General features: G+C 48.8%; 3 long non-coding RNA genes across 5 annotated transcripts; 1 reads left to right on the top strand and 2 right to left on the bottom strand.

Annotated features, from left to right (window-relative positions):
* Nucleotides 1–59,630: 59,630 nt before the first annotated feature.
* LOC139075182 (uncharacterized) lies at nucleotides 59,631–116,384 on the bottom strand. 3 transcript variants are annotated; one of them, XR_011525321.1, is made up of 5 exons: nucleotides 116,293–116,384; nucleotides 105,642–105,944; nucleotides 69,975–70,049; nucleotides 63,095–63,505; nucleotides 59,631–63,017 (listed from the first exon to the last, which is right to left on the bottom strand). It is a non-coding gene; the product is annotated as an uncharacterized lncRNA (long non-coding RNA). The 3 variants fall into 3 exon arrangements; XR_011525322.1 differs by lacking the exon at nucleotides 105,642–105,944 and having other exon boundaries at nucleotides 116,293–116,378; XR_011525320.1 differs by lacking the exons at nucleotides 105,642–105,944; nucleotides 116,293–116,384 and having other exon boundaries at nucleotides 69,975–70,091.
* On the bottom strand, nucleotides 109,073–110,603 carry LOC139075184 (uncharacterized). The gene is made up of 2 exons (XR_011525324.1): nucleotides 110,471–110,603; nucleotides 109,073–109,543 (listed from the first exon to the last, which is right to left on the bottom strand). It is a non-coding gene; the product is annotated as an uncharacterized lncRNA (long non-coding RNA).
* LOC139075183 (uncharacterized) lies at nucleotides 115,137–117,386 on the top strand. Its single transcript, XR_011525323.1, has 3 exons — nucleotides 115,137–115,495; nucleotides 115,839–115,972; nucleotides 116,097–117,386. It is a non-coding gene; the product is annotated as an uncharacterized lncRNA (long non-coding RNA).
* Nucleotides 117,387–121,152: the final 3,766 nt, after the last annotated feature.

The following is a 121,152-nucleotide window of genomic DNA, read 5'->3' as shown; positions in this document are numbered from 1 at the left end:
CCCTAAGTGTTCCCCGAATGACCGGCTCAATCCTGAAATGTCCCTCAGGTGAAACTTCTCATTCTCGAATAGCCACCAAGTCTCCAAACTTTTCTCAAGACATTCGAGACAATTCATGCTCCTGCAAATCAAATCCAGACTCTTGTGGGGCCCCTCTCCCACCTACCCGTGAGCGGGCGCACACACCCCACCACACACACACACACACACACCAGCGTTTACTTGAAGTTTTGTTTCTAAGGGCTTGTCAGTCAAGACAGAGCCGTCTTTTGTGAAAGGGCACTGCCCCTTCCATGCAGGGACCTGCTCTACCCCCAGCCACTGTCATCAACACTTGGCTTTTTCCATTTGTTTTTAAAGAGAATGGCAGGAGGCGGCAGTGGGATAGAGATGTTGAAGCAGCTGGAGGCATTTTTATTTTTGTTTTTGTGTTTTCACAAGGGAGCCCTAGATATATATATATTGAGTTTCTGGCTCGGTTCAGCTCCCAAAGCTGTTTCTCTGGGATTCCATTCTTCTGTGGGGTTCTTCATCCTCCTGCCCCTCCAAAGTGGTTGAAAAGAGAGACAGAGAAGAAAAAGTTACACTTCTTTTAGAATCTAAATATTTGAGTTGACGAGTAAACGGAGACATGTTTGTGTGACAGTTCCCACCAGGTCGTGTGCCTTGTAGTGATTTCAGACTAAAATAGAAGGGCAGTGGGCGGTTGGCAGGTTCCAAGCCGTCTGTGGGAGAAAGTCCAGAGCCTTGTGCGGATGCGAGAGAGGTGTCGGGATACCAGGGCTGGTGAGAAGGGAGGCAGCTGGAACGAAGTCGGTGGAAGCTGAGTCAAGAGCTCACGGCAGGTGATTCCCTTGGGCAAAAGTTTTCAGCTCAGGTTTGGGCATGCATGGCACAGCGGCACAGGGAGAGTCGACTCTCCCAGAGGCTGCGCCATGTGCCAAAAACTATTCAAAGCACTTGACGTGGAGTCACTCATTTAGTCTTACTGGAAACCTATGTGGAAGATATCATTATCGCTCTGTTTACAGACAGAGACTGAGGCCCAGAGAGATTCCATAACCTGCTCAAGACAACGCAGCTAGGAAGCAACAGAGCCGGGCTTTCGCCAGGCATTCCAGTTAGAGGCCATGTTATTAGCTGCTGAGCGGCAGTGCCAGATACGTGATCAGAAACCAGGTGGGAAGAGGGGCAAAGAGAGGTCAGGCTGAACTGTCTTGGCGCGGTACTGGCAGGTGTCTCTCAGTGCGGCATGGGGTTCAACCCTCAGGGCATGCACTCAGTGCCCTGGGCCGTATGGAGTGCTAGGGCCACACAGCTGAGAAGCTGGCGCTCTGCGTCCAGGGTCTCATGCCTAGTGAGCTGGAGGCCTCAGCTGAACCCAGGGGCTACGGTAGGATCCTGGCCTGTGAGAGCCAGCTGTTAAATATTTAGGAAGATTTTTAAAATAAGCTTTTTTTACACTTTAGAACAGTTTTAGATTTACAGAAAAATACCAGAGATAATATAGAGAATTCCCATATACTCTGCATCCAGTTTCTCCTGTAACTGACATCTCATATTAGTATGGTACATTTATTACAATTAATGAACCAATATTGATACATTATTATTAACTAAAGTCCCTAATTTATTCAGATTTCCTCAGTACCTAACATCCTATTTCTATTCTAGGATCCCATCCAGGGTACCACATAACATTTAGTTGTCATTTCTCCTTAGGCTGCTGTTGACTGTGAGAGTTTCTGACAGTTTACTTGGTTTTGATGACCTTGGCAGTTTTGAGGACTACTGCTCAGGTACTTTGTAGAATGTCCCTCACTTGAGATTTGTATGATGTTTTTCTCCTGATTAGACTGGGGTTTTACGATTTTTAGAAGTAGACCGCAGAGTTAGTGTCATTTTCATCCCATCCTATCGAGGGTACATTCAATCAACATGGTCTTTCTGTCAACAGTGATGTTGACCTTGGTTGCCTGGCTGTGATGGTGTAGGTCAGACTCCTCCCCGGAAAGTGACTCTTTTCCCCTCTTTCCACACTGTACTCTTTGGAAGGAAGTCATGCACAGCCCACACTTCAGGAGAATATTCGGGAGTTTGGTTAGCCAGTTGTTAAATCTTCAGTAGCTTAAAATCAGCCAGCATGGAAGTATTTACGCCATGGAAATCAGTAAACTCCACCAACCTGGGCTCTTTCTGAAGCACTGGGCTTCCAGCAGACCACTGATGTGTGGCTTGGGCTGAGTCTCAGGAGATGGTGAGTGGGCCGGTGCAAAGGCATTCGGATCAAGGCCTCACTGGGTGGAAAGGAAGACAACTTGGAGGCAGGAGCAGGGGCTGTGCTCGGGATTAGAGAAGCGTGGCACAGGGGTACAGCCACCTGGGAAGCTCACAGAAAACGTTCTCCAAAGGATTTTTGTATAAACAAGGCTGGGACCTCCACGGACACACCTTGTGTTTTCCCTTTCACAGTAGTAATAATTACCATTGATGGAGTGCCTCCTGTGCACAGGTGCTTTTCATATATACATAAATAATGTCATTCAATCCTCACAAACTTACAGGTAGCTGTTACCAGCCTCATTTACAGAGAAGACCCCTTAGGGGTTAAGGGACTTATCCAAAAATACAAGCAGCAAGCAGCAAAACTGAGATTTGAACCTCCTGTGTGCTCCAGCAGCCGTGCTGTTCTCTCTCTCCCAGCGCTTCCTCTTCCACCAGAACTGGCTTGCCCATCAGGTCTGGGTCAAGACGGTGGAAGGCGGCCCGACGGCGAGTCTCCAGGAGTTGACTGGGGTGAGAGTGGGTGGCCCTTGGCTGTTCAGGATGTCCCGTCAGGGTTCGTGCTCGAGGAGAGCTGGGGTGGCCTCCTCTCTACAGATTCTGGAGGTTTCACTTTGAGTCGGGCAAAGGGCACTGGCATTTGCTGTCTAGTCTTCGAGACTGAAGTATTCCTTCTGCATGATTGTCTGTATTTTTCCCGTGAACTTATCATTCAAGAAGCAGAAATTATGACACCTTCGGCTTCGTCCCTCCATGGAACACTGTGTCTGGGGTGTCTTTCTGGTTTAATTGGATGCATGACTTCATTCTTCTCGAAGGTGATTTTTGAGAAATAGACATAAAAATTCAGCACTAGAATTAGTCATTAGAGTTTTGGTTAATTCTACAGAACTGCATGAACTGTGTGCATACTGAACAAATACGTATAAAAACGCAATATACTTCATTTAAAAAGTTTGAACACAAAGGTCACTTAGAATTCATGTAATATTTAAGGCAAATGAAATGGTACTTGACTTGTTTCCATTTGAGTCAGAGAGTTTAAAGATATTTTAGAATAAATCATCTTAAAGTAGATTTGGAAGGTTAGAATGGGACCTACTTGAGTCATAAAGAATATTATATTGTTTTAATACATTTCTGTGACTATTTTAAACAAAGACTTCATTGGGCTTATTAAATCTGGGCAATATTTAGGAACTGTTCTTAAATGATGGTAATGCTGTTTTTACTTTCTTTTCACGTCTTCGAGACTGTTTTTACAGTACAACTAGAGGTGCGATGGTGCAAGAGTTACATTCAAGAGAACTTTGTTTTATTTGGTCCACTTCCCTCTCCCCACTCCCTCAGCCCCATCCCCACCCCCACCCTGGGCCCCAGTCACTTCTTTCACTCAGAGACCTGGCCTGAGATGATTGGACCAGGGACAGACACCTGACCGAATGGGGTCTCAGTTTATAGGCCAGCTGAAGCAAGCCTCTTCCCAAGAGTATTTACATTTGGAGACAGAGAGACTTGAGTCAGCCTGTTGATGGCTGGGGAGGGACCAAAGGCCAGGTGGAGTCAGAGCTGGAGTTGTCCATATGCCAGTTGCCAGTCCATAAGTCATGAGGTGACCAGCCACAAGAAACGTAGAAGCTGCTCTGTGGAGACAGACGGGAGAACAGAGCCAGGGCGCAGAGAAGCCCAGGGCTTGAGAGCCCGAGGGAGGAGCCTAGCTCTTTATTTCCTGGTTCAGGCTCTGTGGCCACGTGAAGCGGGTTTTCTAGTTCTGAGCGCCCATGAGATTGCTTGCTATTCATTTTACCAAGTTCTCTAGGGAGGTTTCTCTCACTTCCAAGCAACTGATTCCAGACAAAAAGATAACTCCATAGACCAAATGTCAAGTTCAGGCTACAAAATGGTTCCCCACTCCTTCAGCATCACACCAAGTCACCCAGACTTCAAAGGTCCATGGGCAACACAGGGATGAATATAGGTGAGAGGTAGGATAGGAAATGGGTATGTGAGGAGCTTTGCCACGATATAGCTTATCAATGCCCAGCTTCCAGTGTGACATTTCCTGATAGTATTCCCCACTAGTCTTTTTCACCTGCAACTCTACTGGCCAATGAATATGTTCTGCCAAGCTCAGGGCTTGGGACCCTCAACATAGCCCTCACCAAGTCGTGAGTGGCATCATTCCAACAAGGCCGGCCCCTCCTCTGTTCCTGACAGGTGATGGCAAAAATTTCGAGGGATGCCTGAGACAGAGGTTCATTCATTCAATAAATATTTGTTGACTGCGTACTTTGGCTGGGCACTGTGCAAGGTGCTAGGCACACAGCAAGGAGCTAAGCAGTAAATCTCTTACCCGCATGGAATTATATCCTGGGGCGTGGGAGGGGGCGCTGGTGGTGAACACTGTGAAGAGCACAAATCGGGCAGTCTTACAGAATAGCTTGTGCTGGTGGGGCTGGAGGAGGAACCTACCTAGCTGGGCTGGTCAGTAAAGGCCTCTCTGAGGATGAGAAAATTTAAAAATAGAGGAAAAGGTGCGCACAAAAAGCCATGTCCCTATCACGGGACAGAGCTTGGAGAGATCAAGGAACTCAAAGAAGGGAGGGTGATTGGAGCACAATGACAGAGAGAGCACCTGTGACCAGGTAGGTGGGGCGGGACCTCAGGGCTGGGCGGCTGGAGTGGGGAGTGTGGGGTTTAGGTACGTGCTTGTCAACCTTTTTAGCACAAGGGTGATGATAATTACCCTTTCATTACATTTTATTCTATTTTCCAAGGGCCTCATGTTTTGACAAATTTCTGTCCATTCTAATTAATTAGACATTACTACTAACTATGTCTTAGGCTTGTATAACTTAGAACAGTATAATCCCAGCTTTTAAAGGCAAAGAAACAACCGGTTTTGATTGATGTATTGGATTCGAGACGGCTGCAAATTCCGTGATAATCCTCCTATGGCCCCTCCCTGTGACTCAGGGCCAGCCTGCAGCTACTTGGACCAACAGAATGCGGCACCAGTGATGCGATGCCAGGTCTGGGCTGAACCTTAGAGAACTGGCAGTCTCTGCCCGGAAGGCTCTTGGAACTATGAGCTGCCATGTGAGAAGTCTCATTACCCTCCTAGAGAGCCTACATGGAGAGGCTCTGAAACCTCACGGAGAGAGGGGCCCAGCCAAGCCCACCGTCTAGCTGTCCTCGTCATGGTGCCAGGCCTGTGAAGGAAGCCGTCTTGGAGCCTTCAGACCAGGTTGACCAGCAGCTGACTACTGACTCACGATCCCATTCACGCCCCGTGGAGGAGAAGAATTGCCCCACACAATGTGACATACAATAAAAATGGCTGTTTGTTTAAGTCAACGGTTGTTGTTTAAGTTTTGGGGGGTTTGTTACACAGCAAGAGATAGCCGGTGAAGTTAGCATCTGCATTCTTAACATGAATGACAAAATGCGTATTTACATTCAACTTTATAAAAAATTGAAAATAATCCGCAGATCTTCCTTATCAGTGGGAGCTTCAGGTTGGGAACCATTGATTTGTGGTCTCTCCCATATGTACCCCCTTGGTGCCAGGCTGTCCCATATAATCTCCCTCTGCTTCTGATGTATCTGTCCCCAAGTCTGTTGGCTAGACCTCCACAATTTCTTTCCCATCCCACCCACTCCTCTCCTGTCCCATAGCTGCTGGTCCTGTCAGGCGTCCCCTTCATGCATATGGACTATTGCAACCACTTTCTGACTCTGGGGCAGCGACTCTGTTCTTGTCACTGCTGTAAATCAGCATGTGGTGTCTGGCAAAGTAGGTACTCAAAAGGTATTTGCTGAATGAATTAATGAAATGTCCGCTGCAGTCATCAGCCCGCCTCCTACATCCTCATTCTGCATCCTTTCTTTGCATGTTCCTGTCAGGACTGTTGCTCTAGAGCAGAGATCCAGTTGTATCACTCATCAACCTCAAAATCCCCTGGCGATTGGTCCCCGTTACCAAAAGACCAAAACCCTCAATATTGCCGTCAAGATTCTTCAGGATTTGATCCCAGCCTGCCTTTCAGGCTCGTCTCTGGAATGCTAAACGTAGCCCCTCGGAAACACCGTCACCGGAGACACCGCGCACCCCCTCTGTTCACGCTTTGCTCTCCCTTCTCCGATTGCCCACCTGTCACCTTCTCAGTCAGGCTAGATAGCCCCCATTCTTCAAACTCCAGCTCAAATGTCACCTCCCTTGCATGTCCCTGATACCGCCTTCTCCAGTAGAGACACTCGCCATCCCATCTGAGCTCAACATGCTTCCTTCATACTGCTCCTATGGCTCAGCCCATGGACGACCCATCACCTTGCAGCCGTCTGTCTCTCACAAGGGATGACAGAATCCTGCGGGCACAAGGTCCCATCCTACTCATCTTTGTGTCCTCAGTTCCTAACACAGAGGCATGTGCAAAATTAACAATGAAAGCTAAAATCTACTGAGCGCCTGCAATGTGCCAGATATTTTACACAATTGACTCTTTAATCCTCAAAATTATCATTGGAGGTAAGTCATATTGTGGTTCCTACTTTAGAGATGAGGAGACGGAGGCTTAGAGAAGTGGAGTGACTTGCCTGGGGTTGCACAGGTGGCAAGCGGCAGCAGAGCCAGAGCTGAGCCCAGGCAGCCTGACCCCACAGCGTGCGGGTAGAGCCGCCTCACAGCTGCATCCCAGAGCATCCCCGACTGCTCGTTAGAATCCCCTGGGGAAAGCCCTGCTGCCCGGGCCCCCTCCCACAGCACCCAGACCCCTGGACCGCAGAAGCAGTGGACTTGGGCATAGACATGTTCAAAAGCCCCTCAGGTTGAGGACCCTGATGACAAGTATCACCTGGAGCATTTGTTAAATATGTAAATGACCATGTCTCCTTTCCAGAAAGTTCTGTTTCGGTAGATTAGGGTTGGAGCCCAGCAACATCCCAGGTAATTCTCATCTTGAGGGAAGTTTGGGAAATACTGCAAGACATCAGAGTTTCCGGGACTTTTCACTAGGTCATTAACCATGAACTTGCCAATGGCTGTATAAAGACTCTGAGGAAGATTTTTGGCTCTGTCATCAAAGCCAAAATGGATGAGCCTTGAAACTTCATTGCACCACTCTTAAGGGGGCCTGGGCTAGAGTACACATCTCTAAAACTGTCCACTGATGGTGCATGACATCAAAAACTAATATTTTGGCAGTACTCATTTATCTTGGGCATTCTACATACTTTAGCCAAAAACTGGAAGAGACGCCTGCACCCCCTTGGCAAGTGTAGAAGGGCCATGCGGGCATGGGGGAAGCAGTGCCTGAGGCTTCTCCACCTCCGCCTCCTCTTCTGAGGCCTCCTGAGCTCCATTTGCCAACAAACACATGCACGTGCATGCACACACACGCACACAGAGTGGCAGAGCAGCTGGTGCTGCGAGGCTGTGCTCTAGACTGACACAGTGCCTCATGGCAGATGCCGTTTTGCCTGCCCCTGCCTCCTAGAGAGCTCACTCCACGTTCCCTTTTGATTGTCTCCTGTCTCATCAGTGCCTCTCTGGGGTCTTGGTCTGCTTGTTTCTGAGCTGTTTCATGATCAGCATTTTGACCAACTCCATTTTATGCTTCCTGACTGTTGTGTTTACTGACCTTTCCCTACGTCCAGAAGGAAATGTCTGATCGTTCACACACAATACTTACAATTTGGCTCCTGTAACCAAGAAAAATCTCTCCTTTGCTACTTTCTTCTTCCCTCTTCCTCACCCCACGGGAAGTCCTAAATCCATCTGTGGACAATGTTCCAGTTCTAGAATTTACCCTGCCAGAATAACCTTCCTAATGGGAAATCTAGTGGGGCCTCCCACTGACAGAGGAGACCACCCCATCTGCAGCTAGGGACCAGAGACACTCCCACCCAGATGTACAGAGACGCAGCAGACCCGGGTTTGATGTATGTTCATTGCTTATTTAATATTCGAGCATCTTTTTCTAAAGATATTTCTATTGAACTCACTTGTGGTGTCACCATCTGGAAAGCATCAAGCCTCGCCCCACTGAGGTAAACCCCTATTGCGTATTTTTCCCTTTTTATGTGAGCCCAGTGGGCATGGAGTGTGCATCTGTATGTTTAGCACAGTTGGCAGCTCTCAAGCACGTGACACCCTCTAAATAAATCAGCCATTGTGTAGCGCCATTAGCAAGCCCTCCTAATGGATGCAAACAGAAAGACTAAATGGGGCTCCAAGGAGCTTCCATGATTTCTTGATGTGAGGTCCTTGTTACATTTTAAAGTAGTGGATTAGGGTTTTAAGAGAGAGTAAGCTATCCAAAAACACATTTTATTTCGTTACAATCAGTTTTTAAATTAGGCCAAATCTTCTCCTAAATCTAGAATCAGACTTATGTCTAAACCTACAAATAAAGGGTTTAGTTAACACTCAAGGACAAAGGCCAACAGGGCCATCCATGCGCTACGGCCGGTTCAACCAATAGAGACTAAAACACCATCCGTGTTAGACAAGAGGGATGAAGCAGGACGAGAATTTATATTTGAGTGGGAAGAGGACTCATATTGTGCTCAGCAGCTTTGCTGTCTTTGCGTCTTGACCAGAGTTAATACAGTTAATTTCCATTTTCTGGCTTTTCCTAAAGTGCTGGTATGGGGAAGTATCTCAGATGTGGTCCAGTTGGCAGATGGAAAATGAGTCTCGATTTTTAAGTTTGTGGCAGATAGGGCAAAAGTGGATAAAATTTATTCATTCAAAAATTTACAGAACACTTGCTGTGTGCCAGGTAATGTGGTCACTAGAGAGAACAAGGTACTCCCACCCACCCCACAGGACGCATGGCCCAGTGCGCTGAGTTCCTCAGGTGGAGGTGCTGCGGGACGGTGAATTACGTCTTCCAGGAATGCATTCCAGGCGATTGCACTAAAAAATTACCCATTCATTTGGTGATAAACTAATTTTCCTCTAGGTCCAATAAGTATTATATAGAGACACTGAAAAAAAGTGATTGTAGGTAAAAAGGATAAAAGCGAGATTGATTGAGAAGGGAGGAAAGGAGACCAGCCTGTTGTGCTTTTGCCCTGAATCGCCACGGAGGGGAAGTCATGAAGTCGTGAGGCAGTGCACTCGCACAGGAGTGATCCCTCAGGCATTCTCTTCCCTCTGCACCAGTCTGGCCTTGCATTTCAGAGGTGACTCTCAAGTGACCGTATCACACAGATTTGCCTACTGAGAGCGCCTACCAGGACAGGGGTCCACGCACGAAGCTGTTGGCAATGCCCTCACACTCTCCTCCTCCTGGTGTCACTTGACCCCACAGACTTCACTGCTGATCTTTCCAGCTCCCCTTGTGAGGCTTCTTCCAGCCATCACACGCTCATTTTCTCTGTCATCTGCATCAGCACGTTGCTCTTCTCCAGGCCACTGGGCGGTTCATCTGGCATGGCTCTTGGCAACATTTGACCACACGGTGTGAAATCATATCAAAAACCATTTTGTTGACATAGGACTGAGACAATGTCAGAATCCAGATGTGATATTATGTCATCTGTTTGTCATACATACATCTGAGGGCTGAATTCTGATGGCTTGCCTGCTGTCCCCAAGATAGTTAGACATATTGCATGAAAAAGTATTGTTCTAGCGCAGTTGGTCCCAGCATAGGTTTTGACAATTCTGAGTATTGAAGTAAAATAACGTTTTTCAAAAGAGAAGTGACCCCGTGAGACTGTCGTGAGCATTTCTCCTTTCCCTGAACAAAGAGAGCCTTTCTCAGAAAACAGCAGGTGAAATGAGATTTTCGCCAGGAGGCTTTGTGGAGGAGTAGCACACTCTCTGTTTACAAGCACACACACTAGACGGACACTTCGAGGTCTGTATGCACCAGGAAAGCGCAGAGGAGCTGGATAGAGAGACGCCAGAGCCACACTTGCTCCTGCATGCGAGGACCTGGCAGACCAGCAGGGGTGTAGTACAAGTCAATGAGTCATGACTTCACCGTGTGGAAACTCCTGGAACAGAGGTCTGTACAAGTACACTGGAGGGTCCAAGGAGGAGTCAGTAAGGCTGCCAGAGAGGGCACAGGGAAGAGACAAGGATGAGGCTTTTGTGTCCTCATCTCCTGTCACCCAGCTATCCTCACTTATTGGTTTGAGGAGGTTTTATTGATTCTTTGGGATTTCCTACATAGACAATCATATCATTTGCATACGAAGACAGTTTTATTTCTTCTTTCTCAATTTGTATATTTTTATTTCTTTTTCTTGTCTTGTTGCATTAGCTAAGACTTCTAGTATGATATCAAAAAGGAGTGGTGAGAGGTAACATCCTTGCCTTGTTCCTGATCTTAGTGGCAAAGTTTCTTACTATTACATATGACATTAGCTGTAGGTTTTTTGTAGACTTTTTTTTTTTTTTTTTTTTTGGTGAGGAAGAATGGCCCTGATCTAACACTTGTACCAATCTTCCTGTTTTGGACATGGGTTGCCTGCCATGGCATGGCTTTATGAGTGGTGTAGGTCTGTGCCTGGGATCCGAACCCCTGAACCCCAGGCTGCCGAAGTGGAGCATGTGGAACTTAACCACTATGCTACTGGGCTGGCCCCTTTTGTAGACTTTTTAAAATCAAGTTAGGAAGCTTCTCTTATCCCTTGTTTGTTGAGAGTATTTTTAATCATGAATGAGGTTGAATTCTGTCAAATGCTTCTTATGCATCTATTGATATGACCTTATGATTTTTTGTCTTTAGCCTGTTGATGTGACAGAATACATTGGTTGATTTTCATATATTGAACAAATCTTGCATGCCTGGAACAAATCCCACTTGGTCATGGTGTTATAATTCTTTTTTGTACGCTGTTGGATTTCATTTGCCAACATTTTGTTAATGATTTTTGCCTCTATGTTCACAAGAGATACTGGTCTGTAGTTTTTCTTTCTTGTAATGTCTTTGTCTGGTTTTGCTTTTACAATAATCCTAGCTTCATAGAAGGGCATTGGGGAGTGTTCTCTCTGCTTCTATCTTCTGGACGAGATTGTGGAGAAGTGGTATCATTTCTTCCTTAAATCTTTGGTAGAATTCACCAGTGAACCCATCTGGGCCAGGTGCTTTATTTTTTGGAACACTATTAATTATTGATTCAATTTCTTTAATAGACACAGGCTTATTTAGATTATCTGTTTCTCCTTGTGTAAGTTTTGGTAGTTTGCAGCTTTCAAGGAATTGGTCTGTTTCATGTAAAGTCATCAAATTTGTGGGCATGGAGTTGTTCATAGTATTCTTTGATTATCCTTTAAATGTTCATGAAATTAACAGTAATCACGGCTCTTTCATTCTTAATACTAGTAATTTGTGTCTTCTTTCTTTTTTTCTTGGTTAACTTGGCTAAAGTTTTATCAATTTTATTGGTTTGCTTTTCCCAAAGAACTGACCTTTGGTTTTGTTGATTTTTCTCTATTGTTTTCCTGTTTCAGATTTCATTGATATTGTCTCTAATTTTTATTATTTCTTTTCTTCTCCTTGTTTTAGGCTTAAATTGCTCTTCTTTCTCTAGTTTCCTAAAAGATCAGGCTTTGAGCCACTTGAGCTAGGTATGTTAGTCTGGATGCTTTGAGAAGCAGACACCAAAATGGTTTTCAATATACCAAAGTCAAAATCAAATGCACATTTTCACTCAAAAAATATTCATTCATAGCATAGCTTTATTTTTATTATTTATTTATTTGGTGAGGAAAATTGTCCCTGAGCTAACATCTGTTGCCAATCTTCCACTTTTTGCTTGAGGAAGACTGTCCCTGAGCTAACGTCTGTGCCAATCTTCCTCTGTGTTGTATGTGGGATGCCACCACAGCATGGCTGGATGAGCAGTGTGCAGGTCTGCACTAGGGGCCTGAACCCGTGAACCCTGGGCTGGTGAAGTGGAACGTGCAAACTTAATCACGACACCACCGGGCTGGCCCCCATACCATAGCTTTATAAATCTTCCACTGGAGCCTTGTTGGGTGGCTAGAAGGAGCAGAAGTAAGGTTCGGAACAGTGGCCCAGCCCCTCCTTGAGTGACACCATGTATCTCCACTTCTCCCAAACAGAGCTGAGTAGAACGTGTCTCAAAAATAGTATGGCTTTAGAGAGCACAGCTTTGTGAAGTGCTGAGGGAGAGCGCTCGTTCATTCCAGAAGTGGACTCTGGTGGTCATCTGATCATATTTTGAGAATCACCAGTTTCAAAAGAATTCGTAGGAATGGCACCCGGGCAACACTGACTTCATCTAACTCTTCTTGTATTGCCCTCAGTTCTGTTTGCCTTTTGCTTTTTTGTTTTTTTGTTTTTCTGTAAAACAGAGTTAAGCATGAGTCACCAACCTGGCTCTGAGTAAAGAGAGCTGTGTAACGAGAACTATGAGAAACAATAACGTTAGTCTTGCAATGCACGGATGAAACTTGAATGAAAAACGCTGTATGAGATCATGCTCGAGCGGATGAACTGAAAGGTTCGATTTTCCCATTTGGCATTTTCTTTTTAGTTGTGTGACTGTCACCTTCTGGGGTATCTGCCCAGCTGGTAATGACCCTTCTCACTGAGGCCTGCGATGAGATCTATAGGGGTGGGCTCCTGGCAACCATCTTCATGGGACATAATGCTTGCCCCCATGTGCTACTCCACAGGGATCTTCTTCATGACCTCCTGGGTCCCAACCCCTCCCGCAGTGCCTGGAACGTGGTAAGTGTTCAATAAGTATGTGTGGAATTGACAGTCCTGGGGACGGAGACCACAGGAGACAGCGCTCCTGTGCTTGAGGCTGGACTATGACCTGTGGGCTCCGAGCTGTGGCGGCCTTGCCTTATCCTGGAGGCTGAGGAGCAGGGCAAGGTAGAGGCCAAGGAGACTTGCAGAGAGAGCTGGGGAGTAAGAGCATGGGCTGGCTCCCACGGATTCTCCAGTTCCTGCCACCAGGCTTTTCCAAGGCCAAGCTGCAAACCACAATCTTTGAATCAATTCCTTTATCTGTGCTTAAACTAGCTGCAGTGTGTTAGGCCGAGGCAACGTAGAAAATTTGGAAGTTGACACGGCAAAACTCTCGGCGTGATTAACGGAAAAGCGGGTCACTCACTACCAGCAGCCTTGGAGCTAAGATGGGTTGTAACCTCTGGGAAGTTCTCAGTGAGCCAGCCACCACCCACCCCCTTCTCTCCCACCCATGTGAGCTCACAAGTGTGTTCTGACAGTGACGTGAGGACCCCGGCTTAACACAGTGGGGGCATGAAATGGTTAAACAGTAAAACCCCAGTTTCCACAGAGATATTTGATAATGTAATACAGGAAATACTGTGGAGCCCATGTGGGAGCTCTAAAAGTGAGGTCTCAAGTGGAAAATTTTTTCTCTCGCCGTGAAGTAGCAAATAAACACCGTTTCTCACCGCCATAGCTCCAGGAGACGCTAAGACAGATCCCAGCAGAAATGTTTGGAGCAGAAAGTCGGACAAGAAGCTGCGATACTGCACGTAGAGATTGTGGTTCTGGTCATCAGTAATTGGCGGCAGGCCACTCTGCAAAGTATATGGGAAGTGGAGGGGGCTTCCGAGGTTCTGTGTAATCAAGAATTAACTTATGCAACTGGTGAAGTTTTGGTATTTCAACTCCGAACTTTGAGCGTTCACCAGACGACTCATAATTTTCTGCAGTTAATGATAAAAATGCCATTAAAAAGAAGCGCACACTGGTGTATAACACAAAGCATTCAGATGACAAAAGAAAATTCCAGGCAGAATCAGGACCAAGACGTTTCCCTTGGCCACAGCCGGCGAAGTCTTTCACCAGGACTGGCGAGCAGCCGCGTCAGTGGCTGCTTTTGCTAAGTGATGCTGCCGTATGGAACTGCCCGCCCGCGTCAGGGACTCACAGCAGCCCAGGTTTCCTTCTCACGCCTGGAGCCCGTCTGCTGCAGGAGATGCTGTAGCCCCACTGCTGGCCTGTCTTCCCCACCCGCGTCCGGACTAAGGGAGCAGTTCCTATCCGAGACGCGCTGCTCCGTGGCAGAGCGAAAAGGGAGGGCAGGACCACACCAGTGCTTTTAAAGCTTCTGCTCACAGTGGCACCACCACTTTCCATCCACATTTCGTGGGCCAGGACAAGTCCCATGGCCAAGCCTGCCTGCGATGGGGCAGCACATTCAATCCCCCAGGACAACCGCTAGGGTGCGGCCTAGTCGGGGGGCGGGGTGCAGGGACTATGCTGACAATCCGACAATATAGCGTGGCAGGGGCTGGGTGTACTTCCACAACCACACTCTCTATGAGTGGCAGTCTGATCTGTGTAATTACGCTTAAGTTAATTGTAAACAGTTTACAGTCTCAATCCATAATGTGGGTTTGGTCCTCTAATTACTCCTTTTCTGGTTCCCCAAAACTTGCATATTAAGGAGTCTCTCAGGAGTTCATAAAAACCACTGGAAGGACCAGATGAAGCCCAGTTGGCAAGTGCAGGGTTCTGACAGAGGGAAAATGACTTCAGTGGGATCCCTCAGAGGAGGGTTTCTCAAGGTGTGGTCCGTGTTCCACCTGCAGCAGAATGACCTGGAGTGCTGGTTTAATAGGCAGATTCCTGGGCTCCATCCTAGATACACTGAGGCTGAGTTTCTAGGGGTGTGGCCTGGGAATCTGCATTTCACAGCATCGTAGGTGATTCTGATGTAGACCAACAACTAAGAATCACCACCTCGGAGAGTCCACCCTTACTGGGGCTCACGGCTGTCGGAGAGCGTCAGCCTGGGTGCTCCTGTCATCAGTTCCTGTCCCGCAGAGCAGGGTCCGGTGTGCTGGCCTGTACCCACGTGCCGGGGGGCCCACCAGGACTTTCAATTTCCCGGGAAGTCGGGGAGAAGAAGGTGCTTTATATGGGATGCTTCTTAACGAGGCTTCCACCCTTTCTTCAGATACATTTTGGCTTATATAGGTCACTATTTTTCTCATAAATCAACATCTGTGAATCATTTTGTCTATTTTTAGAAATGACATGTGACTACATTGAACAATGTTCTCATAAAAAATCCTCTTATAATAGTAACAATTGTTCTAAAACTCGTATTTTAACTGCTTCTCTTTGACAATGTACACTTGGAACAAAATCTGTGATGAAAGCCGAACCATAAGTTTCTAATCCTGATTTTTGTGAGGTTTGCATGTTGTTAAATATTTCAGTTACTGATCCCTAAAATGAAAAATACGATTTAAACATTGATTTTCTGACTGGGCTCTGCCTCTGACTTTCCTGGGCAGCTTTAAAGAGAAAGACAGCGTGTTCTGTGTGGGATGGTTTGCTGTGGACTTGTCGCACGGACCTCTGCTGCTGGCCGGGTCATCAAATTCAACACACTTGCACTTCCTACTAAAAGTTTCCTGGCCTCATTGCCTTAACTGGGCTGGTCTAGCACCCAGTGACACAAGCTGCCCAGAGGCTGCCAGCTCCTTTAGGGCAGTTCAGCCTGCAAGAGTCTTTGTAAGGCTGCTCCCCTTGGCCGTGGACTCTAAGGCCATCACCGTGCCCTAAAAGAGGGGGCATTTAAGTACAAAGCCCTTGAAAGTCTATTCTGTTGTCCAACCTGCACCTCACATATGAATTCCTTCCTAAATTTGGTTGAGCGAGAGATCCACAACATTAAGATCTCAAATGTTATTTTCAAGTTGTTTCTGCCTTTTTGAAGTCAAGTCCATAGTCAAAATGAGGAGGAGACAACTGAACACAAAGTTCAGTTGAGAGAAGGGAAGGGAGAGACGGAGGGAAAGAAGAAAGCAGGAGGAGGAGGAAAGACATTTTTTTTAACTAATTAAATACTTTACTGAATAAATGTAATACCACACAAAACACATTCAAATATTTTCTAAAAAAAGAAAAAATCAATTTGCAAGACCTTTCTATTCAGGCTAATGACAAACACAATGAAGGCAGACATCCTCGTCTAACATAATTGGCTGATTTTATACAGCACTTACACCTTTTAGTCTACAAGTATATTATTAAACGATGTAAAACATCTAATACAACCATTTCTACTAAACTAGGAAATAAATTTCTGAGAAAGAAAGATTTTACAGACCCCATCTTTAATACTCAGCCCCAGCAAAGGGAGGAGGAGAGAGGGAGGGAGGGAAAGCAGGAAGGAGGGAAAGAGAAATGGAAGGAGGGAAGGAGGAATGGAAGGAAGGAAGAAAGCAAGGAAAGAGGGAAGGAGGGAGGGAAAGAAGGAAGAAAGGGTTTCTGCTTTGTCCACTTTGCCTCCGTTCTGCTTCCGCTGTGCTGACCCGGCCTCAGAGCGCCTCTCAGCTGGATCCAGACATCCACACTTCCGCGTCTCTCCAATGACGGGCTCTCTCTCCTGTGGTTCCTAAATTCTGCACAGCCAGATACATGTCACAGGATGAAAAGCATCATGCCCAAGGAACTTCTGGATCTCCAGGAAGTTGGCACAGAAGAGCACCGATGGCGCCGTAGAGTCTCAACTCAGCACCGTTGTCATGAAACCATCACTCGACTCGCTCCCTGGGAAGGGTCTGCTCCCCTCTCTACTGACTGCAAAGCAACAGCTCGTTACGCGGCGTCAGGGTGAACGGTGCGAGTGGCAGACACTGGGCCAGCTTGGGGCACTGTCTGATATTCAGCAAACGTAGACTTAACTTCATTTCCTGGGATTAGAATGTTTCAATATTGCCTTATAAAAATATTCCATTCTGGCTCTTGGGCAGACATCCGTTCAGCAAAGCTGCAAGGTCTTAGCTGCCAGTTTCTCCTGCATTCCTGTTTTTGTCTGTAATTTCTAAAGACTAGTAAGTAGACATGGCACTTTACAAATACACAAAGACAAGGGCCTGGCCTTCGGTCAGAAAAACACAACCCAAATGAAAATAATCCAAGCAGAAGCAGTAACAGACAGCTTCGGGGGTGTGCGCTGGCTTTGGAAAGCTAAATTGAACGTATTTCTGGTTTTGTTTCTGTTTTGAAACGGGAGTGATTTGAAGGAGGGGTGGCCACGTCCTGAGGTTTGCTCGGTTTAATCTGCACAGGCTCGCGGTCCGGGAGGTCACTCAATTCAAAAGCAAAGTTGTTCACACTGACCCCCTCCCCCCAAAGAAACTGCTTTCTATGGCAGACAACTCCTTTTCTCCAAAGGCTTTGTGGCTGACCTCAGCCCCCCAGACAAGTGCCAGCTTAAAGAAGATAATTGCTTTCCAAGGCATTATGCGTCCTTTGTAGAAAATCTTCCTGAACACGCAGCACACCTCTGTCGTGAGGAGACCACACCTGAAGTCACGTCCCCAATTGGTCGTTTTATTTGTCTTCATCAGAAGCTGTACAAATGGCATCAAGCAAGAATCGGCGTTTAACTTCCTAGAAAGAAGCCCGTTCCCGGACACTGTGGCATAATCAGCTAATCCAAGACATATTTGTGTGCAAACCTCAAGTTATAACCCACATATGGTGGCACATCGTTATCTTAAGACTCTGAATTGAACCAGTTATATAGTTCAGGGTGGATCCATCCTAAACTGGAAAAACTTTTCTTTTTACTGATTTATTTTAACAAGTGTAGGGAGGAAATAAAACTCCAAAAGGATGACCTGTTTTACATTTTGAATTGAATGTTGATAAAAATGGAAATACTTCAAAATAAAGGACTAGTGGCAAGGGAGAAGGGAAAGATGCCCACAGAAATAAAGGAGAAAATGTGGAAATAAAAGGTTCTGTTACTGCTTTCTTTTTTACGTTTCCTGATTTAGCTAAGCGAAAAAGGCAAGATGTACAATCGTATAGAGATAGCATCCCTAATGGGAGAGAGACAGAGAGACAAGGATTAATTATCCCTGGGAATTGGGATTACACATTAACTTTCATTTTTGTCTTTGGGCCTTTTTGTGTTTTTCAAACTCCCTACAACGAGTATGTTTTTCTTTAACATAAAAAATCAATAAAATATTAAAAATTGTTTGATTCAAAATGCAATGACCTTTTAACACCAAGTCTGAGCATGTAAGCTGACAGACCCCAGGGTCGCTAACGGTGGAGCTTCTGTGCGCTAGGGCATGCCCGGGCGTGGAGGAGCAGAGTGCACACACCCATACTCCCACACATTCGTCTACAGCTCACAGATAGGTATAAAGACTTTTCCAGCCTAAACGTATTTTAGCAGTTCCAATGCCCCAGGCTGCAGTAAGGTGACAAGATAAAGTGTTCTTCAGTGCTGACCTACTGCAAATGCTCAGCATCCCCATCGGTAGACACCGCCTGCGAGGCTGATTCCGACTGTCAGTGACGCACTGCTTTCTACCTTACATGTGCGACATGCCATGAGCTGAACACAGTGGAAGCTGAAGCGCTGTGTGAAAGCAGCCTCACCCTGGCTGTTGGCTGAAGTTGTACTGGCTGCTTCAGGAGCCACCATCTCTAGATTCTGGCCATCCTGGTGCCTGGCGCAGCTGAGCTGGGAGAGCACGCAGAAACTTGCTCTGGGGGTCCTGTTCTGTCCACAGCGTGAAGTTGGCTGCACGGTGTCTCCTCTGCAGACCCTTCTGTTTCCGAGGCGTTTGTCCTTTGCATCACTTTGTGGATAAAAGGTGCCCTCAGAGACAGACACCAGATCGTTACCCTGGCCCACAGCTTAAAATTATTCACCCCGTTTGTTCCTATCCTTGAAAACCCTTGAATTAGAGGTTTATTTAGGTGAATAAAAGCCTTTTCACAGAAATGCAAGTGCTTCTAAAAGGGTCCCATCTAACACCTCATCTGCGAGGCTGGCTGAGAAACGGGAATTTTGATGAGATGTAAAGGGAGATAAGGGGCAGGTGGGGATGGAAGGACAGGAGCAGCTTGCACATTAAGGCACAGGGGGCACTTTGATGCTGTGGGCTGAGGAATTAGGCACGCACAGGCGTCTGAGGAGGAGCTGCAGCCCTCCACTCTCCTCGCACCTCTAATCCTCCCTCCGCCTGTGCCTTCCTCCACCAGCTGCCCAGCTCTTCAAGCCCCCTGCACTGCACCCATTCCCCACCGTCCTCCCATCTGGGGCAAAGCCCCCCGCCTGCTGGACCCACCTCTGCTGCCATCCCAGCCACCTCACTTGAGCTACTCTCCTTGGGTCTCCAGCATCTTCAACCTTTCTCTCCTCACCGGCTCCTTTCCTCTGTTTGCCATCTAAACCAAGAGACAAGCAACGCTCTCCCTGAACCCATGGCCCCTCCAGCTTCGCCCTCTCTCAGCCAGACTTGTGGGAAGAGTTGCTTGAGCTCCTTGTTTCCACGCCCTCACCTTCTACTCTCTCCTCACTCCTTCGTTTGTCTCCTGCTCCCCTCCCACGGGGAAACTGCTCTTGCCCAAATCACCAGTGACATTGTGACGAAAGCAATGGAAACTCCAATTCTTGGCTTATGTGATCTCCCCTAAGCCCTTGACCCTGGGACCTCCCTCCGCTTCTTAACTCTTTTCCTTGGCTTCTTCGGTCCCACTCTTCCTGGGTGACTTGGTCCACTCTCACTGTCCACATGCTGATGACCCCCATGTCTGTACTCTCGGCCCAGACCGCCCTTCTGAGCTGCATGCCCCATCCCCAACTGTCTACAGGACAACCTACATCCCACAGACATGTCAACCAACATTTCCAGAATGAAACCCATCACATTCTCTCCACACCCTACCAGTCCGATGTCCCAGGTCCTGGGGACGTTGTCCATGCAGATTCCCCTGCTCGGAGAGCATGCCACTTCCTCCTGACCCTCTGACCCGTCACCTAGCTAAGTCGTAGTCATCCTCTAAGTCTCAGGTTAGATGCCACTTCTTCTGGGGAGCCATCCTTGATACTCCAGGTCTAAGTCAGGTGCTCCTATGATTTCAGAAGCTCCCGCTGGTAATTCTTTATTAAATCATCTACCTTCCCACTAAAATATTCACTCCCTGAGGGCAGGGATCTTTCAGTGTTGTTCATTTTATCTCTTGGTCCAGCATGGCATCTGGCACATAGGATGCTCAATAAAAAGGCACTTACTTGAAAAAGGGAAACAGGCCATTTCCAACACTCAGGCCAGGGAGGCGGGGAAGAGGGTCTCCTCCGGCTGCCAGTCTCGCTCCCCACAGCCCCTGTTCCTGGGTTCCAGGCTCCGTACCCAGGCCAGCACCCTTTGCCCCACTGTGCCACCTAAGCACGGCTGTGTAGCCTGGTGTGCACATCCTGGCAGTCTTTCCACCATATATAATGACTTTTTTCCTATGAGAAAATGTATTCTTAGCTTTTGTAATATTTTTAAAAGTTGAGTATGATCTCTGCCATACATAAATCTGGATCACTCAGCACAAATACGTTCCAGGTTGGTTCTTCCAAGTGAGATCAATAACCTTGCCACAGGCTAACTCGTGGAAGCAGTTTGGTTATGTCAGTTTTTGTTTTCCTTTATGGGGCCTAACTTTGCTAAAGAAAAATGTTCAATTCCAATATGGTCATTTAGAAAATGTGTTTTTAAAGTTTCAAATGCTCAATAGTTTTTCCCTTTGCTTTGGCTGGTTATGAAGATTTTATAGGTCCAAATACATATACTTGGATGTTTAATTAAGGCTTGTGGCTAAACTATGAGAGAAAGAAATATTTTTAAAAGTTTATGCATGAGTCATATGATTTCCCCAACTGAAGCCACCACACAGAACACCCTGAACAGTAGGACATCTGTTTGTCTCTTTCAACAGGTTTAGTATGAGATTTTAACAGCAAATTTGAAAATAACGGCGCTAACTCATCACAATGTTGGCAAAGATCCGTCCTGGGCCCTTTCTTCCTCGGCCTCTACATCAAAGGATACAGCCGTTTAGGGGATCCTGTGAAGCTGTGGTAGACATTTTTAATCAATGATGGGGATGGGGGACCTCACCGCAGCTCTTTGGCCAAAGAAAGGCATTCGTTGAGGGAATAATGAGAGAAGAGAAGAGAAAATGGAGAGAGTAAGTGGTCTGAGAACAGATAAGTTATTCTCACTCTGGTTCCACCATTGGGTAAGATTTGCTCTTGGCGTCACGTGAACGTTCTTCCTCCCCACAGAACTTTCCAGCAGGTGCCTCATCACGCTGCTCAGACAACCACGGCCTGTTAGCCCAACTCTGAGAGCGTTTGCGAGCACTCTTTGTTCTCCTTCATTTTTCGTCTTCCATTTGTCCTCTGAGGTAAACAACTGCATGGAAGATAGGTCGGAGGCAGGACCCCGCCCTACTCCCCGCCTGTGGATCCCGATGGGAGGTTTCTCTTTAACCCCCCACCCACCCATTGATCATGAAGGAAGGCACCCCGTCCCCTTTCTCCTGTCGAGGAGTTTCTCTTCCTGTCTTCCGCCGCCCCCTGCGCCATGCCAAGGATGGATCGAGCATCCCATTGATGTTTAAGTCAGTGCTATTCGGTGTCGTTCAGGGACCAGCAGCGTTAGTCTCGCTGGAGAGTTTGTGAGGAAGGAAAAGCCTCGTGCTACACCTTGCTGGAGCAGGATCTCTGCAAGTGGGGCCCCGGAATCCGTGTGACGAGCTCTCCAGGGGGTTCCCACACAGGATGAGACCCTCGGCTCAGCCGACAGCTGTAGGAATGAAGGGGCAGAGAGGGGTGAGGATTCGTGCTCCTTCCAGTCCCTGGCAGCAGGTCATAAGGCTCTCCGGCCAAACAGGCAGCAACTCTGCAGTGGTCCTAGACAGACCACCTTCTGAAACCAGCCCCAAGAATGAAGGACTGAGCTTTAGCAGCTCAGAAGTTTCTCTTGAAAGTCCCAAATTCCTGTTCTTTTCTCCCAGCGCGCCCCCTGCCCATAGCCACTCTGCAGCAGCCAGTCTGATGTGTTCGCTGTCTGGCGATGCCTTGTCCTCCTCTCTGCCCTTGCCCTTCAGTGAGTTCCTCGTCTCCAGAGATCTGGAACCACCCACACCCCCTGGGAGGCTGGGCTCGGCCAGTCAGTGAACGAGCATTTACAGAGCACTTGGCAGGTGCAAGTTTCACTAACCGGCCCCTCCATTAACCCTCCGCTGCCCACTGCTGCCCGTTCCCTTGCGTAATCCCAGGACCTGGGCATCGCCTGGCCACCACGGGGCACTCCGTCACCAGAACTTAGAAAGCGCTGGTGAGGCCCCTCAGCAGTCGCCGCTGTACTGAGTTTCAAAGCGTTTAGTAAAATAACCATATTAGAGCACTGACCATGAGGCAGAGCAGTGGTTTACCAGTGTGAATGCATTTTGAAGTCAAAGTAAGTGAAACTGTAGGTTAAGCCATGAGTCTAAGGTTATTTTGACACCCCTGCCGATTGAAGTCGGAGGGATAAGAGCAGTCCAGTCTGCCTCTGTGTCCAGCTTATTTCTGGAATGGTTCATTACCCGATATTCATTAAAAACAATCCTCACTCAGATAAGTAGTTGCACATGGTAACAGTTTTTGGTTTTTTAGATAACTTTCCTCACAACCTCAGGACACCCTTCCATCGGACAGACGGCAGGACAGCTTCATTCCACGGTTTACCCACAGGAGGTGTTGACACGGCGCCAGAGGGAACACGCTGGCAGCCATCAGTGGGTTAGAATTTGGCACATGTCTTATGTGACTGTGTCTCTTGTCTTCCTTATATATAGTTGGAAAAAAAATTTAATGCAATTTAAATCAAATGTCGGTGGAAACTCTGAAACCCTTTGCAGCCCTCGGGGGCCTCAAAGAACCACAGTTGCTTCACAGACCAGAGACCAAGACGACAGAGTGAGGTCGCTTACTCAGGTCCCGGGACTTTTTGGGGTCAAAGCCAGCTGCATCTCCTGCCGCCTGACTCCTGGCTCTTCTGTGTTTCCCGTGGACATCAAGTGCCCCGTGTAGAGTCCAAGTGCCTTTTGCTCAGGCGGAAACTTCCAGAGCTGGAGCATGTTTATCCTGCTTAAATGAATGACAGAATGGAATTTCCCCAGAGCCATCTCTCATCTTCAGCCGGAGGGTGCCAGGCAGGGTGAGCGGGCAGCAAGGAGGACCCTGCTGGGCAATGCTGCCTCTCCCTGATGTCTGACCAGGGGCTGGCACTCACGGTCCTCTTGAAATAATACGGCTTCCTTCCAGCCGCTGGGGTCTGGCACGCTCCCCAGCTCTGCTCAGCCTTTCTTTCATCAGGCCTAGTCCCCGAAAGCACTTGCTCGTTTAGATCAGCTGCATCTGGCGTGTGCTGCCGGTGAGCCAACAAAGATATTATTCTCTCCTGTGCGGGCAGGGAGGCGGCAGAGAGGAGGTGGCGGAGAGGGAGAGCCATGGGTCCTGGCACCCGCATCCGCCGTAGAAATCACGGGCTGATCTTCCAGGGCCTTCCTCCTGGCTGCCTGCTGTTTCCAGACTGGCGCCCTGGGGTTGGGGGAGGCCTTAGGGAGAAGGCGGAGGTTCTTGGGGAAAGAGAACTGCTCCAGCAGGGCTGCTGTTTCTTGAGGAAGGCCGCGGAAGCTTCTACCTCCACCCGGGAGACCGGCTCTCCCTGCGGCTCTCCGTGCGGAACCTTCGCAGCCCGGAGCCGGGTGTCCCTCTGCACAGAGCTGAAACGCTGTCCGCCTCCACGCCATGCTGGAGATGCACCCATGTCACCAGGAGAGGGGGTTTCAGTCCCGCAGGCCCCCAACAGCTCACCCAGCAAAGCCACTCAGGTCTAGCAGCTCTCTGGGCTTGCGTTCCCCAGCTGCTTTTGCGGGGTGGAATTTAATTTAAAAAAATACGAGGGTCCTGTGAGTGAAACCCACAGGGCTGGAACCCCAGGCGTAGCTGACACCGATCCGCTGGCTGCCCCACTTCATGAGGAATGTGCCCAGGGCCCACTGTGAGTGAGTCTTTGCTTCCTATTAGAATCAAATGGATTGCCTTAGTATTTTTTTCTCTCACAAAGAAAAGCAATAAACCTAGGAAGGCTGCCTGCTGTTTTGCTCACGCCTAAGCTTTCTCACGCAGTCACCCCAGAGTATTGCCAGTATTTGTCCTCTTCTTCCTTGGCAGAAGAAATGGTTGGTATTTGCTCAGGTGAAAATACTCATATCTCCAGGCTCTCCCACACTTGGGAGCAGTCATGCCACCCAGTTCCAGCCAATGACATGTAAGCAAAGTCTACAGGGTGGGGTTTCTGATGAAAATACGCAAACGTAGAGAATATGGGAATTTTGCACATCCATTTTTCTGTTTTCTTCTTTGCTAAAATGTGGATGTGATGGCTGGAGGCAGAGCAGCCACCTTGCAACCATGAAGATGAAATCCTTACACTAAGAATGGTGGAATAAGTAGCTTAAAGGGGTGTGGGTCCTTGATGACTACCTTGAACAGTTGTGATGCCCCTTGACCGCTTACCTCAAAATGGTTTCTCAGCTGAGCTAAATAAAACCCATTTGGTTAAGACTTTGTGTTTGGGTTTATCTTAAACACAGATAAATGCAATTCTAACCAATCCTCTTTCAGAATACACACACTACACCATCACTTTAACCCAAGGGATGCTCTCGTCCAGCTGGCAGACAGAACGAGACCCTCTTTCCATTTCATAACTTGAGGAAATTGGGGCAGTGGGAGAGTATAAAGTGTGTAACTTCCCTCTTGCTGAATCTAGTCCACCTCCTGGCCCTTGACAGCCTGACCCTGTCTGCAACATTGGCTACTTCCTCCTCCTTGAAGGTTCCTCCTTCCTACTCCCGCGGTAACACTTCTCTGTGCTCCTCCCTCCTCTTTTTGGCCCACTTTCTAGTCTCCCCTGAGTCTCGCTTCTGCCTGCCCCTTAAATGCAGCCGTCCCCCAGGCTTCCCCTTCTCCCCTCATCCCACTCCCTCAGTGGCCATCTGCGGGCTGCCCGTGCATGGCAGCCACCATCACTGCCTAGAACTGGAAACCAAAATGGCATCTCCTGGCCGTGGAGAAGGACACGTACGACGCCCTGTGGAGAGGAAGACGGCCGCTCCCCAGAGAAGATGCGCTGCTGGCTTCCATCTCTGCACAGTGGGAGGAAGAAAAGAATATTTGCATAGACAAAAATGTCTGAAAGGCTATTTAAACAGAACCTTAACAGCAGGTGGGGTGGAGTGAACGGTTTAAAATCCTTAATTTAAATGTAAAATTAACTCTTTCATCCCCAAGGATTGAGAAGTAGAAATGGCTTCAATGGATCTCCAGTCATTTCTAATTATTTTCCCATTTTTACTCTACAGGTACTTTCTCACCCTCTAGACTGTCACTCATTTATTCATTCGGTGATTTTCTGTTGTGTGACTGCTCTGTGCCAGGTACGTGGGGAACATTGTAAAAACAAACCCTAAGTGCAAGGAGCTCTCGTTGGAAACAAACAGGGTGTATACTACATCATCTGTAAGATGACAGAGAAAGGGCATCATCTGAATACAGTCCTGTGTCACTTAACCATGGGGATATGTTTTGAGAAAAGCGTTGTTGGCGATTTCGTTGTTGTGCAAACGTCACAGAGTGTACTTACACACACCTAGACAGTACAGCTCACTACATACCTCGGCTATAATGTGGCACTAATTTTATGGGACCACCAGCGTGTATGTGGTCTGTTGTCGACCGAAACATCGTTATGCGGTGCACGATTGTGACCCCTGTAGGGGTTTTTCCAGGTAGGACACAACTTGTGTCACACAGCAGCTCCCCCTGGCATGTTCCTAAGTGAGCACCAGTCCTTCCCCCCCGGGCCCAGGCTGATGGCTCCTCCGTGGCCCCTGGAGAATTTCCTGAGCTGAGACTCTGCCCACAGAGTCTGCTGGGCCCATGTTCCCTGGGTGCCCTGGGAGGTGGCATCCCCAGGGTGTTTTCCAGTTTCTCTGATGAACTTTAAGTGCTCCAAAGAGAAAAGTTTAGGAAAGCTTTAAAACGACAACCCACCACACAAGTGTGAGGCATTCCTGACATCCGCCCTTGCCCTTTCAGAACCCTGAGCTCTCACCACTGTTCTCTTTCCCCTTGTCCAGCTCCAATTCTGCACTTGCAAAAATCTCAGGTGATCGAAGAGAACCCTCGCCTCCGTGCAGAACTGGGTGTGATGGTGAACAGCCCCACCCTCCGCCACGTCACTCCCGCCACCAAACCTGCAAACCCAGCTGCAGCCGCTGCTGGCTTCCACCGCCCCTCCCCGGGCAGGGAGAGACGCTGCCTTCCGCTGGTGACCAGTCTCTGCACTTGTCTCCGGATTCCAGCTTTCTGCCTCTTCAAGACCTCTCTCCGTTGACCATCCTCTTTCCGTCCTGTGTCTTCAGCCTCCCTTCCTCTGTACTGGCTCATTCTCATCAGCATGTAAACACACTAAAAGTCTCTTCCAGTTGGGGAACCGTACTGGATGGATTGATTAGTTTATAAATTTTGGATGAGGATGGAGCTCCATGCTGTTCGGGCTGCATCTTGTGCATTTAAAAAAGGGCTGGGCCTCCTGGGGGTCGTAGGCCCATTAGTGGATTGCTTTTCTGCTGAGGGTTCTGCGGCAGTCTTTCAATTCTGAGGTCCACCTCCTGCTGGGCAGTGGCTGGATGGGCAGCACGGATGGTAATAGGAGCTGCCAGCAGGCGCTGTGGACGGCGCACCATTCTCTCCACCTGGACGGACATGTCCTTGAACATGAGTCTTCAAGACCTGTTGGCTCCCGACGCCGCCAATCCTTCAACTGGGGGCGCAGGGGGCTCTGCATATCTAGTTCCCCTTAAATGAGGGCCACTCAAATGTGTGTTTTACGTCTAAAGAACTAGAACACATCCTTGGTGCATAACTGGGAAGTATTTGGAAAACTGGCTGAAAAATTTCATAAAAGGCGTTCCCACTTTCTGAGTATGTGTTCATTAATGTTTTTTGGTTTTTGACCCATCCTTCAGAATTAAAGGACTAATTTCTTCACTTGAATCAGTGTGAGGGAAACTTGACACATTTCCAGAAACTCTCCTCCGTTTACCTGGAAAGAAAGCGGCAGCGGGGCTGGAACCCACCAGCTGTCGACCAGCGTGAAACCGCCGCACCTGAGGAGGGCTTCACGGGGTGACCCTGGGGGGGGTCTCAGGTGGGCAGGTGTATGAATTTGGGCTAGAAGCTGACCAAGCTGCAGGGTTTTTGAAGCATGCAGCATGACCTCAGTTTCCTGGGGCCTGGTTCCAAGTCTCATTAGGAAGCGAAGACCTCTCGTCGCTGTTGAACCTCTGCACCCACCATCATCGCCGGGTGTCCCATGGCCAGCTTGCCTAGTGCTGAGGCTTCAATGACCACAGCCCGAGGCTGCCAGCCTCCAGGGTCCCTTGTTGTGAATTTGGTTCCTGAGGTTGGCCTGACGCTCTTTGAGGCACAGAGATTTTCAAAAGTGTAGTGTCTTTCCCCCAGCTCCCCCCAGGAGCGGCCCCCTACCATTGCACGGCACCCCTTCCTCTCCATGAAGGATGCCAACCCCACAGTGCGGGCCACCCCTGCCTGAGCCGTCTGCTGATGTGTTCAATTGTGTTGAAAGTCAAAACAGAGGTCTGAGAACACGATTAGCTTTGAGAGACACCAGGAGAGGTCCCCCTGCAGTCTGTCACAGACGGAGGCGACAGCCTTGGAGGGCCCGCTTGCTTATCCGTGTTGAAGGTGAGTGTGTCCGTGTGTGATCTTCCCACCTGTGCCCAGGTGTGAGTGCGGGCTTTGTTGGTAACAAGTGATTTTGACTTTGAGGGTCTCGTGTGTGCATAACCTCTGGTGTGTGTTTGTCCAGGTCAGAAGGACACCCATCAGGGTCTGGATTGTCTTGTCCCCTTCTTGTCTCGACCCTTTCCCGCAGCAGCTTTATTCATCAGGAGGGAGGACAGCTCCCTGAATGTTTTCGAATCTTTTCCCGTGTGCTCCCGTGTGCTGTTCTCTGGACCAGCCTGTTCCCTTCTCGAGTCCTCCCCTCTGGGTAGAACTGCCGAAGTCCACTTTGTTTTGACTCCAGCAGCGGGACTGACTTGCTCTAAGTTTTATAGCAGGAAACCCTGCGGGTTCTAGCACTCCCTACCGCCTGTTTCCCAGATGAAACTTTCCTGGGGCAGAAGCAGAAAAGAATCAGACTCTTTTGGCTGCATAAATAGATGTGACATTCAAACCTAGAGCTAAATGGAACTCCTTGAATGTTGTAGCTTGTGCAGTGACCTCTAAAGGCACAGTCACTGGGGTTTTCTGATTAATTACTTGCATGCAGAAACTTTAATGCTTTAAGAAAATGGAAGAAACAAAGAAACGAAATACTTTGCAGCCCTGGCTACCTACTGAGATTTACTAAGATTCTGGTGAGGGTTACTTTCCTCTGATGACACTGAGGCCTTTTCTTTGTAAAGAACTGCTGGCAACTGAAGATTTGGCAAACAGAATTCAGAAGGGAGGAAAATATTTCATGCTGGCATGACTCTGGGCCAAGCATAGCATTCACCGAATGGCTGCCCCGTGGGGTCAGCATCGAGACCGAGGGGCAGCATTTATCAAGTCTGAAAGCAGAGGGCGAGAGGGTTCCAGAGCCGAGGAGACCGACACCATCACTGGCCTATGCAAGTGACAAGCGCCCTGCAGACATCAGGGGGTTAGTGGGGCACTCTAGAGCTGAAGTTGTAAAAATGTGAGGGAACATGCCGCTGAGTGTCGGACATTCCAGAAGGGGGTTACGGAGGGGTGGGGTTTTGGCAGGACCACAAGTCCTAACCCAGTCCCACTGGTTTGGATGAGAAGCGGGTTTTCTACATAAGCTGGGAGAAAAAAAATGAGAACAGAAACCTTAGCCAAAAAAGGTTTCTGACCCAGGCACAGCTCTAAGAGGAAGAGGAGATGCAGAGCTGAGTCGGGTGGTGAGCGCTCCCTGAAATGAAAAACTGCCCCGTGGTCCCAGGCTGGGTGGAACCCAAGAAGCCAGTTGGCTCACGAAACAGTTCTTCTTCCTGCCTGCCACGCTGAGGGGATCCTCTTCCTATGTAACGTAGTAAATTCCCCCTGTAAACTCAGTGCGCAGGTACAGCCCGGCCCCACTGAGAAACGGCCAGCTTCATGTTTCCTCGCAGAATGATTTCCTGTACATCCAGCGAGGGGCCCTGCCCACTCCCCTGCAGAGCTCGGGAGCCCAGCCGAGAAGGAAAAAACAAGGCTGATTCATGTTTGTGATTAACTTCTCACCTAATGCTGTAATCCCATACATAGCGCTGGCCCAGCTGTCAGAGCTCGGCTGGGAACGCACACAGCTTGTGGAGGAAGGGCGGGTGGCCGCAAATTCGGCACCAACCTGGGCTCCAGCCGCCCTGCCAGCCCCACCCTCTGCGGGCTGCATCTCAGACGTCACCCCTTTGGGGCCCCTTTTCTGTCTTCCTGTGGGATCTTTCCCTCCGGATGACCCTATGCCACTTTATTTGCACCTCCTTCAGAGTACTTGCCTTTGCTTCATTTTCACTTGAGGCTGGCGACATGTGCTCCTTCTCTTCAGAGCTTCCCAGGTGCCAACCCCAACGCCAGGCGCAAGTGGAGGCCTCAGTAAGTCACAATGAAATGAACTGAACGGCACAGGATGACCTCCCCTGAAAGACTGGACAGGAAAAAGCCCAAAGCGAATTCCAGCCCCTTGTCTGCAACTCAGCTGGTCCGGAGGGCAGCACAGAGGCGACCTCCCTCTGCTTCTCTCAGCCGTCATCCTGGCCCCTTGTTATGATAAACTGCTCGCTCCTAGCTCGGCAGTACATTCAGGAACTGGACAGCTGCCAAGGAAAACTCAGGAGCGATCGTAGGGCTATTGAAATAAATTAATGGCCTATGATAAATTCAGGGCAAACAGTGCTGGCTAATAAGCTTATAAGCCCACAACATCACACGGTTTTTTAAGAGGAGGGGTTTTTACATAAATACGATTTTCAGTAATAAGGCTGATTTTTTTAAAAAAACAAGTAATTTACAGCCTATTTAGCCAAGTAAATGCCAGCCCTTCAAAGCTGGTATCAATACCTTGGGAGACTCTAAACCAGCTCTGTTGTTCTTTTCGGACATCTTCAGGGCTGGGCCAGGAGAAAGGTTAGCTACATTGACTGATAATTATGCTTTTCTGGCTTCAAGCTCCAAATGGTATCACCCAACTTGATTCCCGGCCTCATTCACCGGACTTGGCTCTGAATTACTTTTGACAGCTTCCAAAATTTAAATCCACCTTTCAAAAAACAAACCTTTGCTATTCCTCAGGCATGCAGAGAAGGGGCTGTAAGTTCTGGAGCTCCAAAGAGAGATTCCAGAACTGTTCAGAGCAAGAAAGATGTCTGTGTCGACCTCGCAGGTGACGGTGGCAAGCACGTGAGTCCTGATTTCTGTGTTTGAAGGTCTGTCATGTCGTTTTAGAATCAGAGTTCATACTCACTCATTCTGGTCAGACCATCATCAGGTTCGGTTTGCACAAAGCAGTTGACCCGAATCAAGGAATTTATACTTTAAATACCCGGCCAGCTATGACATTTGCATCAGTGGGAGCCTTTGCAAATCAATATGAAAACCTGAGCAGCCCACACGGGTGTTGGGCCAGCTGGCCACCCTGCGGGAAGCACATGCAGGAAAATAACTGAAAGCAGCCTCTCTACTTGGAACCTGGCATACATCACGCTGATGCGATGTCGAGGGGGTGGGGTGCGTGCCAGCGACGGGGCGGCCCCAGCACTCAGTGGCTGATGGAGAACCTTGGTGCTCGCTGGGTGGCGTTCGGGGCTGGGCTTGGCCTTCACGACAGTATAATGCCGCGCTGTGACCCATTTCCAGATGAGAGTCAGAACCACCCCCAGCACTCACTCTGTGCTTAATGCAAATCAAATCCCAAAGGCCTGGCCCTGGTGGAAATGCTTGGCTGAGCCGCACCTCCGGGGGAACGGGGTGGGGCGGGGGTGGGACACGACTGTGAGCTGAGCTAGACTTCGGGGATTTCCCGGAGGACTAGGCAGAAACGCCTATTACCCGAGACTCCATTCGCATCGCCCCAGGAGGCCCACCTCCTCTCTCTCTCTCCCTTCCTGTCCCTGCTAAGAGCTTGAGTGAATGAAAGGGCAGAGACTTGCTGTGTAAATTCCCATTTGTTAGTGAAGATAAAGCTGCTCCCCCACCCCACCTAAGGCAGTGGGAATGGTACTGCCCTTCCTCCAGCGGCCAGCATGCCCCACCCCCTAAACCCGCCTGCTCTGTCACCCTCGGTGTCTGGTGTCCGCTCCGTAGACTGACGGTGACATGGAAAGGCCTGACTCGAGGGCTCCTAGGTTCTCAGGTTAGTGGACCTCCAGCTGGCCTGGCTTCCGTGGAGTCCTCACTGGGGATGAGCACACGGGCTGTGGCTCCTCGGGAAGAAGAGCCACTGGTCTCCTCTGTCACCACAGGGTCGATCTGCACAGAGGGCGGAAAGGGGAAGACAGAGGAGAAGTTTGTGGTCTACACCCACAGGGCCTTGGCCGTGAAACCCATAAGGGGACGTAAGAGCTAACAACTGAAGCCACAGGGGCCCCTAACCTAAACCCACGGCCAGTACATGCCAGGTCTGGGGCAGCCACCTTACTGCCCCCTGTTCTTCAGGGAATGTCACTGACATTCTCGCCACTATGCTGGAGTCCACAGGTCAGTGGGGAGTGGTGGGAATGTGGCATCTGAGGGGCTTCCAGTCCACCCAGGATGGTTACAAGCATAGATTGTGAAGCTGAACTGCCTGGGGTTGAATCTGGGCCCTACCACTTACTGTGGGACTTTGGGCCCCTTGCTTAACCTCTCTGTGCCTCAATTTTCACTCCTGTAGAAAGGATATGAAAATAGTGCCTTCTGCATAGGGTCACTGTGAGGATTAAATGATTATGCGTATCCAGCTTAGAACAGTGGACACACGGACTGTGCTGTGCGAGGGTCAGCTATTATTGCTTAGAGAGACATGTCAAGAGTCACGTCCCATAAGAATGAGGCCACGTATGAGGATGTGCAGAGAGAGTACCTTGCAGATGGAGATGAAGGAGGGATCCGTGGGGTTGGAGCAGGCAGGGTGGACTTCTCGGGAGAGGCGGGCCTGAGTCAGGACCTTGAGGTTGGTCTACTCTGACTCTTTCCCTCCAGAAACCTAGACTGACCACCCATGAATACAGAGCTGCCACCCCTCAGAAGGGCCTCAGGCTTCTGTTGCCAAGCCCATGGTGAAAGTCGTGGATTCCCCGACTCTGCCCTTCTCCTCCCCACCTGGTGTTTTGGCTTCATCTTTGATTCCTGGCTTGTCCCCATGCCCTCGGGTCAGGTGAGAGATTTCAGCTCAGGTCAAGAAACTCTAGGACAGGCCTTTTCTCAGGAGGAGCTGGGGCCACAAAGTGAGCGTGGGACAGTGTCTGATGTTGCCCTCAAGAAGCTCGCCAGTCTGCCGACATAGTGGGACACAGCTTATAAGTCAGCGTGTCGGGGTGGTTGCCATGGGAGCACAGAGGAGTGGGGCATGGCCCTGGGGCAGAGAGAGGTCAGCAGTCTTCAAGGATGACTGGGAGGAGCCCGACCAGGGGTGGAGGTGGGGTGCAAGGGGAAGAGCTTGAAGTTTAGCTGGGACCTGAGACACTCCTGTGAACACTGGATGGGACTTCGTTTTGTCTCTCTCCTCCCCCAGCTGCCCCCCAGGATTCGCCCCAGCCTGCAGCAGAGTGCCCGCACTTGGCCTGAGTCCACCTGCATCTCTGCTGGGATGGACACAGGCCTCCTGTTGGGCCTGCTCCCGACAGGGTGGGGTGTGTGTGTGTGGCACTCGGGGCAGGAGACATGGCCTAAGAAAGAGCGCTGGGAACACGTGCGGAGTCATGGGCACAGCTCCAGCTTCACACCTGGCCCCCCCTCAGTCAGCTCTGTCATCTGGAGCAGGTTGCTTGGCCTCTCTTGAATTTCGATGACAAAATGGGCAGAATAAGATCTGATAGATTGGTTATGAGGGTTGAGTGAGATCCCTGAGGAATGTTAACAAGCCTTTACCACAAGCAGCAGGCCAGGAGGGGTTGTCAACCCCAGCCCGACTCTGTCCTCCTGCCGTCTGTGTTTACAACAGCATTGAAGTGTACTTAGATTGTTTGCTGTCAGAGCAAATCAGGAAACTCCAAACACCTCTCTTTGAAATAGCTTGTAAAGAGAAGCCCGTGTTCGTCAAAGATCGGGCAGTGAAGGTGCTGGTCTTCACCTCAGCAAGAGGCGAGCTGGGCTGTCACTGTGTAGACCTTTCCAGAGGGTCCTACTGCGATGGGAGGGCTGGCGCCTGGCCTGGAGGAAGGGCCTGCAGGCTGAGGAGTTACATTTCCTGCTTAGATTAAGGAAGTGGCCAATTAGGGCTGATCACGGAGAGGGTTTTGTGATGTGGACACCTGCTGAGGAGATGCTCTCTGCAGACCAAATCATTTCACAGAGGCCACAGAACAGCCACTGGACAAGAGCTTTCACTCAGTGCCAACCTGTCCCCTTTGATGGCCCAAGTGAAATGCTCCCTACCCCTGTACCAAACCTAAGCTATCCATGTTCTCTGTGACTGCGTGTTGAATCAGCCTAGCCAGAGATGCTGAGTCTGAAAATTGCCCAAGGAGAAGAGAAGAGAAAGAGAATAAGAATGTTATTTTCACTGGGCTTATGGCATAGCTTATAACATTTCTAAAGTTTGAGCTACTTAGACTAAAACATAATAAAAATGAGTGATTCAACATACAAGCAAAAATATGAAGACACAAGCCCTCACACAAGGCTGGTGGGAGTAGAAATGAATTTGACCCTATGAAAGGCAATTTGGCACTGTCCATCACAGTCTCACATTTTGACAAATGATCATTTGATTAAGCAATTCCACTTTAAAGAATTTACCTTTCAAGTGTCCACTCTTGCCACTTTTATTTAACATAGTACTGGAGGTTTTGGCCAGAGCAATTAGACAAGAAAAAGAAATACAAGGTATCCAAATAGGAAAGGAAGAAATGAAACTCTCACTGTTGGCAGACGACCTGATCTTACATATAGTAAACCCTGAAGAATCCATTAGAAAACTATTAGAAATAATCAACAACTACAGCAAAGTTGCAGGGTACAAAATCAACTTACAAAAACCAGTTGCATTTCTATACTTTAATAACTAGTGGAAAGAGAACTCAAGAACACAATTCCATTTAAAATCACAACAAAAAGAATAAAATATCTAGGAATACATTTAACCAAGGGGGTGAAAGACCTATACAATGAAAACTATAAGACATTATTGAAAGATCATAAGGAAATGGAAAGATACTCCATGCACATGGATTGGAAGAATAAACATAGTTAAAATGTACATATTACCTAAAGCAATCTACAGATTCAATGCAATTGCAATCAGAATCCCAGTGACATTCTTCACGGAAATAGAACAAAGAATCCTAAAATCAACAAAAGACCCTGAATATCGAAGGCAAGTCTGAGAAAAAAGAACAAAGCTAGAGGCATCACAATCTCTGACTTCAAAACATATTACAAAGCCATAGTAATCAAAACAGTACTGTACTCACACAAAAACAGACACACAGATCAATGGAACAGAATTGAAAACCCAGAAATAAAACCACACATCTATGGACAGCTAATCTTCGATAAAGGAGCCAAGAACATACAATGGAGAAAGGAAAGTCTCTTCAATAAATGGTGTTGGGAAAACTTGACAGCCACATGCAAAAGAATGAAAGTAGACCGTTATCTTACACCACACACAAAAATTAACTCAAAATGGGTTGCTTGAAGGTAAGACTTGAAACCATAAAACTCCTAGAAGAAAACAGCCAGTACACTCTTTGACATTGTTCTTGGCAGCGTCTTTTTGAATACAATGTGTACTCAGGCATGGAAAACAAAAGAAAAAATAAACAAATGGGACTACATCAGACTAAAGAACTTGCGCAAGGCAAAGGAAACCGTGAACAAAATGAAAAGACAATCTACCAACTGGGAGAAAAGATTTGCAAATCATATATCTGACAAGAGATCAATCTCCAGAATATATAAAGAACTCATACAACTCAACAACAAAAAACCAAACAATCCAATCAAAAAAGGGCAGAGGATATGAACATTTTTCCAAAGAAGATATACAGATAGCCAAGAGGCACATGAAAAGATGCGCAACACTACTAATTATTAGCGAAATGTAGATCAAAACTACAATGCGATATCACCTTACACCTGTCAGAATGGTCAAATATTACCAAGACAAAAAATAGCAAATGTTGGATAGGATGTGGAGAAAAAGGGCACCCTCATACACTGCTGGTGGGAGTGCAAACTGGTGCAGCCACTATGGAAAACAGTATGGAGATTCCTCAAAAAATTAAAAATAGAAATACCATATGACCCACCTCTCCCACTACTGAATCTTTATCCAAAGAACTTGAAATCAACAATTCAAAGAGATTTATGCACCCCTATGTTTGTCGCAGCATTATTCACAATAGCCAAGACATGGAATCAACCCAAGTGCCCATTGACTAATGATTGGATAAAGAAGATGTGGTGTATATATATACAATGGAATACTACTCAGCCAGAAAAAAGACAAAAATTGTCCCATTCGCAACAACATGGATGGACCTTGAGGGTATTATGTTAAGCGAAATAAGCCAGACAGAGAAAGACAAACACCACGTGATTTCACTCATATGTGGAAGATAAACAAACACATGGACAAAGAGAACAGATTAGTGGTTACCAGAAGGGAAGGGGGTTGGAGGTGGGCAAAAGGGGTAAAAGGGCACATGTGTATGGTGACGGATAAAAATCAGACTATTGGTGGCAAGCATGAAGCAGTCTGTAGAGAATACTGATAAATAAAAATGTACACCTGAAATTGCACAATGTTACAAACCATCATGACCTCCATAAAATAATTTTTTTAAAGAATCTATCCTTTAGATATTCTCACATGTGTAACATGACAAATGTAATGTTACTTATTCATTGCAAAGTTATTTGCAAAAGATTTTTAATAACCTAAATGTCCATCAATAGAAGACAGCAAACTATGGAGTAGAATACTGTGCAGATATGTAGGTGTGTGTGTGTGTGCACTCGTGTGTGCACTCTCTATGTGTATAAATATCTCCAAGAAATGTTGTTAAGTCAAAGAAGCAAATTGCAGAACAACATGCATGGTGTGCTACCATTTGTACATATATTACGAACAACTCTGGAAGGATCTTCAAGAAATGAATTACATTGACGGCTTTTGGAGAAAAGAACTAGGTGGCTGGGGGACAAGAGCAGAAGGGAGACTCTCACCATTTACCTTTTTATACAATTTAAATCTTGAATGACATGAATACGTAATGTAGGCAAAACATTAAATAAGAAATAGTCACCTTAAAAATAAATGAACACTTGTCCATTGAGGGGTGAATGGATAAACAAAATGTGGCATATATGTACAATGGAATATTATTCAGCCTCGAAGAAGAAGGAAATTCCAACATATGCTACAATATGGGTGAACCTTAAGAACACTATGCTAACTGAAATAAACCAGTCACAAAAAGATGAACACTGTACGAGTCCACTTACATGGGCTTCCTAGAGGAGTCAGATTCATAGAGGCGGAAAGTAGAATGGTGGTTGCCCCGGCCTGGGGGAGGTGGCAATAGGCATAGATTGTTTAATGAGCAGAGTTTCAGTTTTGCAAGATCAAAAGAATTTTAGGAATTGCATGTACAACAATGTGAGTGTACTTATTGTGCTGAACTGTACACCTAAAAATGGTTAAGATAGCGTATTTTATACGCATTTTACCTCCGCCTGATTAGACTGATTTCCTCATCCCACCTCCAGTGCTCAGATTGCAGCCAGGTAGTGGGATGTGTTGGAGGATTTCAAGGATATGCTCCTCTGTCTGGACTTTCCCTTGGCCAGATTTTCCAATTATCTGACTGCAAATCCAGATTATCTGATTGCTTTCTGCTTTCATTTTTTAATCTGAAAAGTAGGACCTCGATTTCCCAACCCTGATACCTTAATTGGATTACTACATATAGAGGCTAGGCTGAGTAAAAAGGGTCCTTTTGACAACTGGGCGTGCCCGATTGGATGTCTTGTGAATGCTGTTTGTGTTGGTCATTTGCACACAAAGCAGGGAACAGAAAACAGAGATGGCAGAATTCTCCCGCCAAACTGTGAAGTTGGCCCTCAAGTGTAGAAGCAGTGTCACCACCCTGAGCCCCCGTGGCCACCGCCAGCCCCATGAGAAAGTCAGCAGTGAGGCGGGGAGGATGCATTAAGGCTCATGTCCATTCTCTTGATGCCCCGCCAAATGCTCTTACAACATCCTGCCCCAAACTGGCAAACCAAATAGTACATGCCATCCTCATGGGCTAAAACTTGTAGGTTACATTATACCCTGAAATTAACATTAAAAACCAAACAGCTTATTTTTGAAGTGCTTTTCACAAGCCAGCTAACATAATCCCTGACTAGCGCAGTGGGGAGCTGTCAAGCGAGTCTTACATCTCCCTGCACCAGCCATAATTAAGAGCCCCTGTCACCCCCTCACCAGCCTCCCCTCCCCGGGGCCAGGACTCAGAATACTCCTCTCCTCCCTTGACCTGGGTTGACCTGAGCGGGATGTTGAGGCTAGTCCCTGATCTCTCTTTACATCCCAAGGCTCGACTCCACGTCCCGCCTTTCCATGCCCCTCATGGCTGGACGCTGCCTCTCCCTCCAGCCAACTCTTCGCTCTCTCCCGCCTCATCCCGGTCCTGGAGGGACCCTGTAAGTCCTCCCTTATACCTCTCCTGCAAAGCAGGGCACCAGTCCAAACCTCCACCAGCCCAAACCCACCTTTTCCTCCTCTGAATTCCAATGGCGTTTATAGTCAACACCCTACAATTTACGGAACCGCTTAATTATACCCTCTCGGGGGCTGCTCGGCGATTATTTCCCGCATTTCAGTCTGGCCTCCTGAGTAGATATTGAACCCCAATGGGGCAGAAACCATATTTTATACATTTTTGTTATGTCCATAGAGCACATAATAATCATAATGGTGGCCTTTTATTAAGCACTTAGTGTATGCCAGATACAGTACTTTATATACGCTCTCTATTCAATGCTCACAATACCTCCAATGAGGCATTATCATGTCTATTTTTCAGGTGAGAAAACCGCTGCTCAGAGAGAATCACAGGGGCCCGACACGGGCTGACAGAGGTTGAGTCTGGTATCAGATCAGTGTCTCCAAGGGCTGTAACCAAACTTTTTGACAGATACAAGAAAACTGAAGGAAAGACAATACTTCCTCAGCATCATCCCCATATGAAGAGAGCGGCCAGGAACTACTCCCGACGTTCCTCCAAAATGCCGGCCCCACTAGAGAGAGGCTCCGAGAACAGGGACTTTGGTCTGCTTTGTTCACGGGTGTGTCCCCAACCCTTAGGACAGTGCTGGACTCACAGGAGGTGCTCAATAAAGTATTTGCTGCGCGAACAATGAGATCTAATGAGCAAGGCTCCACCCAGCGCCCACCCAGTGTAAAGAATTTCTAACACTGTGAGGACCGTCATGGCAGAAACACTCTAATTTGCTAACTTTACTTTGCTCACTGCAGAGCACTTGCAGAGAACCATCTAGAAAGAGGAATGTGATGCAAGCCCAGGTCCCCAACTTGGTACCAACTGTGTCCTTTTCAACTCAGGAGGGCTGGGGGCTTCCTATCTCCTGTCTGCTCCTCTCCTCCAGTCCTCCCTCTGTTAAAACATTTGGCCACGAAACGAAACACAAGTCCCTAAGTGATTATTTGAAATTATTTAGACTTTTTTTTTTTGCCTAGATGATAACCATGTAAAAGTAATGAAAACAAAACCAAGGCTTTTGGGCCTAATTACTGTCAAATTCTCATTCTCTCCAACTGCTTTGACGGTTTCTTTCTTTTTAAAATTCAGCGTAACTTTACAGGAATACGAGGCAGTAAGGGCTGGCAGACGGTGGCGACAGTGGAAATAGGAAAGGACGGATGGTAGAGACTTTGGGAGTAGCTGGGTGTGGGGCAGGAAGGAGGCGAGAGGACACGGGGATCTGAGGGTTCCCGGCGGGGCTTCAGGAGACTCGGATCATTGCTGAGAGGGTCAGAGAAGTGCGGGCTGTGTTAAGGGGAAAGAAAGATGACGAATTTCGCTGTTCCACACGCTCATGCTCCAGCCACACCAACCACACAACCCTCAGCTCATCTATTCAAATGAAAGAATATTTTTTCTGGAATATTCTTCTCCCAGCTCTCCCCTTGGCTGGCTTGGTTTCAATGTCACCTCTTCAGAAAGGCCCTCCTGAGCACTAGCCAGATGGACCATCAGTCTCCTGTCCCTTCTCCAGGGTTCGTTTTCCTCACGGCACTTGGCGCCACCTGAAGTTTTCTTGTTTCTAGCTGCTCATGGTCTACGTCTCTTCTGCGACAGTTGGAGTTCCAGGAGAGCAGAAACTTCCCTGTCTCCTAGACTACAGTGTGTCTGCAGAGCCTGGATCAGTGCGGGGCACGGAGAAGGCCCCCAGGTGGAAGCCTCGGGTGGCCACCTCTGGCTCACAGCGGAAAGTGTGGGCCTCCAGCTCAGGGAAGCGGGGTGGTTTGAAGATGTGAGTCTGGCGTGTGACCGATGAAGCCAAAATGCAGGCACCAACCAACTCTCCTTTTATGACCAATTGTGGATAACGAGCTTAAACCAGTGTAAGAAAAGGCTCCCAACAAAGCGTTTTTCTAGATCAAAGTGAGAAGAAACAGCTAAAATGATCCATTTTCCCTTTCTCTGAGGAAGGTTGGCACAGCCTCTGCTGCTTCCAGTAAGACTGTGTCCACATGTAAAACTGGAAAAACATTAACGAAGGGAAAAGCTAAGAAGTAGTGAGGGTGTGCTCGAATAGCATTAAGTTCTTGGCCACGCAGCGGCCGCCCGGCGCCTGGGCTAATGGAGCCACCGAATCCTTGTGGCAACTTCTGTGCTGGTCTGGAGGGAGCTCCGGGAGAGAGTTAAATGAAAAAGGCAGGTGCAGAGCGGTGTAAATCGTATGCTACCTTCTGCATACAAAGGATGGGATAAAGGATATACTTACGGGGCCGGCTCTGTAGCCGAGTGGTTAAGTTCGTGCGCTCCGCTGCGGCGGCCCAGGGTTCTGATCCTGGGCGCGGACATGGCACTGCTCGTCAGGCCACGTTGAGGTGGCGTCTCACATCCCACAACTAGAGGGACCTGCAACTAAGATATACAACTGTGTACAGGGGGAGTTTGGGGGGATAGAGCAGGAAAAAAAAAAAAAAAAAAGATTGGCAACAGTTGTTAGCCCAGGTGCCAATCTTTAAAAAGAAAAGAAAAAAAAAAAAGGGTCTCACCCCTCCCTCTACATCACCCCCATTCCTTCCACTGTGAATTACTTAAAAAAAAAAAAAAAAGATATACTTACCTTTGCATGAAGACTGGTGGGGTGGATACACCGAGGCAGGGGACGTGGGGAACGGGTCTCCAGGCCAGGACGGTAGCAGGACTTCTCAATGCACACTTCTCATATTGTTTTGGTTCTTGAATCACATGAATTATTTAACAATTATAAAAAATTAAATTTAAAAAACTGCACCTAAGGGGCAGGCCCCATGGCTGAGTGGTTCAAGTTTCATGCCCTCCGCCTTGGCAGCCCTGGTTCACAGGCTGGGCTCCAGGGCGCTCACCTACTCCACTTGTTGGCCATGCTGTGGAGGCATCCCTCATGCAAAGTGGAGGAAGATTGGCATGGATGTTAGCTCAGGGTGAATCTCCCTCACCAAAAAAACCAAAAAAGAAAAAACCCCTGCATACAACCGATAGTAATTGGGATCTTGTAGCTCAGTGATCACTTCACCAAGGTTTGGCACAGGTAGCATTGAAGATTCAAGCTGGGAGGGCTGCTGTCAGCGTCTTGGAGTAAAGAAGATGAATAAGACAGGGCCTTTACTCATGTCTTCACACACAAACAGAATGAGACTGCAGTGACATTTCCAATTCCGAAGGGGGACACCCGACTTGGTTTCCTTCTTAGCCATCATGAAAAATACTGCACTGAAAATGACAAAGTCTAGTTATCGTTCCTTGCATGAATAGTGACATGACAGGTGAAAATCACCTAAGCTACACAGACCCGGGTGGGCCTGAGCCCTAATCTAAGCAGGGAGAGAGCAGTTTATCTCTCAGCCTCCCGCTGTCTCAGTCCCTTTGTTAATTCTAGCAGGAAAACTTTGGAAACAAAGTAAATGCCCATCAATAGGAGTCTGGTTAAAGAAAGCAGTAAACGTGGTCCATGCATGTAATGGAATGCCATGTGGCCTGGCCATTAAAGATGATAACACATCTGACAGTACCTACTAAAGCTAAGTATATACCTACCCTATGACCCAGCGACCCCGCTCCTGTGCATGTACCCAACAGGAATGTGTATATGCATCCACCAAAATTGTGCAAAAGAATGTTCACAGTAGCCCTATGCACAATAGCCCCAAACTGGAAGCTACCCAATGTCCATCAGCAGGAACCTGGATAAGTAAAGCGTGGACACAGTCCTACGATAGAATGCCACATGGCCGTGAGGATGGGCGGACAAAATACACACGATAGGGATGAATCTCACAAACAGATGTGGAGTGGAAGAGGAAACAAAAGAATCCGCTGGATGATTCCATGTACATGAAGTTCCAAAGCAAGCACAGCCAGTTCCAGGCTGGTGGAGGTCAGGGCAGCAGCCATCTTGGAAAGGGGTGGTGACTGGGCGGGAGAAGGGGGGCTTCTGGAATGGCTGGAAATGTTCCGTTTCTTGATCTGGCTAGTGGTTACATAGGCGTGTTCGCTTTGTGAAAATTCATGGCTCTGTACATGTAAGATTTGTCGACATGGAACACGGAAAGATGCGCAGGCCCTCGCAGAGGAGAGAAGCTCGTGTGGTATGTTCCATTTATGTTGAGTTGTAGCTATCAAGCTGTAAGTACGTACATGCAAAGTGACCCAAGGAAATGGTTCTTATAAATGTTAACAATGCTTGCCTTTGGGTCGGATTTTGAGGTTTGTTTGTTTTTTTCCTTTCTTCTTTATACTTTTCCGTATTTGTTTGCGTTTACATAGCATATGTATCATTTTATACTCAGAAAATGGTTTTTATTTTTTAAAAACTCCTCCTTGATTGGAAAAAAGTAACAAAATCCTGGTTTTTATTTTCCCTAGAAGGGAACCAGGGAGTACCACGGCCTGCCCACCAGGGACATGGCGCACACTGTGTACAGCAATGCCCTTTGCAGTTGCCCCAGTTTGCAGGTATTTCCGAGGCTGGTTCTGTCCTTCAAGTCAATGGACAACGCACACCTGCAGCAAAAGCTGAGGGTCGACGAAGAGGTGAGGTCAGCATCTCTGAGAGTTCAGTGTGAACACTGCAGAAATCTTAGGCAACCCCCTTGAAGCAGAGCGCAGATGGGTCCCTTTATTAGAGGAAGTAACCTCCCTGCCATGCCTTGTTCCTCTGCCCCAGTCCCCGTGCTTCCCTCGCCACCGCCACCAGCTCTCTTAGGCTCCGCTCAGAGAGCCCACCGGTTTTCTCCCCACTCTGCACCACCAGCTCAGGAGGGAGTGTCCCATCTCTCTCAACTCTCTTTCCCAGCAAGAGCCTCCTCCACATGTTCGCATACTTGAAATTCTTTTTATGGGGATAAATTACTTTCTGCTACAATCAAAGTCCAAGCTTAAAATGTAAATAACCCTGGGTGAGTTAACACATGGCCTTAATATTCACACTAAGGTGTAAATGTCTAATATAATTTCTAACAAGTAAAATTCGGTTGGTGGTTGGGGATGGGGAAAGAGAGGCCCAAATCTTGCCCAGAGCTGGCCAGGCTGCTGATAGTCTCCGCTTTGCCTCCACCACGGCCCCCGGCCCCCACCCAGGCCTGCTCAGAAGGGCCAAAGCCACCCAGAAGCAGAAGGCAGCTGCCACCACCCTGAGCAGATCCATATCCATTCCAGGCTCAGGATTACAATAATCTGGGAGAGGGTCACCCGAGTCAGAGCCCCAGATGGCAGACGAGCTGCTTTAGCTTAAGACTCTTGACTCTTTCCTCGGGGCAGGAAGGGTTTGCGACAATGAAGGCTGAGGCTTTCCAGGCCCAGGACACAACCTTGATCCAAAGCCTAGTCATGGCTTTAATTTTTGTAAATCAAAGCCTCACGTTTTTCTTCACTGTCTTAGCTGAAGATATGTTTCCCAGGATGCATGAAAAAAATAAAAGACACCAAACTTGAGCATGTGTGACAACGTGTGCCATGTAAACCCTTTGCAGGCAGGCAGAAATCACTGCTTTGCTAAATTCCCTTTCCTGAGCTTTTCTTCCTCCTCCCACCCATTGTCTTCACAAGATCATCCCATACTCAGAAAACATTTGTCTAATTATCATCACACACGATGGGCCTATTGCCAGCTGCTTTTTATTTTAACTTCAGATTCTTTCCAGGGTGTTTGTTTTTTTTCCTTGAGGGTGGGGAGCAGGAGAGAGCAGCGTGTGTCTGTTTTTGCTATTACACAGAACCGATCAGATTTCCTTTTATAATCACAATTAAACTTCCAGACCCAATCATACGAACACTTCACGTTTGGAGGATTCGAAGGCCCATTGATTTGGTCAATCTCACAAAACCTTCCAAGTGTGGAGGTGAGAAATGGACCCGTGAGGTTGAGCAGATCATTGCAGGGTCATAAAGGGCAGAGACGGACTGGAGGAGCCGAGGCTGGCTCCCAGCTCAGGGCTCTCACCACCAGCTGAGGCTGGGTACCATGGGGTGAAGCCCCAGACACATTTGCTTTGGTCCCTCCAGTAGGAAGGTGAGCCCCAGAGGGCAGGGCCTTTGTCTGTCTTGTTCAGCAGGTGGCTCCAGCACCTGTTTGGCTGGCATAACAAGGGGTGGGCAGCAAATACTGGTTGGATAATGGATTACCCTTTGCCATGCCTGCTACAGGTGTGGGGGTGGAGGTGGAGAAGGGCATACATCATGGAGGCTCCCCACAACGTAGGCTGGTGGGTGATAAAACTGGTCGGACAGTGACAGCTCCAGAAGGGGCTTAAGGAGAGCAATCTGGCTGAAGGGTAAGGTGGTGGGGCTGAGGAAGCCATGGGCCCAGCCAACACAGTTTTACTTCTATTGCATTTACTTCAGGGCTCCTGAGGGAGTTTATGGGGAGGGGACAAGGGGAGCCTGTCTGGCTCAGACCAGACTAGAGGTGTGAAGCTGGGCTAATGGGAACCTGGGGTCAAGGGACCAAAAAGATGCAGGGGACTCAGGAGAGATTTCCCTTCTGCTCCCAGGAGTCTGCTTTCCTACCCACTAAAGGGCAGTGAGCTCGAGGAGGGACATCCGTGAAATCTAATCTGGATAGTCATCTTAAGCCAGAACTTCAGTTAATCTGGAATACTTATACATTCTTAAGGGAGAGCATCTTCACCAGGCATCGAAAGCCTTTCAGAAGTGGAGCCCTGAGTCACCATTCACTGTTTGCTGCGGCAACTGATGGCTCCATGTGCCCCCCCCCCCCCGCCCCCGCTAATGTGGAGATTCCCTGGAACAACCAGTTCTTCTAAAATGCACATGGATTCTAGAGGGGTCAGTCCCGTAAATTAGTCATACTCAGTGAGATGTACTTTAATAAGATAACCTAACAGCTAATATTAACTGGTATTTAAGAAAGAGAAAGGTATTTTAATGTTTATTGGAGTTTCCTTTCTTTTTTTGTGGGGAGGGGAGAAAGGAATAGTGTGGGGGTATTAACAGAAAAAAAAAAAAATCACCGCTTGCTTTGTTTCTGCTAGGAATTAGCAGTCTATAAGCCAGAAGGGGAGCTAGGACAGACACCTGGCTGACTATTAAACCATCTATGTAAGTGGCATCCGGACGAAGCACTATGAGAGGTGGGGAGGGAGGGAGTTCAATGGCCAAGTAGGTTTTGAGCAGGGTCTTAGGGGGTTCTGACCATGGAGATGGGCTGGAGTCTGGCAGGTACTCAAAGATTTGAGAAAAGGTCTGGAGAAAGGAGAGCTGGAGAGACCAGACTGCTGGAACAGAAAGGGGGTGAGACAAATGCTCACAGGAAGTGCTAGCAGCAGGGCGGGGAGGGGAGCTGAGGTTGTCCCAAGGAGGTCTGAGTCAGCCCAGCCAGCCCAGCCGAGGACTGACCATCTGCAATGCAGCCAATGGTTTATGCGCTAGTGTGTGCAGCCTGGTGACTCAGTGGCAGTGGAAAGCCACGGAGGTTTTTGATCAGAACAAGGACATCAAAGTTGGCTGTAGATGATTGATGTGGTGGCAAGTGCATTGGAGGGATGGGAATGGAAGAGCAGGAGGCTGGCTAGCAGGCTGTCCCAAAGGCCCGAAGGAGAAACAGGGGCTGCCCTGGAGTAGTGGCACAGGAAATGGAAAGAGGAAAAGCCTGGACGTGGAGCACAGCGGGGAGAGGGGACTGGGCCTCCCCTTCGTGTGAAGGAAAGAGGACAAGTAACTCCCGTTGAACTTCGCTGAGATGGACAGGCTGGTGGAACTCGAGGGGGCTGTGTCGGACAGGACCAGGGATAAGAGAAGTTCGCAGCAACAACCTCCAAGGCAGGGCCGCCCCTTAGAGACAGTCAGCAAGCACACAGGGAGCGCCAGAGGGTGGAAGCAGAGCGGGGAAGAAGTGGGCAGGGGTTTCGTGAAAGCTTGCGATTTTCCCCCACATCAAATCACAAGACTCTAACAGTGGTCGCTCCAGCGAGGGGAGCAGGAGGCTGAGAGATGAGAGGCTTTTTCTATTAGACCCTGTTGTATCTTTTGAATTTTGAGCTTCTTGTATGTACTAACTGTTAAGATGGAATTTGAAAAGGCTGGCACCCAGGGCTCTGCCGCCCCACGCTGTAGTAAAGACAGCGCTTCCACCCACACGAAGCCCACCAGCCTGGCGTCCAGTGAACGGGTCAGTGTTTCACCCCCTCCCGCCCCTCATCCCCTCAACTGGTTGAAGGTTTCCTCTGTGTCGGGGCTGCCCCTTCGTGACCTCCCCGGAGAAACAGGACAAAGCGCTCAGTTCCGTCTGGACGTTTTAGCGGGGCCACCTCTCGGCTGGGCATCGCGTGCGGAAATCTGGAGCAGGGTGGGAGAGTAGCGGGGGCGGGGGGGGGGTGTGGGGGGCGGGTGGGGGGGGGTAGCTGGTTAGGAGAGGATGCCCTGGAGAGAGTTCCGCCGACGCAGGCAGCATCCAGTCTCCGGGTCTCCACTTGTGCTCGCGCAGGCCGGGCGTCGGGAGGGCAGCTCCGCGCCGAGGCCGCTTTAGCACCGATCGAAGGCCGCGCCTCCCAGCGTGTCCACCTCGCCCGGCCGCCCGTCTTCCCGCACTTGGAACGGAGCCCGGCGGTCCAGGTGGCCCGCGGGCGCCCCGCGCCCGGGGGATGGAGCTGCCAGCCTGCTCCCCGCCCGCCTCGGTCGGTCGCCCAGTCGTCTCCAATCTTTCTGCAGATTCCACCAGGACGCCTTTTCCGTTGGCCGTCCCACCAGGGGCTCCCAGAGCCCTGCCGCCCTGGCACCCAACTTCGCTGGCGGAGGGTGAGCCCCGAGGAGAAAGCGCCCGAGGCCCGGCGCACCCAGCCCCGAGGGCTCGCGAGCTGCTTCCGCCCGTGGGTACGAACCCGGACTGTCCCAAATTCATTTTTTCCCTCCCTTATAGTCTGTTAAATTGACTAATAAACTCAACACAGCGTTCTCTGTGCGGCTTCAAAAAACTCGGTAATTTCGTTAGAAAACGTTGAAATTCAACCCCAAAGTATTCAGCCCAAATGTTTAGTTAAAGTAACCCCGTGGGTTAATAAACTAAACAAAGGCAACCCATGCAAAACTGGAGCAATGAAAACCAGGCTAAATAAACGAAGGGAAGTTTATAAGAACCCTTTCGGGGGGAAAGAGAGAGAAGCGCCGGGCACGGAGGCCTAATGCGAAGCATGTGAGCGGGCTCAGCTTTCAGGTGCGCGCCCACGGCGAGGGGCGCGCCAGGCGGCCTCGCGACTTCGAGCGGGCAGCGCCCCGGGAGGCCCGCAGAGGGCCGGGGCCGTGGGCCGCGCGCCTCCCCTCGGCCGCCCGCCCTCCCGCCCGCGGCGGCGCTCTCCTCCGGGCGGGGCAGCGCAGGCCGGGCGCCCGCAGGCGGGGGCAGCGCCAGGGCCCGGCGCCCACGCCACCTCCCCGCCCGCCCCGGCGCGGGCCGCCCCGCTCCAACGACGCAGAGGCGCGGATGCAAAGGAGGGCAGCCGCGGGCTCGAAGCCGCTCCACTTCTTTCCTTTTGCCTTTGCGTCCCCGAAAAGAAGCCGAGGGCGTGGAAGGGAGGAAGATCTGGGAGAGGCAGGCCCAGGAATCAGGAGTCACTGTGCTCCTCGTTGGGGAGAAAAGCTGAAACCCTGGGCCTCTGGGCCACCTCGCCCCCCAAGCAGGTCTGGCCATGAAAACAAAAGGCGGGCAAAGAGGAGGTTTCTCTTCGGACCCCTCGCAGCCCCTCTCCGGCTCCTTCGCCCCGGCCCCCGCCCGCTTCCAGGCGGCGTGGCCCCAGCCCTCGAGCCGACGCTGGGCGCTCCGCGCGGAGATCAGAGGCGACGCAGGTTCGATGCTAAATGAGCCTTCAGGGCGCGGGACAATGGCGAGGACCTCACACGGGGCGCCGCGCCCGGCCAGCGCGCCCGGCCCCCGCCGACTCTTTATTCCACGTGGTGCATCCTCCGCGTCCCCTGCGGCCGCCGAGCCGAGGGCCCGACCCGGGAGAGCCGGACGCGCGGGAGAGGGTTTGAAAGGAGGTGTGGGTTTTAATTTTTAAAGAGCACAACTGGGTTGAGGAGGGTTATTTTTTCCTTGACCAAGGGGGAAAAAAAAAGAGGAAGAAGAAGAAAAAAAAAGTCAGGAGAAATACAACACATTTATCTATCAACCGCTAGACAAGACAAAGAGGTTTTAACAACAGTTTGAAAAGAGCGGCCTGTGAATGGTTACTATTCAATTTGTATTTTATTCCCCGCTGGTCATGGAATTGAGATCAGAAGAAAAAGTGAAAACACATGGCTGAGGTCAGGGGCTCAGAGAACCACCACAGACAGCAAAGGGAAGGGAAAGCAGTGGGGCTCGTGTGAAGAAATGGATTATATAAACGGAGCTTCCCATCGCCTGGGCCCCATTATCCTATAATTTACCCTGCATGGGAGCATAGAAATATATTAAACTAGTGATAGGTTTTACCATTTCTTTACAACCCAGCCTCGTGCCAATCAAGCCTACTATATACTTTGAGACATGTTTAGAATTCTTGAACTAATGTGTTTATTTTAAATATCACAGGGAAATTATTACATCACCAGAAAATAATGCCAGAGCGGGGGTCTGCCGCCCTTTTGAAGTCCTGCTGCAAGAAACATGATTTTAATTACATAATCACTTTGAAACTATAATTATACAATAAACGATGAGGATTAAGCGGGAAGTATAGAGTACATTAAAAATTGCTTAGGTCTTGAGAAAACAAACTGAACATGCAGGGGGAAAGAAAGAGATGAAATCCGAGGTCCTCTGGAGGGGTTGATAAATCCTGCAGTCGCCTTTCTCTGAGCTGCGGCAGGGACCCGGGCCTGGGGTTCGCTTTGCTGGGTCCAAGGAAGGGCGAGCGGGTGGCCCCAGCCTTGTCACCGAGTAAAAGCCCTTAAATCTAAGACAGAATAAAAGGGAAGCTCCAAGCCCGGCTCGGGGGCTTTTGCTAACCTTCCTACGCAAAACAGAGTCGTTGTTTTGGCGTTTTCACGAAATGCGGCTACATTGGAACGCGTCAGGAATCGGAATGCCACGGGGGAGGTTGAGCGTTGCCGGTGATTGGTTTGTTTGCCCTTCCCTTCCAGGAGGAAGGACATCCAACACGCACGGCATCGCCGCTGCCCTGATGCCCGCAACGAGTTTATAAACAACAGCGCGTCTGGGGCGCCGGGGACCCAGCGCGCCTGCAAGCGTCCCCGGGCGCGCCTGGCTCCCGGGGCGCACACTTGGCTTCACGCAGCTTTCTCGCCCTGGGCCCCCTTCCTGAAAGCTGCTCTGCCGCTTCATTTTGCTTTTGCCTTTGTCTTTACCGTGGGGCCGAGGGCAGGCGCACGATTCTTCCTTTAAAAGGTAGAAACTTGGCTGCGTCCAGAGCCCACCCAGGCGCGTCTCTCTCTTTTCGGTTTCCCTGCGTCCCCAAAGCTTCTACACAGCCCTGGGCACAGGGCTCCGACCCTGGACCCTGCCCCGTCTCCTCTGCATATCCTTCATCTCTTCATGGGGGGGGGGGGCCGGGGGGGGGGGGAGGACGCTGCACGGGAGCCCCGGGGTGGAGGGTTCTGGCCCCGGGTAGGAGTCGCAATGCATGTGGAAGCACCCTAGGGACGGAAATCCCTGCTCGAACTGCACAGGGAAAGGTTGGTGATTATCTTTTTTCAGTGGCGTCTATTTACCGCCGTGCTTTGCCAGGCCAGCAGCGCCCCCGGGAGGGAGGAGTTGCCCCCTCCTTGTCTGGAGCCTCACGAGCCGCCAAGTCCGCCTTATACGAGACTATCATCACCAACATTCCGGCCAACGACGGCATCTGCTCGCCTTTAATATTTCACAGCAGGTGCCCCGGGTGAGGGCGGTTTGGAATGCGGGAGCCTGGCCCAGCCAAGTTTCACATATAAAGGGTTAAAAGCTCCCAGCCGTGGCAGAGAGGGGCACCCGGGCGCAGGAGGGCACTCCCGCTTTTTTCTCAAGCAGAAAATTATGATCAAGAAGCAGCGATGTCTTTGAATTCTCTCACAACCCGGAGCATGTTTCCCCGGGAACTTAGACGTGAGGTATTGGACACGAGAGGGAGAACGCGACAGTGAGAATCTTTCCTCGCCCTCGCTTGGGCCTCGTGACAGCTCCCAGCCCTGCCCGGCAGCCCGAGGGCCTGAGGCTGCCGGCTGTCTTCAGCTCTGAACCATTAATATTAAGACACATCAGCATCCCATTAGTCTGCAGTGGACCATCAACGACCAAGAGCAAATACAAAAGAAATAACATAGTTCATCAGAAGGGTCCTGCTGTGGATGTGGTTATTTATTGCTTTGCTAAGCCCAGGATATAATTTACTCACTGCCCTCTTGGAAACAACAGGGAGGCGCGAGGCTGGCGGCGCTGAAGAGGCGCTTTCAACCCCCCAAGGAAATTACAACTGGGCACGCATCCTGCGGCCATTTTATATTGAGCCCGAAGCGCCACTTCGCACAGGTCTTTCCCTGATGAACACGTGAGGAAGCCAAAAAAAAAGAGAGAGAGAAAGAAGAAAGAAATCTGATACCCCGGGAGCAATAGTAATACTAATAAATATTATTTATCCGCCTACTTAACACGGGCAATTTACCTACGCTATCTCATTTAGCACAGCAACGCCGCGGGGTGAATATTATAATCCCTACCTTATTAGCAACATCAAATACGTGTACAGTGTTACTACGCCTAGCGCTGTGATGTTTTACACTCATTTAGTCCTCACCAAGCCCCACGTGGACAGGAATGTCACCACGCGCATTTTACAGAGGAGTTGAGACGTGCGGAGGTCACGGACTCTGTCCCAGGTCTCATGCCCGCAAACGGCCAGGCAGGGATGGGAGCCAGACGTTGAAATCTTGACCTCGACGCTGTACCACCTCAAGGAGGGCCGGGCCGTAGGCACTGAGGCTTATTTGAGCTTCCAGCGAAGACGCCATGGAGCCAAGACTGCAACCCAAGCAGGGGCTGTGGCGCCTCGCCCCACCCACGGAGCCACCAGCCATGCGCCCAGGAAGGTGGATCGCCCTCGGGGCCCACAGCGGGGTCCACAGAGCGGCCAAGAACCGTCGGCGTGGACTGCGTGCCCTGCCGGGGAGCCAGGGCCCGGGGTTGGGGGGCCCGCCCGACATCGAGCTGTTTCCTCCGCCGCCTGAGCCTTCGCGGCCTGGGCAGCCATTTGCTTTCTCAGAGGCACATCCGAGGACCCTCAAGGAGGGGCCGTCTGCCTGGGATCCCGGCGCGACCCTGGAGAGCGCGAGGCGCGGGGGCCCGGGGATCTGGCCTGCCAGATGCGGGGGAGGCCCGGCCGGCGCGCGGCCCGTGGGTGGGGTGCCCCGCCTTCGCGCGCAGGGGGAGCTCGGCAGGCCCTTCCCGCCGACCCCCGGCCCGCGTTCCCGCCACAGGTCGCGTCGGGGCTGGCTTCGGAGTGCGCCCCCCGGGAGTGCACGACGCCCCACGCTGGGCAGCGCCGGGGACCACGCGCTGGCCTGCACTTCCCCCCGCGCTTCGGATTTGAACTCAAGTCGGAGCGCGGGAGCTGGGCTGGGGTGGAGAAAGGTCCCGGAAATTGGCCAGCAGGGGGAGGTTTAGAGACTGTCTGCCTTCCGGAGCTTCCCCCATCTCTGCAGGATGGGACCAGCAGGGACCTGCAGATCTGCACGTGGAGACGACGGTCTGAGGACGCTGCTCCCATTTGTTGGGGCTGCCTGCCGGCCAGGCCTGTTCCAAGGCTCTTTGCCCTCCCACTTTGCCTCATTTCGTCCTAGCAGCTAATAATTTCCAAAGCAAAGGTTACCATCCCACTTAGAGAAGACGCTTTGTCCTAAGCGCTTAGCACAATGCCCATCCCCTCTGGGGGCGTGACCCAGGGCAGCTTCCTCCCATTTTGTAAGAGGAAGGCACCAAGAGGTGAAACCATCTTTCTTGGCAGACACAGCTGGGAGGCTCCTGGATGGACCTGTGCACTGTCATCTGAGGTCAGGATGCCTTTTCACTTCCCCACTGGCTGCTCAGAGCTGCAAGTCAACAGCCCAGTGTTTCTGAAAACTCAGGATGGGCGCTCTGGGCAGAACTGGGGTTGGGAAGAGGGAGGAAGATCCTTCCTGGAAATCCAAAAGGAAAGACGTCCTTAAGGGGTCTGGGAGGTTCTAGTAGAGAAGGGAGCTTTGAGTCGTCAACATTATCTTACTCATAGAGAAGCTGATTACTTGAGCGCCAATCACCCACCCAGTGCTGTGTGAGCTCTTTACGGCCGTGTTTTCCATCTTGGATGCACAGTTGGAAGCGCTTGGGAAATTTAAAAGTCCAGACTCCTGGACCAACTCAATCACAACTTCTAAGGATAGGACCCAGCCATCGATGTGTGTGTGCGTGTGTGTGTGTTTAAGCTCCCCCAGGTAGTTGCAATGTGCAGCCATATATGAGAACCACTGCTTTAGGGAAATTGTCTCATTTAATTCTCACAACAACTCCACAAGGCAGGTACCATTGTGATGCCCATTTCACAGCTAAGAAAGCTGAAGGCTTAAAGAGATCCATATTTGGTCCAAGATCAGCCCAAATTTCTCTGGTGCCCGAGAACAGGTATCCAGCTGCTATAGGCAGAGTCCCTTCCACCTTTAACAGCTCCCTCCACCCTGGAATTTTACCCCACTGGGGAGACACCTTGTCACAGCAGGCAGCAGAAGGAAGGCCACGGACATTTCGAAGCCTCAGGCAGAGAACCTCAGACCACCTGTATTCAGGGTCTTGAGTAGAGAGAGGAACAGGAGACAGAGAAGGCGACAAGAACACTTCAGCTCTCTACACATAGGTGCCTGGTACCTCAGTGTCCTATTTTCTGTCTCTGCCTTAGAATTACCTGGGGAGATTTAAAAATAACCATGTCTAGGTCCCATTCAGATCAATTAAGTCCATAGCTCAGGTGATAAAACCCACATGCAGGTATTTTTTAAAAAGCCACCATGATTCTAATGTGCACCTAGAGTTGAAAGCAATTGCTCTCAGTGCTTACAGAGCATCCATGCAAAGGCCAGGGGTCAGCCCGCAGCTTTAAGGAAACAAGTCTGGCTGGAGACCTAGATCTAAGGCTGAAGCCATGTGGGTGCCCAGGAATGGGTGCAGAGTCTAGGCACCCTGAGGAGAGAAGCTTAGGAAAGCACAATGCCAACAAGACAAGTGAAAGAAGAGACTACCAAAGACACCGAATTAGGGGACCTTGAGATGCGGAAGAAAAACCTGAAGCCATGATCTCCTGGCTGGAAGGGAGAAAAGAATGTCATGGTGGACAGAGAGGTCAGCAGTGACAGTGCCTCCAAGAGGTCAACTTAAGATTAGGACCCAAAAGTCTCTGTTGGACTCAACATCTGAGAAGTCTCGGGTGGCCTTGGCAGGAAGAGAAACGTGGTGAGGCCAGGGCCGCGAACTGCAGTGAGTTGAGATGCACGTGGAGATGAGTCGAGAGACAAGGAAACTCCTTTCTCCAGGCCCAGGACACAGTCATGCTTGGAACAGAGCTCCTCCCCGAGAGGGTCGGCATCTCTTCACCACCCACGGAAGACAGAAGAATTTGGCTGATATTTTTGATGCCCACATCAGATGGGTTCTCCCTCACAGGTGCACACGTGGACTCAAGCACCAAGAGCATGCTGTGCCGGAAGGAAGCCAAACACAGCTGGAGCCAGAACCTGCAACCTCCATCAAACATGCCCATTCTCCTCGGAGACAGTGTCCACTAGGGGTGGAAGAGTCCACTGCAGCCAGGTGGCTAACTAAGAAAACCCGCCAAGACGCCGGGCCACAGGAATCGGTGTGGACGCTGCGAGGCCTTGGAGGCCTGACTTTGCTGCCTGACAGGAAGCCGGTGGAGCAAAGCTCTGCACCATACTCCTGTGCTCCTCCCCCAGGACAGTTGACCACTCAGAGAGCCTACAGTGAGAGCAAACCCACAAACACCAAAAAAGGAACAGAAGCAGCCCTTGTGAACAGCCCGAAGCTGTCATGTACGACCAAGAACCTGGCCGTGGGGAGGAGCCTGGTGTCCCCTTCCAAGCCTTGGGCGGGGACCAGCTCTGCAGCGAGGGGGACGGCGCGAGGGCAGTCTGTGGGCTCGTCTCTCCTCCTTGGCTACGCCTTCTCGTCTTCAGGCCTCCTGCCCCCAGGGCGCTGCCCACTCCTCGTTGTCTCCCAGTCTGACCCTGTCGAGATCCACAGGCACTGCTGGGCCCAGCAGACTGCCAGGCTGGGCCTGCAGCGATGGAGTTGCGGGAAGAATCTGGACAGGCTCCACCACCCTGTCTCCTCCTCAGTTGCCACTTGGCTGACATTTAAAAGACAAGGCCGAGTCAGAATAGCAGCTCCCGGTGGAGTTGGGGTGAATGGAAGTGGATGGGGCCAGTGGGCGGGGCGGGGGGGGGGAGGGTTATTCTCTTTCCTGGTCTGGGTGCAGGTTACCAGTTAGGGTATAAAAGTTCATTGAGTTTTATGATTTGTGCACTTTTCTGTTCACATATTGTACTTCAATAAAAAGTTGGGGGTGGTGGTGTGTGCATGTGTGTGTGTGTGTGTGTTTTAAGGCAAGATGAGCATGCCCAGTGGCCCACTGTCGCCAGGCCCCAAAATACCACCCTGCTATTTCTCCCTCTCTCCAGGCAGTGGCCTGCAATTTTCCTCTTGCCCTGCAGCCACCACCTTGCAATTTGCACCTCACTAATTTCCTGGCGAAGGCTTACTGCTGTCTGGTCGCTGCTCCACCCTCCCCGAAAGCTACATCTGAAGTCTGTCCTGGCCCGAGTTTGGGGTGTTTGGGGCTTAGGGCCGGCATCTAATTGGCCACCCGTGACCAGGACTTTTCTTTTTAGAAATGCAGCTTTAAAGAATCACACGAAGGAGCAGATGCCCTGGTGACACAAAACGACGGTATTGCAGCTTCCTCAAAACCCTGGAATGAATGGAGCTGAGGTGGTTTTGGCGTTGTTCTGAGCAAGCAAATTATTACATTTCACTTAGGTTTGAGGGGGTGTCGCCTGGCAGGACGAGTGGTTCATGCTGTTACTCTCCAATTTTCTGCTCGCTGAAGCGTCAAAGCAGCAAGACTGAAGTCAGGGGAAAGCCAACAGCCTGGGCACAGAGCACTCAATTCCAAGCTACAAATAACAAGCTTTTATTAGAGCTTCTTTCCGTCTCGTTTCGCCTTAGATCTCCAATTGCCCTTCACAGGGGTTGCCAACAAGCAACAAGCGGATTGTGAAGTCCTTTTGCAGGTGGCAATTAAAACAGTTGAGTTCTTCCCCTCCGTAATGAAGGGTTAGGAAAACTATATATAAGTGCTGAGTAAACACCTAGGGACGCTTTATTTATGCTTCCTGATTCTTAAGGCAGGGTGGGCGAGTGGAAAAATTCACTTGGGTTAGATGTCAGAAGAGCTGGGCTCTGGCACAGATTAGCTATGTGACCTCAGATAACTTATTTAGACTCTTCGAGCCTCAGTTTTCTCATCTATAAAATGAGAGGGTTGGGCTAGATAATAGTCAAGGGTCTTTTGTTGTGTAATGTTCCACTGATCTGTGACAATTTTACCTAACTAGATATACATTCATCCACCTTAATTAAATGTGCTACAGTCTCTAAGAAAAAATCCTGTCCACTTGCAGATGGCCATTCATTCTTTAAGCAAATATTTATTTAGCAGATTCTAGGCTGGCAAATGCTGGGCTCTACAGAAGACACAAAGATGCATACAACCAGTTCTTAGCCTCCCGTGTCTGTGAACAGCCGAATAGTGCATGTAGCACGGGTCTCCTTTGAAAGAGCAATGGTAACGAACGTGTAAACTCCCTCTGATCTGAGCACGGACAAGATGTAAACTCCTGCCCGGATCCTCTGTCGTACTCTGTGTAAAAGCCACCTCTGGAAAGTTTTCAAAGTCTAAACGTCTTACTAGGGCTTTCGAATGAGTTGATTTAGAAAATTGGCGTGGTGCCGAGAACATGTAAGTTGACGTTTGATTCGCTATTGACTTTAAATTGCTCGAGGTCTCTCTGGACATTTTAAGGTTTTTTGTGTATACATTTGTGTATGTGTGTATGCACGTATATACACACACATATGTTTGTATCTACCCACATTGGATCGATGAATTCATTTGTGCTTTGTGTTAAAAAAAAAAAAAAGCTCCCCACCTAAGAATTACAAGTGCACTTTCTCTGTTATGCGCTCGCACACCCGATACTTAGCCACATCTACACACCCGTGGATCTCTTGCCCCTCAGTCTGTGGAGCTGGCACCTGTGGCAAGGGTCCCCTGCCAGGTCTGTCCCCACTAGCTGTTGGTCCAGGAAGCTGTCCCCTGGCAAGGCCCCCTGCCAGGACTGGCTCCATAATTTGTAGGGCCCAGTACAAAATGGAAATGCAGGGCTCCTTGTTAAAAACTTATTAAAAATTTACAGCTGGTGACAGCAGAGCACTGAACCAAGGGTGAGGCCCGCCCTTCCAAGACGGCTGGTCCACAAGCCAGCCCTGCCCTCTGGGCGCCTGTCTGCTGCGGGGAAAGGGCATGCACTGGGGCAAAGGACTGCTGGGCTTCTGGGCGGCTCCAGCAATGGCACCGGCTCCCTGCTGCTGCCCGGAGCTCAGGCTCCCACCAGTCCCGCCTCCACCGGCTGACGTGGATGGAAAAATGGGAGAGGATGGCGGAGCTGGGTGCACCAGAGAGGGCTCGGGCTCACACGGCCGCTCGTGTCTGTGGGACCTGTCAGAGATCGTAACACCCAGCTCCTCACCTTTATTTTTTTTAATAGTTACAGGCAGCGGGCTGAGGTGGGAGGAGACGAGTGGTCATGTTTCCGGCATCTGCCCTTTGTTTCTGTCCTCTCGGGCCTGGATTCTGAGTTCCTCATCGGGCCGCTCCTTCACTCGAACCACATTTGTCTGCACGTAGAAGCCACCCACGGATTCATCACTCACCTCAAATAAATGTTTGTAGCTCCCCTCCTTGGGGCTGAGCTTGGAGACGTTGATAACCCCTTGCTTTACAGATAAGGAAACTGAGGCCCAGAGAGGTGCTGTGATTCAGCCAAGGTGACAGACCAGTTAAAGCCATCGCTGAGGCCCAGACCCTGGAACGCGGGCCCAGGCACTTCTTGCTGACACTTACGTAATCACGCCTGGATTAACACGTCCTCCGGGAATGCGGCCCGTTTATAAGGAGGGACATGGCTTTAAAATGTTCTCAAGTTCTGGGAAAACTTCTGCTTTAATTCTTCCAGCTGAAGACGAGGATGGAAGCCCCCAGAGTGGAGGGAAGCTGCAGCGTCTCCCTCACCTGTGTTCAGCCTGCGAAGGCTCCTCTTCTGGGGCCCTGTCACCACGTGGCAGCACCTTCCCCCCCAGCGTGCTGAGCGCTCAAGCTCTCCAAGTCCCCCTCCTCCACCTTCGTCCAGTTTGAGGACGGGGAATTCTGCTGTGAAGGGTTTCAGGCATAGGATGGGGGGATTTTCCAGCTGGGGGAAACCTCAGTGGCCTCTAGAAAGCAGCTCCAAAAATGGAATGACGAGAGGAAGGAGGAGGCGGGTAAGGACACCCCCTTTTTTGGACCCAGGAGGCATATGCTCAGAGACTCTCAGAACACCAGATGGAGCAGAGATGCAGACGCAGGGCCCCACCCCTTCGCTCTAACGGACATCAAACCCAAAGCTGGCAGGGGGCTTGCCAGGGTCAGAGACTAAAATGCACGGCTCCTGACTTCCATCCCAGCCTCTTTCCCCTCTGCCATTCTGTCAATGGTCTGTCTGCTCTTCCACTTTAAAATCTATGTCTTGCGGCTTCTTAGCCTTCCAATGTTTCTTTACTAAGCAAAGCCCCTGCAGTACCACCCCTGGGGGTGAGCTGGTGATCTTTCTCAGCTGCTGCTGGGGCCCCGAAGACCACTAAAGTCTTCTAGGACCTGGGCCAACTCCTGGAGGCAGGGTCTCCATCCTCAGCTCTAGCTGAGTAGAGACAGTTCCCCTTTCTCACCTCCTCTATTCTGAACCCACTCCTTGCTCTCCTCCCGTGGACCCAATGCTCCGGATACATCATTCCTGTTTTCTGGCAGGTTTGAGGTCAGCTCCATTAGTATTTAACAATTTTCCACGTCATGACCTCCCCATACCCGACACCCCCAAGCCTCCAGGGTGATCTCTCCCCAAGCTGCAGAGTTTCCGATGAAGGCTGCTCGCCTCGAGAAGGAGCTCTCTCGGTACAAGAAGTGTCAGCGCTCAGAGCAAGCCGAGCGAGACCGGAGCGTGAGCCTGCGAGCCGCCCCAGCGAGGACAATGGGACTTTTATTTCTGGCCTGGCTCAGCTGGCAGTCTCTCTCTCACACTCTTTCTTGGTTGGGCTTTGGTTTAAAGTTACCCTTTCAGGATTAGGTTGGTGTTTTCTTTCCCATGCCACCGGGGAAGTTTCTGTTTCCGAAGTGGACCGTACACAGACAGGTCAGTTAGTCACAGGCCTTGGCCGGACCACAAGCGTCGGTGTTCAAAGGCTTCTCTAAATCACCCTGGCAAACGGAGGCCAGCCCGGCTTGCTTCTTGCCATGTGGAAAGGCGTGTGGCAGTGCAGGCTAATCTTTAAATTATTGTTTTCTGTTGGATGTATGTTATTATAACCAAGCACCCCTCTCCCCATCACCCCCCAAGGTTTTCACAGAAAATCCTAGAGGGAGAATTGCTGTGTGTGTGTGTGTGGGGGGGGGGGGGGTCTGGTTAAGCAGCCTGGGCTCCTTGCTCCTCATTTTTATGTCTCCAGTCACCAGACAGTCTGGCCATCAAGGACACCCAGATCTCCTTTTGCCTGAAACTCAATGAAAAAGCAAAAAGGTTTTTTGGTTCCCCTTAACCCAGCTGTGATGGGCTGCCATTTTTTTAAAGAAATGCTAAAATCGCAGGGGGGTGAGGTTTGGGAATGCAGAAGCTTCGTGAAATCAGCGAAGCTCCTTAAGAGCCCCAAGGCCTTTATCCCACGATTTTTACCTCCTGTCCCTGTGGGGCTGCATAACCTTTCCTGAGTGGTTCCTGGGACCATGGGGCCGGTCCTCTCCTATTTTCTGCTTGGGGAAGCTCTACCCCCATAAACACACCCAACACAGGTACTGAGCCCATGGCCTCCACCCTGGGGAGTCTTATGGCAGCTTTCCCCCTGCAGGCCGGCAGTCTGGTGTTAATTTACCACAATTACCGCACGCGTAGCTCCACCTGACACGAGAGTGAGCACATCAGGAATGGGGCCTTCTCCCGGTTCCCCATAATCTTACCCGGGATTCATTGTCCTTTTCTTCTTCTTGTCAGTACGTAGGTAATGCCTTTTTGTAAGAAGGGCACAAAGCAACCAAACCGAAACAAAATTCTTTCCTCTCATCCCTCTTCCCAGATCCTGCTCCCTGGGAGTAACCATGACAACAGGGGTGTATGGCCTTTCAGATCACAGATACTTTCAAGGATCCAAATAAACACTCCAGGGCCAAGTTTTGCGGTTGATGGTGTTTTCAGCTCTTCTTTCAACACCAAGTTCATTGAGATAAATTTACATTCAGTAAAATACCCCCGTTTTAAGTATACAGTTTGATGCATTTTGGTAAATGCAAACACCCTTACAACCACAATCATGATACAGAACATTCCATCACCCAGAAAGCTGCTTTGTGCTCCTTTGCTGGCAATCCCCCACCCCAGCCCCAGGCAAACACTGATCCGCCTTCGGTCAATACAGATTCGTTTTGTTTTTTCTAGAATTTCATACATATTGAATCAGGCAGCGTGTAGTCTTTTGTGCCTGTTTTTTTCTCAGCATGATGTTTTTGAGATTCATTCATGTTGCTGTGTCTAGCGGTAGTTTATTCTTTTCTATTGCTGAGTAGTATTCTATTATATGGACACCATAATTCGCTCATCCACTCATCTGTTGCTGGACACTCGAGTTGTTTCCAGTTTGGGGCTATTATAAATAGTCCAAAAAGCTGTTATGTTGTTGTTTTTAATCATGAGAGAGAGAGAGAGTAAATCCAAATTTAGCTCAAGCCTATATATTTCAGAACTTAGCAATTAGCAGGCATATTTCTAAGGCAAATATCTATGTGTGAGTAAAAAGCACAGGTAGGCCATTTCAATCATGATTGTAACGATGGTAATCACTAGCATTCAATGCTTACGTTAATTTGCAGGTTCTGTGTTAGAGGCGATCTCTGGCAGTGACTTGACACTGTTTAGTAATTCTATAAACGCCAGACTCTTAATAAGTTCTTTCTTGATTTCTGAAAAATTTAGGGGCATTTATATATCAAGGTGGTGGTCTAGTGGTTAACACTGGGCTCTTTCACAGCCACGGCCCGAGTTCACGTCCCAGTCAGGGAGCCACCCCACCGGTCTGTCGGCTGTCACTCTGTGGTGGCTGCATGCTGCTGTGATGCTGAAAGCTCTGCCACGGGGATTGCAAGTACCAGCAGGGTCACCCCTAGTGGACAGGTTTCAGTGGAGCTTCCAGAGTAAGACCAGGAAGGAGGACCTGGCCACCCACTGCTGAAAAATCGGCCATGAAAACCCTGTGAATATCTGAGGAGCGCTGTCTGATACAGCCCCAGAAGGCGAAAGGATGGCACAGAAAGACCCAGCAGAGGTCTGCTTTGCCGTCCCAGGGTTGCTGGGAGTCAGAACTGACTCCACTGCACTAAAAACAAAATACGTTAAGGATAAAGTATCGCTGTTTCATGATACTTAGTACAGCTGAGTCCTTTTTCTAAGAGAATTGACTTTCCCAAAACTTTATACTACGGCCTGAAGCTGAGAAACAGCAAACTCACAAGGTCCTTGCACCTTGCTTTTGGCTGTCACTGGCAAGTCACTACCTGCTTTGCAACTTCAGGTTTTGTAAGACACCTGCAAACACATCTCCTTCCTTGATTTCACTCTTTAAGTAATTTCAAAGTAAGAACCCTAGGACCCCTGACTGAGAAGGGCTCTCGCTGCAGAGAGCGCTCCCCGCCCACCCTGGGTGCCTCCTGAGGCAGCCCAGTCCTGAGGGGGCTTTCTCCCTACCACACCCACACCGCTTTAAAAAGACTAATACAAAACATCTCACGATGAAAGTTTGTTTTCTAATGATTGCTTCAATCATAATATGGAAGATTTATTTATTATTACTCTCAACAATGATCTGGATTGGCTAGAAATAATAGGAACTATTCATTCCATAAGGAAATAATATCAATGATTATAATGTACCAAAACTGTTTGTCTCCCCTCCCCTTTTGTTACAAGTAAACAGAGAAAAAAAGAAAGGAAAAAGCTATGGAATGACCACGATGCAACAAATGGCAAGACAGTGACAAGGGACAGAGCCTAAGGAACTGGCCCCCTCCTTGGGCTATCAGATTCTCTTTGTTGCCTGGTCAAAGCCCAGCTGGTCACTGACATTTAATGGAGAGTACCGTGGACAACGTTCTCCCGGTCCTGCAGCCCGAGAATCTCTGCCCTCCAGCTCTTTGCTCCACTTGCAAAGACCTGGCTCCTTGGATGAGTCCAGTGCCATTCAGGCTGGCCCCAAGGATGTGAAGGAACTGCCTGGGGTGACTTCCTGGGAGTAACTTCACAGTCCTACGTCCTCCTCCACAGTCCGCTGGAAGGACAGGCAGGCTCCACTGGCACTTGGAAGATATTCGGGAGTCTAGTAAGAGTTTGGCCCGTGAAACCCTGACCTGTGTGCCTGCTCACACAGATCATTTAACTCCCGACTTAGATCAAGTTGTAGGGAATTTAATAAGGACTATTCCCAGAGACCCCTTAAAGACGGGTCTGCTATAACTACATTCATTCATTAAAAAGAACCTTGGAAAAAAATACAAAGTAGATAGCTCCAAAACATGGTCTGACTGACTTTGCTGACTTCATGAGGCAATTTGGATGATGGAAGACATGCCACCCAAAAAGCAAGACCATCTAGTGAAGTGGCAGAACAGACACACACATTCAAGCCATGACGTCCACACTCCCGGCCGGGAATGCAATTTTCCCCTTTCGATAATTCATTTCCTTTTTTAATAGGTCACGTCTCATTTACCTTGATTTAGCATCAGACCAAGTACAGTTATGTATTTGGCGTGGGGGAGGGAGGAGAAGGGAAAAGAACAAGAGAGAAGTTCATGTGAAATACGGTGACCTTGTCCCGAAAATCCAGGTCCATGCAGGTCAGGCGCTCCACCACATCTTCAATTCTTTTGATATTGTGGCAAGAGTCTAGGGCTTTGCTATGTTTATGTGCTTGAAAGAATAATGAGAAGTACGCTTGAAAATACCATTTGATGAATAACGCTTTTGCATGTGTCACGATGAGGAAGTATCATAATGCACATTTCACCACAAGGCCAGGGAGAATATTTGAAAAGAAAACTCCACTGTAACGTGAAAAATAGACTGATCCCTACATCTGTCTACAGGGTGAATAAATCACTAAACAGATATTTTAATGGCCTTAAAATACAATCAAAAACAGCAATTCCCTAAGGTGGTTAGCCTGAGTCCTCATTAGAAGGTTTATTTTCTTTGTGTGTATAGATTATATATCTACCATTGCAATTATAATAAATTTCCAGGAAAAACATCACATGACCACCTCATGTTAAATGGGCATTCTACACACGATAAGGAATAGAAAGAAAGCATTGAGGTGAAGAATAGGCCATAGCAGCCAACCTTGACGAAGGAAACGCCAGAGGCTGAGGCTCCCACTCTGACAGGAACTTTAGGTGACTTAAAAAAAATCCTTCTTGTGCCATAACTTCTTTCCACCACGTTAGCAGTCGTGTCCCAGTTGCTGCTGTACTTACAGCCCGTGAAGTAAGCGTAGCTCTCAATACATACCTGTCGGATAAACAAACGTTGAACCTGACATAGTTCTCAACATTCTACTGACTTTCTACAGCATTTTCCTGACTTACCACTGGCCTGGTGGTTGGAGACCATTTGATGAAAAGTTAGGAAGTTATCACGACCTTCAGAAGAGATGACCCTCCGCACATTTTGGTCTCTCTTTCGATAAAACATGAACATTCTTTCCCGTAGGATTAGAAGTTAGAGTGCTTTGAACATTTTTAAAAATCTTTATGTTTTAGCCAAAAAAAAAGTAACACACACTTAAAGTCAGTCTCAGTCCTCAGGGGTGACCGTCATAATCAGTGCAAGGTGGAATCTTCAGTAGGTTTTTTTTTCTATGCTCTTCTAAATACATAGAGATTTTTTAAAAGTTCTAAGCAAAAAAAGGTATCTTACTATACATATTGTTTTTCAGTCTGCTTTTTTCTTAGTGAGATTTTCTTAAGTTCGTGAGATAGAACAGGGTCCAGGCAGACCTGCAAAGAAAAGGATCCTCGTCATTCATTAATTCATTCAACAAACATTTACTGAGACTTCTTGTGTGCCTGGCACTGTTCTGGGCACGGGAGATACAGCTGGGAAGAGGTTCTTGCCCTGGCGGCTGACTTCCTGCATCAGGACTCAGGTCTCCTTCAGAGTGTTTGTCACCTACCCCCGGAAGCTTTGGGAACACACATTTTAGTTACTGGCTGAAGCGTCTGATTGCAAACCTTCCACAGGGGCACTTTACATTAAATTCTAAAATTTAATTAAACCACATACACTAGCTAAGAGGGCTTTATTACATCTGTTTTTGTTTGGCCCCAATGAAACCAAAAGATGTGTTTATCTTTGAGTTTAGACTGGCATATCTTTTGTCTTCCTGTTGTTTTGTTCACATCGCTGACGTGCTATTAACACAGGGTGGCTGGCGTCCTCTAACTCCCGGGGAAGAGTCAGGAATCCCCCTGAGACCGCCAAGTCAGGCCTCAACCATACGAGCAACCAGAGAAAGCACATTCCTCTGCAGGAAGTAAGCCTGTTCTCATGCTCTGCGGAGAAACTGCCGTGCGGGCTACTAGAATATTCTGGAATGGGAATATTAAAGCGTACAGCTTTAAAGAAAAAGGATAAACGCCTTCTGGAGTTTCCTGTTTCATGTGTTTCCATGATAAGAGGGAAAAAAACGTGTGTGTGTATGTGTGCACGCACGCACACTTACATGCACACTCTTAACTCCTTGACTGTCCGGCCTCTGAACTCCCAGACCCGGGGTCGGCATCAGTTCCTCGTGCCCAGGCCCCAGGAGCTTGCTCTGAGGCGGAAACGCAAACCCTGCAGTCAGGGGAGTATCTGAGAGGCAGTTCTTCCCGCTGTCTCACTCCACACACCTGCCCCGGCAGGAGGAGGCAGAGCCTCGGGCCCTCCTTGGAGGCTGCTGGTCGTTCCCCCAGCCTCTGGTCTCTCATGGCCCTCGAGTCAACCAGCCAGCTGCCTGCACAGAGGCGCCCTTGAGGCCAGCCTGGCCCGTCGGGAGCATCTCTAGCTGCCGCTGGCCCTGCTCTGCCTGGACGCTGCGGCATTTGTGCAGACCATGTGGGAACTCTCCCAGCCCTTGTGCAGTCCCAGCTCTTGACCTCCGGGAAGAACTCATGGAGCCCGGCAGCTGCAGGGAGCTGCCCGGAGGACAAAACGGCACTGGCTTGGCCCGAACACGTGCGTCTCCTGGGCCCCGCCGCCCACTGACGCTGCAGCTGGCTGGGGGCCCGAGGGTTGGCTAGGTGAGCTCCGCGGCCATCCAGCCGGCCCTGCGTCTGTGCACGTCCGTGCCCAGCGGAGCCTGAGCTGCTGCTGCAGCTGTAGCTGGTCCCGTAGACAGCCAAGCAGGTCCAGTGATGCAGCAGGACTACTGTCCATCCACTCCCTCCCGCATGAGGGTGGGGTTGCTATTGCTTGATGCAAAAGCTGCTGAGCGCCAGCCTGGGTTCCTTAACTGCAGCACGAGTCACTGTGGCCCGTCACATCTCCCCGGGACTCAGGGCGAGGGAATCTGCTCCGTGGGTGCTCCTGTGTTTGCTGTGTCGTCAAGAGTCCTCCTGCAACACCTCCGGAGCTGGGGCAAGCCAGCCGCCTGCCTGCTAGGTTCGTTTCCCATTGCTGTTGTCACACAAGCACAGTGGGTCAAACGACACCAATTTATCGTCTCATAGCTCTGGAGATCAGAAGTCCAAAACGAACCTTATGGGGTAAAATCAAGGTGTCCGCAGGCCTGCCTTCCTTGGGAAGGCTCCAGGGCAGAATCTGTTCCCTTGAGTTTTCCAGTTTCCAGAAGCTGCCTGTGTTCCTTGGCTCATGGCCCCTTCTTCCATCTCAAACTGCATCACTCCAACCTCTGCTTCCATCATCCTTCCCCTCCTCCTGTCTTTACACTTGCCTCCCTTTCACAGGGTCCTTGTGATGACATTGGGCCCGTCCGGATAATCTAGTGTAATCTCACCATTTTAAGATCCTTAATTACATCTAGAAAGTTCCTTTGCCATGTAAGGTAACATATTCACAAGTTCTGGGGATGAAGACGTGGACACCTTTCGGGGGCCGTTACTCAGCCCGCCATACTTGCTTAGTCATCTCCTTTGGGGCTTGTTGCTTCTTGCCGTTCCCCGTGATGTCACCCCCCTGTCTGACGCTCCAGACCCCACGCTGACAGCAGCACACTCGTTAGCTCACAGCAGGACAAAACAGGGACAGGCTTTACCTGATGCTCTGGTAAGAGGGTCCGCTTGCTGTTCCTGGGCCGACCCTGGGGGCCTGTTGAGTAAAGCTCCGGGGGGCAGAGAACCTCGTCTGGCTTATTCACCAGTGAGCCCCCATGCCCAGAAACGCAGCTCCTGGAGCACCCGAGGTGCTTCCCACATGTGTGTGGGATGAACGCCTTTCTTCAGCTTGTCGCCAGCTGCCTGCTTCTGCTCACACATGAAGTTCCTCCCCACAGAGCACGCCATATCTCTGTGACACATGGGCTTCCCCTCCTCGGGCCCCAGGCTGGATGCCTGGTGGCGCTTTGACCAGAAGAGACAGCAAGGAAGATGGCAGGTTTTGGAGGAAAATAAGTTCTGTATTGTACATACTAAGTTTGAGGTGCTGAGAAGTCCACCAGGCTGAGCTGTCAAGCAGGAGGTTGGAGATGTGGCAGGAAAATGGCAAGGCTGGAAATACAGATCTAGGAGTCAGCCATGCCAAAGAAGCAGGTGATGGCACAGGACCAAGGAAACCGCCGAGGGAAAGTGTGTGGAGGGAAAGGCAAGAGCTAATTAGGTTAATTTTCCAGCATCCAAAATTAGCGTTGATGTCAACATCATTTTTGGGTAATATTCCTACATTTTAATAATCACACCCCCTGACACATATATTTTTAGATTCAAAAGTCCTGGTCAGGTCACAGGCCTTACCCATGACACCTGTTTCCTGTTCCCTCCTAGCCCCAAGCACCCCTTCCAGGATGGAGTTCCCCATGTCTCACTCACCCGCTCCTACTTAAAAATCTGTCCTGTCATTCCCATCCCACCTGGGGTGGCGGGCCTTTACCAGCTGTCCAGCCTTTTCCTTCTCCCTGCACCCCCTCCTGGCACCAGTCGCACCGCATGGCTTGAAGCCAGAATGTGGGATTGCCAAGCTCAGACAGCTTCTGTGTGGCGGTGCCTGCTTCAGTTTACTGCTACCACCACCACGCACAATCAGGTTTAAAAGGTATTCCGTTTTAATGGGTCTCCATTTAAATGTGCAATTTGTTACACAGCAATAGGTAACTAACATCACCAGGAACGGGTACCACCTCCAACCTGCTCCTCCTCTGGATGTGGTAGCTCAGCTAACCTCCACAGACCCTCACTGCTCTCGCCATGGGGTCACCTGCATTGAGCTGGGAGCATCTTTGTACCAGGAATCTCATAATCATCCTCAGCCTCCGTCCACGGGCTCACACAATGTCTACTTCAAGAAGGAATAAAATGTAAAATGCTAATAAGGATTTGAAAAAAGAATTACTTTGATAGCTAAAGAAGAGTAAATTAATGTAAATATGAAAGTCTACTTTTTTACTCATCAAAGTAGTAAGGTTTAAAAAAATATTCATACTTGGGTGAAAAGGTCACTCAATGTTTCTGAAGTGTATTAGAACATTAAACAATTTTCATGCTCTTTGATGCAGAGTTGATTACCCTTCTGGGAATAGCTTCTATGAAAGCAATAAGAAATACAGATAGAAATTTACAGCCAAAGAAATTCAGTGTGGATTTAAATGTTGGACACAACCTTTGAACTATAATACAGGATTTGTTTTTTTAAAAAAATTATACATTGATTTCATTTGAACCTGTGTTGCTATTGAAAACTAAGGTTAAACATTTTTTTATTATGTGGGCAAATTGTTAAGGAGAAATGCAAGATACAAAATTATAAAACTATAAAATATAGTTTCAACTCTAGAAATGCAAACATACCCAAGGTGAAGGCTGGAGGGCAATGTGCTAAAATGTTAGCGTCACTTTTTGTTTGAACAATTCTCCCAGGCAAGGATTTGGGATAATTATTTTCTTCTTCACACTGCTGAGAATTTTCACACTGACAGGTATTAGTTACATAATCAGAAAAGAAAACATTTAAAAATTGCAAATGTGTGGCAAATACCATTTCTTAAAGTATCTCGTATTTGCCAGTGCCCTCTATCCGTGAACCAGAATGTTTTGGGTGATCCTGAATGATTCACAGCAAAAGGCCCGGCCACCCCAGGCTTCACCCGGCTCCTTCCTTCAGTTCAGGGAGGAATGGACGTTCCCTAATAAGACTGTGCCTCGGGAAGCAAGTGTGTCACGAGCCCGGAGGACGCCGGGAAGGTGTGTCCACTGCGGCCTTCGGGCGTGGCAGCGAAGTGCCCGGGCGAGGTGCTGGGAGGGAAACCCCGTGAGCTGGGGATTGTGTTTCCTTTACTTACGGATGGAAGTGGGGAGAGAGAACACAATTACAGAAAGCTGGTCACTGATTCTGAAAAAGACTCAAATTACTGACAGCTTAAAGTAATCAACGCTATGAAAGCCATAATTATCCCAATACTGTAAAGGTTCGGAGTTTAAAAAAAAGGAAACTTCTTCCAATCTGTGTCTCTCTGTCTGGATCTCCCTGGTTACATAACTGGAAAAGGCCCGCTCAGGAATGAATCCCAGATGGCCGTGCTCAGTGTTGGCTTTGAAGTGTGTTCAACTCCGTTTATCTGGTCCGTGGTTGAAGATGGGGTGGAAGGATCCAGCGACGCAACTGTGTCCAGGCCCCACACTCGGGGCAGAGCATCTGGTCCTGGGCACAGTGTGTGAGGGAAGAATTAGCCCTTCTGGCCTGTTGATTCTGATCCCGGCCACTTGGCAGAGACGGGCAGAGGGTGTTGCTTCCTGGCCTGCTGGCCCTGGGGCCTGGGGGCTGGCTGAGCCGCTTCTTGCCATGCTATGTGAAGGCTGCGGCTCTGAGCATGAGCTGGGCTTGGCCTCACTGGTTTCTTCCAACCAGGGAGGCCTCAGACCACTCTTAACTGGGTAAGGTCAAGTGGGGCCCCGGGGTTTCAGTCTCCGTCGTGTGTCTTGGTATTTATAGCTTGCTGCTCTGCTCATTTTCTCTCAGGTAGTTAATTATATCATTTCTCTCTCCAGTTTTCCGAAAGGGATAATTGACTCAAGAAGCTGGAGCATCAAATATTTGTGGAGGGCCGTGAGAGGTGACTGTGGGAGGCAGCGAAAGTGAGAAGGTGCCACTGAGAATCGTGGAACCAGGGAAGGCCAGCCCCACAAAGGCACGAGGAGTCGTTTGCTCCGGGGACTGCAGACCAGACCCTACGGGGACAGCGGTTACCCAAAGGCTGGAACTCGGCAGGTCTGTCACAGCATGGAGCACCAGGGCTGTGGACTGCAGAACAAATGCACACCCCTCCTACTGGCATGCAAAACTAAAAATCAAAATTAAAAATAATGATTTGCGGGCCAAAGAAAACACAACTGCAGGTTAGATTTGGCCCAAGGGTCAGCAATTTGACATTCCCGGGTGGTCCTGCCCCTTCATTGTACATATAATAAACAGGTCCAGAAAGAGGACCATTCAGTTAGTGGGAAGCTGGGCCTAGAACTCGGGTCTTCTGGATCCCTGGCCACAAGCCTCCTGGTCTGGATCTCTGCTGAGAAACCGCCTTGATGGCAGCCCTCTGCTCCCTCACTGGGACCGTGTTAACAGTTTGACCACTAAAAAGCTCCCCCCCTGGAATCCTGCCTGTTCCAGGAAATGGCCAGCCTCAAAAAACTCTCCATCTCTAACACGACACGATCTTGTAAAATTCAAGGGGGTCGCTTGCCCCCTTGCAGCCAATCAAAGACTGCCACGTGTCCCCGAAGGCCAAGCGGACGGTCTCCGTGGTTCCAAAACTCCCATTTCGATAGCATGCCTGCCAATCTGTCTCAGCGTCTCCTCTTCCTGCTCCACGAGGCCACTGTCCTCCCGAACACCTTCCAGCCCTGGCTGAGACAGCGGGGCCTGTGGAGGGCCCCCTCACTGCAGGTCTACGACTCGAAAGCTGGTGTCCTTCTTGTCCCGGACTTAGCTTTGCCTTTGACACAGGCCTGCAGCTCTCAGGGATTTCTTCTGTGTCTCTCTGTTCCTGGCAGAGTCAATATAATCGGGCCCCTCTCACCGGGAAACGTTAGCTAACTTTCCAATGCAGCCCACATTCCTAGGATGCCAGCTGGCAATTTCTGCTCCCCCGCCCTGGAACGGCAGGAGAGGCACCCGGGCCACGGGGGCCTGGGAACGGGCCGCCTGCCCTCTGGGGCCTTGCACCCTGGCTCCCTCTCATGCAGGGTGATCTCCCGGAGCCCCAGCCACCCCTGCCCACGCTGCCCAGGCCCCCCATCCAGGCCCCCGCCACCTCCTCACCTCCCAGTCCTCGCTCGCTGGGGACCTGCGATCCAGCAAGTCACATAACCTCTCTGCACTGCTGTTTTCTCTCAGCTGTGAGAACGAAAACACATCCAGTCAACATCCACTTACTGAATATTTTCTCTGTGGCTCAAGTTGAGCAAAAGCCTGAGGGAGCCAGCCTCCCCAACCCTCCCCCACGAGAATCTGCTGAATGGCACCCTTACAAGAGCTGCATTTATCAAGCGCTTACTGTCCCCAGGTGCAGAGCTGAGCACCTTACATTCTTCCTCCTGTTTAATTCTCGTGAAAATCCTGTGAGGTAGGCATTCTGATCCCCTTTGTGCCAGTGATAAACTCCAGGTTTCAGAGAGGCTTAGCAAGTTGCCTGGAGTCACACAGGAGCAGAATCCAGATTTGAACCCAGTTTTAAGCTGGACTCTTGATCACCTTCCTGAATGGCATGTCTGCCTTTCACTGGGAGTCTCAGCCTCTCCTCCACCTCATCCCACATCACAGACCCGTCCCCACACCACCCACAGTCATCCCAGAGGGGCCTGGTATGAGTTTCTGGGGGGTGGAGAGAGAGCACCAATTTAGGTCCCGGTAAGTCCTAAGGCATACTAACTTTTACAGGTACCACCCACATGATGTCAACCATATTAAATGCTCCAGCATCCTATTTTAAATATAAATGCTGTTGAAAATTATTTTGAAAGGCAGTTTATGAATTTGCTTTTGAAATTATTTCTTATTTTTACTCGGCAACTTTATTTTTTTTATCTTGAAATCAATTTAATTGATTTTATCTGAAACGTTTTGCAGTTCCTGGAGAAGCCCTAGGCCCTGGGCTTATACAGTGCTTAAAGGATTTAAAGAACAATCCTGGGGACGGGCAAGAGGGGGGTGCACACAGCCCCAGGCGTTGCCACGTGCGTTGCTCTGCGTCCTCACAGGGCCGCACTAAATCCCCTCCCTGAGTGCCGTCTGGGACTTGCCCACCCCAGGTTGGCTGCTGTCAAAGAGCATTTCCAACCTGCTGGTGCTGCGGGAGGCGAGTGATGGGACCCGGGGGGGGTCTATGCTGTGCATCACAGAGTATCGGCCCCTGAAAAAGTGGGTGCCCACCGCCCCCCCCCGCCGAGTGAGGGCCAGAGACCAGACTGGCAAGGCCGCTCTTTAGAGACACTGGCAGCGCTTGGTCTCCAGGATGGTGTGCAGGGTCCCTGCTCTCCGAAAGCAGAGCGTCCCTCTGAAGCCTTTTGTACACCGAAATGGCATAAGGCGAAGAGGCAGTTACCATTCATTTATATGGGAAGATCTTCAAGCGTTCCCAGACCCAAAAATAACCTACCAAATCACACTAAGTAACGCATAAAACCTAAAAGAACGAGGGCACATAGTCAGAACGGGAATGCTATGATAGATACCCAGCGCATGGAAAGGAGCGATAAGGTCTCTACAGTGTGGTTTCACTCAGCACAACCGGGAAGACAGGGAGCACAGGGAGGCTGAGAGGGGCTGGTGGTGACAAGCATGTGTTAGGCTGAGACCTCGGAGGTGGGGGAAGCGGGGAGGAACAGGAGGCTGGGGTGCAGGAGAGAGAGGAAGAGGGTCTCACTGTGTCTGAATCCAACAGGGCAGGCAGGTCAAGGACGTCTGCACCTTCTTCTCTGTCTGCCCGTCTCACTGTCGAGGGTGGAGGTTCCTCATGGGCTTGGGGCTGCTGCGGCAGGCCTGCAATGTGACAGCATGCTCACTGCTCAGCCTCCGGAACGGCTCCCCGCAAAACAAATGCTGAATGCTATTTTCACTTTTCACCTTTTTTCGTAAAAGTGAAAATCCTCTTCTGGTTCCTTTCGGTTAGTGAGAACAGGTGCTAACGTATCCCTCCTGTAAGAGTGAAGTGGCGGACAACGAACTTTCGGATAGTGGGGGAAACCTGCTTAGTTTTCGGGGGGCCGTCATAGCAGACCCCACAGACTGGGGGCTTCAACAACAGAAGTTCATTTTCTCCCAGTCCTGGGGGCCAGAAGTCCAAGGTTGAGGTGCCGTGGGGTGGTGTCCTCTGCGGCCACGAGGGAGGGAAGGGTACGTTCCAGGCCTCTCTCCTCAGCTTGCAGATGGCTGCCGTCTTGCTGCCTCTTCACAGGGTCATCGTATGTTCTGCACGTCCCTGGTGTCTGTCTGTCTGTCCTGATCTCCTTTTCTTATACAGACACCAGTCACATTGGGTTAGGACTCACCCTAATGGCTGAATTTCAACTTCATCGCCTCTTCAAGGGCCCTGTCACCAAACACAGTCACATTCTGACGGGCTCAGGTTAGTTAAGGCTTTGATGTACGAATTTGGGGGTAAGGCACACTTCAGCCCATAACGGCTGGGTTTCATTGTCAAACACCCTGATAATGCTCAGGACCACTTCCTCCGTCTCTGCCTAGGCCTCGGGAGAGGGCTCTGCACACCCAGGGTGGAGCTGGAATGGGGCAGACTGAGTGCTCCTAGTGCTTCTACCCTGGGGGTGCTTGTTAGGCACTGTACTAAATAAACGCTTTACCAGCCTTAACTCAACATCCAGTGATGTAGTTATCACCCCCAGTTTGAGCATCAGAAAACAGAGAGGTTAAACATTTTGCCCACGGTTAGTCAGCTAATAGATGGCAGAGCTGGGATGTGAATTGAAGTGGTCCATGCTCTCAGCCTCCACAATATAAACACCCTTATACATGGCGGGAGGGGAATAGATTTTCATTTCCAAAGGACTTGGTTTGCCTACCGTGTGTGTGTGTGTGTGTGTGTTTGTGTGTCAGAGGAAGGTGTTCTTGCTGTCTGTTTTGTTGTTTGGTTTTCTGTAGGACGCTTCAGAGGATTTTGCCTGGGAGATAACCTATAGTTAGGCCCTTGGTTTCAAAGATGAAGGCCCCGGAAGGAACTCTGGCTGGTGGCCTAGCAGTTGGGAGGGGATAGGCACTGTGAGCTTGAGGTTAAAAGTAGAGCCCTGCCCCCCAGGATGGTCTCCCTCCACTTGCAAGGGGTCTGCACAAATGGCACACCAGGAGTGGCCTGAGCCCAGGCACACACAGGCAGCCTGATGGGCAGAGTCAGGATGCTCAGTGCCTGTGGAGAGGGATCCCTGTGACTCTGAGACCCTCCGTGACAGTCCCCAAGGCCAAGCCTGGCATGGAGAGAAGGAGATGCCAGGGAAGCCACCCTCCCTCAAAAAGACGGCAGTGACTGAGAGATGAGGACAGACCGTGCTGCCCCGCAAGCCCAAGACTTCTTACATAAGGAGCACGCAGAATCCGACAACTGGTCCTGGGTTCTCCACATCTGAGAGAGTGGACGCATGCATCAGATGTATTTTGATTTAGAAAAATAAATGTGACATTTCTTACCATTTGAGTGTCATGGAGCAATTTATATCATACATTTATTCTGGCTCTTTCCCAATATTTTCCATCTTGTTTAAGCCGAAGGATCCCAAACTGGGTGTGATAGGTGAGTTGAGAGTGTACAGAAAGGGGCTCAGAATTCACACCAACCAACCCAACTGATGCCCTGCCAGCAGGAGATGCAGCTTATACACAAGAGCCAAGTATGTGTTTAGCGTGTGGTCTATCTTTCCAAGCAAGGCATGAGGCTTCTCCAGATAGGAACAGGATCTTTCTGTTGTTCTCTCCCCCTATCTTGTAATGGTCAGCATGGATCCCAACACCTGCAGAACGCTCATAAATAGGAAGAAAAGTGTGCTTCAGATTTGAATGATCTTTGTGCACACACATTTTCTGGGTAATGACAGATCTGCCGCTAAAATGGGCATTAGTCCCAGCCAACTGAGATTTGAGTGGGGATTTTATGCTAGAAGCATCATAATCAGAAATGGCCTGGTAGCTCTGAGCAGGCACTGGACAAGGAGTGCCCTGGAAGTTGTCGGCAGCTTTCTACTGTCCTTCACGTGGCAGACTCTCACCTGGTCAGTGGGGAAAGGACAGCTGTAGAGTCCAGGAGGTGGGTTGGGAATTGTTTAACCTTGGTTGAATTCCTTGGGTAAATTACTTAGCCTCTCTTAACCTCCTTTCCTGGTTTTTAAAATGGGAGAAAGAGCACTTACACTAAGGAATTGCTAAGAAGATTAAATGATATAACTTATGCAAAGCCCCTAGCACAGAGAAAATGCTCATCATCGCTGGTCACCCTACCTCACCGCCCCCCCCCGGCCCCTCTCCATCCATTCCTCAGGTGTAAGGCCAGCATCCAGAAATGCTCCTGAGCAAAGTGAGCACTGGAAAGCATTGCTAGAGGAGAGAAGACAGCCCGGAGACTCGGATCAGGCTGACTCGCGAAGCTCACATCAATAAAGGGCACAAAGACTCAGGACGAGGAATACAGCCCATGTGGGGACTGCAAGTCATGCCCCCTAGGACCTGTCACTGGGAGCCCTTGACCCTGCTCACTTCCACCTCAGAGCCATCTATTGCAAAAGCAGCTAAGCATTGTAGGCTCCCATGGGGGCAGTGGCAGGATGGTTAAACTCATAGATTGGAGTTTAAATCCTCACTCTGCCACTTGCGACCTCGTGACCTTGGACATGTCACATAACCCATCTGAGCCTGTTTTATCCCCTGTAAACTGCATGAGGTGCTCTGCAGGGGGCCCGGCACGCAGCCAGCGCTCAGGGCGTCCTGGCGTCATAACATGGTGGTTAAGAGCGTGCACTTGGGAGCCTGGCTCTGCCACTTACCAACTTACTAACCCGGTCAAGTAACCGGCCTCTCGATGCCTCAGTTTCTTCATTTGCAAGGTGGAGACAGAAATGTTACCTAATGCTCTCAGTTTGGGCACCTCTGGAAGCTCTGAGACAAGGAGTCTATTTGGAAGGTGCCCCTAGGACACGCTGGCAGGGGAATAGCGGAGTGAAACCGGGAAGGGAAGGAGCGAATGGGGGTCACCTCTGTGGGCAGGCAGAGCTTCTTTGCTCTGGGGAACTAACTACAGGAGAGCATGTCGAACAAGCCCCAGTATTCCCACCTGAGGGTCAAGGCAGCGGGGGCGTTTATCCCTCAAGTCCCCATCTGTCGTTGCTTCAGGCTGTTCCTGAGGATCTTGACTCCCAGCTCCCCAGTGTCCCGCATGGGGGTTGAGCGTGCTCCTGTAGCCGGGAAAACAGAAGCTTACTCACGCAGAGAATTTCAGGCGCTTGCAGTGACAGTCTGCAGTGAGAGGAGACAACACGGACGGGGCACCACAGCATCGCTACACTCCCTCACAGGGTTGTTACCACAATGTAACAAAAGAAATATGAAAGTTCTTAGAACAATGCCTGGCACAGGGTAATCACTCTCCCAAATGACATTCATCCTAAACAGGTTCAAATAATGTTTTACTTAAAAACATCTCAAAGTACTTGTGAGTGTTCTTACTTTCTTATTTAATGAAAGGGGAGAATTAGGAAAAAGTAATTTAATTCAATAAATATTTGTGAAGAGGCCACCATGCCTGTGAAGCACTGTGCTCACACGAAATCAACAGAAATCAAGAACTTGCACATCTGAGACGAGGTTCTACGCCCACCCCGTCTTCCTAAGCATATCCTTTTGCTCGTCACCCCTTAGAAAATATTTTTTCTTTCTTCTTGACCCCTTCCTTGCTTCAGTTTGCAATTTGCAGGAGGGGTTGCTGGTAATCTTTGAAAGATCACGGCTAGAATAGGAATTGCCCAAATCACAGCGAAACTCACTTTTCAATTCTATGAAGATTTCAAAGAAAAAAATGGTCACCAGGCGCTCTCAGCAGGCTGCTCGACAGCAGAAGAGATTCATGCCATCCTCCCCTGTTACTGACCTAGTGCCTCACCTTAAATATGAAGGGGCCATAAAGAATGAACAGGCATTTGGGAAAAATCAACGGCACAAAAGAGGACTGAAAGGAACAAATAGAACAACAATGTACAATTGATAACAGAGGGAACGGGAGTAACGCAGGACAGAAAAGAGAAGCTTTACAATACGCTCTGAGAAACTTGAGACGTATCAAAGCACAAAACAAGAACAGGTTGCTATGAAAAGGAAGCAAATAGAGAACAGATCCAAGAAACAAGAGTGCTTGCATATTAAAGAACACCGAGGTGTGAATCTAACAGAACACACATGGGCTGGGGATACTAAAACACATCGTGACCTACGATCATGACCACAAGGAGACTTGGGCATTTCTATTTTATTGTAGGAAGACCTCAGACCTGGATTTGAAACTCAGAGTCTCATTAGCTGTGAGATTTTGGTAAATTAATCTCAACTATCTGCCACCAAAGCATTTCTAACATGACAGGTAATTCCAATATCTCGGTCATCTCAGTGTTGGCATCCATTGCTTGTCTTTCTTCATTGGGTCTGAGATCTTCCTGTCTCTTGTACAACAAGTGATTTTCAATGGAAAGCTGGCATTTTCGTATTATATTGTGAGACTGAGTCTTATTTAAACCATCTGTTCTAGCGCATCCTTTTTTTTACACCCACTCCAGCGGGTAAAGAAGGTGGGGACACATCCCCTTGTTACTTACAGGTGGAGGTTCCCCACTTGGTCCCTGTTGACATCTGAGGTGAAGGCTCCTCTTCACGGCACATGGGAGTGGTAGTTCTGGGTCCCCAGGTGGCCTCCACTGACACTGATGTGGGGTGGGGCCTTCCACCGACTGGTAGGGAATAAAGTCATGGCTCCTCATTTGACCTCCTCTGACTCCATCATGGTGGGGGTGGGGGAAGTGCCTCATCACAGCCTTGTGAGGGTGGGAGTCTAGGTTTGTGTTGGCATGGGTTGGGGGAGGGCCACAGTTTATCCTGGGTATTTGGCTGGAGTAGAGTGATTATTATCTAAGTTTCCTGTTTTGCCAGGCTATACCTTTCCTGGTCCTTTGGCTAAAGAGAGCAGGCATTTGTAGGGGATTTTTATGTCTGCACCATTGGCATTTCTTGGGTACCACGTTCTTCAACACCAAGTCTAGGATGTAAGAGGCAACAAGAAGACCCAAGGAGCTCTCCTCCATGTCATTCCTTGGGTCCTCATGTCCCTAGCTGATCTGCTTTCTTTTCTCTATCTTTCAGAGTCTTCTTATGCTTATTTCATAAATAATGTCCAGGGTTTTTAGTTGTATATAGTGGCAGGAATAGGCAAAAATATGTCTATTCTATCTTGCCTGAGGTCGAAGTCATCATTTTTCATTTCAGAGTAACTAGTATAACTAAGAATTTCATTGCAAGGCTTAGAAAATCCTACTGCTAAGAAATAGTCATGATTTTATAGAAACCCATAAAAGCTGATGTTCGGGGGCCAAAACTAACTTTTCTAATAGAGAGAGACTTTATGTAAGTTTTCGCTCAATGTTATTGTTTCGTTTAGGGGACCCCTTTCAACTGTGATAGATGTGACATGTCATAAAAAGAATATTAAAAGTGCCAGGTTGTCACTGTGCTTTAAATGGTTTGGTGATAAGTAAAGGAGCTTTTATTATATGTAGTAGCTCTCGGAGGTTTTGGGGGGATTCTATTGCCTGGTTGCTCTGAGTCAGAAGGTAAGTTATTCTAGGCCAAGCGCTACTTCTGAGTGGTCTGTTTAGTGCCCCAACTGATTACATCTCACTGATATATGTGCATCTCAGTAATATACACTGCAAGTCTCAAAAGGTGAGAAAAAACCTCCCTAGGTCCCCTCCACATGGAATTGCTTACATTTGGTTTAGGCTGGAAACGAACAGGCTGACTAGATAACTTAATGAGCCCCTAGATACAGTCTAAGTTCCATAAAGTCCACTTTGGATCATCATCCAAAGTGATGATCAGGTCACATTCTGGGATTCCAAAGAAATACTTCAGAAAAGATCCTATCACTTTTCGTAAGTTGCAAAATAAAACCATCTCTTTAGGAAAGGCCCCCTCCCCACCTTAAGAAGAAGGGACTGCTGGGGTCAGACTCAGATTTGGGAGATGAAGCAAAGAAATCATGCTGAAGCAGTCAATAATTTGCTGGTGTTTTAGTCCAAGCACACTGCAAACTTGAGCAATGGTGTGACTTTGGGGACTGGGGAGGAGTAAGAGAATGAAAAAGCAACCCAAGTGTTCTCCACCAGAGGTGAAAACAACTCTCCTTGACATGCATCAATTTTCTTTCCCAACCAGTCCTGACAGGGCCTTTTAGTACCAACTAGATATTCCCAGAGAGTGCCTAAGCCCTTCAGAGATCATTGTTTTCTTATGTCAGCACGCTTATTACCAGCGAAGATCTCACTATTCAGAAAGGAAAAATTTAAGTGCTGTTCAACCTAGGAGCAGTGGACGCTGATTTTATTTCACAAAGCTGAATTTTCCAAATCTTATGTAATGTTACATCTTGGAAACGCATGAAACATAAGCGTTGTGATTCTAAATTCCTACAGACCTCCATACAATGGCATATAAATGGATTTAAAGATATGCACGCTCAGCAGATAGTCTTGCTAGCCTGAGCCTTTCCTTCAAGATCTAACAATTAGCTCCCTGGTCCAGCAGTCAAACCAAAGGAGAGCACTGACATTCCAATATGAAACGAGCAGCTCCTTTAGCACCTCCCCTATCCCTGTCTAACGGGTCTCTAGTAATGGGACAGAACCACATCTAGAGGTGACATTTGCAAAACTTGACTTTATTTTTTGCTTTAGCTTCTTCAGAGGGAGGCCAGTGTTCCTCGTGTTTCTGAAGAGAATGTAAAAACATGGCAGTACTTAAAATAACATACTCTCCACTCTCAAGGACTCAGACCCCTGGTGCAAGTGATGATATAAAGAAAAAGCATCCAGTAAGACTTAGAGGAAGGGAACAGTCCATCAGCAAACAATAGCATGTGCTGTTTTCATAGCAAAGTGCTAGGAAGTGTAAAAGGGGAAAGATGAACCCGATGGTACCCTTGCCCGTGAACCAGATTTTCCAAGCCACCACACCATGATGAGTGATTAGTTCCTCCATGGCCTGAAGCATGTACACAGCTTACTAAAGGGTGCAGGGTGGAGTGGTGGGAAAAGCACAGCTCCAGAGCCATATGGACTGGGTCTGAATCCCAATTCCATTACTTATTAGCTATGTAAATGAGTACTGCTTGCCTAAACTCTCAGAACCTCCATTTTCTTATCTATAAAATGGGCATTCATTCATTCATCTAGCATTTATTCAATGCTGATTAGGTGGCAAGCATTGCATTAGGTCCTAAGTAATACAGCAGTGGATAAAACGTCTCATGTGTTCTGATTTAAATGAAATAACATATGTAAAGTGTCTAGTACCGAGATTAGCACATGAGAGATCTTTAATAGCTATCATTTCCGTTTTCCTTTTTATCTTTTGAGGGGTGTAGAAGTAGTTTAATCCCAAAGAGCCACTTGTTCATTAAAAGATAAATTATTTTTTTATATATAAAAAGGAAAAAAATATATATAAGGAAATAACCTTAAATGACACATTAGACCAGATGGACTTAGTAGATATGTACCGAATATTCCATCCCAAAACTGCAGAATACACCTTCTTTTCAAATGCACATGGAACATTCTCCAGGATTGATCACATATTAGGCCACAAAACAAATCTCAATAAATTTAAGAAGACTGAAATAATACTAAGCATCTTTTCTGACCACAAAGGTACGAAACTAGAAATCAACTACAGGAAGAAAATGAGAAAAGCCACAAATATGTGGAGATTAAACAAAATGCTACTGAACAATGATTGGGTCAATGGAGAAATAAAAAAATACCTGGAGAAAAATGAAAATGAAAATACAACATGCCAAAATTTGTGGGATGTGGCAATAGCAGTTCTAAGAGGGAAGTTTATAGCAATACAGAACTACCTCAACAAACAAGAAAAATCTTAAATAAACACTGTAACAGGACACCTAAAGGAATTGGATAAGGAAGAATAAAGCAAACCCAAAATTAGTATAAGGCAGGAAATAATAAAAATCAAAGCAGAAATAAATGAAATAGAGACTAAAAATACAATAGAAAAAATCAGTGAAACCAAGAGCTGGTTCTTGGAAAAGATAAACAAAATTGACAAACTTTTAGCTGGACTCACCAAGAAAAAAAAGAGAGAAAGCTCAAATAAATAAAATCAGAAATGAAAGAGGACAAATTACAATGGACATCTCAGAAGTACAAAAGGTTTTAAGAGAATACTCTGAAAAGCTATACACCAACAAACTGGATAATCTAGAAGAAATGGATAAATTCTTAGAATCATACAAACTTCCAAAACTGAATCAAGAATAGAGAATTTGAGTAGACCAATCACCAGTAAGGAGATGGAAACAATAATCAAAAACTTCCAAAAAAATAAAAGCCCAGGACCAGACGGCTTCCCTGGTGAATTCTGCCAAACATTCAAAGAAGACTTAACATCTATCCTTCTCAAACTCATCTCAAAAATTGAAGAGGATGAAAAGCTTCCTAACTCATTCTATGAGGCCAACATTACCTTGATACCAAAATCAGACAAGGACAACACAAAAAAAAAGAAAATTACAGGCCAATATCACTGATAAACATCGATGCAAAAATCCTCAACAAAATACTGGCACATAGAATACAACAATACATTAAAAAGATCACACATCATGATCAAGTGGGATTTATTTCAGGGATGCAGTGACAGTTCAACATCTACAAATCAATCAATGTGATACACCACATTAGCAAAATGAAGAATAAAAATCACATGCTTATCTCAATAGATGCAGAGAAAGCATTGGACAATATACAGCATCCGTTTACGATAAAAACTCTGAATAAAATGGATATAGAATGAAAGTACCTCAACATAATATAGGCCATATATGACAAACCCACAGCTAATATCATTCTCAGTGGAGAAAAACTGAAAGCTATCCCTCTAAGAACTGGAACCAGATAAGGATGCCCACTCTTACCACTCTCATTTAACATGGTATTGGAAATCTTAGCCAGAGCAATCAGGCAAGAAAAAGAAATAAAAGGGATCCAAATTGGAAAGGAAGAAGTGAAACTGTCACTATTTGTGGATGACATGATTTTATATTTAGAAAACCCTAAAGAATCCACCAAAAAACTTTTAGAAATAATAAATGAATACAGTAAAGTTGCAGGATACAAAATCAACATACAAAAATCAGTTGTGTTTCTATACACTAACAATGAAGTAGCAGAAAGAGGAATTAAGAATACAATCCCACTTACAACTGAAACAAAAAGAATAAAATACCTAGGAATAAACAACCAAAGAAGTGAAAGATCTATAAAAAAAAATAGATAAATTATATCATCTCCACCTCAAGTACGCAGAAAGCTTCAACGGACTCCTCTCAGGGAACTCGGCATCTCAAATAATTGGACCTCTCAGTAGGGCTGGAGATGAGGGGTGGAGGGAGCTCTAAAGCCTTTCCCTCCCCGTTCTGCCCTGACCATTCCCCCTGATTCTGAATCTATCCGTGAATGACTGTGATGTGGTATAAGGGGACGACGGAGGACAGAAAGTGGAGGACGTGCTGGGTCCCTTCATTCATTAGCCATGTGATGGCAGGTGAGTCATTGAAGCCCATAACAACAGCAGCCGTCACCTACCAAAGTCCTTAAAAGTGCCCCCGCTAGACTCAAAGTTCCTTGAGATGAGGACTTACTCATTTGTGTCCCTCCTTCAGTGACGAGCAAAGTGCTCGCAGTTGGCACTCAAATGCCTTTGTTGAATGTAAAATTGGGATCCTTCTGCTTTGGCCGTGTTGTAGGGTTTTTAGGAAGATCATATGAGGGCATTGCTATAAAACTCTTTGAGGTTGTAAAATACCGCAGCGATGTAAGGAATGAATATCTGCCTGCTTCAGGTCTGGGAAGGAAGTAGCAAAAAAGAGAGAAGAAATGGGAAGGGTGAAAGAGAGCTGGGAGGGAGCAGGCAGTTGGACTTGAAGGCGACCTGAAGCGGCTCTGAGGTGCAGGAAAGGGATTTTAATTGCTGCAAGAATTTAGGGGCCACTCCGCGCAGCCTGACAGCCTTTCAGAGACTGCTCCTTAAGACTCGCTAGAAGATATTGGGTCCTATGAGCAGCCTCGGGGCACTGGGGAAAGGAGTCAAGACAGTCATATAACATGATGGAATACCACATAGCCAGCCTTTCAAAGGTCAGGCTTTGCAGACACTGTCAACCAAGTGGCGAGATGCTTAAGAACAAATTAAATCATTTTTAAAGTAAAACAATTAGGATCTTAACTTTGTAAATAAATAAGTAAGCATATAGAAACAAGGAAAAAATACTGAGAGGAGATATTCCAATGAGTTAACAGTTATACATTATGAAAAGTAATTATAATAATGTCTTTAATATATATAATTATGTCTTTAATATATATATAATTATGTCTTTAATATATATATAATTATAAGTCTATAATAATTATATCTTTGTCATCTTGTTTAAACTTGCATGTATTTTATGTAATTGTCAATGAATTAGCATTACTTTTATGATCGAAAATATATCTGTGAGTGTAGATGGATATTCTCCTCATTGCTGGGTCTTGGGAACCGAGTCACACCCTCATCAGTTGTTCCAGAAACCAAATCAGATGGTCCATCCAAGTCCTAATTGGCAAAAATGAGACTCATTATTCAGCATTTTGATTTTGTCAGCTGTGAGGCTCTTCTGGGCTCTTTCCCCCTTTATTCTGACAGTTAGACGCCTGGGTTCCAGTCAGCGCTCTCTGACAGCTGTGCGCCCTCAGACATGTCCCTGCCCCTCTCTGGGCCTCCATCCTCCTCTGTAAAGTGAGGGAGCTTAGCGAGGGACTCTGAGGATCTGGGACCACCTGGGCAGTTTTTATACCATTCACCACCTCTCTGGCTCTTTTCCTCTGTGTGTATTTGTTCCATTCCACTCCCCCTGACAGTTCTTCCCCAGGAGAAAAAGTGAAGCGCAAATAAGCCTGTCTGCGTTTCTCGTTGACACCTCTAATTGCAGGCTGGAAGACCTCGTTGGCGGGAGCGAAGCGTTCTGCTTGATGGGAGAGTCAATAGGCCTGAGCCGGCCGTGTTCCCCTCCCTCCCTCTAATCAGCAGCCTGGCTGCTGAACTCCAGGCTGGCATCAGAACAGCAACCAACATTTGGTTAACTTGGGACAAAATTTCTCATCAGAGGAAGGCAAGAATGAGTACAGAAGGCCTCTTTTCTCCAAGCACGTCTGAGTATCTGCTTTTGGGTTTGTGTCTGTCTGTATCTGACAGAGCTGGTCTTGGGGGCGATGTAGCATTTGTGATCAAATGGTGAGCCTCCTTCTCCAGGATGGAGGCAGCACAGATCGTCCTTATCTGGGAGTGAGGACGCGCCCCACACCCAGAGCTCCCCCACAGCTCGAGGAAGGTACGCAGTCCTCTTCCACTCCAGTCACAGCAGCCTGTGGCCGCGGGGCCCTGACAGCTGCATGCCTTGCATCTCCCAGCTCCAGCCTCTTTTCAAAGGCCCTTTATTAAACCACCAACTATTTGCTGTCGAGACATTTAGGATGAAATCATTGTGTTAAACAAATAAACGCAGCTTCGTCCAGATTTCTGCTCTGGGAGCAGAGAAAGAAAATAATTTCTGTCTGCTCGCCACAAAAGCGGCTGGAAAGGCCCAAAGAAAAATATTATTTTTACTCCATTGTGTGAAATATTGTCCTGGAGGATCTGGCGCACTGAGCGTTTGAAGAGTTTGTGCTGGCAGGTTTCAAGGGTCCCCCGGGTCGGCCCCCTGGGATTGTTTTCTGCATTAATAAAGTTAGCATGATGTGTGTTAAAAGGAACATTCTGTTTGCTTTGTAAATAAGGGATGTCAAACAAGAAGCAGGAGCCTTGCAGACACTGGGTGATTTGCTCCCAGAGCAGGGAGGGAGGCGGAGAGGGAGAGGCACCCTGGAAAAATGGGCATTGCTGGGGCTCCCTGAACTGAGCTGAGGCCACGTTGGGAAAACAAATCAGTCTGTTTTGAGTCCAAACCAGGCCATTTCCTCGCTGATCCTGGTGGGAAAGCTGCACACTTTGCCCTGAACCAGCAGGATACAGGCTTGGGAAGAAAAGTTCTCAAGTGTCTGTCAGCTGTGTGGTGGAGGGGGGATGACGGCGCCTGGCAGAGGCCCTCCCCCGGCCCACACCCCCCACCCATCGCTTTTAAAGAAGTTTCTTGGCTTGTCAGGATCTCCCAGAGCTGGCAGGCAGGAGGGGGCAGAGGTTAAAGCCATATCTTTGGGAACGATGATCTGACCGTGGCTCCCTCTATCTCTCTCGTATGCCTTTCTCAGATGTCCCTGTAGCCTCTGAGCTAGTCCCCCTGTCAAATTCCTGACCAGGCCGTTGGGGACGCTGACACCGTGGGAGACGCATCGCCCTCGCCCTGTGATCCCTGCCTCTGTGGGGAACCTGTAGGAGCCAGGGCAGGATGTGGACCGTCTCTGGCTTGAGTATTTGCTATTTTCACAGGTGCCTCCCCCTGGCCCCACAGCCCCCTCCGTTGTCCGACCCAATGTTATTGCAGGCTCCCCAGACCTCCCAGGCGTTTCCATTTCGCCCGCTGCCCTGCTGGCCTCTTCCCTTTCTCCCTAAACTCTCCCTTCCCCTCTGCGGTCCCGGGAGGACTCCCTTGACATCCATTTCTGTCCTGGAAAGCCCTGGCTCTCTCCTGCTCAGAAGTTCACAGCGTTCCTTGAGGCTTTGGAGGAAGGCGATGACAGGGAATGCTGAGTTCTGTTCTGTGAGACTCACAGACTCTCAGAGCCTTGAGGGTGTAGATGTGGAAACCAGGGGGTCTGCACCCTGGGCCCCCCTCCAATCACCTGGAGAGCTTTCACAATTGCTGTTTTCTGAGCCCGCACCCAGGTGGTTCTGCTTCACTTACACTGGGGTGATGCTCAAACCTCGAGGCGTTTTTAAGTTTTGGTGACGCCAGTGGTAGGTAATTCCACTGCAGCAGCCAAGCCAAACCTTGGTCTCACCCCACACACTCATTGCACGGAGGCGTAACTCATGTGTCCAAGGTCCCGTCCCGCGTGAGTTTCCTGTGGCTGCTGTAACAAATACCGCAAGCTGGCTGGCTTAAACAACAGAAATGTATTCCCGAACAGATTCTGGCCAGAAGTCCAAAATCGAGGTGATGGCATGGCCGTGCTCCCTGTGGAGGCACTGGGGAAGGATCCGGCCTTGCTCCCCCAGCTTCTGGTGCCGTCGGCATTCCTTGGCTTGTGGCCGCACCTCTCTCTCCGTTTCCACATTGCCTTCTCCTCTGTGAGGCTCTCTGTGTTCTCCTCTTCCATCTGTGTTACCTCCCTCTGCGTCTTTCCTATAAAGATGAAGGCATGCAGGACCCATCCAGTAAGCCAGGATAAGCTCCTCCTCTCAGGATCACTAATCACATCTTTTGCTGTTTAAGGCAATATTCTTTCTTCTCCCATACAAGGCAGGAATCACAGATTATAAGGATTAGGACATGGACATACCTTTTTGTGGGCCACCATTCAGCCCAATACAGTACCTCCATCAGCGGCAGAGTCAAGGCTAGAACCTAGGTCTTGTGACTTGCCATAGAATTTGCTGGCTGTACGTCAGGCCCTCAGGCTGTGCAGTCCCTTCAAGCAATCTAGTGTAGAACATATGCTCAGGGTTTTTCAGTCAACAGACCCAAATTCAAATCCCTGAGTTCACTTAGTTTACCACTGTTTCCTGGTCTACAAATTTGGTATAATTACTTAGCATTGTCTGAAGGATTAAATGAGATGTATGTAAAGTACTTAGCAAGCCCAGCACATAGCAAAGGCTGGATGTTAGTTACCAATACTATTGATAACTGGTCCGGTATGGGTTAAATATTTATCGTTAAAAATTATAGGGGCTGGCCCCGTGGCCGAGCGGTTAAGTTCGCACGCTCCGCTGCAGGCGGCCCAGTGTTTTGTTGGTTCGAATCCTCAGTGCGGACATGGCACTGCTCATCAAACCACGCTGAGGCAGCGTCCCACATGCCACAACTAGAAGGACCCACAACGAAGAATATACAACTATGTACCGGGGGACTTTGGGGAGAAAAAGGAAAAAATAAAATCTTTAAAAAAAAAAATTATCAGAGGGAGAAAATATTTGCAAATCACATATCTGATAAGAGATTGATATCCAGAATATATACAGAATGCCCAAAATTCAACAGCAAAAAACCTAATTCATCAATGGGCAAAGGAATTGAATAGATATTTCTCCAAAGAAGATATACAAATGGCCAGTAAGCACATGAAAAGATATTCAACGTCAATAATCATTAGGGAATGCACACCAAAACTACAACGAGATACCACCTCACACCCACTGGGATGAAGATTATCAAAACAACAGAAGACAGGCGTTGGCAAGGATGTGGAGAAAGCAGAACCCTTGTACACTGTGTTTGGGAATGTAAAACGGTACAGCGCTGTGGAAAACAGTCTGGCGGGTCCTCAAAAAATTAAAAATAGAACTCTCATATGATCCAGCAATCCCACTTCTGGGCATACGCCCAAAAGAATTGAAAGGAGGGTCTCAAATCAGTATTTGCACACTCACGTGCATAGCAACATTATTTATAATAACCAAAATGTGGAAACAGCCCAAGTGTCCTTCAACGGATGAATGGATAAGCAAAATGTGGCATATACATACAATGGAATATTATTCAGCCTTAAAAAGGAAGGAAATTCTGACATACGCTATAGCATGGATGAACCTTGAGGACGTTATGTTAAAGGAAATAAGCCAGTCACAAAAAGATAAATACTATATGCTTCCATTTACATGAGGTTCCCAGAGTAGTGAAAATTGTAGAGACAGAAAGTAGAATGGTGGTTGCCAGGGGCTGGGAGAGGGAGGAATGGGGAGTTAGTGTTTCATGGGTGCAGAGTTTCAGTTTTACAAGATGAAAAAGTTCTGGAGATGCATAGTCATGACAGTTGCACAACAAAACGAAAAAAACCATACTATAATATGCAACAGGTATATTGCTAACGCAAACTTAGCAACCTATGGACTGAGATTGAACAAAGAGGGTCAAGGTACTGGAAGCCCCCACTTTGGAGGTAGGGGGAGAGCGGGCCACCTGAGAAAGGGGCCTAGAGTGCAGGGGGTGACAGATGAAGTGTGGAGTGATTTCAGGGAGCTTCCCAGAGCTCCTTTCCTTGGCTTCATGGCTGAGTGGTCTTCAAGGAGCCAGGGCTGCCACCTGCACAGCACCCTGGTGACCCTGGGCAGCAGCTGCCCCCAGCCTGCTATCCTTCACTGCTCGTCTTTTTTAGTACTACCCACCTGGCTGAGTAGGATGAGCCAACAAAAGGCAGGGAGACCTTCAAGTTATCTTGAGAACTGTCAGAAATGAGAGGCTGTGTCATCTAGAGACCTTTTAGCGATTTCGTGCTGCTTTTGTAAAATCTCTCTGACCCTCAGCCAGTATTAAAGGGAGAGTCTTTTGTGGCCAGAGTTCAGAGCAAATCTCCCATATCATGGAGCTGCTGACCTTCCTCATCGTGTTGCCATTTTTAGCAGGCAGCACAGTCATACTGAAGGATCTGTTTGAAAAGGTGACTTACTCAGAGCCTTGTCTCCCCTCTCCCACCCCCCTCAAATGCACACACACTGCCAATGTGTTTCCCACCAAAGCCCCAGCTATGCATCTGAAAATACTTGCAGCTGTTGGCGTCTGTCGTAGCTCACTGCACACCGCGGTCTCAGACGCACCCACCAAAAGCCCAGAGGGAATCCAAGACCTACAGAATGCCGCCTAACACCCCGGCTCAAAATGCAGCTTCCCTGAGCTGGAGGGAAAGGAGCAGGCTCCCCAGGCGCCTCACACCACGAGTCTGCTCCCCTCCTGGTGGCCCACTCTCCCAACAGAAGAAACCAAGCAGGAAGGGGACAGCAGCTTTAGAAGGCTCAGGAAGCTATGGCCACTTCTCCATGCCGCCCTGCCCCCCAGGGATTTCCTTCCCTAACATTGCTGCATGAGCAGTGTATTACCAGAAATCCTAATCCGGCTCTGGGGGAAAGTGCAAGACAGCAAAAGAAGGGTGAAGTCTGAGAGTTAGGACCACTCCACCTCCGTCACAGTGAGGGAGCAGGCTGGCCCAGCCTCTTCCCGGAGCTTCGCACCAGAAGGCAGCCCATCCGTGCCAAACCCACGCCCGGAGGACGCGTGCCCTGGGCAACCGTACATCATCAGCGCAGAGTGGTAAGCTTCTCCCTCTCGAATGTTTAAGACACGTCCATTTTCCTCGCTGGCTGGTGCCACTTGTTTTCCTTTTCCTGACCTCTCTTTAACTGGTTGTCTTTCATATAAATTTCAAAGTTGTAGCTAAGCAAATGCTGACATCACCCCAGAATGGCTCTGTAAGATACTGCAGAAAAAAAGTGGAAGACTCAATAGTTTCCACACTATATCCTGTATCTTCCCGCAGCTTCTTTTAATGGTGCCTCTGGCCCATCCTCTCTGCACTGTGGTCCCTGCCTACAGGCCAAGCAAAGCTGGCCCAGGGGTGTAGTGGGGGCGGGGGGGGGGCGGGGGGTTATTTAATAATAGCAGAAAATAGCTCCAGCTATGGACATAATCAGAATCAGGACGTGGTGACGATGTTTCCATGGAGGTTAAAACGATGCTACGGTGTCACTCAGCGTCTTACTGCTGCTGCAGCCTCCCCTAGGGTCCTGCCCAGCACACTCTGGAGAATGGGATTGCTACACACTTGTCCTAGGAGGACGTGACCACAGCACAAAGCTCTGGGTAAACTGAAGCAGTTCCAAGACCCCCTTCAACTCAGATATCTGGGCGTCTACGGGTCAGACCCAAGCAGCCACCTGCAGGGAGGGAGGAACCTAAGAGATGACCAGAACCTCAGGGTTCAAGATTTGCTGTCTGCAGAGAGCAGTAGAACTCCTTTTTCTTTCTATTCCTATCGGGCTTAATTTGTTTATTTAAGTAGGTTTATCAATTACGTATAATAAAATTCACCCTTTTCAGTGTCCAGGTTTGCATGTTTTGACAAATACACCAATCATGTAACTAGTACCGTCAAGATATTAAACAGTTACATCACCCCCACCCCCAAATTTTTGCATAACACTGTCGTTCTCTCAGTCCGTTTGGGCTGCTAAAACAAAACAAGAGACTAGGCGGCTTATAAACAGCAAACATTTCTTTCTCACAGTTCTGGAGCCTGAGAAGGCCAAGATCATAGCGCCGGCAGATCTGGTGTCTGGTAAGGTTTTCCCCGGTTCACAGACAGCAGTCTTTTTGCTGTGTTCTCCTAAAACATGTGAGGCAAAAGGGGCTAGGGAGCTCTCTGGGGTCTCTTTTATGAGAGCACTCATCCTGCTCACGAGGGCACCCCCCCATGACCCAGTCACCCCCCAAAGGCCCCAGCTCCTAACACCATCGCATGGGGGTTTAGGTTTCAACACATGAATTTGGGGGCAACACAAGCATTCAGACCATAGCAGTAGTCAACCTCTTTTCCCACCCCAGCCCTGGCAATCACTGCCTTGCCCAGAACATCATAGAAATAAAATCGTACCCTGTGCTGTCTTTCGTGACTGGCTCCTTTCACTTAGCATAATGCATTGAGACTCATCCATGTTATCAGGAACATCAGTAAATTGTTCATTTTTATTTTTGAATATAATTGTATTTATGGAATTATTTGTGCTATTTGTATATTTGTTTATCTTTTCACAAGTTAAAGGATATTTTCCCCCTAGGTTTTGGTGATCATGAACAAAGCTGCTATAAAAATTCCCATATAGGTCTTGGCGTGGACGTAAGTTTTCCCTTCATGTTGGTAAGTATCTGGGAACGAGGCTGCCACATCGTATGGTAAGCGTGTGTTGAACTTTATTCAAAACCGCCAAACTGTTTTCCACAGCAGCTGTGCCACTTTGCGTTCCCACCAGCGCTGGATGGGAGTCCTGCTACTCTACATCCTAGCCAGCACTTGGCATTGTCAGTTACAATTTCTTTTGAAACACATAATAATCTTGTTCCGTAGAGAAAGAAACTGAGCCAGCAAGGCTGGGCGACTTACTCAGTTGACTAAATAGTTAGGTCAGAATTTGAACCCAGAACCCTAGACAATCCTAGATGGGGTTTAGCCAGTGGGGTTTTTTTGTTTTTTCGGTGAGGAAGATTGGCCCTGAGCTAACATCTGTTGCCAATCTTCCTCTGTTTTGCTTGAAGAAGATTGTCACTGAGCTAGCATCTGTGTCAATCTTCCTCTATTTTGTATGTGGGACGCCACCACAGCATGGCTTGATTAGCGGTGTGTAGGTCTGTGCCGGGGATCTGAACCCACGAACCCTGGGCTGCTGAAGTGGAGCACGTCAACTTAACCACAACGCCACGGGGACAGACCCTAGCTGGCGTTTTAACTTGCTCTAATTCCATCTCTCCTACACAGCTCCATGGTAGTCAAGTAAGAAATAAGAATAAAACAATAAGAAAAAAACAAATAACCCAATTAAAGAATGAGCACAGGGTTTGAATAGACGTTTTTCCAGAGAAGGTGTACAAATGACAAATAAGCACATGGAAAGATGTTCAACATTGTTAGTCATCAGGGAAATGCAAATCAAAACCATGATGAGATATCACTTCACATCCAAGAGGACGGCTATAATGAAAAAACAGAAAATAAGAAGAGTTGGTGAGATTTAGAGAAATCGTGACCCTCACAGGTTGCTGGTGGGAATGTAAAATGGAGCATTCACTTTGGAAAACAGTATGGAAGTTCCTCAAAATGTTAGTACATACATAGAGTTAGCACAGGACTCAGCAATTCCCACTCCTAGGTATATACCCAAGAGAACTGAAAACATATCGTCACACAAAGACTTGTACACAAATGTTCATAGCAGCACTATTTCTAGTAGCCGAAAAGTGGAAACAATCCGATATCCATCAACTAATGAATAGATAAACAACATGTGGTATATCCATACCATGGAATATTATTCTGCCACAAAAAGGAATGAAGTTCTGACACATGCTACCACACGGATGAACCTTGAGAATGTTATGCAAAGTGAGATAAGCCAGACGCAAAAGGCCACATATTGCATGATTCCTTGTATATGAAACATTCAGAACAAGGCAAAGCCACAGAGACAGGAAGTAGATTCACGTTTGCAAGGGGCTGGAGGAGGGCAGAATGGAGGATGATTGCTAATGGGTATGGGGTTTCTTTTGGGGGTGATGGAAATGTTCTGGAATTAGAGAGGATGATTACAACTTTGAGAATATACTAAAAACCACTGAATTACAACTTTAAAGGGTGAATTTTATGATATGTGAACTATATCTCAGTTAAAGTGTTATTAAAAGAAAAAAAATAGGTGTACACGTGTCAATGTCCTAACTTGGGGAAAAGCGTGGGGAGAGGAAGGTTGAAGCGGCAAGGACCAAACTTGGGGATGAAAGAGCCAACTTCACTCCTTATTGCTCTGTGACCTGGTGGAAACGCGTTGACCCCTGGATTCTTGGTTTCCTCACTGGAAAAACAGGGAGAGTGATACCCCTCAAAGTGTTGTCATGAGTCAGGGATGAATTGTCTGTAAACGACATAGCTTTATATGCCTCGTATAACCCATACATTGCTCTTCGATTGTTCCTATATCTCTAAGGTCTCGACTTTTTCTCTGAAATGGTAATTCTCTTTCTGTAGGACTTGAGCTGCCCAAGAGTGGCGGCCACTTTGCAGACTGCTCCTTGCCCCGGCCTCAGGGTTGAGCAGAGTGCTCAGCACGGTAAATACACAGTAACCTTATTCAACAACGGTGCAGCAGTGAGGCCTGGGCTGTGAACAGAGACAAGAGTTCACCGTGCCTTCAAGAAGGTCATTGAGTGGGGCGGGGGTAGGAGACAGATTCTGAGTTTACAAGGAGAACGCATGGCATGTAGTTACGAGATGAGCAGGTGATCGGGTGCACGCAGCCACCCACTTCAACGTGCGTCTCCAGGAGTTCAAAGGCCAAGACCTGATGGTGGGGAGTTCGTGTCTCCTGCACTGGGTCCTGCACGCTTCCAGCAGAAGGAGAGGGTTGAATATGGTTCAAAAGCATTTCTAAAGGTTTATAATGTTGGCTATTTAAGGAAATAAAAACATCGCTAACACACAATTGCTAACAGAATGGGAACTCAAAAAATATCATATTACTGTAGTAAGGGGCCATTCTTAGCTCACTCTCTTTCCTGGTAAACTTTCAATTATTTTGTCTTAAAAATCCTAGTGAAAACATCATGTAATTCGCTCCAACACCATGTTCAAAGTGAAGCAACAGAGAAGGGATCAGCCCGTGTGTTTTCTAGGTTATTTATAGGGCTAATGCCCCACAAGGGAGGCACTGCATGCACCCACTTCTATTAGGTCATATGTTGTTCCTAATGGGTTCCTGGAAATCCAGTTGTCTTTTCCTAGGACCCCAGGATGTCATGACCAAAAATATACATTCTCAAACCTCTCCACTTCCAAAACCCTGCTCAAAAGGAGTTCTGCTGCAGCTTTTCATTCTTAATGTTGAAATATGTCCATTGATGATTATTTGGCATAGCAAGTTTCAAAACTTTAGTATTTGGAATAGCTTGCTAAAGTTTTCTTAAATCACACCCTCTTGTGGGTCCATAAAATCCCGAAGTTATTACAAACAAACGCGTGGAGTTTCTCTTGATGTCGTAAACCGCCTCTCAGTGAAGTCACTGAGGGAAGTTTGGCTTGGATGGAAGGGGCGCCTCCCCGGGGCGAGTTCTGCTCTCCGCTCGCTGGGGGCTGCCGAGGCTGGGCAGCAGCTGCTCTCAGGCAGCCGGATGGAGCAAACCCCCGCTGCTGCGTTTCTTGTTTTAACTTCCAGCGGGAAACTCAACGTTGTAAAATGCTCCTTCTTCTTAAGGTCCTCTGGGTATGGTGACCAGGGCAAGCGTCCCCGGAGCTGGTGAAGAGAGAGGATGCGTTGGTGCTCACTACCCACATCCCTGCCCCACAGTGGCCCACATGAGGGCCTGGGGCAACCCTGCAGCCCGTCAGCACCCCCATGCTCGCGTACCTTGCCCTGAGTCACAGGCTGCAGCCTTCCCCGGGCACAACAGGAAATAAGTTGTTCAGGATGAAAGAAAGGTGAGATGCAGACTGCTCGTAGGAGGGCAGCGGGCTCCAGGCCTTGGTGGGTGGGCTTCTGGGGCTCATCCCGAGGGGCAGCAGTTCTCTGGACCCACCTCACAGGGAGTGTTAGCAGACAGCCTCCTGGATGCCTGCAGGCGGCCCCAGCCTCCACTGAGGCAGGGCACTGGAGTACAGGCACGCATACATGCATAATACGTACGTGCACACACGCATGCATGGCTGAGTGCAGCCCAGCGTCCGTGTGGAAGTAACGCCCACTCACATACGCAGTTTGGGTCTGAGAGCCACATCTCACGGCCTTCCCTGGCTGGACAATTCCCTTTTCTGCTTCTGCTTTCTCCTGTGCTCATGGTCACACAAAAATATACTTTTACAATGATAATTCAGAAGTGCCGTCAAGGACTCAGAGCGTAACTTGGAGCCAGGACTATGAGGGCGCTGCTGCTGATCATTGGGTGATGTGGGCAGATCGTTGAGCTTCTTCAGTCTTTCCTTACTGCACAGTGGGAACTGGCATCTAAAGAGAATGTGAAAGAGCTCCAGGACTCAGGGTCTTGCCTTTAGATTTGCATCTGTAGCTAAATGGAAATTAACCTGAGAGCCAGATGGCTTAAGGAGGTCAAGTGGTTACAGAGGGAAAGGCTGGTTTCCAGTGAGGCTGCAGCTGTGGTGTCACTACATGACCGAGTTAGAGGGAGAGAGCTGACGGTCCTGACTCCATCAGCACCCCTGCTCTCAATAGAAGCTGAGAGGCAACGCAGTGTAGTGGTTAGGACAGTGGTCCCTGAGGTCAGAGACCCGCACTCCAATCCCTGCTCTGCAAATTTAACGCCGTTGTCTTGGGAAACTCACCCTTTTGAGCCTCTCTAAGCCGGGGCTCAATACTACCCACTGCACACTAGGGGGTAAGCTAGCCAGCATGTTGAAAACAACTGGCACGGGGCAGACCCTGAGTAATCAGTCCCTAAGACCCGTCTCCCTCTGGAGGTCCAGTTTTGCCACCCACCTAGGAACCACGGCCTCCTGCATAACACGCATTGCTTTCTCTCCTCTAGAATGTCAGGTCCCCGAGGCAGAGATGTTTATTTCTTTTGTTTAGAAGCATTTCCTCAGTGCCTGGAACAGTGTTTCAACCTATGAGGTGCTCAACCCCGTTAAATAGAATTCTCCATGCCCTCAGCATCTGCTCTCGAGAACTGACACGGATCACTGTCTTCGATTTTATTTTCCATCAAGAAATCTCCAAGACAAGGATTGCGGTGTGAATAGTTTCTGGGAAACCATCCTAGGAAACATCAGTCGAAGAGCCAGGGGTTGGGAGGGAAGGCCAGAAAACCAGTAAAGATGTACCAATAAGCAAGCTATCGCTGCAGGTAACTGGGGCTCCACTGGGACCACAAGTGTGTTGAACGTGACTCGGCAGTATCTCAACCGAGTGCTGAGGAAGCTGGGTGTTTATCCGCCAGAGCCCGCCGTCCATCATCGGTCAAGAGCTCCTTCGGAGGCAGTAACTCCTCAGCCCTTCCTGAGCAGGCCCCCGCGGCCAGAACAAAGCCCTCGGATGGAGAGCTGGCAGTGTTCGTAGTCATCGTGGAAGGGGATCACCGGGAGGATGGGGACAGGGCACCAGGGGGCCTCCATCACCAGCAGTCCTACACTTACTCACGGCTCTCAGCCTCACAGAGACTGATAGAGCTGCCTGACAACCTTGTCGCATTTCTCTAGTCAACTCCATCTCTCTCTCTTTCTCTGACTCCTTCACCTCTCTTCCTCTCTCCTTGATCGCCAAATCCCCCTCATGCCTCACCCTCAGCCTTTGACCTTGCTTCCTCCTTCACCGAAACAACTGAAGCCATCACAAGACAGTGCATCGCCTCCCACCGGCATGACCACCCCTCTCTCTGCACCTGTGCCCATCCTCTCCACCGCCTTCCTGTTAGCTGTGGTGAGCTCAGCACCATGGTCTCCAAGACCAGCCCTCCACCTGTATCCCATGGCACCATCCCCTCTGCCTGCTCGAGGACGGCACACCTGCATGTGCCCCGCCCTGCCCGTCTCGTCCATGTTCCCAGAGCAGCACCCAAACACCCTGGAACTTGTCCCATCGAGACCATCCAAGTACTGCCCATTTATTCATCTCCTTCATAGCAGAACTCCTCAAAAGATTTGTGCATTTCTGCTGCCTCTAATTCCTTTCCTCCCATTCACATCCTTTAAGTTTTTAAAAACTTTTTATTATGAATACTTTCAATCATATATAAAAATAGAGAATACTATAACATCGCCCAGGGTTAACAGTTATGAATGTGGTACTTATTTGCTTCATTTCTTTTTTTCCGCACTGAAGTATTTTAAAGTAAGTCCCGGACAACATGACATTTCACTCAAACACTTCAGGACATGTCTGTAAAAAATAAAGAATTTTCTTATATAACTTTAATACTATGTAAGAATAACCATGTAGCAATATCGTGGTATATATTATGTAACAATAATTTCACCTGTTCTCTCTTAAAACCAACCCATTCTGCTCAGGGTTTGGGTCCCCACTATTCTATGCAAACTTTTCTTACCTACATCACTCATGACCACTTCTCACTGGCAGGGTGACCAACTGTCCCAGTTTACTTGGAACTGAGGGATTTCTTAGGACACAGGACTTTCAGTGCTAAAACCAGGAGAGTCCTGGGCAAACCTGGACAGTTGGTCTCCCTATTCCTCAGTTCTCAACTTTCTCAATTTTTTAGGAGCAGTTGACAGAGGCAATTGCTCCTTTCCTCTGGAACAGCATTCTTTTGTTTTCTGGGACACCCGCTCCCCTGGCTCTCCCCCTCCGTCTCAGGCCACTTCTTCACAGTTTCCTTTGCTGGTTCTGTGCATCGGCACGTCTCACGGTTCTCTGTCCTCAGTCCTCTTCTCATCTTTCCTCACTTCCAAGTCTTTGAATACCACGTGTGCACTAATGACTTGCAGATTTCTCTGTCCAGCCCAGACCTCTCACCTACACACAGACTCTTACTCCAGCTGACTCCTTGGCATCTTCCCTTGGAAGTCTCAAAGGCATCTCAAACTTAGCAGTTCAGAATCACACTCTTGAGTTCTCCCCTAAAGCTTGCTGTCCTTCCAACCCTCCTTATGGCAGTCAATGGCGAGTCCATCCTTCCGTCTGCTCAGATGGAAAACCTTGGAGTCACCTCTGACTCCTCCCTCACACTCACACGCAATCCTCCAGCAAAACCTACTGAGTCTTCTTTCAGAAATTATTCTCGATCCAACTACTTCTCACTGTCTACCTTGCACCACTGCCCACTCAAATTGTTATGACAGCCTCCTAATTGGTGCTGATACCCCAGTCAATGACCCCTTCCATGATGCTAAAGTGCTGTGATTTCATATCCTTGTGTTAAAGCTTGAGAAATGGTAAGAATCATGTATTAACGGGGACATGAACGTATTTGCCCCCTGAATCTAACCAAGAGGAATATGTTAGGTCACAGGCATAATATTGACTCTATCTTAATGTTTGATTTTATAAAGAATCCATTCTAGGCTGTGTCTAGAGATTTATAATTAAAAGATGGAGCTTTCTAGGACTGTGAAATACTCCTTCCACATTTCTCCGTTTTTTAGAAGAAGCTATATTATAAGTGAGACAAATACTTTAGTCACTGCCATTTCAATCCTGTTCAAATTGACACAGATTTTAAGTATTTTCAGAATATTTTATAAACTTGTATGAAAATACATGGTTCTTGTATTAAAAAGCCCAAGAATATGAGGGAACCTGGATAGTTGGACTCCATTCAACATGCCGGCTCCTTGAAGCCAAATTTCCTGGAGGTGGGGCTGCATAACCATAGCAACAAATCTTATGTTTTAGTTTTTTATTACTAATTGTACTTCTTACAAACTGATTTCTAAGTTGTCCAAGCAAATCATTAATTTTTTTTTTTTAAAGATTTTATTTTTTTCCTTTTTCTCCCCAAAGCCCCCCGGTACATAGTTGTATATTCTTCGTTGTGGGTCCTTCTAGTTGTGGCATGTGGGACGCTGCCTCAGCGTGGTTTGATGAGCAGTGCCATGTCCGCGCCCAGGATTCGAACCAACGAAACACTGGGCCGCCTGCAGCGGAGCGCGCGAACTTAACCACTCGGCCACGGGGCCAGCCCCAGCAAATCATTAATTTTAGCATTGCATCTTGGTCTTTATTTTAGAAGCCTTTCTTTAAAAAGAATTAACCCAAATTCTTTTAGAAGAATTCCTTTAAAACTAACATGACAATTGTTTCATTGCCACGACAAAAATATGTTTCTAATCATCTTTCCCCAGAAGCTCTCCAGCAAACACAACCATTATTATTCATAATTCTCAACAATCAATAAAACATTGCCCAGGCACTTTATTACTAAGATTACATGCAAAGAGGCGTGAAGACTGTTACCTGTGGTTTATCCACCAAGAGTCCTCATAGAATAGCTATTGCAACCACAAACCCACGCTGAATCCTATAGAGATAAACGGACTGCTCTTCTTCTAAAGCCCCGCTGACTTGCCCGCAAGAGTGGAAAGCTGAGTCAACTCTCTGAGAAACCATGGGGAAAGAGCAGCTCCTGGAGGCCGGCTGCGTCTTGGTACAGGCGCCCTCCCTGCAGTGAGGACAAGGCGCTTCCGGGAGAGGGGGCCCTGCCTGACCGCTCGCTCTGGACACTGAGCGGACTGTGCCCTGGCAATTGCACTTCTGTTCTTTCCAGCTCCTTGAGGTCCTGATGTGCCTCTGGAGACAGTTCCTCCAGCTCCCGTTCACATAACTGTTGCTAAACCCTCCGAGGCTGCTGTGATATTTGTGATCTCTTCCACCATGTCAAAGAACTTCCACCAATCCCTAATTGCCTGCTGAACTTTACCCTGTGTTTGCTCAACTGTCTCCTTCAGGGGGCACGAGCTGCTATAAAATTTAAAACGTGGTCCAGCATGATCCTCGCCTCTGTTTCTTTGGAACACGTCTGACACGATCACGGTAGACCTTTTTCAGCCATCAGGGTTCAACGCTGTTTGCCAGAACAAAATATAAATGGCAGGAGAGGCCCCAGCAACGTAAACACTGCACTTAGCAATGTTGTCTAACCCAGGATCACCCAGCCGGCCCTCATCAGCTCACTGCACGTGCAGGATGATGAGATGCTCTTGGTGCCATGCTGTTCTCATTGGCTGAGAGCACATGTGAATGGGAAATACATGCATTCTCCGCAGATGCTAAAGAATTACATAGAGGTCGTATGTGCGTTATGAGTCTCTTTGTGCCACCCCCTCTGTACCTGAAGTGCCATCACCTATAAAATCTTTCAACAGGAAAAAAACGACTGAACACCCCCACACAAAGTAGGTTTACTCAGCTTACCTCACCTAATCTGATTCAGATTCACTATATAATTGCTCCATGTTCTAGCTCACTTTGTCTCCACTGCAACAGGCAAATCTCAACCAGCTGAGCAGGAGAGTGAGGAATGCTTCCAGATACTCCTTTAGTTTATACCCAGATAGCACCTTTGCCAGAACTTCCATAAAATCAAGGCCTCAGTGTAAGCACTTGATCATTTCACCCCAGATAACTGGACACCCTCATTCAGAGAGAAGTTATCGTTCAATTTAGCTTGTTTCAAGTGATTTCCTTTCCTTCAAATGAAAGAAACAGTGGTTGATTTTGTCCACCTAGTATCCGTCCCCTTCTCCTAGTTAGCACTCTGATTTCCTTGAGGGGATGCACCTCGTCCCCTTGTGTGTAATTGTGGTGGGTCTGTATCCACTTCCCATCACCGAAGCTGAGGGACTTTTCCCTCTCATCGAGTTAGATTAGCTGCTGGCGTGCCTGTGACAAGAACTCGACCAATTGGATGTTTCCTCTCAGGACTCTGAACACCCAGCGACATAGGGCAGCAGCTTTGCCTTATCCAGACTGTTCCTGCCATGGCATCGCCCCCATACTATGAGCTTCCTCACTCTGGAGCGGTCTGCGTTTCTGCTGATGCCCAAGCTGCTTCTCCGGGCTCCCTGTCCACCTGTGATCACAAGAACCACCAACAAATTCTCCCAACTTGGGTCCTCCAGGATCCCCGTCTGCTGCTTACACCACAGCCTCTGGCTAACCCACCAACACAACTGAGGACACACGCGCCCAGCCTGCAGGAGACAGCTCAGCAAGCTGCTCCTTATCAGGGCTCTGTGTGTTCACTAAACCAGCCTTGTCCCACCGGCACTCCTCGTGGACCAAACAGTGGCCAGAGTTCTGATGCAAATCACTTGAATATTTTCAACCCCCTGCACTATTCTGGGATTTATTCGTCAATAAAAAAGATAAATCCAGACCTCCGTTTTCATTAATCTGCTTACACTACTTTGGTGGGGATGAGCCAGCGCTGCGTCAGTGGCGTCTCCTCTCCAGGCACGCCTGCTTAAAAGCCTCTCCTGAACTGTGAGCTCCCTCTCCTCGCCAGAACCAGGATGATAGAAAGCTTCCCATTCTACCTGCCCTTCAGAGTCACCTCTGGAATAAAAGGGTCCCTGAAATGGGTGATGCGCTCATCTGAAATGGGTGAGTGGTAAGCGAGGCTCGGGAATGCCCAGAGGGAGGCACCTGTGACAGGGAGGAAAGGACGTGGTCCACCCAGAGAGCAGGGCAGGAAGTCATGGATCAAGGAGGTGGGCAGGGAGGGGCGTGAGGTCGCAGCCAGGGGACCTCTGTGAGTGGGCACAGCGAGTGCACGAGCTGCCACTGTGATGGGGTCTGTGCCCTGAGAAACCCTCACACTTGTGTCTAAACAGATGTGTGGATTCCACACAAGCGGCCTGAAGGAGGAGCGTGTGGTGGCACCTGCTGAGGAGGGGGCAGGCAGAAGGGGAGCAAACTGAGGGGCCCTCAGGATTGCCACGATGGAGGCATCTCTCCACCCCAAGGTTTTGTCTCGTGACAGCAGAAATGACAGCAGCAGAAAAGAACAGACTGCCTGAGCTGGCATTCTGCCAGGTCTTGTTTCTCGGTCAGTCTGTTAAACCGGCCTCCCCACTGCTTTCCAACATCCGGGAAATCCCGCTTCCGCAGGAGCAGGGGCGCCCGGAGACAGAGCGGTGATCAGCACTCTGTCTAGATGAGCCAGGCCCCCAGCGCACAACGCAGGCCCGAAAGGAACCTTCAGAACTGAGGACCTCCTCGAGTCGGCAAGGACCGTCGCTGGAGAGCAGAGCTGTGGCTGGAGGGCAGAAGCAGAGATGGAAGAGCCGACAGACGGGCCCAAAACGCAGGTCTGGGGTGTGCAAGTGTTGGAACAAGGTTCCCAGTTGGCTCAGGGAGGGCAGAAAGAAGGAAAGGGGGCTGCTGCTTCCTCGAGATTGGACTTCATTACTTTTTTTTTTATTGCATTTTTTTAAAATTTTCTTTTTTTTTTTAGATTGGCACCTGAGCTAACCTCTGTTGCCAACCCTCTTTTTCTTCTTCTTCTCCCCAAAACCCCCATACATGGCTGTATATTCTAGTTGTAGGTCCTTCTGGCTCTGCTATGTGGGACGCCACCTCAGCATGGCCTGACCAGCAGAGCCATGTCTGCACCTGGGATCCGAACCAGTGATCCGAACCAGTGAAACACCAGGCCACTGAAGCAGAGCACACGAACTTGACCACTCAGCCATGGGGCCCACTCCTAATTGCATTTTTTTATTGAGATAAACTTCACCATTTTAAAGTGTACAATTTGGTGAGTTTTAGTATATTCACAGTGTTGAGTAACCATCACCATACATAATTCCAAAACATTTCCATCACCCCAAAAAGAAACCCCATACCCGTTAACAGTCACTCCCCATTCTCCCTTCCCCCAACCCTTTGCAACCACAAATCTACTTTCTGTCTCGTCTCTGTGGATTTGCTGATTCAGGATAGTTCATCTGAATGGAATCATACAATACGTGGCCTTTTGTGTCTGGCTTCTTCCACTTAGCATAATGTTTCCAAGGTGTATCCATATTAGAGCGTGTATCTGTACTTCATTCCCTCTTGTGCTGAGTAATATTCCAGTGTATGGACATACCACACTTGTTGATCCATTCCTCAGTCGACAAACATAAGGATTGTTTCCACTCTTTGGCTATTATGAATAGTGCCGTTGTGGACATTTGTGTGTAAGCTTTTATGTGAAGATACGTTTCAGTCCTCTTGGGTTACCCATACCTAGGAGTGGAATTGCCACATCATGAACTTCATTACTTCTTGACGTTCTTGTCCTCAGTGCAGGAGTGTGGGGCAAAACGACCGCAGTGCTGTCCTTGCTGCCACGCTTCTGGGTATGAAGCTCTGGGCATGGAGGGTGCCATGTGAGCCCTTGGTGCCCGCAGGAATGTGGTCGGGACTGCAGCCTCCCTGGAAAGGGGAAGTAGACGGTGATGTGGCAAAGGAAGCCAGAGTCAGAGGACCCTTGCACGGAGCTCCCACTGCGTCCTGCCTACTGCTCCGGTCCTCCCACAAGCCTGTGGTCCCATCCACATTGCATCCACCGCTGTTCTTCCCAGAAGCACCAAAACGTGGGTCAGGTAGTCGAGTGAATAGATGCAAAGAGTCGATAAGATTTTTTTCATTTTTTTAAGTACTAGCCTGATGTCTTTGTTCTGGCTGCTGTAACAAACTACCATAGATTGGGTGGCCTAGAAACAACAGAAATTTATTTCTCACAGTTCCAGAGGCTGGAAGTCCGAGGGCAGGCTGTCAGCACAGTCGGGTTCTGGTGAGGACCCTCTTCTGGTTTGCAGACGCCCATTTTCTCGCTGTCCTCACAGGGCGGAAGGGCTGAGGGAGCTCCCTAGGTCTCTCTTATAAGGTCATTAATCCCATTCATGGGGCTCCTCCATCATGACCTAAGCACCTCCCACAGGTCCCACCTCCAAATTCCACAATATTGAGGATTAGATTCAACGTATGAATTTGGGGGGACACAAATTTTCCCTCTATGGCACCCGGAAACTTTATTTACTTTTCGAAGTCTTTCTTCCCTTGATCATTGCACTCTGTGGTGAGTTAGAGAACTACGAGGCTGGACCCCTTGCTAACGCTCTGCCTTGGCCCATCTCATGCCCAAATTTTCCTTCTGAGACAAGAGGGACTTAGTGATGCTCCCTGCACCTTCTGGAAGAATGCACATAGGACATTTCTGAACTAATATTATGCTCTGTGCCTTCCTCTTCATTCCCTCTATAAATTGCTACCCGGGTCAACCGGCCAGAAGAAAAGGCACACCTGTCTTCTAATCTAAGTGTGTCTTCCTCCAGCCTCTCTATTTTATGTTCTGCTCATCAAATTAATCCCACAGGCACTGCTGCAATAGTTCAAACGGATTCTCACCCTCAATGCGCAGATGCTGAGGAAACCCACAGGACGATGATGAAGGCTGGGTTTTTTGTAGCGGTGGTGGTGACGGTTGAAATATTGTTTGTAGAGTTAATGAAAATGAAAAAGGAGAGTCTTCCTAACACTAGGTACTAAGGCAGCTGTCCGGGGGGAAGTGTGCCTTCACCCGCACCTCGCAGCTGCGCACACCTAGCCTACATGGTTCGTGATGCCGGCAGCTCAGAAGGCCCTACGTCCACTTGCCCGAGGACCTGTTTTAACCACTGTTTTTCCATGCCTGACTTTATGTGGTGGGTGCTCTGCTAAGAGAGGGGATGCAAAAATGAATAAGACAGTTCTTGTCCTCAAGGAATTTATAATGTTGATAGAAATATGTGAGGGAACATAATGTGTTGGGCAAAAGAGAAAAGCTGAAGGTTAGGAGGAATGAGGAGGGGCAGAGGCTGGCACAGGCAAAGAGCACTTGGCCTCACCGAGTGCCCTGGGGCTTGAAAGTCAGCAAACCATTGCATGGATCTTGCCTCTGCCTGGACCGCTTGGTGGGAGGTGGGGGGAGAGTAGTTTTGGGGATCTAATGAGTCCACTCGGGCCTTTTGGTGGCCTTAAACTCAGCAGAGTCCCCTCTCTAGACACCACTGAGACCACAAACCCTACATAATCCTTATGGTGGAATCATTGGCTTCAAAAGCAGAAAGATGCTAATGGCTTTTTTCCAGAAATGTGTATGTTTTTGTAATTAATTAAATAAAGTGAATCCCTATGGTCTATGGGAGGCATAGCCCCTCTAATTACAAGGGCATCAGTGACCCAAATACTGATGCTAATGCATTTAAGCCAGTGAGTGCAGGGGGCGGGGGCCTGTGGAGGGCGTGGCGTGTGGCAGTACAAGCAGCTATGAAAGGCTGCTCTCTGTCGGGACCTGCGGGCCGGCCTGGAAAAGGCCACCACAGCATGCTACAGCCTGGAGGGGGTTCTCCCACCAGGTACCGGATTTCAGCAAGTTTTTCAGATCCTCGTCAAGCGCTCTGAAGAATTTCAGTCACCTAGCTATGTCTGGGGTCAGCACTGATGAGGTCAGCTGCTGGTCCAGGAGATGCTGTGGTAATGACGGCTGACAGGAAAATGGCGCTTTTGGAAGGACACGTCACTTCCTCAATGACTGTGTTTTTGGGGAAATGTTTTATATCCCTCGGGACCTTTCATTGGAAACCACCCTATAAACACGGACCTCCTTGCCACTGCCGTGAGGCGGGCATCCCTCTCTGAGGACACCAAAGGAATTCTCCCAGGGTCTGAGGGTGAGCATCGTAAGCAGGACTGGAAATTCATCCCTTGCCCAGGACTCTTGAAACAGTGCTCTCCTGCTTCACCCCCTTGTCTGCCCCTCAGAGGGCAGGGAAGGCAGACGCCGCTCCAACAGGATGCTTTCAATGCTTAAACTGTTAACGAGCGTGTTTCCAAAACGTGTTTCTGGTTAGTTTAAAGAAGGATAAACAAGATTTAATAGCTGGCAATGAATCACATTTTTTTCTCCCTAAATGCTATTTGGATCCACTCAAACGCCTGTCGTTCTCTTTTTGTACAAATAAATAAATCTCCTTTTCTTTCGTGCATTTTTCTCTGTCCTGCATTTCCTAAAGTACAATTTGTTTGACGGATGAGTTAAGCAGTTCTGAGGTTTGTGTTGGGCTCTGCAGGCAACTGGGTTGTTTTCTCATCATAATTCAGTCAGACAAGGTGATCACCCCACCAACACTAACACCTCATTTAGAACCAGAAGCACCCCCCACAGAAGAAAGCGATTGCTAATGTCCTCGGTAGAGGTTTCGGTCGTTACCAGTGACGTTTCCCTGTGTTAACATCCGTGCCCCCCCGCCCCGCCCGCCTCCTGGTCTGTTTTGCTGGGTGAACTTGGCACACACAGACATTCTGAAGGGGAATTACACACAGACAGGAAGTAAACCGGAGAGCGAGGCCCTTCATCTGCTTAGGCTTGGGGCTCTAGAACAAGAACCTGACAAATGAGGACACATCTCCTGTAATCTCAAAGCAAATTAACCCAGAGAGTATTGTTTTTCTGAAACATAAACCCCATATTAGTGGATTTTTTTTTTAAAACAAGACAAAGACTTGTGAAATAGTTAAACTGAAATTAAACCTATATATTTTCCAAAGTCATTGTACTGGAATGAACTGAAATATTCTCCAAACAGACTCTGAGTCCAGCTGATACTTCACTTGGTTTCGAGTCCTGGTTAAACAGAGAAGTGCCTTTTAGATAACCGCCCATCATCATAAAAGGTGAGGCAGGCCTACAAAAACATGCTGAGGGTCCTGTTCTCAAGTTCTCCTCACTAACGCAGAGCTTCTGTGAGCCTGTTTCAGGCTCTCTCACGGCTTCTCACAGGCAGAAATGTTGCTGCCCGGGAAAAAGGTGGGAGTTTCCAAGAGGGGGGCAGACCCCGGACCCAGAAGTGGGCTGGTGTTTCTGCTGCTTCTCAGCTGGGCTGTTGGGGAACGAAGAGTGGGGAGCAGGTCTCCACCTGGGAGTTGTCCTGCTGCCCCATCTCTCCTCTCCCAGCCCCACTGTCCAAGTTCAAGCATGGAGCCTTGAAGCAACATGGCTCAGTCTGAAGATTTTTTCCCCCAAGTTTTTCAGAAGATTTTTTTTCTACAACAGCCCTGTTTAAATCTGCCTTTCAGTACTTGTTATATTGTACTGCAATAATCTGTTTATAGCAATCCTATAGTTATCTCAAGAACAGGGACCCCGCCATCTTTGGATCTCCCAGTATCTAGCACAGAGCATATCAGATAGCCAATAAACCACTAAATGAGGGATTGCAGGAATGAAAGAACACCGAATGGCATTGATTAATCATTCATTTCCTTTCCTGACTTCCATTTATCAGCCATATGTAATGAAATATGCAATTTTTAAAAAGTAACATTAAGAGTATGATTTCCACTAAGTTTCAGGACATTTTGAAAACAGCGTATGGAGTTTCATCATTATGTCCACTGGGCCCTGGGGGTCAGGAAACCTGAACTGGGACCTTTTGGCTTCGCCAGTCGTTATCAAACCTGAATGTGCATTAGAATCACCTGAAGGGCTTCTTGGACCAGATTGCTGGGCCGCACTCCCAGAGGCTCTGATCCAGTAGGTCTCGGGTAATGCTGGTGCTGCTGGTCCGGGGACAGCACTTTGAGAAACGTTGGTCTAAGAGAGTGAGCAGGGGCGGTGGGTGATGAGCTGGAGGTTCCTGTGCAACACCTTCCACAGACCGTTCATCCACCTCGCAGTGGCCCATAGTGGAGATAAGGAACAACAGTGGCACCTTACGTCCACAGAGTATTCAAAACATGGCCCTGGATCAGCTTCCTCAACCTTCTTCACAGGGATGTAAGCTACAAGTAAGAAAAGAAGCAAATACGACCAGTGCTTTGGAAAATCAAAAGAACTATGGAAAGGGGCTGTTTTAGCATCACAAAGATCCCAACTTTGTATTGGGCTCCCCACCCGCACCCCAGAGGCCTTCCTGGGTTGGACTTCTGGCAAAGAAACACTGATGTTAATTTAATGGAACAAACGCCCTGCATTAGGGAACATGAAAAATGGCTGAAAAGTTTTATGTGCCGGAGTTTGCACACTGGAGGAGTCCACAACTCTCTGGGCGTTGTACGAAGCTGATGCAGAAGGCCTGGCGTCTGTTCAGTATCCGTGCGTCTGTCTCTACCACTGATGCCACAACCACCAGGGTTGTTTCCTGGGGATCTGAGCGCTCAGGCAGACTGGCTGCTGGCAGCCCTGACTCCTACATTAATCAGCTTGACATCTGGAACCAACCTGAGGTACCCCATCTGATTGCCACAGATGCCTTTACTTTTCAGCTGTCAGCAAAGAGATTATTCAGTTCAGGGTGCCAGGTCTACAGCACACGATCTAACTGGAGGGCTGTGTTCAAAAGTAAGCTGAATAATCTGGGAGAGTGGGCAAGACAAAAATTTCCCTCAGTAATCTGTCAGCTCAAACCTACACCGGGAAGGCGTTTTGCCCACAGCAGCAAAATTACTGTGGTTGGGTAGATCTGGCCAGATTAGGTTCTACACATCCTTGGAGGGCATATTTTGCCCATTTTTGCAAACGACAATCCTCCTAACTATACAGCAGCAGCGGCAGCTACTTTCAAAACCCTTTAGTACCTGGGCCACTGCCGCCAGGCCTGCGTCCTTTAGTGATGCTGGGAAAGACATCTAAACGGCTCCTTCGGTAAGTTCCAGAGAAGCATGGCCCTGCTCAGTGCAGAGCGACCTACTCATGCCATCATCGTGACAGCAGCGTGGGCCTGGGCTGGGGGGCACAGTGTCATCCCTTGTTACCATAGCATTTACACCTTCTAACGTGGAAAATGAGGCGCAGGGCATTATCCAGAAGAGCCACTAGTTGGAAATTGCTCTGTGATGTGTCAGGATGCAGCTCGCAATAGGACTCACTCTCTACCTTACGAAGGAGAAAAAGATCTGTAGCTAACGTTGTAAATCAGCCAGGAGACAAACGTCTGCGTGGATTGTCACCCACCTTTTCACGGTATGGATTTCCCAAAGCCCCTAGCCATAAAGAACCCAAACCGGAGTGGATGGGCCTCCTGGCTCCCCTGTTTGCTGATTTAATTTTCCTCTCTGAACATACACAGCCCCGTAATCAGAACATTCACCGACTGTAAGCACAGCTTAAACTCCGTACACGTGTACCTGCACGTGGAGAAGCTCGGGCTGGGGTACGGTTTCAATACAAACAGTCCTTCTGCGCTGATTAGAATGTGTAAAGAGTAAATCTGTTTATACCACAGTCTACTCAAAACTTGTGTTGGCAGCAACACTCTCAGTGAATAAACGTCAATAGCAAGTCTACGTGGAGGGTATGAGCTAAACTACTCAGTTTAGAGACTCAGCACTTAGTCTAAAATGGCATGTCCAACCCACTCTGCTGCGTCCATCAGGAAGGCCTGCCAGAGGCCCTTGTCTGAGCCTCAGGCTGCTAATCAGGCAGGCATGCCAATGACGCTCGTTCCTCTGCAGAGTTCAAGTCCACCCCCAAAAGGAAAGGGGTGTTGGGAGGATGCTGCAGTGTTTCCTGTGTTAGAGTCCTGCAATGTTTGGGCAAGGCGTTCCCCATCTCTTAAAATAACGGTGGGATCATTCTGGGTCTACAGTAGCATGAAGAATGAGATTATTGAATTAATTAAAAACCAGCAGGGCATTTAATTTTTTCTGATGCTCCATTTTTCATTTCCTGTTGGTTTTGTAAAAATCAGAAATCAAGCACTGTCTACTGAATCTATCACCCACCTACTGATCCAGACCAGTCCCAGCCCCGGTCCCATGAGGGCAAGAGCCCCTGCGGGTCTACAAGATGCAGAAGAACCCTTGGTCACACTCAAGAACCCAGAAGGAAGAGGAAAACACAAGTGGAAGAGCTGAAGGTGGTGACAAATCACAAGTGGAAAACGGAGACCACGTCTAGGTGGAGCCGGGTGTGATACGGGCTGCCCTGCCGGGAGGGGTGAATGCGGCCCTCCACGGAGACTGCCCTCGGGAGGGCGTCGGCATCACCAGTGGTACTGATGCGAGCCAGAGAGAGATCTCCGGTGATGCACAGTCTTCTCTTTCAGCTTGGCTGTGCGATCCCCTCCATTTATTGAGCTGGAGGGAGAGGGGAGGGGGCAGCTTGCCTTCAATAACAATAATAAAACAACAGCAATAATAATAATCTCAGCAAATATGTACTACCTGCCAGATACTATTTTAAGTGTTTGACATTTACTAACTCATTTAATCATAACCACCACCACCCTAGGAGGAGGTATGATTACCATCCCCGTTTTACAGGTGAAGAAACTGAGGCACAGAGGCGCAGGAACTTCCCAAGCTCCTCCAGTCAGGAAGTGGTAAAGGAGACTCAAGCAACTCGCTCAGTCACGCGCTTTGGCCCAAGTCTCCGTTGCCCGAAAGTCCCAGTACCCAGCACACCGAGCGCAGGTCTAAGCCCTTGGCAAGCCCTCACCCGGTTAGTCTTCACTGCAGTGTCGTGGGCAGGTGCTGCCACTCTCCCCGTCCTGCAGGTGCGGGCCTCAGGCCCTGAGAGGGAGGCCAGGGCCGCAGGGAAGAGGAGCCCAGGGAAGGTGGCGAGCCCCAGGGCCCTGTGCTCCATCCTCCTTGCCACACGGCTGGCAGAGGGCCACTGAACGCACCCGCGTCGTCGCCACCCTCTCCTCCTGCCCCTTAGACCTTCTCTCACTCCAGGCTCTGACAGAACCCCTGTCGCCCTCCTCAGTGATGAAGTTTTTATCTGCACGCCCCGTGCTGGCAGATGGGGTACAACATGGGGGGGCCCCACCCCCGGAACAGGCTATCTTCCCTTCCCCAGGTACTTCAGGCATTTGCTCAGAGCCGAGTCACAGTTGGCAAAGGCTGTGCGCACACAGAGCAAGTCCAGGCAATTCTTTCTGACAATTTACACTCCAGAAAAACTCCAGTTAGAAATGTAGCCATTTATAGAGCATTATAGAGGACTTTCAACATACATCAGTGATTTCATACACGTTATTTCATTTAATTCTCATATCATATCTCATATCATATCAGTGAGGCAGCCATTGTTGTCTCTGATTTTAGTGGGAAAAATATGCATGATTCAAGGAAAGCTATGTGACTTGTCCAAGATAGTAAAAATCACAGCTGGGGCAAAAATCCATATCTGTATTGCGATGCTGCAACATTACACATCAATTTATCCTTCGGCCCTTTACAAATAACAATGACTAAAAAAACTCTCTGCCTTTAGCCTGTTGGACGAGGGTGGTTACCAGCTTCACTGGGCCACATGTGCCTACTCCTCTGTGCAGTCAGATGTCCACGTGAGCTGGCACAGGCTCCGTGTCGCTTCATCCCTTCCATCCGTCTCCTGGAATGAGACCAGTCTCCACGCCCCGCTCTGGAGTGCACGTCTAGGGAACCGCAAGCAAAGGGGCTTCCATAAGGGGCCTCCTCCCCATTCCTCACGTCCTCCTGAGAGCCCTGGCTAGCTGACCTTTCAGGCATGATGAAAGATAGCTCTTTTTGGTTTATTTTCCCCAGATACTTGGAGGAATGTTGTTCTGGGCTTGTGTTCAGTGGGTTTGTGTTTTTTGTTGCTGTAATGGTGTTTTGCTACAGTGATATTACCATATTTTGGAAGTTTTCTAAACCATTGCCCATGCACCCAGGGGTGACTATTAAAATGATGAGGACATTTTTATAAATCACAAAAATAAATAAATGCATAAAAGCGCAGTTAGTAAAATGGGCAAAGCTAACTCAGCCAAAGAAACCACTGAAAGTGTTTTTCAGAATCTAAAAGGAGTTTCATGCCTAAGAAAAAGCCCATAGAATAAAAATTCTGTACATTTTAAGGGAAAAAAATAAGTATATATGAATAATATGATAAATGGTAACTGCCGACTTTGATTTTATATTTTATCTAGGTATCTAGATGGAAGAAATACAGATAGAAAAAAATAAGCATATATGCATTAGGAATAATTATAATGTTATGTCTTATGAATGTATAATCATTGTTTTGCTAGAATCAAAAATCATTACTTGTAGGATAATTTTTTCTTTTTAAGTTACTTTAAAAAAATAAAGGAGTCCTTCTGTTCTTTCTCATCTAACATCTATGATCTGTAACAAATCTGAAGACCTACCAGATGAAGCGATTATGGCCAGAACCTGCTAAAAACATCAGAAGCTAGAATTTCTGGATCATCTGCCCAGCCCTCTCCCTGCCTCTCCCCATCCACTGCTCTGCCGGGAGCATGGCCTCTACCAGTTGGGGCTTCACTGACTGTATAGAAACTGAATCCTAGTCTCCCTGGTCATCCTTGAAAACTCACATAGGTGGTTTTCCAAAAGAGAAGAAGTTGATCGCCATATGCTCTGTGTGGTGGGCAAAGTTTCAGTGAACAGACACGGAAGAACCTACACGGAAGAAATGAAAGTTGAGTGCTCAATTTCATTAACGGGCAAAAATTCAACTGTTCACAGGTTGACAAAAGTTTTAAAATGTGTACTTTGTTTCAGGTATTTTAGGGGCAGGCAGGGCTTTTGGCCTTCTGATGGGGAGAGGGAGACAGGGAGGTGAATGTAGGGGTGCGGCTGTATCTCACCTGCAGGGCTCCCCATGGTGGAACTGCCCCAACAGCGGGGCAGCTGACCCCGGCCTGGGCCCCAGGCCCACCGGCACCTCGGCTGGGCAGATTTGAGGCCACAGGCTCATTATAGATGAGTACGGTTAGAGACCTTGTGCAATATCTGAAGAAAGCAGGCTTCAGACCCCCTGGACTTAAACTAGCTATGTTTTAAACGGCAAAGCAGATGGGCACAGAGAGTCATCCCAGCACATCCCACAGTATTAAGGGAGGGGAATATCTTCCCACAGTGCGATACTGTGAAGGGGCAGGCAGTCAGAGAGCAGGCCTTCCGTCAGCTATAGAACTGATAAGACTCTGTCACTTCTGTAACCCTCAGGTCTGCGTGTGTGTGGTCTGAAAACTCAAACCAAAGAAAGCGTGTGTTTTGGGGGGGATGCAGGTAGAGCCAAAATAGCAGCTGTGTCCAGATTTGTTTTTAAGTCTGCCAAATGCATGTGGAGTAACAGAATCAAACATTCTTCTCAAGCAGAAAGAATTATTTTGCTTCCAAACACCAATCACGTAAAAGTGGTCTCAAAAATGATTAGAAATGCAGCGTCGTTATTCTTTCTAATCACGTACAAAATTTCAAGTACTGTCTGTAAAACACTCGCAGGCAATCAAACCTTGAGATTCCTCCTGTGATGGTACCAGTCTTGTTGGGCGATGTTCGCCCTAGAACAGCTGCTGAGATCCTAGCAGGAAAAAGAGCCACATGATTCTTCAGCTCATAATCCAGTTATTTTCCCGAGGTTACGTTTGGGCATCACAGTGGTGCAAACAGCAAGGCAAGTAGCTCTGGGTCAACAGCCAGAAAATGGGGCTCTCCAACCTCACCAGGGGGAGGGAATGAGCAGACGGTGTGTTTGGACTTTCTCTCGCCCAGCGCACCCTTATACACACAGACACCCACCATGCCTTCCAGACTTGCCCTTCCGTGGCTTCCTGGTGCCCACCGCAGGAGCAGAAGGGGCAGGAAGAGAAGCCCAAAGCTGAGCCAGGCCTCCCCTAGCTGCTGGCTTCCCAGGCCTGGCATCGATTTTGCTCTCTGATGAGCCCTGACAACCATGTGGGTGACCCGGAAGAGATTCCCGTGACCTGTGCCTGTTCTTCATGCTCTACCCATGCTGCCAAGAAGCCGGTGCCTTCCTCACTCTGCTCCCTTAGCAACACCATCAAGGCCCTTCCCACTCCTTAATGGATACGAATATACCAAGTTTTCTAAATCTTTTCTCCCCAAGCAAATCTCCAAGAGGGCAGGAAACATCTCTTTCTTGCTTGCCCTTCATTATCGCTAGGACAGTGCTAAGCAAATAGCAGTCTCTCAGAAACAAACTGTGTGAGGAGTCTCTCCGGTGTAAGTTTTGGTCAGTTGTACAGGATGGATAAGGACAAAAGAAAACAAACATCACAAGTGACAATTTATAAGGCAAAGTCAGCCTCTCCTAAGAAATCCTATTAAACTAAAGCCTTGTTTTCACTATTGCCCCGGATATGTGAGCATGGGGCTCTGGGATAGTCCTGTTCTTTCCTCAAGCTTTGTGGCTACACCGACTGTGAATAAAAAGTAAAATCTGAATCTTAATGTCATTGCTTTTCAGGGCAAACCTTGCAGTTCACCTCCACTAACTGACTAAAACCAGCTGTGGTCCTTCCACATCCTCTGCGGATTTGTTCTTGGTAGGAAGTACTGAAAAGCCCACAAAATAAAATACTCGCCGATCTGAAAAGAGAGATTGCCCTTTATGATTCGCACCTACAGCAAAGAAGTTCTGTAAATCTAAATTCTCACTCCTTTGGAGGGGGAGTGTCATGAGTCAATGGATTATTTTCCTTTCTGAGCTTTAAGGGGTGGGGTAGTTGGAATTTTCACTTTCTTTCCCCCTGAATATTTTGATTTTTAAAATCACTCAGTGCCAGTATCTACATGAGTCAAACGGAATAGGGCATGGAGGGCGGAGGAGGGAATTTGGGGCTGGCCAGCGTGAGGGGGTGTGCACGAGCTTCTCTCTTCCTACCTTTGCAAAAGATGGACCCTCTATCTGTGGGGCACAGCTTCTGGTCCTGCATTCTCCCAGGAAAAGGCGTCCACCCTGACAGCTAGCAAAGGTCACTTCTCTCACCGCTAAGCCTACAGTCTGGTTCCTCCTTTGTGAGTGCTTTGCTGACCTGATGGCCTTCCGCAGAAGATTCTGACTGTTTCTGGCACAACTCAATATTGCTGCCCTAGCACCTTCACCAAGACAGCCTTGGTCACATCCTGCACTGTGTGTAAAGAAAGCATCACGGTTCTCTCTCCTCTACCAACATTTCCTCCCCTTGAAAGAGCAAGTTAGCAAGAGGTGCAGAGGAAATGGCTCCTTTCTACCCGGGACACTGGGACAAGAGCCCCAATTAGGGCGACAGACAAGACTGGCAACAGCTTCGTTTTCACGATCTTCTCTCAGTGGCCAATCCTTGGGCTAAAAAGAAGCCCCAACATCAGACGCGCACCCTCACCCGGCCACCGACCCGCCCCGGGGGGCTCAGGGTCCGCTCCCCAGCCCAGACCGGAAGAAGCCCGGTGGCGGAAGGTGGGCCTGTCACCAACCGAGGCTTTCCACCGCTGGCGTGGATTAAGTAACACCCGAAAAATCAGCATTTGCACACATGCCAGGGGCTGATTACGGGGCCTTTCAGCCGGGGCAGCCGACGCGATTTCAGAGCAATTTCTCCGATTACTCAGCCCAGGACCGCCCGGGGCGCGGCTCCAACGACACTCCCGGGCCCGCGGAGCCCCCTACGCAGCCACCTCGCGGCCCCGGCCCCCCGCTCGCGGGCCTCGGCAGGAGCCCGCGACAGGCCAAACCGAGACCGCCACCCACCGGCACCGCGTCCGCCGGCGCTTCAAGCTCCAGCGATCGGGTCCCTTTCTGCGGCCCCAGCCCTGGCATGGAGACCTGTGCCTCCCCGGGGTGCAGCGAACCGGCTCCCTGCGGCCCCGAAACGGCCAGGGGGCCCCTGAGGCCTCCATCCGTCCTCAGTCTGCGAACTCGCCGCTCAGAGGCCCATCCGCCCCGGGCTCGCGCCGCTGCCCTGCGCTTTCGTGACCTGTGGCTCGCGGAGCTGGGCTCCCAGCTACGAATCGCGGAGCTGAGAAAAGGGACGCAACTGCGTCTGCGGGGCGGAGGAAGGAGCTGCGGGGGCCGCTCAGGGTCAGCCTCGCCCACCCCACGGGAGCCAGAACGCCAGGGGGCTGTGCGCCTGCCGCCCGACCGCGCCCTGGCCGCTCGGCCACCTCGCCTGACCCGGGCGCCTGCGGCTCTGGCCATCTCCGGAGACCAACTGGTTTTCAAATGGTTATGATAAACCTCTATCTTAACTTCCTTTATGGGACCGACCTCGAGGCTGTGTGAATGTCTCCTGACAGACGAAATGGACGGTTATTAGCAGTACAAAGCCCGTCGGACCGTAGCGTGAGTTCAAGGGAACATTTCGGTGTCGCACCGAAATTGCTGCGCATGTAAACCAATTTCTCCGGCAGAAGGGTAAACACAGACTCGTTTGAACCGCGGGATGGAAACAGATGGCATATCGCAAACAGTTCCCCGAAATACAACAGACTTCTGGGCCAATTACACGTGGTTAGCTCTGAATGGCAGAGGAAATAGTTTTCTTTGCTGCTAAATGTCACAGAAGTCACCTAAAGGCACAGAAGGAGGCTGCTTTGTTTTTGCGAAACTTGCTAAAATCAATCTGAGCTGGAGCCACTTGTAAAAGGCAGACCCACGTCCCGCTCCCCGCCGCCGGTTTCAGGCCTTTGTGAAGGACAGAACCGGGAACTGGGGAGCCGGGCGCCCAGCTTCCAAGGCTGAACCCGCCGGTGCAGACGACGGGGCGAGAGAGAGGAGACGAGCGCGCTGCCAGCTCCGGTCCCCGCCCCCGCCCCGCGCCGGCCGAGCAGGGAACCGGCCAACCAGGCTGCCCAGCGTCCCGCCGACGAGCTCCCGTGCGCGAACAGCATGGAGCCCGGGCACGCGGGACGGGACGCCCGGCCGAGGTCCTCGAGAGCCAGCCCTAGCGCCCACGAGAGAGGCCGCAGGCCCGTGGGCGGGGCCCGACCCGGAGCGAGGCCCGCGGCCAGCACTGCCCTCCGGGCCGCCCGGCGCCGCCGGCCGGGTGCGGGGTGGGGGGTGCGGGGTGCGGGGCGCGGGCCCGCAGGGAGGCCGGGCCGGACCTGCGCCCAGGGACTGAATCTCCGCGGCGGGAGGCCTCGGATCGTCGGGCCCAGGCCGGGCGGGGCACCGGCTCCGAGCTGCGGCCGGGGGCGGCGCAGAGCCCGGGTCACCGCGTCCCCGGCTCCGGAAGGCGCGCGGGCGGGCGCGGGGCCGGAGGGAGCGCGCGCTCGGAGCCGCGTGCAGGGTTCAGCCGTGTTTCGGTTGCCCTCTGACCTGACCCTGGGCGCACAAAGGCCTCCCGGGTGCGCCGCCATGGCCCAGCCTTCAGTCGCTGCCAAATTAATGAGCCCACGTCAGGTTGGGTTTACAGCTCGGCCGGGAAGCAGCCGAGTGGAAAATGAGCCCGGGGCGGCCGCGGGGCCGGGGAAGTCGAGGCCGCGCCGCGGCGCCCTCCGCTCCCGCTCTCGCTCTCCCTCCTGCAGCCTCCCGAGGGGGCGGGCCTGCCGGGGAACCGGCTGGTCTGCGAGCAACGGGTCTGCCCTGCTTCCCGACGCCGTCGCAGACCCCGCAGGTAACATCTCCGCAGCACAGGCCAGGCGCGCTTGACGCGGGTCGTGGGGTTGTGGCCTGGCGACCCTTCAGTGTCTCTGCGGCGCCCTGGGCTGCCGGGTTTGGGGGTCCAAGTTCGCGTTCCCGGGAATCGGTTCCTCCTGACCACGGGGACCCGGGTGGCCCCAACGAGTATGAGTATCCGCCCGAGGGAGGGAGGGAGGGAGGGGAGAATGGTTCACCCCTTCCAGGAGCAAGGGTCTGCAAGGCCGGTTCCCAGAGGCGGCATTTTCAGTCTGCTGCGCGGTGCCCGGGTTTGAAAGCCAAAATAAGTTGGAAACGGATTTGTCGTTTGTCTTAAATAGAAGTCGATCTGCTGGTTCATCCTGAAGTCTGGAAGACTGGCTCCCTGTGCTGACGGCTCTGCTGTCCTATAGCTCTTTAAACACTGTGGGGAATTCCATTCAAGAAAAATGACCAGACTTGAAGCTGATAAAGCGTAAGACATTGATTTATCTTATTCCTTCCAGGTTTTTCAAACATAGTATAAGAAAGCACTTTCATTTAAAAACACCCAAAAGGTCAGAAGAGCAATGCTCTGAAGAAGGCCTCTTCCCCTGCAGCTTTGTCTGCTGGCGAGAAGCGAGAAGGTTAAGCACTGCGAGCAACTGGCATAACTGCTGCCTCCTGCACCTTCCTCACCCCGGCTTCAAGGAGCACTGCCTTTCAGCAGTGGGGGGCCCTGCCACAGACCCCTTTTCTTCTAGTACCCTGAGCAAGGGCAGGACTAGGTCACCGCTCATAACCCCCCACACTTACCCATCAGATGCCTGGTCTAGATTCCACACACACCCCTCCTGCATCCTGGGGGCGCTTCTAACCCTTGCAGCCCCGCTGCCTTGTCTGAGTCCACACCCTCCTCTGGAATCTCAGTGTACTTAGAAGGTCAAGTTGCCTTTATGATGTCGAATGGTCACTCCCTTTAAGGTGTTTAGTATCTCCAAGAGTGCACACAAGTAAACTATGATGCACTATAATTAGCTTTTTAGGTAAACTATCCCCTCAACTAAAATTTTAATCCCTGGGGGGGCAATGACCAGGACCAACTGTCTGCATTGTGCCACAGTGCAGTGCCAGATCAAGAAACGTTACCTACGTTGATTCCACCCCTAATTAGAACTAATATAGTCTCTTCTATAATGCTAAGAACTAGAGTGGTGGCAGTCGGTGGGGGGACCAACTCTTTCCTCATCATTCATTCCTGCTTCATTCTAAATTCTGTCAATAGATTTGTGTATCTTCTGAACCCAAACTGAGATAGTACCATTGAAGGAACTGAAATTTTGATTGGAGGAGGAGAAAGGGAGTGGGGAAAAGGAGAAGAAACTTAGGGAGGCAGAGGATTTTGAGAAATAATAGGATGGGTATCAGTACAAAGTGAAGGTAGTGAAGGAAACAGGAGGTGCCAAGGAATTAGGGAGCAAGAACACCACCCAAAGGTGGGCCAGAGAGAGAGAAAGGAGGTAGGCTGAGGGCAAGTTCACCTACTAAGAGGCAGCATGGTATTGTGGCTAAGAGCTCAGGTTCAGCACTCTCTGGCTGTATGTCCCAGGACAGGCTAAATGACCCTATGATCTTCAGTTTCCTCACCTGTGAAGTGAGGATAGTAATAATACTTATGCCACCAAGGTATGAGGGTTAAATAAAATAAAATGTACTAAATAAACATTAGCGATGACTGCTCTTAATTTCAGCCAGGGCGCCATGTCATAATGTGAGGCCTTTGGCATGCATCTCTGTTCTCATATTACAGTCTACCTTATTGGTAGATAGTGATGTGGGGAAAAGAGCTTTCTTCTCTTAAATATGAGAAAGTGACAAAGTATCAAAAGATACTTTAAGGAAAACTTTCTAACAAAAGACAAAAACCAAAATGGAAAAATAAGTAACTGGGAGGAATTAGAGAAAATTTTAAAGAAACACACATACACACACAAATAAGTCTTCCAAGTAAAATCTTTGGTGAGATGAGGAAAGGTATTACATCCATGGAATTAGAAAAGGATATACTAAAAAAGAAACATTGAGAACAAGAAAGAGATTTTGGAAATTAAAAATTTTAAATATGGCAGAAATAAATTCAGTAAGAGAGTCAAGACAAAGTTGAAGAAATCTTTCAGAAAAGAACCAAAAGACAAAGAGATGGAAAATAGGAGAAAAAAAAGGATAAGAAAATGAGAAGAGAATACAGGAAATCCAACACTCAAACTGAATTCCAGGAAGAAAGTACAGAGATAATACAGGGGAAATTTTTTTCAAAGAAACAGTACAAGAAAATTTCCCAGAACTTACCGGGATGGTTCTCAGACCAGAAGGGCTGATTGGGTGCCTAACACAAAGAATAAGAAAAGACTTATACCAAGGACATAATCATGAAATTTCAGAAACTCACAAATACATAGAAACTCCAAAACCCTTCCAGAAAGAAAAACAGGTCCCATACCAAAACCCAGGAACCAGAATGGCATTGAACTTCTCAAAAATAACACTAGAAAAAGGAAATAGAGTAATGCCTTTATAATGCAAAGGAAAAATAATTTACAGTCTAGAATTCTATATCCAGCTAAACTGCTTGTCAAATGTGCAGATAGAATAAAGACATTTTCAGACATGCAAATTCAAAATTTTATCTCCAGGTACCCTGCAACAGACACTTCTGACCCACCCAACAGCCATCATAATATTTCCTTCATATTATTTTTTTAAGGCATCACATAGCCACGTGCTTCTAGGAAGCCAAGCCTTTTCCCAGCCCCAAGGAGTAGCCCTGATTAATCTAAGCCAACAAGTTATTGGCAAGCCCTACCCCTTGCCAATGATTGGCTTAGAAATGGGCATGGAACACAACTCAGATCAATTAAATCTAAGGAAAAGTCTTCAAGGGGTATAGGAGGATTTTCTTCACCGCAAAAAGGGGCATAAGGAAAGGACTTGTTCTGTCAGCCAGCCTTTGTATGAGGCTGTGTGAGGACATGATGATCCAAGTTGCAGCAGTTATCTCATCAAGGAGAAAATCCAAACATCAAGGATGGCAGAGAAGAAAGATGAAAAGAACTCGGGTACTTGATGATGTCACTGCATTCATCACACCTGAACTAGCCAATATCCAGACTTCTTGTTATGCGAGTGCCAGACTGCAAACTCTATGCACTTGTGCTCCTTTCTCAAGCTGAACTGTATGGTGAAAGCAATAATAATTAATAAAAATACCTACTGTTGATTGAGTATTGCCCTATGGTCTTTTGATTAATGGCTACAATAAGTCTGTGAAATGAGCGTATTGTGTCCTTTTTGCACATGAGGAGATATAGGCTCAAAGAAGTAGGTGAATGAGCCAGGTTTGTACCCATCCCTCTCTGACTCTAAGGTCTGGAGATTTAACTCTGATTATTTTCTTAGGGTTTGTCAGATGATGCTCAGACAGAGGTGAACGGGGCTTGGGAAAGTGTTTGGAAACAGAATATGCCAAGTTCAAACATGCATTTAATAACCACTTTTAATTCACCTAGTTATTTGTCAACGTAGTTCAGGTTTGTGTTAACCAACTGCCAAGGGAGTCCCCAATGACCCTCACTTCCTGGTTTTCACACTTTTGTGTAGTCCATTCCCATAACGAATAGGGCTGACCTGTGTAATCAATACGATATCATGACAATGGGTAATTTCCAAGGCTAGGTCATAAAAGCCATCATGGCTTCTGCCTGGCTTTCTCTTAGGTCACTCACTCTGGGGGAAGCCACCTGCCATGTCACGCACACTAAAGAAGCCCTATGGAGAGGCCCACGTGTCAAGAAACTGAAACCTCCCGCCAAAACCCATGTGAGTGAGCCTCTTGGAAGTGGATCCTCCAGCCCCAGTCAAGCTTTCAGATGCCTGCAAGCCTTCATGGAAGGCCGTGAGCCAGGACCACCGAGCCGAGTCACTCCTGAATTCTTGACTCCCAGAAACTTGGAGATACTAAAGGTTTACTGTTCTAAACTGCTCAGTTTTGGGGTGATTTAGTACAGAGCAACAGATAAATTAGTACACGGGGTAACTGAACAAACCTCCTCTTAAGTTAAACGCAGAGAAGGACCTGATATTTGTTTCTCATTTTGTGTTTTCTGAAGAAGACATATCTGGTCCTCACTGTGACTCTGAAGGGAACGGGGAAACAGCCATTTCAGAAACCTGATCATCAGACAGACTCGCTCAAGGCACTCAAGTTAACCAGGGACAAAATGGACAGAAAAGCATTCGGGGTCTTTTTCGCCAAGCCTTTCCAGTATCCCTATTTAGAAGTTAGCTTAGACAGAAAGACCCTAAGAATCAATACCAAAAAAAGCAAAACTGAAAACTATCCCCAAAGAGTCTCAAGAGGCAGGCGGCGTCACCTAACACTGCTGCTGCTCCCACCTCACCGCCCCTCAGGTCTCAGAGCACACGAGAGTTTGTGACCTCGGATCTAGCCCACAACTGTAGACGGTCAGCTTTGAGAACATTCACACATTCTGAACAGTGAAACAGTTCATGGTCATGGTGTTTATAGCCTGGGTTTAAATAGGAAACTAATAAAGATACAATCTCCATTTGAGAAGGTGCTCAAACCCCAGTTAATGGAAAGTTTCCTGTGGCTCAGTGAGTTCTCTGAGTCCGTCATGGGGCTACTGGGCCCAGCCTCAAAAAACACACCCGGGGGGAGTGAAAGCTAACAGAGCGAATGTGTGTCTGTAGAAGTAATGTTGAGGTGGTAAAGTGCTACTTTGGACAATAACGAGTGAGGGAGTGAGTGGCTGGCTGAGTCTGGCCTTCGTCGGGCATACGCCCTGGTTTGGGTTTCCTGGTTACTTTGAGAAGGCAGGCAGGGTCTCTGCGGCCAAAACTGCTCTGACGGAAACCTCAGTTGATGACCTTGGCTTGAGTTGGGGCAAACCCTTGCTAGTGAAGTCTTCTCTCTGCTCCAGAGGCAGTAAAGTTGTAATACACGTGGCCTTGCAGGAGAATCGTCTACAGCAGGGGACTTGGCAGAAGGGCACTCGGAGTTTGATTCTTAGAAGTAAAAGCATGAAAGTCCACGAGGGACTGCAAAGCACACACCCATCTGCAGTGGATGTTGCCCCAGGTGCAGAATGTCGTGGTCTCTAACATCTTACATGTGTTCTCTAAACAATACCTCAAGTGTCTTTTTGTCTCTGGCCTATGTGGTTTCCTGCATTTCCGGCAGCTGATCCTATGGACAAAGGCAGCTGCCTGCAAAGCATTACTGAAAATTACGGATTAAGACACATATGCAGAAAAGGATGTTGGCTCTGAAAGAAGCTCATCCTGAGCTTGGAGCAGGATGGAGCCTGCAGCCCTTGTTGGAGAAGCCGAAATAAGTGCCAGGCCTGAGCAGCTTCCCAGCACCCCAGGAATTCCTCCAGTTCCTGAGCCCTGGAGCTCCACAGCAGATCGGGTGATAGGAAACCGAATTGAAATACGGGAGGGAGCCGGAGGGTAAAGGGAAAGGAAGGCTCCCGTTAGTGAGAGCTCTTGCTAACACTCCAGAGCCCAAGCAGGGAATGTCAAGAAGGTTTAGTGTGAATCATCAAAATAATAAATCAAGTGAGCTTTGGCCCTGGAGCCGTAATCTCAGGTGCC

This window comes from Equus przewalskii, chromosome 13 (assembly GCF_037783145.1).
Source record: "Equus przewalskii isolate Varuska chromosome 13, EquPr2, whole genome shotgun sequence".
Classification (NCBI taxonomy): Eukaryota; Metazoa; Chordata; class Mammalia; order Perissodactyla; family Equidae; genus Equus; species Equus przewalskii.
This window is presented reverse-complemented; position numbering and strand designations above follow the sequence as displayed.